Source organism: Anomalospiza imberbis, chromosome 1 (assembly GCF_031753505.1).
Source record: "Anomalospiza imberbis isolate Cuckoo-Finch-1a 21T00152 chromosome 1, ASM3175350v1, whole genome shotgun sequence".
Lineage (NCBI taxonomy): Eukaryota > Metazoa > Chordata > Aves > Passeriformes > Viduidae > Anomalospiza > Anomalospiza imberbis.
Genome location: NC_089681.1, coordinates 106,575,155 through 106,719,333, shown reverse-complemented (window position 1 = coordinate 106,719,333; position 144,179 = coordinate 106,575,155). Strand labels below are relative to the sequence as shown.

The following is a 144,179-nucleotide window of genomic DNA, read 5'->3' as shown; positions in this document are numbered from 1 at the left end:
AGAGTATTTCAAGGAACAAACTTTGCACCTCCACAGCTGAAGGTGATCTTGACGTAATTGCAAAATATAAACCACCCCCTCACCCCCCCCCCATATAGGCTGGATAGGTCTAGTTGGCCTACAAACAGACAAAGACTGTTAAATGTATTCCATTTCTACAATGAAGTTTTTAAGATCAGATTTAACATGAAACAGTGTTCCAGAAGACTGGATTCATATTCTTGCCTAGGTTCCCATTTGCAGGTTGATCAAAACCTCACTCATGTGAGAATTCCTCCCAGCTGAATTTCCAAAGCTAAGGCAAGATTGAGCCTTGGACTATATTTATTTTTTCTTGTAACTACCACGCTTGCTTATTTTATATTTTATTGGCCAGGAGCCAGACTATATTTATAACCTATTTGCCTCACATTTATCTCATCAGCCAACCTATCCAGTGTCGGAGCTTGGCTGAAACTGGCAAATTTAGGATCTGATATGTTGGAAAAAAAAAAAAAAAGAATCCAAATTAAATGGTGCAGGTAGAGAGAGCAGCAATCTGGGTCATTTTAAAGAAACCTTGTATAGGACTAAAGGGCAATGTAAGAACTTTGTTCCCACCAGAGTATACACATTGCAAGACTCAGGCTTAGTTACTACCAGTTGCTAAAGGCCATTGTAGGGTGGGTTTGACCAGGTGTCAGACTTCATGTGTTCTTGAAGCACAGATGTTCTGAATGTCTAAATGATCCCTGGGATTCTGAGCAAGCCCTGAGGTGTCATAGCCATCCTTGAAGGAAAAGAGATCCAGTAAAGCACCAGTTGTTTAATGCCAATGCTGTGGAGGTAGCAGGAATGGAAAAACATTTGGTGTGATTACATATTAAATTGTTCTGCAAAATATTTGTACATAAAATAGCATTGCTTAATGACTATTTTATGAGTTTGCCTTTGGAAAATCTAAACATTTACTACAATAATACATTGAAAAATAGCTCCCTGGAAAGCATTTAATTCTACAAATACTTTGTTTCCCAGCCTGTTCTGAACATGGCTCTAGGGCTTGTCTTTACTGTTATTTATCTCTGTAGAGAAAAAGAAACAGGTGAAAAAGTCTGATATTAGTCTGCACTAAGCACATGTGGGTTTGGCGCTTACATCCATTGTTGCCTCAGTCTCTCAGTGGCTTTGAAGTGCAGCTGTGAAATATAGAACCTTGCTTCCCTCTGAAGGCACTTGGACTGTGAAGCAATTCTGCTCCAGAGAAAAGGAAGACAAGCTAGTTCACAGGTCATTTGAAACTTGTTTTGTTCTACAGAAGACACACAAATGCATGACATTATCAGTGGCAGTCTATATCTTAAGGAACTTTTTCCAAAAATAAGTGAGAATAAGAGAATCTGGGTTCAGGAGATCCTGTGTGCAGCTCCTTAGCCAACGTGAAGCCCTGACCATCCTCTGTCTTTCTGTTACTAGTGGTTCTTCAGTGCTGTATGATACAGGACAGAGACATTGTAAGGGAGTCTACAGCGTGGACTTAACTGGTTGCACTGCAGGTTTTTGTTCCCAGCCATAAAAGAAAGGGTAGAATAAAGAAGGAAAAGTGGAGGCTGCAGTCAACAAAGTGAAGGTGGGTGGAAGGATAACAAATACCAGAACTGGTACGAGGCATGATTAAATTGTGAAAGGCTTTGAAAGTGAGAACAAGGAGTTTGCATTTGGAACAGCAAAAGAGGAGAAATGACAAGAGAACTGTGGAAAAAGAGTGATGTGCCCAAATGAATGAACAGCTCCAGATGTTGTAACTAGAGAGGAGATTACCAAAGGGGAGATGTAAGGTCCTTGGCTAGGACCTTCAGCAGAGCAAGCTGAGATGAATTGTGATACTTTGGAGATGCTGCATGAAACAAATCAATTACATTTGAAGTACAGTAGCATCAACATCATCAGTATAATTAGCAGTAAAAGCTGAACTCCTCTCTGCCTCCAGACTGTGCATCAACACCTTAGACTGGGGCTCTCAGAGCTGCTGTAAGCTGTTGGCATACAGAAACAGACTTGAATTCTGAAGCAGCACACAGGTACCACTTGGTGGTCAGCAGAGTAGTTATATGTGTGCCCCTCTTCTGTGCCTTGTCGGCTGTCCCTTCTCCAGTGAGACACTTTTGCTGAACATCAAACAGGAAATGAGATTCATCTGCCTCAGTGAGTCAGCAGAACAGCATTAACTCTTTGTGGAAGTGTCAATGCCAGTGAGTGGGGCTTAGTCATCCAAGCATATATAGCCAGCCTGATGCCCACCCATTCCTTCAGCTGGGCAGCAGTCCTGAGCTGCCAAAAAGAAGGTACTAATATTTCCCATTCCGCTCATCAGTCCAGCATCATTATTATTTGCAAAACAGCAGACAGTTTCTAATGTCATATTCAAAAAAATGTCAGCTGTTTCTGAGTTAGATAAGAACTAGATAGAATAAGATTTTAAAAGTTAGATAGAATAAGATTTTAAAAGTTCTTAATTTCCGGGGAATTTGTTTGTTCATGCAATTTATTTTCCCAGCAATGGCCACAATCAGTATGAGCCATAATGAGTCACTCAGACCTCAAGACTTACACCTTTGCTAAGCTGAAATAGCTTCATGGAAGTCAAGGGAGTCAGAGCTTTAATTCCTAACTTTTAAAGAACTCCTGTCCCAGTCCAACAGAGTCAGCATATGAACAAGGTGGCTGATTGCTTTCAGCAGGACCCTGCACTCAAAAATGCTATTCTGTATGGTATTACAGACTCACCTTTAGTGCAGGGGTACGCAAGTAAGAACAAATTCCTGTAAGCCTGATGCGTTGAACAAGCAGAAGAGGAACACCAGCTCTTCAGAGAAAAAGGTTTTCTATTTTCATGCAGATGTTCCCAATGTTCTGAAGCAGAAGTGATGCTTAGAAAATACATGCAGTACAAACTGCTTGTACTCTAAGAGTTTCATATTCACACAGCATTACCTGCTCTTTCCATGAACTAATAATCACAAAACAAGTAGGAAATATAGCCTCTGGTATTATGTGCCTGGTTCTTTGCTGAACTGACCAGGTTTAGAAGGTGTGCCTGGATATTTATGACATCTTGGCTTGATTCTGCAAATTAAAGAGGGATACATCTCAGGCCTAAAATTTTTATCTTAAATTAGTTTGTGGGATTTCTTGCTTAAACTATCATGTCAAATGCTACTGTTTCTAATATATACAAGTCCATCACCCACATCATTTCAATTGCCCTTGGCTCTTTTTGCTGTGTTTCTGTAAAGCACTAGAGCTGACAACTGGGTTTTTATCTTCTCATGAAGGCTGGTAAGTGGTAATCTGTCATAACTGTATTCAGGTTCATCTTCTCGAGCTCTAGCTATGAATGAAGGCTTTGTTTCTCTTCTCACCTATACCCATACACTATGCCCTAATCCTGCTGCAGTCAACAAACTTGTGCTGGTGGAACTGCTATGGTTTCCTGGTTCGGTTATAAAAATCCCAGACTTGCAGTTATGAGAAGGTGGCGTAGTCATATTTGTGCTTTTGGTTACATCCATTGTAGTAGGATAATATCACAGACATAAAAACAGGATTTAAAAACAATCCTCCGTATTCTTATTGCAAGACAGGAAAATTTAATTAGTCTCCATGGGATTTCCACGTGCCATGATGGTCAGGGATGCTGACAGCACTGGACCACTAGAATAAAGTGAATAATCTGAGAGAGAGTTTATAATACTTTAATTAGCCTAATGCCTTATGAGAATATTATTTCCATTGTGTTGTCTGCATATTTAAATATTGAATTAGCTCTCATCCCTGACATAAAATACTCACTGGCTACATTTGCTTCTTCATGCCAGATCAATAGCATCTGCAAGCAGCAGGTTAGATCAAAATCTGTTTTCCCAGCTTTACTGCATATGTACAAGTGCAATGCCAGAAGAGAAAGTATTATATTGCACAGGGAAACAGTTTGCTCAGAAATTTGATTCAGGATTACCTGACTATCCCGGTTTACAAGTTCCTCCATTTTCTTTCTTGTGTTCATGCTTTTGCACTGGATTTTGATGCTTATCTCGACACGGATGTCTGCCAATACGCGTATTCCTGCCTACAGTAAAACAGATGGCTTCTCTGTGATACAAAGTGATAAATGTTAATCCACTGATCATGACTTCTGAAGTACCTCTGAATGGATGTCTGAGCCTTTATGTGCAGAGCAGCATATAATATGTACAATGTAACAATATAACTTTTTTTAAAACCCCATTGTGATTCTTGGACTTTTTGTTTTCAACTTTGCTGCATTATCATCCTTGTAGAGATTTTGTTTTCTAATACACTGATGTCAAATCCAGAAGGCTGGACCCTGACTCACATGCTTAGAGGCTGTAGAAGTTTCCCCAGGTAGCACAGGTTTTCTGCCTGCAGTATCTGAACCAATACTCCCAGTCTTTCTCTTCTATGACTTGTACCTACCAGTTCTGAGATAGCCTAACTGGGACTCCAATTTAGACATCTCTCACTGGGTAAAGTGACCTGTTTTAGTTAATTTTCACTTTCTGCCAGCAACTCTGCTTAAATGGGCCTACTGGGTGGCTGGTCCTAGGAGATGAGGAGCACAGTCTCAGTTTAGGGGCATTTTTATCTCACTTCTATTCTCCCTGCTTCTAGCCTACAAATTGGAAGACAGATTTGATATGTCGGTGGTGATAAGAAAGAAGCTTCAGGAATGTTAAGTAAAAGTAGTTGCTTGTTAAACTGGTAATTGCATAAGGGGAAACACAGAGCTCAGTGTCGTTATTTAACAAAAAAAAAAAATTGTGCCTTACAGAGAAAATCATGTTATAGGAACAAAATTAGAGAGAAGTATGGAGCATTAGTCTGAGTTTGGCAGAATTTTTGGGTTTTATGTGGTCGGAGGAGGTGGGTATTAGGCTCTCCAGCTGTTCTCCCTGTTGTCATGTACACCGGTAGTTGGTTTTCTCTAGAGATTTTACAAATGCTGATGCTATTTTTGTCCCATAATATTATACCTTTGAACAGACACATAAGGAACAAAGATGAGTTTAATGAACAGGATTCACTGAGGCTCTACTGATAAGTGAAAATTATACGGTTAATTTTGTAGTGTTACTTCCTTATTCAAAATAGTGTCTTTAAGCATCAAATATTGACATGATACGGTATAAGGATTTCCCCACTGGTAAAAGAAAATCATATAATTTAAGCAAAATTGTCCATATAACTTGAATCTGAAGCTTAACTGACACAGGTGGTCTTGTAACAGTCCTTGGAAAAAAATTTGACATGAGAACTGGGTTTTTTTGTGTCACTCTTGAAAAGAGGAGCTTGAGATATGTTTGAAAAAGGCATCTTCAAGGCAAAAAAAAAAAAAAAAAAAAACCAAAAACAGTTTCAAGGCAGTAGAGCTTCTTTTGTGAAAATTCTTGTTTACTATAATTAGAAATGGTTTAGGGTGAGGCCTCTTCCACAGGCCATTCTGACCTTAAATAAATTACTATAAAATCATTCTGAGGTAGAAATTAAAAATTAAATTCCTCAGGAAATTAAAATTCAAATGAAATTTGTTTCCAAGCTATGGAAATATGGATTTTAAGGAGCTGGCTTACTACTGTCATGTCAATAACAGAAACTGCTTTGTGCCAGCTGTACTATCTTGATTAATTTTGCATAGACTTTTCATCAAATTAATGTCTCAAATATCCCACATCTGCAATATCATGTTTATATATTATCTAATTATTTAATACAAAATACAGAAGATAATACATACAAAACCCAATGATCAAGCAATAACACCAAAAGCATTTTATTAAACTAAGCATTTCTACAAGATCACAACAAAACTAAAAAGGTGAAAGGGTTGGTTGCATCACTGAAAACTGAACTAGAAAGTTGCAAGTTGTCATTAAATGGTTTGATTTTGACAAAGACACGTTTTGCACCAACTTTACAGGCCATGCCTTTGGCTCATTTACACACCTAACACTGCCCTGATTATTAGCTTTGTTAGAAAAATTCTTTGTAGAGATTTTGCATCTGGTCACTCACAGATGGTCAGATTCCTGTAGTCCTCATAATATACTGTGTCCAGTGTGCCAAGGCTACAAAAAGGTATAGATAGGAATGCTAAACAATTTATTCCAAAGGCCAGATTACAAGGTTTATATCAACATCATCCTGTTGGTTTTGACAGATTTCTGATTAAGACAGGGAGAGTGGAGAGGCCTGAGACCATTAATTCATTTGCAATATGGCCAGGCACCTGCTGAAATAATGGTGTTCTCTGTGATTTCAGAAGTAATTTTTTGGGTCATGTTTTTCAGCTACTAGAAACTGCTTTTGAAGTCAAATCCCTTCAAAATGTATTTGTTTCACAAAAAGTATTTACTCCTGAGTCCTACAGGGACTGTCAGCACTAAATGAAGATCTCCAGGAGCTTACCACTGAAGTTGATCACTGTTTGTATAAATGGTATACCTGTAGTATGACTGCACCTGGATCCATTCAGCTCACTTCAAAGCACTTACTAGAGGCACTAGAAAAATATACGGATGATAACTTTGGCAGTGCTCTTATACATAGGCAGCACATGAAACTGTTCCAAGAGTTGAACGCCTATACCTGAGGCAGGAGGACACCATAAATACACATAACACTTCTCTCTGTATTGTTTACAGATAATATTATGTTCATATGAAAGCTTATTTTCATTTTCCTGTGAGTTTTCTATAAAAGCCAGGCTGAAACTGAGCAATGCACTGAGTAATTTTGAAGCTCGTTGTAACAACTGAGCTCTGAATGGGAGACAGTTCCTGGCTCTCTGTATTCTGTCCCCAGTGTGGTCTACTGAAAGACCCTGGAGGGGTCAGAAAAGGTCCTGGAGTGAATCCTAATCCTTTGAGCAACCTGTCTGGTAACTGGGCAGAACAGGATGCTTCATTCTTCCACTTCTTCCTTTATCTTCAACCTGTGATGGCAAACATCTGGGAATACATCCTGCATGTTGTTCTATACAAGCAAGAATAGCTAAACACAGAATAGGTAAATTAGAAGGGACCACTGGACCACCTAGTCCAACCCTCTGCTCTAATCTGGGTCATCTAGAGCAGATTGTTCAGGGTCATGTCTGGTCAAGACTTTCATGTCTCTGAGGATGGAGATTCCACAGCCTATCTAGGCAACCTGTGCCAATCTTTGACCATCTACACTTAGATGGAATTCCTTTTATTTCAACATGTGCATATTGCCTCTTGTCCTTTAACTGGGTAGCACTGAGTTACAACTCAGTGGATGTCACTACAGCACCTAGCACAATGGCAACTAGTTTTGGGGGTGCCTGTGGGTGCTTCTGTAGCCCAAAAAACCTCCACAGAGAAATAGCCGGAACAGTCATGCGGGATTTCTCTCCCCAACAATTCCCAGAGGGCTCCTGTGCTTTTTGATTAAATTGAATAAATAATTCATTTGACACCATAGACATTGCTCAAGATGAGCTCAGTGCTGATGGAGTGGGAGCTAGGTGCATCACCACACAGGAACAGTGTGAGTCTCCTTGGGCACTGGAGCTCCTTCTGTGCAGCCAGAGGGGAGGCAGGGAGAGAAAGACAAAGGGAGCCTCAGGCACTGGAGTAACAATATATACCTTTGTGGGGCAGGAGACCTTCTGCTGAACACTGGCACCCCTCTTTGGGAGCTGGCGCCTCTGCAGAGTGTGGAGGGGCAGGCTCAGTATTCTTCTCTCCCCATCCTTTGCCTGAAGTTTACCATAAAGGGGAAAGTGAGTCTCATTTGTCAGGAAAGAATGAAATGATCCCTAAGCTTACCAAAGCACTCAGAGACCCTTCGGGAAGAAAAGTGCTACGTAAATAGAAGCTGATTCCTACAGGTTATTAATAGATGTATCTGCAAAAGTAATGTGAAAACTACAAAGGAAAGATCATTCTGAATTAAATTACCATAATTTTTTTCATTGCTGTCTCTTTTCAGGAGACCTGGATTATACTGCCAACAATGACAGGTTTGAATAAGAGACAGGGTTTGTGTGGGCCAGAGGTGGGAACGGAGAATGAGACTAATTATATCTTTTTTTAACCTTTGTATGCAGCTGGGCAGGATAAAAATGAATTATGCAACCAGCAGCTGAGCTGTTATCCCAGTGGAGGCTGCAAAATGGTTCCCAGGTCATCTAGAAACGTGTCCCATTTCTTCTGGATGTAACCACTTTACAAATCATTAAATAAAATTGGTGTTTTCTGCATGCTTCACCTAAAGCTCATGTAATTATCCTATGGACAAACCAAAACAGATTTCTCTTTCATGCTCTTACCTCAACAATGCAGAGGGTGAAGGGCAAGCACCGATGTGGTCTGGGAGAGCTAGAAGTAGCACTCTTCAGCATACCTTTGGAACCCGAGTTTAACAGGCTAAAGATGATGGCAGATGATCACTAAGATGTGTAATTTGAAGACTTTTGTGTGGCATTTATTCCAATTTAATGCATGTTTTGATGAGAAGCTTTGTTCAAAAGTGAGAAATGGATGGGAAGATGTAGAGGAGCCTTTAATGCCTGTATTACTCAGCAAAGTAGCAGGTGTCTGACCAATCTTTCTTTGCAGGCAGAAATTATGGAGAAATGGAGGAATAAATATGTTCCCATGAAATAAGAACTCTTTTCTCTCTGCTCCTTGACTTTCCTGCCCAAAATTCAATTCAAACTACATTTTAATCTAAATGGTCTATTTCTGATATGCTGTAGCATTACCACTTTAAAGGGAATCTGGCATGAATTGGAGTATATCCCAAGCAAAGAATTTGACCCTCAGGTCTTGAATTTTTGCAAACTCTATTCAAACCATTTTGCAGCATCAAAACATTGGGTCTGTGCCCCACAACAAATTAAAACTGTGTGAAACAAAGGGCTTGTTATGAACAGAGCTTTTATATGTTGCTCTGCAACACTTCAGCCTTATCAGACTTGAAGTCTGGAGGCTGAATGAATCGTCTTTGAGAATATGAACCCAAATTTTGCTACATTTTGTTTCAGTTTTTCTAGTTCTAATTTGGCCCAGTATAGTATTTATTAAGAGTGATCCAGGACACGAAAAGGCTTTAAAACTTGCAGCTTGAGCCAATTTACCCAATTCAAGAATTTTGGCTACTTCTTTTTATTTGCACTCTTTTTTCCCTCAAGGAAATAGAATCAATTATGGCTATGTTTTGAAAAGAGAGTAAAAATATGATGCATTTGTTTATTATTGACTCACAGAAAAGGGCAATATATCACAGGAATAGCTGTGCCTGATGGTATATAAAATACTCTGATAGCTTAGATCTTCCTGTGGATAACCTGATATCTCAAAGATGAATTAATGCTATTTCTTTGTCTTAAGTAATGTAAAAAAGCAAAAACTGAAGGGGAAATACTGTACTGAATAAGTTACAAGAGAAATTCTGCTCCTGAAAGCTCACATTTTACTGAACTGAGATTTCCCCCCATTCGTCACTTATATCATTTGTGGCCTTTTTGGTATTTGTTGTCAAGACCCTGTGACTTTGCAATTATTTAAACTCTTAAATGCTAGGTAACCTACTGCCACCTGAGTGACTGAATGCATCCTCACTACACTGCAAAAAATGACCCAATTAAGCAGTAGCCTGTGCCAGTATCTGTAAAAAAGGCCAAATCAGTTTTTGTACATCATCCCAGTACAGCAAATCTGTTGATAATTTGGATATAGTGTATAACACCAATGCTTGTGTTAGCAATTTCCCAGTCCTAATATCACCATTGCTTCTACAGAAATATCTATCATTCACTTGTCATCCACTTGCTGACATGGCTTTCAGAAAACAGTCTCTTCTGGAGCTCTCATCTGTACACACAAGCATTAATCACAGTGGGGAGCAGTCTACAGCACCCACATCTCCTGGATTTGGGCTCTAGGTCACAGAGTTTTTGTCCTCCTAGCATGTTTAGTACAGTGAGATGAACATGAATGGAACTCCTGAGCTTGTGAAGATCCAGCAGGTTAAATACCTGTAGTTTAAATACCTATAGTTTATCTGTCAGGCCAAGCAAGTGAATATAATCTGGTGCTGCACTCTTTTATGACACGTCATGAGATCAGTATTTTAGTTCCTGTTTTCTAAACCCGCTATTAGGCTGTTCTTGCTTCAAAATCAACTTTGCAATGTTCTGCTGGATGTGTAACCAGTAAGCCTGAAGGGATGGGAAGGCTTGATAATGTAACTACCTCCTCATGATGTGAAGGGACTTACAGTTTTGTGTTGCACATCTGTGGCCTCTAATACATTAATTCCCAAGCAAAGGAAGAACCCATGTAATAAGCACTTATCACGAACATAATCACAACTGCCCAAAAGGAGCAAACTTTATATAAGCAGAAGGAATCAATTTAGGAATCAGCATTCCATCTTGAATGCCCTGGAAAGTTATCAGCAATGCTGCCCCAGGAGAGAAGACTTGTGACGGTTTGCATTAGCTATGAAGAAGCAGATGATAGCAGCAAAGAGCTTTAGGACAGAAATCACTGAAAATATTTTGAGGAATTAAGGAATTGGAATTGCATTTGGCATTCAAGAAAGCAAGCAAGCAAGCAAGCAGCTGTTGCCTCACATACATTTAATTTCTTCAGGGTCTTTTGGGTAAAAACTTACTGTTGGCTCTATCAAAGCAGCACTCATGGTGCTGCCCATTTGCCATACCCAGGCAGACGCTTGTATGTCCCAGAAATATAATCTCTATTCTAGATGAAGAAAATAGACAAAATAGGTCCCCAAATAGACAAAAATTAACAAAATGCATGTATTTCACATGACTTCAACAGGAAGTTACACTGGAATTAAATCACTGGGTGCTCCTTCCAGCTCAGGTGCCACCTCCAAAACCAGCTCGTTCATCACCAAGACTGGTGTTTCCTTTGCCAGCCTGTCTTGAAAGGACAGTTTAGAATGCACATGGACACAAGGCCTTGACTCCAGCTGCAAATAGCACTGTGGAGGAGGGGAAGGCCATGTAGGTGGAGCTGGATGTACACGTGGGGAAGGGGAGGAGTGTCTTGCAGCCTTGCCAACAGCCACCTGGTGATGTGGGGGCTGCTTGTGGAACAACACCACTTCTGGGACACTCACCATGGCTGACAGACAGTGGGTTTTGGTTTTTGGTTTTTCAGCAGTGCTTTTTTTTCCCCGAATTAATTCTAAAACTAAAAAATAAATATAACTCTTTTTCACCATTCCAAATCAAGACAGAGAGAGCAGTACATAGTCTACATGTGCACAGCTACCCTTTGAGGAGACAGACGTTTTCCTTTCTGGGCTCCAACAGAGGCTTTGCACTGCAGCCACCTTCCCAGGCAACATTTTTAATTAAAGTTGTAACTTATCTCAAGGAAGAATCCAGAAAATATCTGGATCTTTCTTCCTTTTGTCAATCCTCTCCCCTAGGCAAGGAGATAATGAACTAGTCACTTCAAAATAGTGCTCACCATGAGCTAATTTATTTTGTTATATTATTGAGCTTGAGGGTTAGTACAGACTGCAGATTTCTCCCAGAAATGACAGAATATTTTGAGTTGACTGATTTGAGATCTCAATGGCTTTAGTTTTCTGCCTTCTTGAAGCTTCGTTCCTGCCGGAGAAACAAGTACAGTGAGTCACTGGCAAGGGCACTGCAGTAATGGATTGAATGAGGGGCACACACAGAGAGAGACATGAGGTCTCCCTTGGGGGATGTGTTGGTCCGTGAGATGACAAGAGCCACAGCACTGCAGCTGGGATGTGTGTTTGAGCAAGGCTCTTAGGGGCATGAAGCCCCACCAACAAGCACCCTGTGCACATGGAGCAGTGCTGCTGCATTTCTCTCAGCCCACAATGCCAGAGCAGCTGCTGTGCCCAGCTCAAATGAAGCCAGCCTGGACATGCAGTGGGGGGATCACAAAGGTGGGTAAAGGCTGTGCAGCTGTGGAGATACCTGAGCCTTCAGCAGAGAAAGGGGAACACATTGCATGAGGACTGATACTTCTGGAGCAAAGAAAATGAGATAGAAATAATCTCTTCTAAAGTTAAGATTGTGGCCTCATTGCAGATCTGTTTGCTTCAAAATTATTCTTACAGATGAGCTAAATAGAAATCTGTTTTGTTAGGAAATTCATCTAAAGTCTAGTTCCACTCACCTCACTTTTAGCTCCAGAATTACAGACAGCAGGGAACTTTTCTACTAATTGGAGTAGATCCATCAGTTGGGGCTATCAAAATTTTTATACAAAACCTTTCAAGGGAAGAAAATCTTTTAAGGAAGGCCTGTGCCATTTTTACCAACCAGATTTTTTTTTTGTGTGTTACTCTAAAGTATGTGAAAGGCGAATGGTGAGAGTAAACAGCAGGTATAATTTCTGATCAATTCACTTCTATTATTTAGACTTGGGCATTTGTGGAGCTGAAACTTCAAGTAAAGCTCATGAGGGGATGGAATCAAAGACATAAAAATGCCTGTAGAAATCTCAAGAATGAAGTGGCTTTGTGAAGTGCATTTTTGGTCTTGGAATATTGGAAGAGTTTGTGAAACCTAACACAGTCTTTACTGAACTAATATTGATGTCCAACCTCCTAATGAATTCAGGCTTTTATTTCCATTCATTGATGTTTTTATTTAGTTCCTTTCCTAAACTTTACTCCCTTTCTTCAGAGGAGGAAACAAATTCCTATTTACTGCTGGACACACCTGCTTATATCCCATCAGAACCAGACACGAAGAGATAATCTAATTCTTTATTTAGATTTATGTAATCTAATGCCTATATTTGTGTGTTTCTTGATGGATTTATCTAGATTTTCCAAAATAGTGGCTCTCCTGTGGTATATTTATATCAGATTATCCTGTTGTATATTTATATCACCCTGTAGAGTTTCCATTACAAACCAAACATTCAACGTTGAGCAGTTACAGTAACTGCACAGGATCTGGAAAGGAAATATCTCTATTTATAGTTTAGTAAATCAGAAACCTACACAGTAACACTTGTTGTAACTCAACAGTGGATTTTACAAAATGTAAACAGAAACCAGATAAATGAAATCTAAAATAACATTGATTTTAGTTGAAGGGAAAATACATAAGGATTAGGAAATCAATGAAAACCTGCCTGTTCACTGTAGGTAGACCTTATTTTTGAAAAAGAAAAAAAAATATCAAAAATTGTATGACATTATTTTTCTGAATGGAGTATCATACTAATTATTGTCCCTTTTTATTCAGTAGTGGTGATGTTAATGCAAGTTCTCTGGCTGTCGTCATAGTTCAGCAGCGTGTTTAGTAGATCACTACAAATGCCCCAGGTTTGACTCAGAGATGCTTTCCAAACAAGGTCATTACTCTTGGGTATCAGGATGCTGTCAGCTGTACATTGAGCTCCCAGTCTTCATCTTGTGCCCATATCTGCCCACGGCTCTGGGCAGTTGTTCTTTCTTGGTTCCCGCAGTGCTGCCTGAGAAGAGCATTGGTTCTGCTCCTGGCTGTCTGGAGACTCAGAGTTGCCCAGCACCTGGAAGTACCAGTTTGCCTGCCCCCTGCTCTGCTTTGTCAGCTTTCTTTAATTTGCCTGTGGCTGTTGGTACATATTCATCCTTAGAAGAAAGATGACCCCAGCAAAATTTTTTTCTGAAGCAGATGAGGGAACATTCACAAGGTCCCTTCCTCTGGCAGAGCTGAAGCAGTGGCAACCAATACAACTGGAGTGACAGGCAGCTGGAATGGTACAGCTGTTTGCAAAGTGAATTTCTGCGAGTATGTATGTGCATATATAGGTATATACATTTTATGATCTGATCATTTCTCCTTCAGAGGAAAAATGGTTCACAGTCTTCAGGGAGCAGACTCACCTGTTATCTACTAAAGGGGTTGTTTCTGCCACAGTCAGTGAAAAACAATGTCCCTTTCTTTGAAGAAGAGCTCTTTGAAGCCAGTCCACCACGACTTTGCAGAAGATTAAGGAGCTTATTCTGTTTCTTTAACCCAAGACAAAGACTTCCTTGAATGAGTCACCCCACACCCCAATGTTGTTCTTACAGGATATCTGAAGAATGAAAGAGGATTGAGTTTTTATTTTTAACATACCCATTTCCTTTGCTGCACTGTGAGTTGAAAAACCTTCATTTGTGATTTCAATGCTATAAGGTAAACAGTTTCCTATAATTCTCCAAAGGCAAGAGATTTCCAGTCATACCTTATTACATATTTATAACTATACTTGGGAAAACTGGCATGACCCAGAAATGTTTGCCAATATTTAAGGGGATTTGCTGAACATCGAATGGATCTCTCTTACCGTTTAATGATGATATGATGATTTTTTGCACTCTAGATACTGCTTTTTATCTTGGTTCTTGTAATAAGACATCTCTTCCCAAGTTCACCTCTTCTGTAGTATGCATAAACACTGTTGGTATTCCTGATTACTGAATGATTAAATTGCTAATTTGATAGATTCAGTTGTACCATCAGATTCAGTCCAGCTTTTCCTTTCATACTCTATTCTAAGAGTACTCGGTTTACTTATTTTTGGCAGTACACTGAAACCTAAGTCAGTGTTACTTAATTTATAGTATATCCTTGATATATGCTGGTCTGTTAAACAAAAGAATGTGTTCATAACCTCTTCCATAGACAAATTATAGCACAATTTGAGTGCCTGCATTTGAAAAATTCCTTTGCTGTAGCCCACATAGGACATTCAGCTCCTCTGATCACACTCCCATGTGGAATCTGGGTAGCTGTGCTGCAATGGTAAATCCTGTGCTTGCTTTATGGAATAAGCTTGATTTTTAACTGCAACAAATGGAAGGTGAAAATTTTTTCCTGTGCTTACAATCCTTATCTTTGGCTTGCAAAAGGAGAAACAACCAAGAAATTACGAAAGCAAGAAAATCTGCTGGATTCCAAAGGTATTACTGCCAAAAACCTAAATACATAAAACACAGACAATTGAATTGCCGAGGACACCTTTTGTAACTCACATAACTCCAAATTATTTCAAGTGTCTTTATTTTTCTATTATTAGGAGCTTGACTTGTGTAAAATATTGTAAGATGAAAATATTGTTTCTACCTAATAACTATAAGACATATATAATTACCTAAAAAATCTTATTATTTTGATGAAAATGTGCCATAACTATATTGAGATATGTAAGTTCTTATCATACATTTAAAGAAGCTTAATTTTTGCTAGGAGATGGGGTATTTAATTTTATTTCCATTCCTTTCCCAACAAGCAGACATTTTCTTATTCAGTGCAGGCATGTGCAAACAGCATAATTTGGACTGATAGCTATTTGCATATTTGGTTAAAAAAACCTTGGAGGGGAAGAAAAAAGAAAGCAGGGGTGAGGAAAAGCAGAGAACAAGAGCAAAGATTCCTGTGATTCCAGAGAAAAGGGAAGTCAATTCTTTGACGATTGGAGAAAGCTGAATAAGAAATAGGAAGAATCCCCAGACATGGTAAAGTGAAGTTCCTACAAGACTAAAAACAAAATTTCAAATGTTAGCAATTACTTTCAAGGTGCTATCAGCCATCGCCGGTGTGTTGTCATGGGGAGAAAAAGGCATTGCAGCATCAAAGCAAAAAAGGAATCTAATGAAGAAAGAAATTAAAGGAGTAATTTGCATCTATTTTGTGGAACACTCGTCAGACGCACTTTTGTTAATTAGAAGGTTTGAGCTGCACATATTAGAGTACTGAGAGGCTGCTGGAAGTCTCCAGACATGTTTCAATTCAGAAATTTGTATGGTCATGGAAAATTTCTATAGTTTCACAATTTATCAGTGAATTGAGTTACTTTTTCTTTCATCACTTGAAATTTGACAGTCAGAAGGGAAAATGACCAGCTGCTTGCAGAAGCCCGTCTCTCTGAGCAAACATAATACTTAAAAGCTCGTATTTTCTTCCAGAACTTTTGATACTCCCTCTCTCCTCTGGGGTGTGACTATGAGTGTCCCTAGTCTTAATTGTGATCATTTGTTCTTCTTGTATTGTGGGTTTTATTAATTTCTTATTATGGTTTTGTGAGTTTTTAGAGGTCTACATATCTTCTCCACTAAATCCCTGCTCCACTAAAACTAATGAAGACAGAACAGCATTCAAATTTAGCATACTTTCTGGTAGAGTTCAAGGTTTCAGATGTTAATCAGGTGGATTTTTTTTATCATTAACATCTAAAACTTTAAATGATGAAAACTGAGTTCTTAAATCCATATATATTTTATGAATCAAGAAAAAGTCCTGATTTATTTACACTTCTGTACATATAACAGATTTTAATAAAACCATTTTTGTTATTCTACAGACTTTTTTTAACCATAGATATAGAAATTTTCATCCTTTGTACAGGAACTCCCTCAGACTGAATGCTTTTTCCTTCTTTTCTACCTCTTATTTCCTTCATCTGGGACTTTCTCTGCTCCTCATATTCTCCATTCCCTGGCTGTGTCTCCTGCTTCAGAATATACCATATCCCTGTCCCTTTACTGTGCACCAAGCTCTGTTCCTTTGGTGGATAATTGCCTGTAACCATTTCACCCAAAAACAATTGCTTCCCGTCCAGTCTCACATCCTTGCTGGTGTCAAATTGATTGAGAGCCTAAAATTATCCCTGAGGTCAACTCCACTGACATAAATACAGGAGATTTAACTCTGTGTTTTCCTTTCGAACATGTTTTTTAAAATTTCAGTCTTATGTATGTTTTCAAAACATATTTTCATTAAAAAATATGAAAGCAAAAGCTCATTCATTCCCTTTAAGTAAATACCTATTCTTTGCACCCAGCAGCTGTTTCAAATATAAAAATCTTTTTTTGAAATCAAAACAAGCACACTGCTTTCACAGCATACTTGCTTTTCCCCTCATTACCAATCTTTTGCTGTAACCATGGATCTATCTGTAATGACATGTTTTGTGTGTACTAAACTTTGTATTGCTGAAAAAGCACTGACCAAACTTGCCTGGAAGTCTCAGATGAAGATTGCTTAAAGGATGTGGCTGAAACAAAAAGGCATTTCTAACATTCCATAAATAAATCCTCCTAAGTGTAAATTGTGACCATTCCTCTCTCCATTGGAACAATTCAGGTTTTTCAGAGAGCTGCCTTTATGTAAGATTAGAGAGCTGTCTCCATGACATGATGCTCTGCTTCTCTTCACCATTAGTTGGGCGTTAGTTGTTCTGGCTGTAAATAGACAGGCACAGATGGTACCACGACTCTCCGAGCCTCCACACATCTTGCACTGCAAGGATTTTTGTAATTCTTGCTATATCTCTAGCAGCTCCTACTCTTTCCTAACAGCTTGTTGAGAAGAAAAATGGAAGGCTAAAGAACAATCAGTCCCTTTTCTCTCTAGGATTCCTGAAGTCTTTAGACAGGACAGCAGCATTCATTTTTACTCTTCGTCTTTGCTAGGGGAACCCAGCCATGGGCTCATCAATGAAGCAAAATTTCTGCCATCTTCTTTAGGTGAAGTCGATCATTCCCAAGACAGACGAGATGCCTGAGACAGACTAGATGCCCCAAAAGCATTAAATTGTGAGACTCAAGTGGTACATCCTCCCTCAGTTCCCGACAACTCTGATCACCACAGTTAAAGCACCATGACAGATAAAAGAGAAGCTGGTATCTCAAAAGACTGCCTCAGTGCACAGGAATAGCTTTTGCAGGTAAACAAGCTGGAACAATTAGCAATGCTGAATTAGGACAGAGTATGGATAAGAAGGATGTGACAGATTCATATTCGCCGCTCCGCATGTCCGCCATGGAGAAGGTAAAATGACCTTTCTTATAGGTCATAAAACAGAAGAACAAGATGTTAACTTAAAGGCAACAAATTTGAAATCTGATGAAAGGAAATCAGTTTTATTGAAAGTACAGTTAACCTGGTACAATAACTATCGAAACCAAGAACTTAGTGAAGCTATAAGAAGGATTAGATGTTTCTATATATTAATAAAATATCAATTTAATATTTTCTCTGTCCCATCTCATGTAAGGTTATAATCTTCTGTGTTTCTAGAGAATTCAATTTACTAACAAAAAGATAAGAAGTAGTCTTCCTTTCTATGAGCAGGCAAATCTCCTATTTGTTTACGACTTGATTTTTCATCATCTTCCTCTACAGTCTTGTGGAATGGAAGAATCAGTGACATGGTAATGGGTGGACCATTCACCTGCTCCTTGACAGCAGTTCCTGCATTGTCACCTATGAAGAAACTAACAAGAAGAAAACTGATAAAGGTTAGTCAGTGTGTTCATGAATGGCTCATCTCACCCTTGGGCCTCATATTTTTTGTTTAAATCTGTGTAATATTTTTTAGGAGACTAAGACTTTTCAGATATGCTAATGCCACTGGAGTAGACAGGGGAATAACAGATCTAGATTGAGAGTAAATGTCTCTTTTTCCACCCCACCCTCTAAAGAAAGACATTGAAATAGCAGCAATGCAGCTGCGAGCTTTGTGTGGTGAAATACAGACCCAATCCACTGGGTTCCATGGCCAGGGGATGGTTTGCTCCCTCTTCATGCATCTCTTTGATATGACTGCAAACTCATGCACTCACCCACTCATCCACTCTGTAACGATACAGCTTATCTTTATCCAGGTACTGTGGCAAGACAAAAAAGCCCTCCTTTCACAGGTAGGTACGCCCATGTACTCCAGCCGTGGTCTCTGGTTGGTCCCCAGAGACCTGTGGGCAAGCAGGAGCAGTGTCCAAGCCTGGACCACCACACACAGGGCTCCTCTTACCTGCTGCTCTGCCCTGCTCAGGGGAGTTTAACTACATCTGTATTTATCACCCCATCAAAGCCCTATCTTAATCAAGATGACAATATCCTCCTACAAGCTTGCAGGAGAGGAGAGTGTGATGAAAATACTAAGAGAAGGAACATCACGGCTCACCTCTTTTTAATGAAGGATTTTCTGAGAACAGTCCATCAAAAGGGCTAGACACCTAAGTGATAGATGAGTTTCCCAGAATTTCAGTGTTTCAACAAGAAAAGGGAAAAGCACCTTAATATTGAATAGAAACTGTGACTGTCATGTAGAAATAAATCTATGACAATCTGCAGAGGAAGCAGTTTGAAGGCATGAAAAGCCTGATGGGATTATAAATAATATAATCTATTGTGTTACACCATGTTCACACACTTTGTGTTTCCTCAGCTACCCAGTATAGACTGCTATCAGTTCACCCCTTATCTGTTGCAGACTTTTGCAATCTTTTGGCTCCCCCACAAATGAGACAATTTAGATACTGACATGTAGAAATAGGAGGTGTCTCATAGCGGATGCCAATGTAAGTGGCAAATCTGGGTGAAATCCTGACTGCGTGAATGGCTCAGGATATGCCAGCATGTGTTGGAAAAGGCAAGTAGAGTTGCAGTTCTTTGAAAATGTGAAGACAAATAAATATATAATTTACTTGATGGAGTCATCAGGTGGTGATGACTTTGAAGTCTGTGGAGCAGTTTTCCTGGTAGCTGGCTTGTTCAGGCTTTTCTGTGTTCTTTATCCTGGAGACTGTGCAGGCATTCCCAGGGAAGCTTGCAGACGTCCTGCTGCAGACTGCAGGATATGGTTGATTTGTCTGTGCTTGGTGCCTTCCTTTTAAAACCATCTGCCTTCCTAGCACATGTGCACTAACTGGACACATGCAATTAAGATCAATACAGAACGGCAAAGGGAAATTTATGGTCATCAGCATCAAGTGCCACCTAAAAGCAACGCCTGCAGATCTGTTAGACACTCATGTGATCTCTTGTTTGGCTGTCTGTCTCACCAGCATTCCCGAGCTTGCCGTTCAGAGTTGGACAAAAAGCCTGGCATCTACCATGCAGCACCGCAACAGGGTGAGCCCCCAAGGAGGTTTGCTTCGTAGGCTGCAATGGGGGTCTTTAATAATATTCCACATTTTTTTCTGATTTCTGCCAACTGAACCCCGTGTTCTGACGATGAATAGAGCAGTTAGAGCCAGGTCTGCGTCTGCCACTTAAACCCTAATGCTTTGGCGCTGAAGCGAGCTGCTTGCAGGAGTTGCTAGGTAACTGTAACCTGCTCACAGCTTATGTGAGCCAGTGAGATACTTCTGATGATGTCATGATTCAGATTTGTATTTCATCTCTTAAAAGAGTTTTATCTCCACTTCTACAAGAATAGGTGTGTGGGGAAGTTCTTCAGTGAGGCACAACTATTCTGGCCCAGCATGCTTATGCAGCTTAATTTTGCTCTTGAAAATGCCATAATAAAGCAATATGGCCATGGCTTCTCAAAGTATGATTTTAGGGGAGAACTTACAGCTGTTTCAGACCTCTTTTATCTCCTAGACACCAATTCAGTGGAAATACAGATATTTTCACTGGCTATTTCGCAGCCTGCATGTGAACAAAATGATGGCTTACTTTCTGCTATTAGTGACATATAACAGGAGTTTCATGATTATGCTTTTCAAGAACACAAAAATCCAAATATTACGTGCCAGATACGGACTAAAGCTGGGAGTTATGGTCCTTCCAATACTAACTACTACATCCACTACTAACTACTACAACTAACTATGTGCCTAACTGTAATATTTATTACAAGAAGAGTCTAGTTATGGCAATATGTGACATTACAAGTGTGTGTAGCACACCACTAACAAGGCAGATGGGAAAAGCTTCTCCACCATGATGCTTTGAACATGCTGTGGTGAGTATAGGGTTGATGAACATGAAACCCCAGAATTGTGGGAGATATAACAAGCTGGGACTTGATAGACTTCAGCCCTAAACCTGGGCTTAACAAAGACTGCAAAGTGTGTGTGCTTCCTCATTCCTAAAACAAGAGGGGATGCACTCCTACATCATGGTGGGTCTGAAGGCATTTTAGAGGCTCTCTGCCCATTTGGAAGTCAGAGTATGAAGACTAATGATGTGTGTGTGTGGTTGACACCCACTGTGGCTCTGCAGATGCATTTCTCATTTCTCCTGGTTTCTTCCCCTAGCCTGTCAGTGAGAAACCTGTGTTTCTCCCTAGAACACATCCTTTGCTTAGAGATCCCCTTGGGTTGGAGAGTGTTCTGTAATCTCTGAACAGGCCAGTTTGCCAGGAATATCAAACTGAAGCAGTAGCTGGTGGAAGCAAGGAGAAATCAAATCCTTTATTTCCTGTTTTCTGCTTGTAACACTCATGCATCCTCTGTGAGCCACTGCCTCCATCCCTGACACTTCTATCTATTAGTTTTTCTTTCCTTGTTTGCCTGTCTGATTTGATTTTCTTTCTCTTTATTTCTGTCTCTTGCTGTCATTCTCCCCATGTGTGCTGTTCTTTCCCACGTGTGCGAATCCCTAATCAGTGCAGAGCTCAGGTCCTAGGCATGTGCTGTGCCAGGCTGCTGCAACAATTAAGCTAACATTTGGAGAGTACTATGTCTCCAGCATGCTATTTTAAGATGTGCAGTCTTGATCACATTTACGGGTCTACCTGGCAGAAAAGGAACTGAGACAGAGCATACAGCTGACATTCCCTAGGCTCTGGATGAGTGCCAGTGTTAAATGTACTGTTTAGCACAGGGAGGACCATTTTCTGAAGCAGAGAGAGAGGTCTAGCAGGCACTCATTAGGACAGCCACAGTTCAGTGGGAAGGATGATATATCTCACTGTCAGCAAGGGCCTTGGTATCTTCACCTGTCCAGGGTAATCAGACAAGAACCCCCTTCCCTCACAGATGAACCACAGGAACCTATTATCTGTGTCACTACCACAGAAATCACTGAGAGTATTTGCATAAATATGCATTTTTCTCCCCTGCTTCATAGTATGATACCTCTCCTGAAACATAACACATTTACTGTCATGGCAAAAGAGCAGAGCAGAGCAGAGCTGCCAGTCCTCTAGTAACCATCCTGTTCTTCCACCTGCAATTTTTTAACTAGTTGAAAGCATTAAGTAAATGGGAACGATTAAAATTGCTGATGCCATTGGGAGACTTTTCTTTTCATGTATATTTCACATACTGATACGTTCTGCTAGATCTAATTTATGACCAAGAGTCTGTGAAGAATTAAGTGATTGAAATTCCTCATTCTTCACGTTTTCATTTTGTTTTCTGCTTGATTTCCTGTGTATTCTGATATTCAAACAAGAGATTAACATACACTTCACAAAACTTCCTGGTATTTTATAGAAAGTACCCAAGGTTTTTGTACAGCTGTCCAGCAATGGCAGAACAGAAGGCTCCAGAGCTTAATAAAACGATCAAATATATAACTCGAGGCATGTCAGTTTGCATATCATTAGAACTTGGAACTAAAGATTTGATGATTTTCAGAAGTGAAGTGAATGAAGATGAGTGTAAGAAGTGAACCAAAATGAGGATGAAAGTATATCCTTCTCTTAATTACCCAACATAATCCTATCATTAATAAATGGCTTAAGTGCCAGGTAAAAAAATGTCAATTACCTAGAAAACTGGTAATCATCTATTGAGTTGTCTAAAAAAACAGCACTTTCCAGTAACACAGTGTCATATTTATGAGTTATGACTAGCAGTGATACTTTCTCAAGGCAGATGGTCAGACTATACATAAAATAAATCAGACAGCAGTACTTTAGGAAGGTGTCATTAAAGTCCACCTTTAAAATCTCACAACTTTACAATGCAATCATTTTGAGGAATTAAGTTTTTCAGTGCTTAGTTCCTTCTCGAAGATGATTCCTTTTAGATGTTCATAATCATTCTAATTTCTTATCTACATTTGAAGAGCACATTATATAAGCATACTGTTTTGTATGACTAACAGAGGTATCTGCTGATGAAAAAGTATGGTGATACAGGATAAAGGGTGTATTTAAGAGGGTATATGTAACTCAACAAATGTTGAGGGCCAACAAAATGCTTCACTGTATGAGTTGATGATGGCAACCTGAGACATCCACAGGGGGAAAACATTTTTTGCTGAAGGCCATTTTTTACGATAATTTGTTTTAAATAATCTGATTTTTCTAAACAAAAGACATGTTAATAAATGTTCATTAAAACACCACAGACATGATAAGCAGTGTTTAAGTACTCTTTCTTGGGATTAAGATTTTGAAATGTTTCTCCCATGGTTCGTATTCTGTTTTCATCTCATTGTTCAGAGACAGCTTGCAGAAACAGTTATCATTTATTATGCTCTAAAGAAAACAGCTCACCCAGATGAAGACATATTAAGATCAGCTGGGCTTTAATAGTTCAATTTGTGTTTGCATTGTGAAAGTTAGTTACATGTGCCAAGCACATCTACAACAGTTACATTTTTGGTTTTTAGGAAAAAACATGGTTGCCCTGGCCCATCAGGCATGATTTTCAGCATTTCTGTGGCAGATGTCCCCCAGTGCTGAGGCCTCAAGTCAGATCTCCTTAGGCATGGAGCAGTTCAGCCCTGTTCTGTTCACTTATGACAAGGAGACTGGAAGCATGATAAAAGGTGCTCCTCCCCAGCCTGCATGGATAATTTACACTTCCAGAAAAATGATTCTGGGTGATTAAAACAAAAGTAGGTGCTCTTTATACCGGCTCCAAAGGTTGTTCATGGCTGTTCATTCAATAGCAATGCTCTTCTAAACAAAGCTTTTCCAAAGAGGTAGCTGTCCTCCACCATAAATCCCTCCAGGGAGCTGAAAAGCAGTGATGACTTGGAGATCCCCCCGAAGATTCCAGCAGCCACTGCACAGGGCTGACGCTTGCACTGCCAAGCACCCTCCACAAAGACAGGGTGGGCATGCCACGTTGCTGCCACTGCTCCTCCAGGCAAGTGCCACTGCTGAAGTTGGCTACCACCTCTGAGGAAATGATCATCAGTTGCATTTTATTTTTATACCCTGAACTCCCAATCTTTACACTGATAAGGGAACGGCTGCCTCTAATCTCTCTTCTAAATCCTGAGCCTGGTATGGCAACCTCTTGGGCATCATGGATGCTATCCTTAAGTTGCCAGTGAGACACAAATGCCAGCTATTATACGTATGGCAACTGTGTGTGGCATTAGATGTGGGTCTTTTTTTGCTGCCTGTCTAATTTTCTCAGTAGCAGTTGGGTTGCAAGAGTCAGAGAAAAACCCTGCAGTCACTTCTCTTGCTAAAGGCTGAGATTCACTGACCAGCGGCAGAGAGTTGTTTGGGGCTGCTTTGGCATTAAATGTTTCATTTCCAGAGATTGTCACACAATGATGCAAACTGCCAGAGAAATTTAAGCACAGATGATTAATGTAAGGTAACCCATGGACTAGCTGAGCTGCTATTCCTCCAGAAAGGCTGCCTTGTAATAAGTCATTTAGATGAGAGCAGCGAGACACTCTGGTCTTGGAGGTGCCATGGTTTGAGTTCACCATGGCCATAAGAAATGCAAAGGGGGGGCTTTCTCAGCAAGATAGGCAAAATGCAGCTTTCCCACTATGGATGAGACTCAGCAAAGACAGCAGGAGGTGAGGCTATGAGAAGCTGTTCTGCTGTGTATATCTGGGCCTGCAAAGAAAATTGTGTCCAAACACACCACCCTCCTGGTATAATCTCCCTTTTGGAAAGTAAAGAGGGGACCTGCATCTCAAATGATTGTAAAAATGTAAAAACAGATCTATCATGTGGAAATTCTTCCTCTATATATCGGGGAAAAGCTAAACACAGGTGAAAGAAAAACTATTTCCACCTTCCCTGAGATTGGTAGCTAAGTATTAAAAGGCACTCTTTCTTCCTTAACTAACTTTTGCTAAAAGAGAGGAATTCCAAATTCTTGCCCACCACATACTTTTGTGTGGATCAATGGAGGCAATAGTGAGTAAACCCAAATTCCTTTGATTGAATCAATGCCTGGAAGAGATGGGGAAATGTATAGAGCAAGTGAGGTACAAAAAAACAGGAAGAGGTAATTTTTGTCACAAAGACAAGTTTTATAAAGGGCTCTGCAGTTGGTGCTTGTAGCCAGACAAGATACAATACTTTCTGATGGTGATGAATTGCTTGGTCAGAAGAGATCCTTTTCCATATATGCAATACAGAAGTCTTGGAAGGAATATTTTAGCTAAAATGACTGCAGTAGTAATAAAGCTGCAAGCTGGCAGCATGTCTTCAGAGCTAGTGGTTTGTTGACTTAATATTCCTCTTCCAGAAAAGCCTATGTGCTGAACAAAGACCAGGGATTCTTTGTGTTCCTGGTTATGGACTGTGTTTGCTCAGATACGGAGGGATTCTCATGAATCCCCTTTCCCACCCTTCACCCCACAGAAGATACAGTATGTTAAAATGTGAGATATCTAAGTGATAGCAAACATCAAGAAGAGAGATTCATGCTAAAAAAATAAATTCTTTTTCTGACTTAGATTCACCAGCTTTCTAGTCTGAGTCTACAGCCAGTCTACTGCTGGTGCTCAGCAGTTCATTTGAAGAAGGTTCTTTTATATAAACAAATATGTGCACAGATATATACAGGGAGACATCTACAAACATTTGCAATTCACTGTAGTGACAGAGGATATAATTCAAATGGCATGAGGGATATTGAAATTATTTTGCCGAGAAAAGTGCCATAACTTCAGTCTCATAAAATTCCTACATATTTCACATAGCCTCAGTTGTTATTTAGTAACTCACAATATGAACCCTTTTAAGAAGTTGTAAAGAAGCTATTTATCTCCTTTATCAGACCAGGTAACAGAAATTAAAGTAGCTTCCATCACATGCATAAGCAGGGCACCAGCACAGCCCTGAGATGCCTAGTTTTCCTCAGGGCCTTGCTCCAGTGATTCATCCACAGTGTTCAGTCCATCCTACCTCCCTTCTCTCCCAGAGTCATTAGACATTCTGCTCTATTGTAGGCACAAAGGAGCTTTCCACCCACCTACAATAAACCTAAAAAAAGCCAACAGAGCCTTTGGGCCATGTATTTTCTGTGCTCAAGATACTGATTTGTATAAACATATATTAGTTTTATCTCCTCTGCTAGCAGATTGCGCTGTTGAAAGTTTTTAATATTTATCGTGCTTGTACTGGGAGTGGTTCTGCTCATCTGTGGTATCCCAAACACGTCCTGCTTTCCAGAATGGGAAAGGATACATAGAAGAGCAACTAAGAATAAATGTCACAGGCCCCTTCCACTAAATGAAGGCTGGATTAAAAGGGAAAATGCCCAACCTGCTGAAATGGAGACAGGAAAAGAAGTGAAGTTTTCCTTCCATCACCCTGTGCTGAGCTCCGTAAGGGAAAAGATCTCAGTCACTGCTGGCAGAATTCTGGGACTTCTGTCTCATCTTGACCTTCCCTTTATTAGTGTATGCAGATTATTTTTCTTTAGACTTAAACAGTGAGCGAAGGTGGAAAGGGTAAATGAAGAAGAAAAAAAGAAGAGAAGCAAAAAATTTTGAGTTTTATTATTCTTGCTCCTGGGCTTTGTCTATTATTCTTGAATCACCCTAGGACCAAGTCTCTCTAGAGATTTGAAGAATATCTTCCTCAGACATAATTTAATAATTTCCCCCTTTCTATTATATTAGTAAATCCCTCCACATACCTTCCTCTGAAAAGCAGATCACTCTGAACTGCATCACCTGGGCTAATATTTTATTTTCAACTGCACTGGTCATGCTTGGGTACTCTTGGTTCCTACTCATCACAACTTTGTAGTTATCCGGGAATATTAAAACATAAATGCAAAAGCCTTTTAAATCAGCATTGTACTCCTGATCTCTTAGGACAGTCAAAACCTCAGTTTTATCTACACACTTCTCTCTTTTTTCCTTAACTTGTTTATACCATTCTTTTTCTACAATATACTTGCATAAGAAAGAATAATCTGAAATCAGTCTTCTCCATCAAGCATAGCCTTTCACTATAAGCATATCCAGTTAGAGCTGTGGTGTCCCTCTGGTTGTTTGCCCATCTCTGAAAGCTTGTAGCTACTTCACTCAGCTTCAACAAGGAGAAAGTTGACAGGAGGCCCTTCAAGACCCTGTTCTTCTTCTGCTGGCTTACAAGGTAGTTCTGAGCTATTATTTCTCTAAGAAGCAAAAGCTTTTATTTTGTCTCATTATTATAATCATTCAAGAAAGAAGAAAAACCAGAGGGTGTCTATCTGTGCCAGCAAAGAAACATCTCTCTGATTAGTAAGCAACTCATTCGATAATTTCCATTTTGAAACAGTATTTTCATTTCCCAATTTTGCTTCTGCCAGCTACAACTAAGTGGAGAAAGATTGAGCTGTTTATATGCAACTTAAGATGGATACCCAAGACATTGCTTTCTTAAATAATTGTTTTGTATTGCTGACTGATTTTTCTACTGAATAGGCACAGTTATTCGCAGCTATGATATTCACACTTTGTCTTCTGTTCAGTTCCAGGAAATTCGTCTCATGAGGGTTAGACATGCTGCCATCTGCAATACAGACATTTCTATCAGTGGATAGGGCCAGGAAAACCTACTGTTTGTAATTTCTTTTAAAAATAAACACTGTCTCTTAAAAGTAAAATGGGAGAGTGACATGTAGCTCTGAAACTAATCTTCTAGTTAGTAGCAGAAAATAATCCACATCAGTGACTATCTGTAAGGCAAATAGCACGGGCATGAAGAGAGATGCTATTCCACTCGTAGCCCAAATGCAACTTTTGAACTTCTGTTCCACAACAGTGCTCAGACCATTGCCTGGGACCATTGGCTGCCAATTATCAAATGTCCCCTTGAGGGTCTCCAGCCAAAGGTTCCAGGTCCATTCACTTGTGATGGAGTGTGAACCTCCCCTTTGTTCACATGGCAGAGAGAATGTGCAATTGCAAGGGGCCAGGGAAGGGCACAGACATTCAATCTACTAAAATGGGAAGGGCAAGCCAGCATGGGTCAGATCAAGGGTCGGGATCAGACAGTTTCCTTATCCCACAGGAACAACCCGGGCAGGCACTGAAGCTTTCATATGTGCCCCTGAATGAGGCACATATGACAAACTGCTATGACAAACTGCTAACCAAGGGAGTAAACCAGAGATTATAATCAGTAAAGTAATGCATGACAGCTCTTCTTGTGTCTTTCTTAGCACTAGGTTTTTTTGTGCCACCAGGAGACAAACTGACATCAACTCTGTAATATACTTGCTCTAATGACAGGGCTTTTGTCACTCCTAGCTGCACCCTTGCTTTAGCTTCAGACAGAGTTGTTACCTTTGTAAATACTGCTTGGGCAGTAATGCATTAGGCACAATCAGTAACTGCCAATTATCATCCTTTCCCACAAACCCACAAAGGGAGGAGAATTTTGTCCCCTTTGTCAGAAACAGGCCACAAAAAGATCATTGTTTCGATCCTGGCACAACTGAGAGGGCAAAAGCCCTATGTCCAGGAGGCTGGCAGCGGACCTAGGGCAGAAACCTCTCATAAAGGCAATAAAAAGTTCAACTACTTGTAGTTTGGGAAAATGGCAAGGAAATGGTCCACCACTTGACCCCTTACTTCTACTGTTTTATCAAGTCATTAAGTCTTAGTGTGACAAATTAATGAAAGCCTTTATTTGCAGAAATGCAGAAATGCAGGAATTTACAGCCAGTATCTGACTGGTCTGAGGGAAACAACCGGAGAGGTCTTTTAAGGCTCTTGTTTGATTTTAAGGCAGAGGCAACCTTTTCACTAGCAATTATGTCTTTCTAACAGGGCTCCACTTAACATTTGGCAATCTGTACTTCTAGATCAGAGAAGCAATAAGTACTGGCACTGAAAACAGAGAAAACATCGTCCCATGTCCATACGTCTCCCTGTCCCATTGGCAAAAGCTCAAGGACAGTCCATCATCCACCTTCAGGCAGTGGTCAGAGTGACATTTCTGGAGTCTTGTGCTATACAAAGTCCATGGAAGAAAAAGCATCCTCTTGTCTTAGATAATGGGAGAACACAATGTAAAGCACTCCCCTGCTTTCTCAGAGCAGGACGCATATGGGCTGACTCAATTTCCATCTTCCAAATTGTCATTCTTACACATATACAGCTGCTAGAGCCAGTTTTCACACCAGGGCTCAAAGCAAGCTCAGAGGAATCTGCTGAGCAGAGGCCACAGTGGAGCCATTCAAGGCATCCTGCAGTGATATGAAATCAAGAGGAACTTATCAGGATAACATAATCTGGAGGGCATAAGCATGATGCAGTACAGGATAGAGCTGGGAGAAATTTGTGGGAAATTAGCAGAAGAAAACAATGACTGATTTTCAAAAATAATTTCTTTACAAAGAAATTATCTAATCAAAGAAAGTGGTTAGAAATACTGGCCTCTTGAACCCAGCAACTACTCTGGGAAAGGAGAGAAACACTCTGCATTGTCTGAACCTGTTCTTCATCCCCCCTAAAAACAGAGCTCTGGGGTAGCTCTTTCATAAATATTTCACTGTACAGCTTGCTATGCAGCCTGCAGGTTGAGGCCAGTTGTGTGGCTATTCCCGTCCCTAATGGCCTGATTCACTACAGCCCATGTAAATCAGTAAGAAATATTCTCATAGGGAAAATGAGGTCTTGAAAAAGGCTCTGAATACAGCAGATAAATCAGCAGTATTGTTGGCATTGCATAAAGGGCAGGGTGAATAATAATAGCAACAAAGAACTCCCAGCATCCTTAAAATGTGGCAGGGGTTAGGCTTTGCCACCAAGACAGTTGTTCAGGAGAGATTTAAATATTTTGAAGGAAAGCTCAGTAGGGCAGTCAAGCAGGGAGCTATTAAAGGCTCTGTTTCAGCTGCAGCCCTGGGTGTTGGGCTCTGGCTGAGGATGCTGCCACAGAGCATGGCCTCCTCAGCACTTCACCCATCTCCAAGCATACACATCCTATAGTCTGACATCCTGTTGGTTCACCCATGTGGTTCAATCCATATTGGTGGGCTGTGAAAACCCAAGCCTCCTCCTCAGCAGCTTGTTAAAGGCTGCCTCCAGTAACCTGCACTCTGGCCAGCTCTTGCTCCCCTCTCTGGTAGCCAGCTTGGCCATTTTCAGCTCAGTGAGTGCCTACTTTTCCTATGAAAATTCAAGCCTGGTGCTAGAAGCTCCCACCATCCAACCTCATCCTCCACACTCATGTTGCAGCATGTTGCCAGAACTTCCTTTGCAGACCCAGCCATTTTCCTACTGGCCACTGTATTCCCAGCAATTTCTCCCTGTATCAGGGAAGCCAGAGGGGAATATATTACAACAGCCATCTTCACTGTGCACTGGCTCTTTGGAGTCTGGACAGACTGCAATATTCTCAAACATCCTTGAATTATTTTTTAATTTCTTCACCAATTAATTCTTGGTCTCTATGCTGACTCACTTAGTGCTGTACATCTCTTAAGTCATTCATGCTAATGATCATCTCTGCATTTTATTGCTAGTAGTGGTGAAAGATGAAAGCCCAGTATTGCCCATTATACTGGGGCTACAGTCAGATATTGAAAGCAAAAACAAACCTTCAAGATGACATCTGTTGTAGCCAAAGTTCATATATTCCTTCATGAAAATTCAACTACGTAAAAAAAGACTTTGCAATAGATGGAGGATGATTCATGCTTAAATATACAGCTGAAAGCCACTCAAAATTCTCTCTTTTCTCTACTTCCTGCTGTTTTGTGAGTCCAGTGAAAGAAGAACTATGTTCAGTGATAATAAATCTCCATTTTCTCACCTTGCCCTTCAGCATTTCATGAGAGGTAACAGTAAAATCTGGTGGTCTTTTGACATCACACAAGTAGCATTCTGTGGCTCTCTTCTCTCTCCATCCTGCTTTATCTTTCACTGCTCAGCAAATCTTCACACAAAACTAATGTTTAGCTGCAAAAAAAAGAAGGATATGGAGGATATGCATACAGAAAGTAGCAACACTGCTGCTGAATGGCCCTTTTTGGAGAAATTGGCCACATTACAGTGGTTAGTGAACAGCTGCTTCCCAGCTGAGATTTATCAGCTAAAGACAAGGTGATACAAAAATTAGCAAAAGCTGTAGAGAGCTGTGAAAACTGGAGGGCTTCTTTCTGGCCGTACATTGGAAGTGCATAAGCCTAGGCATTTACACCCCAGAAGAGAATACCTGGGTGTCTATGAGCAGCAGACCTGCTCCCTGCAGCTCCCACTGGGAACAATCTCCCTGCCCTGAAGGGATGATGCTAGTGAGTGCCAACTAGTAGAAGAAAGCAAAGCAGAAGGCCTGAGGCAAGTGCCCAGATTGATGTCTAGCACAGTCTCCCATATCACTGAGCTGCAGAAGTAGGTTAGAAACTTGAGAGAGAGACTGTAGCATTTCTATCCAAAGTAGCAATTGTCCAAGTATCCTTGGACAATTCCTGACTTACAGCTGCTGTCTATCCCTTTCTCTTGGTTACTTCAGTCCCATGGTTACTTTGGGTAACATCTAAAGCCAATCCCTGTCCCTCAGGGATGCCTCAGGCCTCCTGGATCACAGGAGAGGGTTGGGTGCTACTGAAGTCATCACTATCTTCCTTTTCAAATGGCTGCAGCAGCATGAGTGAGGTAGGACCATCCTTACACGGACTCATGTCTAAGGTGATTCTTGGAATTTGCTGTAATTCAGAATGAAGTAATTGCAGTTTTGTGGGGGAAGATTAGCCTCCTAAGACACCAACACACCTCCAAAGCAGCCATGACTGGATTGGGTATGAGCTGGTGGCATATAACAGGAGGTTGTAGGAATGAGATGGGGAGTATCACATTCATGTAGTTATCCTATAGAAACCATGGAAGAGAAGAATTGGGGCTGGGACCCCACAGACAGGAGAGCCAATGAAGAGAAGAAGGAAGACATAAAAGACATTGCCCAGAATAATCTATGACTAAGCTCTGTTTTGTGGAACACAAACATCTTGCTTACATTCCCAGTTGAAATGGGAGGTTTTGTCTGCTGGAAGCCAAGAGGCCCTACCAACTACATAGGGTTTTTTCTAATTATTATGCCATTCAGCTTTTATGTGCCCGTGAGTTTAACAGCAGAGCATGATCCTCAGGGAGGATGTGCGATGGAGGTCCTGCAAGGCTCCAGCTCGCAAATATGGTGGTGAGGGAAGCCACCATGCCAAATATATCATACCAAGCATGGGAAGCAGGATACCAGCCAGGAACCATGAAAACTACTTTGAAATTAAGTCCAAGGGTTTTTTGTGCCTTTCTTTCACGTCGCAGAATCTTCTGGCTTCTGAGGTTTTTAGGATTGCTCTGATAATTGAATGATTCTCAGTGGAAATAAAAAAGTTATTTACAAAAATTCTTTCCAAAAAAAGTGACAATTAACTGGCAGATTTTTTTCTACATCATACACTGCTATCACAACTACCAGAGCACTGATTAAAACCAGAGGTCACCCCTGCCGATACATGGGGAAAATCACTCCAGGTCTCTCGCAAATTGCAGTTTTGCAAGCTGGCAATCCACCAAAGCAACCCAGCTCAAGTCTGGCCAATAAAAGCACAGAAGCATCTTTTTCATATGTTTCTCTACTAAAATTTGGTGTTAATGGAACAGAACATTCAAATAACCTTTTAAAAGGTTGGAATAACTCAATTCTTTGGGTTGGAGAGAGCCAAACTGCATTAATCTGGTTATTGAATAATAAGTGATATGCAAAAGGAGTGACATAGAAGGGAGAGAGGTGGTGGTTTAAGGCATTTTCATGTAGCAGTTGGTATAAAAAGACAGAGGAGCTGAAAGGTGGGAGGTTTAGCTTGCTGAGAGGGGACAGACACCCACAAAGTTGTTCTCTCCCATGACCAGTCCCTGAGCCAGGCTGCACCTGCGCAGCTCCAGCACTATCATCCTGGGATGAGAGGGAAATGTGGGGATGAATAATTCAGCTGCAAATCAGCTCTCCAACTGCACTGCATTTTTTTTCCTGGGTTGCTATTTTTAATTTAGATACTCCCACGTGTGTGTTTGGCGGATTAGAAGCATATGAGAAATAGGAGAAGGTGGCTGACGCAGGCAGGTAGCAAAGCCTGGGGATGGCAGGGGTTGAACCCACACTGGCCTATAGCAGGTCCAATGTCACCTTCTTGCTGAGGGCAGCATGGGCCTTAGCACCTCTGAGCCCTACTTACTTTGGTGGGAGCTGAAAAAGCTCAGCAGTGCTTGCTTGGATTTATACCCCTGTGTTGGCAATCACAAAGAAACAACGCAGGTGCCTGTTCAGTTATAGACACAGCTGGATGTCAGGGTATCTGGGTTCAGTTTTGAGGTCTCCTTTCCAGAAACTTTGTAAATCCTCTCTCTTGTAGCTCCAGATTTGTTAGTGAAGAATTGTTATCACTGTTTCCTTTGGTCTGCCTCACTTTTGTCTGGGGGAGAAACCATCACTGTTTATAGCTACAGAAGATAACTCAGGTGGGAGCCTCTCCTGCTGTAAGGTGTCATCTTCCTACTGTATTTTTTAATCACAAACATCAAAAGGAGAGAGTAATCAAAATGGTTTAAGAGGAAGTACAAAGGTTTTACCTGCAGCAGCTCAATGAGGAGATGAGGGACTATAGGATACAACAGGGTGGAAAAGCTGCCTATTTGGGAAAAAACTATTGTTACACACTTGTCTTCATGAGAATCCAGATTTCTGGAAGAGATTGGCTGGCATTTTGGTTTGTTCATTAGTTCCTACAGATAATAAAAACAAAGATCAATCCATAAAGAAAATCCTGTCATGTCTGAGAATCTTTCCTTTTCCCCTTTCTGTGCATACAGCGTCCAGTTGATTATTAATAATAACTGTTTTTACAAAATCTAGAGTGCTTTGGCAAATCCCTGGCTGGTAAAGGCATTCGTGTCTTCCTGTGGACTCAAGGAAACTGGTGTTTAGAATAGATCACTCCCTTAGTTAGGTTATACAGAGTCTCAACTCCTCAGCTGTAAATCACTGGATATGAGGAACTTCTTAAAAATGAGATAAGAGGGAAGTATTTGAAAACCAAAAATTAATTAACTATTGTGAGATTATTCCAGAGATTACAGCCAGGGTTTTGGAAAGTGCCCATGCTTTCAAGGCATGATGCACTGTGTTACCCCTAAATAAAGGTCTAATTTATAAAAAGCCCTTTACTTCTTAGTTGATTCTTGATCTTTGACATCAAGAAAACCTGAGACTATTGCTTAATTACTCAATTATTTGTCAGCAAAACCAGATGCTGCACCCAGATTTTGGGGGGGAAACAGCAAAACAGAAAATGTAGTGATGTAGTAGTGATGAAGAAGCCAACATTTTTCACAACAGAAATTTTGTTACTAATGGTTCATAAAGGCTGGTGGTCAGTTTTAACCATGTGAAATCCAGGAGACTGGGACAAAAAGCATTCTCAGTTACAGTCTGTTCAGAAAGTAGGTAATTAGCCAAACAGCTATATGTCTAATAAGCTCCATTTATCACGCACCTTTGGCCTCCTGACTTCTGGGAAAACAAGCACGAACAAGTACACACCACATGGTGGCTTCTCATACCACTATTTTACAAAGAGAATCTACAGTTTTAAAACACAAACCAGCATGCCAGACAAAGGTTCCTTTTTCTTTCCTAAAACAGGAATTTAATCTCCAAAAACTACACTTGCCTGCAGCCTCCAAACAGCAAGTCTACGAGCATTGAAACAAAATCAGGCTCAAGATTTGGAACCCTTGGATGCATTAAGGCAGGAATTAATTGCTTTATATCATTAGAAAGCCAAGACTATCTACTTTCCCAGGGAATATAAAGCATTCTGTTTGCAGCTGGTACTTCACAAGACACTGAGCCGTAGCAGCCATCATCCAGCTTCCAACCTGTGAATAAGCTGTAGTACAGTCACTTGGTAGACTTCTTCCAGGACAGCATGCAGTCAAGCACACCGTGTCCTGCAGTGCCGAAACTGCTGCTGAATGATTGTCCACAGTGTCCTGTGGGAAGTGCCCTGTGTTGGATTAACACCTCAGACTCAAGAAGGCAAGTACAGGTTTGAGTTAAAACTCTTGTTTCAGGACAGAAGTGAGAAGTACTTCAATAGAAGCCTGAAAGGAGTAAGAAGTATTCCTCGATTCTTCTGTCACTCTTTATACAAACGATGGGCTGTTTAATATCCAGATACAGCAAAACACTCTTATAAAGACCAGGCAATAAATATCCTGGACAGGCCTTAAGAAATCTCAGCATTATGTTCATGTAAAAGCAGTGCTAATGTGGGTTGGTGATCCTAGTTGTCAAGCTACCCTTTAATCTTAACTCCTCTAGTGGGCTTTTGCATATTAAAGAGTAGAAAACAATAGTTAAATTAACATAAGGTTAACAGTATAAGTATTTGGTTTGCAAAACATATGTAAAAACTGCAAACATTACATGCTCTGCTTAGACTTGGGAATGTTAACAAGAAAAAAATACATCCAAAAAACCTTTAGAAATAAGAATCAAAAGTAGGAATCTGATTATATGAGTAATAGACAGAGTACCTGAATGTTCTTTTGGTATTTTGTTCACTTTGTGTAAAGTCGTGGAATGCAGCTACTGAAGCAGCCATGAAGGACACAATGGTAGGAAACAAAGAGGTGACCACAGCACCCCTCTGGGTCTGCATACCTAGAAGTGAAAGCTTCTTTGCATTCCAGAATAAAACTTGGCATGGTTGAGGTTTTTAATGGCAATGGAATCTTTAATGAGCCATACTCTCCAAAGACACACTATCAACTGTTAAAAGAAAAGTGGCACTCATTTAAAAAGTCTTATATTGTTGAAACAGAACTGCTTAACATTTAAAATATACTTTCTAATTTTAGTTATATCATACAAATCTCAAACATCTTTTATTAAGAAGCAATATACTCTCCATTTTGTTATTCAGGTTTTGTGACATCTTTTCCTATAATTTCAGCTACAAAGAGAAAATGAGTGACAGGTTTCATAATAGCAAATCCTGAAAAGGAGGTGTTAATTGGTATTTAAGAATTGCAGTCCAGAGCATTCAAAAGTCCTATTTGTTATCTAATCATTTAGAAGCAAGAGGATTTCTATCTACTACCAGTGGATTTGAATAGCATATGCATCATAGTGATCAACAAAGACCATTCCATATAATGGACATAATATCTGTGTAGTTTACATGTCATTAAATATATCTGTTGATAGTCACATTAATAAATGTTATAGTCACAATAAATGTAATAGTCACAATTAATAAAAATTATTAAAAAAAGAAAAAGGAGAAAGAAAAAAGTTAAGTCATAGTAGATGATCATTAGGAAAGATCGCCAAACATCAAACAGCATCCACAATGTTTTAGCAATCCTGTTTTGCTTCCTTTCCAAAGGAAATTAAATTTAAAATTCCTTTAACTGGTCTCCAAGATGCAAATAGTACTAATGAAGAACATAAGGTATCTGCAATTGCATGAGACAGCAGTGGACCATAATAACATCATAACTCTCCCAGGTGTAGTACTCGCAATATCCTAAAGCAGCAACAGTCTCTTCTGGACTGTGAGCAAACAAACCCCATGTGCATCATCCCTGACATAGTGGTTTGCTGGGTCCACTATGTAGTTACTCTTGAGCTGATTCTGCTTGGACTCCTCCAGCTCAATAGCCTTCACCATTCCCAGATCAGCAGCCAGGTTTGGGGCAATACATCGCACTCAATATTTCATGAAATTTCTCATGCTCACTTCTCATGCACTGTTGGCTTTTCTGCCTGTCCATGCATCGTGAGAAGCAGCAGATTGGTAAAGGAACATAAAATATTCATTTTAAAGTGCCAAGATGTCCTGCAGCTTTCACACCTTCACAACAGTCCATGATGGTCAGAGGGCACAAGTCAGTGAGGTTGACAAAAGCTACCCTTGGGGGAGGCCAGTTTCCTTCTTGGTCTCTTTCTGTAGCCAATGGAAAGAACAGGGTCTGACTTAGGTACACTATATTGCCACTGGATGAACTTTTTCCCTTTGTGTAAAGCCCTCCTCAGCTAAAACGGGCCCTGGTGAAAACTGTCCCCAGCCTCATGCCCAGAGTGGGCTCCACAGGGCCCAAGGTCGGATTCCCATACGTGGCTCCTCACTGGCTTGGGACAGACAAACACACAATTTGGCTACCTTAAGTATAAAAAGGGCACAGTGTCCTAGCACAGGAAAACAGTCTATACCCTGAAGCACTACCTACTTTATTACCCTGACTTCAAGGAGATACCATGGCTCAATTGTAAAAAAAATGGTAATAGGGAACAGCATTGAGTCACCACCCATAACCATCATTCCCACACTTATCTCATTCGTGAGTAAACAAGTGATTTTCTTTCATCAATAAAGTATGAATCAAGGTATATCTTGTGCTGAAATTGCATATCCTTTGCTTGAATTTTCTTTTTGGAAGAAAGGAAGGCATGGAACATTCCCTCTGCCTGTCACTAGCAAGTGATTTTAATGGGAGTAAGAAATGCTGAGCGAGCTTATCCGGTACATCTGGTATGCCTGTAAGCCATGCTGGCAGTTTTACTGAAAAATGTGCAGAAGAACCTTCCGCCTGTTGGAATGTAAATCTTCATTTTATAAAAGCATAACAAGTTTTGAAGGGGCAGCAGAAAGTGATTTACAGAAATGCCAACTTTGCATTACATATCTATGAGACATTCAGGATTTGCACTGTACTGCAGGATGGATAGCATGGTTGTATCTGCCTTACTTTGTGATTCCAAAATAAATCCTAGCAAGCAAGGCTCCCATTTAAATGTTATTTCCCAAAGTAATTTACAATTTTTCCAGGGAAATAGGGACTTGGGTGACCAGTTATAGTATTTCCAGAGGCCACTTGCATTATCAAGCCTAGACCAGGCCCTGGCTTTCCACAGAGATTGTGCTGTTAATGGGCTGAATTTTGTCCTAAAACTTGCTATAGTTATTGAAGGGAAGAAGCTGTTTCCACTTCTCTAGAAGGTTAGAGGACTTCTGTGATCCAATAATGAGAACCTGCGCTTACTATCCAGTCTAAATGTGATATGGTTACTTGTGGTTTTTTTTTCCTTTTCCTTAAATAGGAAAAAGATGGTACTAGGCTAACCAATATATTCTTAGAAAGAATTCAGTATCTTATCATAGCCTTTATTATTTAGACTAAGTAGCACTTCATGCCATCTCTCATATGACATGCTTTATGGTACCTCTGCATTTGTTGCAGATTAATTAATCTTTTTCAGAGAAATGTGGCAGCAGCTGTGTTGCAGATGTGCATTCACCCATGCCTTCTACAATGGAGCTTTCACTTTCTGCTGGAAATACCTCGTCTGTTGTATGCTATGGCCACAAACACCTTCTTCATGGGCTCATCCTATGGCCAATTCACAGTCACAGCCACACAGTCCTCTCCACCTGAGTCATCTCTTGTCTCCCTTAGACAAATTCCTCGTTAAGCCTGAAGTGCACACACTGAAATTCTGTTCTAATCAAACATCTCTTCCACTTATCTGTCAGAGTCAGAAAGGTTTTAATAAATGATAAGTCTTATATGTTAGCTATGCCCCTTCATCTTCAGATTTCAAGAGCCCGCTGACTTCATATGTTAATGTATTTCATGAAAATATTGTCAGCACTGATCCTAAAATTGACCCTTGAAGAACTCATTGTAACTTGTTTCTTGACTCTCATTTCTTTCTCTTCCTCTGCCATTTCCCATTGGTCAGTTCTTTCCCACCTTTCATGTCATCTGATAAATGCCATCTTCTTTTGCTCCATTAGTATTTTCCAATAGAGGGGTGTATCAACTACTTTGCTAAGGTAGAAATGAGATTTACTAGATTTTTTATTTTGGAAAATCCATTATCTCATTTAGGGGGAAGCTATCAGGTTATTCTGGCACCATGTCCCCCTTGTAAACCCAGGCTCCTTTCATTTTGGTTTATGCTTAACTAGAAAGAATAATTTAGTAGTTCTTTCTCCATTGGTAATTTTACCATGTGTAGAAGTACAGAAGAAAGTTGAGGGAGATCACATCCACTTCCACCTGGGGCATATGGATAAGCATATGGATAGAAAACACGAGTATATATGTGTATGTGCATATGAGTGTTATGTGTTACACATACACATGGGCAACATATACACATACACGTAAATATCTGTACACAACAGCTTCCAAGATGCATTGAGCTTTTTAAGGAAATACTACCATTTTCACTTGTCCATACAATAAGGATTAATTAATACTCATTAGTTTTAAGACTTGCAGATATTTTCCTCCTTTTCCACTTCTCCTTCTGGCACCAGTTGACAGCCACTGAGACAAGCCCAGCGTGCAGGATGGTTTTACCCAATACTCAAACTGTTTCCTGCTGATATCATTAAAAAGTTCAAGTGCAATCTAATTGTTGGATAATTGCAATGATGAAGTTTGTCCATTAGTACAAAAAGCTGTTTTAACAGTCACAGTGAACAGAAAATGTCCATTCACCATCTATTTTAAATATGAGGGCCTGGTTCTTAATGAAAGAAAGGTCAACACGTGACAAGTGTTTAATTAACAACATGCCTGTCTTGTTATTCCTTCTTGTCTGACATGGTAGCACACACTTTTGTAATACAAAAAGTTATTGTGAGAGGAAGCGGAGGAAGAGGGGTACAGTGCCTCTCTTTAAGGTGGCTGTCCAGGTGGATGATCGTCTCCCCCATGCACGTGTAGAGGATATGTACTACAGCAATGTGGCAGCCTTTGCTAAGGGCTTTGAGCAGCTGGAATCGCCTGCTTCTAGGCATACAACTGACTTACCATCTGAAATGACACACTTAAAGAAAGACTTAAAGAAGAATGAAAAGCCAGGTTTCCAGAATGAAAAGCCAGGTTTCCAAAACTTGCATTCCTAGCTGTAATAAGGAGACATAATATTCCCAGATGCCCCTGAATTTTAGATCATTTAATGATAATATGGTGTCACTGTGACTAGAGCCCAAGAGCTCACAAGGATTGAGCTCTTTCTCCCTGTAAATAACTGTAAATTCAAAGTTTTAAAAAATCTTGCCAAAAAATTCTTTTGAGATGAAAAGCAAGAAATGTGTAGCTTTGAATGCTGCAAGGGGGTAGCTTTGCTTCTCACTGCATATAACTAGTTCCAGCCAACAGCAAAATTGTTCTAGTGCATTAGGAGATGGCCAAGATGAAAATACAGTACCAATTATGTTGTTTGAAAACCGAGCTGTTGATGAAAGGCAAAAAAGTAAAGGTGCATTGATTCTGATAACTTCTCTCCAGCCACATGCACACACCTTCTCACACACTTTTAGTCTTAATCAGTAAGAAGCTGCTGACTGTCATTGGTCTAATGCCTTCGCATGGAACATGGAGGATATGTGTTTTGGGTTAAATGCAGCCTTCTGTAAATAACACAAGTGCTGCATAAGAGCCCCTCACAATAAGGGTCACCTAGGTCTTAAAAATTAGTCAGCCCCATATCCCAGCTCCAGGCTCAGGGTTCCAACATCAGCCTGCTAAAACAATGCTGGTAAATATGACTCCACTGAGTCTGGATCTTGCATGTTTTCAAAATTCTTACATAACATTCAGTGTTTTTAAGAGTGGCACGGGGACAGGCACAGATATTTTCCAACCAGACAGGGCCATCCTGGTCACCAGGCACTGGATGGGGCAGGCAGGTTTCTGACTTCTTATATAGGCTGATCTCTTCTTCCACAGATACATTACGTGAGTTCTTTTTCATTTTGACTAACCAAGGAATGACAAATCTTGTGTTGGTTTGGATGACAAGAACCCCCTCTGTTATCAAAGCCAGTCTCCAGCTAAAGTGGGCATCAAACAGTAATACCTGTAATACAAGTAATACCTGTTATGAGTTAACAAAGCTCACAATTTAAAGGCTAAGCTTCAACCCCAGTAATGTGACCAGTCTTGCCCAAATCCATTCCTTTCTCTCCCAAAAGTATAACTGCTTCTTCTACCTCTTTCAAGCATTCATTCTTCCACTACCAAAACACCTGAATGCTTTCAAAATAAAATCCACTGCAAAAGTGAAGCTTCTACTGATCATTTTGGTCTCACTCAGAATTCTTTCATTTGAAATATGGGCTCAGATAGTAGATAGAGTTTGAAAGGATTTTTCTTAAATTTAGTCTATTAATTTCTTGCTTTTTTATATTCTCAAGTGATAATCTTCACCCTCCTGCAATCCAGTCACCTGCATTTTTTTATCTGACACTGTGTTTTAAAGCAAAAACACTAAATATGTGTATATGTAAACAACAGTAAAATGAAACTTCGTAGCAAAAGCCACATTCAGGGAGTTGGATGGAAAAAAATAACCAAAGAAATTCTTTAAGTACCTAAATGGGGCTGGGATTTAAAGTATGTAATAAAAATTATTTTGTATTCCAAAGGCTGGGTTTTAACCCTCTTTTTGTAGGAGGCTGAAAAAAATAGTCATGATGTTGATGTAGGAGCAAAAAAACAATGCAAGGAAGGACAAACATCAGTTCTGGTAACTATCAGCCAAAGCAAAATTATACCTGTATGGAAATCTGGGAGCCATGTCTATTTAAGTAACAGACAACTGGGGCACTTCTACACATTTCCCATACAGGAACTAATGAATTACCTAATTACCCAATCAGTTCCAGGCTTTATGTGGACTAATGAAAATGCTAACAAACACATTAGTGCAAAGTCTAAAAAAAGAAATAAGGGGACTATCAGCCTGATGGAAAATAGCCTATTATTATTAAAGCAAATACAAATATTTCTATATCAATTATTTCCCATATTGAAATGAGACTGAGAAAACGGACCAAGTCAGGAGGTGAAACTCCACATGGGGAAGGTGGGGATCATGGGAGAGTGGGTTAGGTATCCTGTTTGGAAAAGTCTGAGCCATTTTAGGGTTTGTGTCCCTGCTTGCTCTCCACACTCTGCATGGGTATCAGCCCACTAAGGAGAGAGAGGTGAGTGGGTGGTGTCTCCAATGCTTGCCTGGGCTATCAAGGCATTGTTGGGTTTCATTTTCATTTATTTGGTGTGCTGTATAGTTCACAGCTCTGATTCATTATTGCTACAGGATTCTGCCCAGGAACCTGAGAGGTTCCCACTTCCAAAGGGAAGGGACCTGATGTGGAGCAGCTGGCCATCCTTGCTTGCAAATGAAAACCTCTTTACCTTGTGTGTGTGGTGCTCTTCTCCTCAAATGGGGAAAACGCCATAGAGCTTAGAGCGAGAAAAAGTAGCAAAATAACGAGAGGATTATTTTATGTTGTCTTGAAAGCATTTTGAAATTCTAATTACTGTCTCGAACTTAGAATTACAATTTTAAAATACATTTCAATCTCTGGACTTGAAATATCTAACATTAAACTTATTGACCTATATTTCTCACCCTCTGCCATCAAGATTATAGCTGATTGAGTAGTTAGACATTTGTCTTATCTTTTTAATCCATTCATTTCACTAAAACATTGCTTTCTCATCCTGACAATCTACTTATGTATTTGATTTGCTCGAAGTTGAGGATAATCTGTTTAGATTAATACTAAATTAATCACAATCTTAAATGCTTCCTAGAAAGTTAGATATATGCCATACACAAAAGTAGACCTGCCACACCTGAGGAGCACTCACTTAGGTTTGGGCCCATGAGGAGCCTCTAGCTCTTCTCTGTTTACCATATTAACTAACAACCCAAACTGGGTTTGGTTGAACTCAAATCTATCCTGGGATTCTGATGAAATGGCAAGTACTGTACCAAGTCTTGGCTATAGTGCCATTTTGCAGACACTATTTTAAAAAAAATTAACTGGAGAAAGACAAACCCCCAAATAATATAATATTCTTATTTTCTTCTGGAAGGACTTCACTGGTATGACTTTTATTAGCTGCTAACAAAAACAAGTCAAGCAGGTTTGACATGGGTTTGAATTGGGTGTTACTTAGAAAATGTAAAAGGTGACTTCTGTCTAGATACTACTGGAAACTTTGAGAAAATACTGAAATTTTGTGTCACTTTCTGTTGATTTTATTAGAGCTTATTGTGCAATCTGGATTCTGATAATGAGGAAGGCAGCCAATATCAAACAAAGCTAGAAAAGGTATACGATTTTCTGTAAACACAAATTGAAATTAGGTGAGAAAAACCAAGACCAACCAGAAATATTCTGAGAAGGAAAGAAGAGCAAAGGTATTCTGCATAGTATGATAATTCATGAAGGCCAAAACCAATCCAGACATCCAGACATCCAGACACTGGATTTGGTATTTGGGCTTTTTTATTGCCTTATTTAAGGTAGGAGTTACTTATCTATTAAGTACTGACTGTTGGCAGCACCATTTCAAAAACACTGTTAAGACCCCATGTCAGCAGTGCCTAGAAATGGCAATGAGTAATTGTCCCAGGGTGTCAAGAGGACAGACAAAAGCACACAAAAGCTCCAAAATCTTACACTGCCTTTTTTTTCTGTGGTCTCACCCAGTCTGTTAACCTCTCTGAGATAATTTTCATCCATTCACTCAGATGTGAATCAGAAGAGTGCAGGGGTTAAGGCCAGTGTGAGGGGAAATCATCCTGTGAGTTGAAAACATGTCTCAGCTGGTCACGAGCTCTCATTTATCCTGGGGAAGGGACTCAGCCAGGGACTGCACTGCCTATCCCCACACACAACAAAATGCTTCATCCTCTCTCAGTCCAGGAACTCACACAGCAGCTCAGGGAGAAATTTGGGATGGAAGGCCTGTTAAAGCCAAATCGCCATCACCTGCTGACAGGGAGATCAAATGGAAAGCAAAATAAAATTATGCACAGAATCATGGGGAAACTGTACTAGTTTATCAGCAGGGTAACCATCAGAGCTGCTCTCAGTTCATTTTTGTGGTGAAAAGGTTATAATTTAAGCACACTTGACAGGTACACACAACCAAGTGGAAAGCTTTTATTCAGTAAATACTTATTTTTAGTCACATAAGAAGGTTGACTTTACTGTAGGCACTGCAATGCATAAACAGAACATGTCTATTTAAACTGTGTTGGAGACACAACAGTGAAGAAAAAGGTCTAAAAGTGAAAAGAATCAACAGTTGCCAGCAGCAAAAGGGCACAAAGACGGGGAAATAATTAAAAAAAAATATTTCTTGTTCCTTGGAGGCTACTACAAGTTACTTGCAGTAATTAAAACCAACTCTGAACTCCACAGTGTTGACAACAGGAGATGTTGCTTTCCAGGCAGAGATAGAATTAATTATGCTGTGCTAGATTGCCTTTATTGACTTGGGCCATGTTGTCTAGGATGACCCTATTGGAGCAGGGAGGTTAGATGAGAGCCAGGGGCGCACTGCACTAGAGCTGAGCTCATTCAAACACATGGAATTTCAGGACAAGAAAGAGAAATGCAGTGCTTTTCCTGCTCCCACATACCCATTTTGTGATCCTGTATTTCTGTGACTTCTGCTTTTTACTCTGACTAGTCAAAAAGACATCACCCAAAAAATCCCCAAACCATTGCCTTTATTTCAGAATCTGCCAAAAAAAACCCAAACAAACAAACAAACAAACCCAAAAGGTTATGTAAAATCATTGAAATTACTGAAATCTAGCCCTAACCTATACAGTCACTTTACAGGGATCTCTGTATGCTGTGGAAGGCAGCAAAACTAACCACACACAAAAGGTCAGGTTGGAGGGGACCACAGTTGGTCGTGTGGTCCAACCTCCCTGCTCAAGTAGCATCATCCTAGAGCACATGGCACAGGACTGTGTCCAGACGGTTCCCGAAAGTCTTAAATGAGGGAGACTCCACAACCTCTCCGGGCAATCTGTTCCAGCGCACGGTCTCTGCACAGCAAAGTTCTTCCTCATGTTCAGCTGGAACTTCCCGTGCAGCAGTTTCTGCCTACATCAGTGGTCTCATGCCACACTGCTTGACGCCACCGAGAAGAGCCTGGAAACATCCTCTTGCCACCCCCTCTTTAGACATTTATCAACATTAATGAGGGCCCCTCTCTTCTCAAGGCTGAGCAGGCTCTACGCATTTTACAGAGATCAACCCCTGTTAATTAATTTTTTTGTTATTATTATTTTTGTTATTTACTACTGCTCTACCTTCCCACGCTACATTCGGGAGAGGGGGAAACTCGGCCCGCTCCCTCCCTGCGCGGAGCTCCCGCCCCGTCGGGCGGTGCCAGAGGCGGAGGCGGCGCCTCGCTCCGACACCGACGCGCCAAGATGGCGGCGCCCGCGGCGCGGCGGGGCAGCTGAGCGAGGGCGCGCGCAGGTAACGGTCCCCCCGCCCGGCCGCGCCTCACGCCCCCCGCGCGCCGGAGCCGCGCTAATCCCGCTGCCCGCGGCTTCCCAAAGCACGCTCCTTTGGGCTCCTTGCCCGCGCCCAGCCGCCTCTCCCGGCGGTCCTGTGCCCACGGAGTTCCCCCCCTCCTCCAGCCTCCCTCTGTCACCGCTCCCCTGCTCGCTCTGTCCCGCCCGTGGGGCCGCCTGCTCTCCGTGCAAGCTTCTCCAGCGGCGGGACACCCCTCCATTCCCCCGGGGCTGAGTGAAATGTGCTGGGCCTCGTCAGGCAGTTTCCAGGACTTTAATTCAGGCTCCCGCGTGCTTACTGCATCTTTCCAAACGTTTTCTGTGTCAGGGAGGTTTACATTGGGAATTAGGAAAAGGTTCTTGCCCCAGAGGGTGGTTGGAACAGGCTCCCCAGGGAAGTGGTCACGGCACCAAGCCTGACAGAGTTCAAGAAGTGCTTGGACAATGCTCCTGGGCACACGGTGTGGCTGTTGGAGTGTCCTGTGCAGGGCCAGGAGTTGGAGTCAGTGATCCTTGTGGGTCTCTTGTAGCTCAGGACATTCTGTGATTTATTTCTCCAGCCCCTTCCTCCTTTCTTGGCACACCTGCCTAAGACAATTTTAGGCTCCTAAAAGACCCACACAGGGTCTTTTTTAGGCTTCTTGAAAGACCCACACAGCACTGGGCTGGAGCACCCTTAACCGGGGCAGGGAGAGGCACTCTCCTTGTCCTAGTCCCATGCACACAAGCCTGGAAAGGAAAAACAGCTTAGTGCCGTGTCTTTTGGATTTGATTATCCTCTGTGCCATGCATCCTGGCTTGGCCCAACACGTGGCTGGCTGACCATTGCATCTTGTGCATGATGGTACCTGGGAGCAGGAAAAACACTGCAGTTCTCTTTCTCATCCTGAAATTCCATGTGTTTGAATGAGCTTAGCGCTAGTGCAGTGTGCCCTTGGCCGTTTTTTCACTCCCACCCACTGCTCTGACCCCTGCTTGGGTGACCTGTAGGGCCTGAGGTCACCCAAATAAGGCCTCTCAGGCATGATGTTGGCTGGTGAGCTTCCCTTGAGCTGTGCACACAGGCACGGGCTCTGTGTTCTTTGTGTCTCAGAATTACAGAATCAATTAGGCTGGAAAAGACCTCTGAGATCATGGAGTCCAAGCCATGACTAAACACCACCTTGTCAACCAGACCTTGGCGCTGAGTGTCATGTCCAGTCTTTCCTTAAACACCTGCAGGGATGGTGACTCCACCGCCTCCCTGGGCAGCCCTTTCCAATATCGAATCACCCCTTCTGGGAAGAAATGCTTCCTAACGTCCAACATAAATCTCCCCATATGCAGCTTGAGACTGCGACCTCTCATCCACTAGTCTCCCTTCAGTGAAGCATTATATGCATGTGTAGCTCCTGGGCTTTAAAATACTTGCTTTGTAAATCAGCAGTGCTGAAATTGGCTTGCATAAGGAAGCCCTCCTTTCTGTTGTAAAATAAATCAATAGAAATAAGACATAAGTAATAAGGAAATAATTAGTAAAAATAAAAAACTTTGAAGTACTGAAATGCTAATTTTGAGATGATTTTGATGTTATGGAGTGGGGGAAGTTGGAGTCTCCTGAATGACTCATGTGCGCCTGCACTGGGAATCCTGAGCACAGTCCTGGATTTGTTTTTATTACAAATGAGAGACATCATGGAAGGTAGCAACAAGAAATACAAAGCACTGATGTGACATAAGTGAAAAGTGTTTATAAGACCCTGTTTGATAAGTAAGAGACAAAAGGAGCAATTCTGTAGATAGATAATGAGACAGGCATTGAGGGTTTGTGTATGCATGAATGTTAAAGGAAGCATAACTCCCACTAGCTTGCTGGGGATCTAATTTAGGTGCTATAGCAATTATTTCTACTGATAATGTTTCTACCTTATGGGAAATGCATAAGTAAAATATTTTCTTATACAGAGTTTCTCTACACTGAGATTTTACTGATGTAACTCTGCAAGGAAAATTCTGGACTGACTGAAATAACTAGTTTGGTACAATTGTATTGGGCAAAATTAAAAAAAAAACAAACCAACACTAAAATACCAAAACCAACCATAGAGGATAGGAAATACTGATGTAAAAATGCCATAAAAAAAAAAAAAGGCAGTCAAGATGAGGAAATCTCAGAGCAGAGGTTCTTTTAATGCCATATTTCCTATTGTAGGAAGTATGATCAGCAAATATCTTGTTGAGACTTGTTGAGCAAATGTCTTGTTGAGACATCAAATATGGGAACTGTTTGATCTTTCTTCTATCTGAGTAGCTTTAGAAGACTCTCTCTAAAGCATTTCAAGAGTTAACCAGATTTTTAGTTGAAAAAGAAAGCCTTAGCAAAATAGTTGGTTTAGAATATCTGGTTGAAATCTACTAATTATAGTCATCCTCCCCCATCTCTTTTCAGTAATGACAAATTCAGTACTTTTACAGTATAATTTCATCCAACTTCCTCTTCTCTCTGTTTCATTCTGAATTTTTACTAACACCCTGTTAGCCATCTTCTATTCAGGCAGTGGAGCTTCTGGAACCTTCAACTGACTGATTATGCCTTTATGGGAGACTGAATGCAAGAATTTTATTTTATTAGATAAGACATCTAACACAATAGTTTTGTTCTGTGTGAGGCCACAGTTCTCTTGACTAAAAAATACATACTTTTATAATTCAGACACGGAAATAAAATGCAAGTTCCATGAAAAGCAGCTGAGTAGTCTAAGTCAAGCTAAAACAGTTTAACAGCTACTGCTTTTCAGTATAATCATAATAATCATTGAGATCTTGTTATGTATTGTGGCATGAAATATTTATTTTTGTCTTTTCAGATACCATAACCTTAAGAATGCAGTCGGTTTATCAAAGAGTTGGCCCATGTTCCTCATGTTTGAAGAGACAACTAAATGGTTTCCTGGGATTAATTAAATGGCAAAGACTGATTCCTGCTTGTGTGAGAACGATTTACAGCGAGACGGGGAAATGGGAAAAAAACTATGGGTTGGAGACAAGAAAACGAGTTGAAAATTGGTGGTTCCCAAGAATAAAGGATCAGTTCTGCAGAATTTCAGAAACTGATGTAAGCATTGTGAGAAATGTGGAGATTACCTGTTTATATTTTTGTTTTCTTAGAATGAAATTAATTGAAATTTACTTAGTACAGATGACTTATAATGATTAGATGTACATTACATTTCAGGGGAAAATACTTTCATGTAGATTGTTAAAAACCATTAATGAAATAAGTAAACAAAAATAATTTTTAAAATCCTGAGGAAAAATACAGTAATAGGCAAAGTATAAACTTGTAAATTTAGGAAGGGTTTAAGTAATCAATTCTTTCTTTGCATATTATACAATATTTGGCACTTAATTATTTAAAGTATTAAAAGAAACATCTAATCAGAACTTTTGTAAGCAATTTTCTCAAGGTTCTGTTCCCCATGTTATGACAAACCTATTACACTACACCCTGTGACTCACTAAAAATCTATGTTAAGAGAAAATGATTTCTTAATATTTTCTGGTTCACAGTCTCATAGGAATAGTAAGTGACTTAAAGAAACAACAAAGTTTTCCCATGCAATAAAAGATCTTGAATACAGCTGTATCACAGTCTCTGACTCTTTTTGCCTTCACAATTATTCTGTCATAATAGATAAAAAACACTTCTGTGGCTCTTTGTGTTTTTTGTTCATCTCCCTTAAAATTTGCCTTTTCTCTGACAAAAAAAAAATCTATCAAAATGTTGAAGAGAGAAAAGAGCTTGCTTTTTCTGGGGAAGAAAACTGAGATGAAATGGTGTGCATGGATACCTATAGCAGGGAAAGCATTCATTTAGACTTGTGCCTTTTATATACATATGTACATAGGAGTCATATGTAGCATACATATGCTAAGTTCTAAATTGTATTTTTAATGATATTTTTGTTTTATCCTTACAGTTGAAGTAGATTTAATAACATATTAAGAGGCAAATAGTGTGTAGTGTAGTGTGTTGCAATGAAGTACTCAGATTATTTCTGATATTGCTGTGATTGAACAAAAGTGAAAACGAAATATTATTTGAAAAATACTCAGAGAGTTTTACTCTGAACAGTAAAAGCTGAAAGCTGCCTGTAATTTTTTTATTATTGACAAGAAAAATAATGTAAGAACTTAGCAAGTATCATTGGTACTTGATGCTATCAATGTATCAGTGATGAATTCAGTGGTGATCAAGATGTATTAGGAATAATTGATGTGCAGGAGGATTTGAGATTTCTTTGTAACTTTTGTCATTTTAATTAAACCTAAGTAAATGAAATTTTTTGTTTCTTTTCATGATGCAAAATCTTTCTTGTAAGATGTGTTTGGATTGGAGCATACATAGTGAAGCTGAAGAGTTTCCCTTTAGCAGATGTTCACGCAATTGCGAATGATGTAGTCGCTCTGGGAGTTACTGCAGTTCAGATGACAAAAAGCAAGTGGCCAGGAGTGAGCTCTGTGTTTGTTGTAGATACAAAGTAAAACATTAATTATTTAAATTGTTATGAGAGTAATTTAATCTGCTATGTTTTCATGTTTTTATTGGGGCAGACTAAGAGCACATAGATAATCAGTTGCAGATGCTGCAGTGGCAATGGTGCTTTGTTAAGCTCCAGTTCTGTCAATATAGCTTTTTGTGAGTAAAAGTGAATTAATTTTCATAATATTCAAATGCCATAGAAGTGTCAGTATAAATTGATGGGATGGCAGCAAAGTCTGGTAAAACATCTCCGTTTACAGTCCCAAAGAATTTGAGCCAATGAACTTTGGCAGTGCTCACTTGGATCAGTTCCAGCAGAACCGTGTTTCTCTTTATGGTGTCATGTAGTAGTTTATAATGTGCACGTGTATTTATTCAAGTGAAATGCTAACTCATGTAGTTACTAGTTTCTAAAAATTTCTTTCTAGAAATCAAGACCAAAATTTTATGTGCTTTCTATGTTCCCATATCCTTCTGGGAAGCTTCACATGGGCCATGTTCGTGTCTACACCATCAGTGATGCAGTAGCTCGGTTCCAGAAAATGAGAGGGATGCAGGTAAGAATAGATCAGTGGTAGGACTGGGTGGGGATTTTTTATATTTTAATATCATAATTGATCAAAATTAGTATTTTCCAAAATCCATGAAAGTAGAATATGTGCTACAGGTGTGTAGATAATGACCCATGAAGCTTTGAATATTGAAATTTGAGAGTTTTATTAAAGCCAGTGGTGTTCAGAACTCACAATTGGTAAGAGCGGTTAGAAGCTACCTCAGATGATAGCAGCTGGTGCTGTATGAGGTGCCTGAATCTACTGATGTGTGGCACAGTGTCCTGAGACCTCTGGGCTACACAGTTTCTGTGAGAGGAGGCTGACAACCCTCCTGCTGTCAGGATGGGACCAGGGAGGAGGAAAAAATGTACCTGGCAAGAGAGAATAGATACCACCAAAATCAACTGCTTAGTCATCTCTTTCTGCTCCTGAGAACCAGTTCATGTCATTGGTCAGATGCAGAGGGACAGCCTCTGTGCCTCCTGGGAGAGAAACCTCTTTTTTTTTTTTTTTTTTTGTGACTGCTGCAAGTCAGTCGAACAGGATCATGCCACGTCTTACATCATGTGTGTGTAGCTGAAAGTTTCTGTTCTGTAGGATTTGACCCCTTGACTTGCCCATTTCAGCCTTGCTCACATATATGAAATATCTTCTGAAGGTGCAGGTCTCTGAGGTAGGCTAAGCCTAACTTTCTTGCTACATCTGCAAGGAGAAGTTCCATTTTCCTTTCCACATTTCTGTGTTTCTCAGTCTCCACCATGCCTGCCATAATTTCTCCCTCACTCCCTTCTGTCTCTCCGTTAGGGTGAAGGGGTAGCTGAGAGCCTTGTCCCTGCAGTCTGCAGTGGGATCCTGGCTGGCATTCTGCAGTAAAGGCTGGCAAGGTAAAATTTGAAGGATGTAAGGAAGGTGTGGGAGATCTGTGGCCTGAGTGACAGCCATTTTACAGAGGAAAGACATTTGGTAGAGGGAAAATGTGAAGAAGCTGGGAAAACAGTAGGAAGAAGGAATACGGAAAGAGAAGGGAACAAAAAGAGAAAAATAGCATAGGCAAGGATCTGGGATGACAGGAAGGAATCTCTATTGTACAAGAGAGAAGGAGCAGCTCAAGAATATGGGTACCGAGCAGCTCAAGAATATGGGTATCAACCTCAAAAGAGTACAAAGAAGATGAAGTTGAGAAAGAATTGTTAGTTGTTGGTTGTGGTACTAAGTATCACAATTTCCTTGCTACAAGTGCAGAAGAAGTGTAGCCTTTCCTGGGTTTATCACCAGGAGTGAGTCTCTGATAAGTATCATCACTGCATTATTCAGTGTGCTGCCTTTCCAAATACGATGTGTTTTTTGCCAGTGATGAGCATACCATGCATTGGATATTTGCTGCCGCCTTGCAGATATGCATTCTTAGGCTTTCAAAATTGCAGGAAATAGAAATAAATGCCTTAGACTTTAAATGAGAAGAAACCCCAATGTCTGTTATAACACTTACCTTTCCTGACTCCTCTGAATGACCAGAACTTGGATCTCACTAAAAAAATCGAGCTAACAGGGCATTTGAAGGGATGCTTGATTCTTGCTTGATGTTAAGACCGTTCATGAAATGTCATTTCAGGATGTAGCCATCTCTTATCAATAGCAGGGAAGGTAGCCAGTAAATTGCTGTTCAGAAAGATGAAAACTTGCTTCTTCTTGTACTTGTGAACATAATTATCTACATCCAGTAGCATGCTCTAGTTGTAAATTTTTGAATACAAGGTAAGTAAGCACATTTAATAGAAACATTTGGAGAAAAGTAAAAAGTTAATTTCAATGAAATGTAAGAGCCACCATGCAAACAAGTTTTTATTGCCACATTTGCCTATACTTTTCTAGAAAAATTTTTCCAGACTTTTCAAGTTTTTACATCTTGCATTTCAGCATATTTTTATATTTCATGTAAAAATTACTTTGAAGAAGTGCCTGTAGAACATGCTGGATTTCTAAAAATACTTGTATCTTCTGTTATGTTAACCAGTTTGAACATCTATTTTTGACTAAAGGTGGGCAGCCAAAGTATTTAACTTTCATTTGCGATTAAGAGACATTAAAAATCTCTCAGATGATTTTCTGAGTATGTCAGATTAGGAGACATTGTGTTATTGATGTGCATTAACTTGCTGGAACTTACATTTACCTTAAAGAACTTTTCCTTTATTACCCATGCTAATTTCTCCATCACTTAGAATTAGAGTCTGTATAATTGATTTTTTTTTTGCTTGCAATTAATTTATCAGCCTCTAAAACTTCTCTCTGCCTTTTTCATGGTTGTACAATCTGTCAAAGGTTATTATGATTTTTAAGATACTGTAATGATTGTAGGCTAAGACATGGTTATATCATAAAACTTGATATATTCCCTAGAAAAATAAATTTGTCCCTGTATTCAAGGAATTACTGGAATTCTTCAGTATATAAAAAGAAAGAATGCTTTAGAAACAAAACTGTTAGTATACATGATTTTGAAGTTATTCCATTGATTTTCTATTTCGTTCTCAAAATTCAGCTTTAATATTGCATGTTTGAAAGCTTAGGGACTGCTAATTTTTCTCCAATCAAAAATCTGAGTAGAAGGGAATCCATTTCAGGCATTCAATGCAAGGTTAGGGTAAGATTTTTGAGCAGCAATATTGTTTAAGCTTTGCATCCATCATTTTCAAATTAAAAGTGCAAGGCAATGAGGAATGATGGGCTGTTATAATGAAAATTACAGACAAAACCACTCAAATTTACAGTTCCCAGGGAAAGCTTCAAACTGTGATGTATATTTGTTATTTAATAAACAGTGAGGGGAAACATTTATTGTGTGTATGTAGCTGACAAGAATATATGATTGAGTAAGATATTAATTTATACTGAATAAGGTGGAGGTATTTTTTATAAAGAATGCCTTAATGAGAAAACAATAAATTAGTTACATATTGATTTAATCTGAGCAGGCAAGAATTGGCCTATATTTTGTAATATTTTAGTGAGGATAGGCTAGAATACATTTACAAAGGGATTAGAGGTCCTTTAGACCTTCTTTGGAATGCAGCTGTGTAATGTCTTCATATTGGAAGTATTTTGAAATTTTAACTGGGAAAGTTTTTAATCATTTGGATTCTGTTGTGGATTTGGTTTTTCTAAAATCTAACATTAGTATTCAATTTTTTTCAGCTCCTTAAGGTCTGATTTTGTTTCATTTAAAATATTCTAGAGAGGTAATGCACACTCAACTCTACAGATATTTTCCAGAAACCTGTATTGCACCAGCACTTTAAGTGTGAAAATAAATATCTATTGCTCTTTTCCCCACCTTGTTTCTGAAAGAAATATTGCTTCAATATAAAAGCTGTAGATGAAAGCACTGTAAAGGATTGTCTTGTTCCAGCGCTCGCTCCTCAAGGACCTGTAGGCAGTGCATGGGAAGCAAACTGTCATGCATTTGGATTGGGTTGCTGGATAAATGATTTGTAGAGTATGTGTGTTTTAAGATAACTTGTTTACATTTTGATTACTGAAGATGAAGTTTGAAGTCTCTGTGTGGGAAATGTAAGCCATGTGGATTACTGAGCATGACTGCACTGAGCTGGTGTTTCCAGAATGTATTAAGAGTGGCATGTTTCTTGAAGTGCAGTTAAAACAGTTTTTATATATGGAGAGGTCTACATCTTATTACAAACATCTTTATTATAAAATGCTATGAAAAAGTAATTTATATATTTTAAAGTACAAATTTATAGCTAATAATAAAACAGTCCAGAACTGTGATGTGTAGTTTCTGGTTGTGTTTACTCTGTGAATTTACATGCTTGTTGTGAATTCAAATGTAGGAGTTTTGTAAGAAGTGAGGAGATTTCCTATTCATTATTTGAGATTGCTGTGTAGAAATGGTGGAGATATTCATGGTGATTTTCACTGTGGCAGATTTCTAGTGTGAAAAAGTATTTGCCATTACTTTATCATGCTATCATTAACATGTCTTTGATAAATTCTGAAGTGGATAATTTGTGCCTCTCAGAGGACTGAGAATAATTCTCTTAGTGATCAGTAAACAGAGTGATTCAGTTCAGTAGTTCTTGTGATATCTTTGTAATGAAACTGGTACCAAAGCAAGGCAGTCACATGTGAGAGTTGTACAGAACTGAGAATAGTCCTTTCTGTAATCAAATCAGGGTGAAATTCCTGCATGCTGGAATCATACTATACTAATTATTTCTTAATTTATACTTAAACTGGGATGGATGGGATTAGAATATGCTCAGTGATATTTCTGCAATACCCCCAAATGGCTTGAAGAGCATTTCTTTTTATCCATAACATATCTTCTTTTAAATTGGATGTATTTTCATTAATTATTTTCCCTTTCAGCAGTGAATCTTAATACTCTTGAAATTGCAAAAGTGAATGGTATTGAAGCCAGACAGGCAAGTTTAATTAAACCTCTATAATTAATCATCAGTAGGATGAATTATTTCGATACAGATCCATTTTCTGATCATCACTAGCTACTAGTCTTCATGGGTTTTTTTTTGTGAGGCTGTTGTGTCATTTTGTCAGGTTATTTCATGTGGTATAAATCAAGTAGCAAATATTACAAGTATTGTGTGTGAACTTAATCTTATTTAATTTCAGTTTTCCCACAGCCTGTACTGAAGGTGTTAATGAGCTCACTCTGTTTTGTTTTGAAAGAAAAAGAGAAAATGAGATATAATTTGAAATATAATTATGTTAGACAAGAATGTGTGAGATTAAGGAAGGAAAAGATAACTTTGTTCTCAAAATGTGTGTGGTGCTATATGGATGTTGAGTATATTCTTTCCTTATATTCTTTCTAAGATAATATAAATAAATGGACATTTTATGTTTTGGTAGAAATCAGTACAGTTTGATTATTTTGAAAGTGCCTTATCTAATATGCAGCAGTATGTTGCAGAGAAGCATTGAAATAGTCCTTTTTCGAATGTACACACTGGTCAAAAATTCCTTATTTTAATCTGTTTCCAGGTGTGCCTTATCTGCTTGGGGGAGTTGTTTGTTTGTTTGCTTGCTTGTTTGTTTGTTGGTAATTTCTACCTGTTGTGCAATGATGTCTATTACCTGTAATGGTTAAAAGAGAATCTAGGCTTCACACAAGTGGAGGTCTTGTGGTTAAAATGTGCTGTAATACGTCAGCTTACATCAGATTTTCAAGAAGTTCAGCCCACTGTACGCAGCTAGTGGAAGGAGCAGCCGTCCTTTCCTTTCCCCTCTCCAACTGCAAGTCCTCACTGTCTCATGTGTTTGTGATTACGCAATTGTAAGATCCACGATGGAGCCAGGGGTGTTTTCTGGCAGCTGGAACTTGTAATCATGGATCACTTGTTTTGTCAGCCTTTTTTGGTTAATTCATGTTGAATGTGTCATGGGGTTATAAGTAGGGATAGGAATGTAGACTTTGCTGTATCAATTAAACCACTAATTTGTCAACAAGCCTCTTAATTTTCATTTCTGGTCATCTTCTTTTATTACACATTCTTTGAATTAAATATATTTATTTGGCCTTTCTGACACTGAGTCTGCCATCTTTCTTAAAATTTAGAATGCATTGATCTGAGTGTAAGAACAGTATGTCAGCTCCCTGGTCTTAGTTCTGAGACATACTGAGTACATCAGGAGAGCAAAAATATTCTTAGTGTCCTTACAAGACCGAGGAAAATTCACTGAATGACCAGCCCTGGTTATGCTGATGCAGGCTTAGAACTGAGTGTTATGAGATCATTGTCAGCTCTGTGTTATATAGTACATTGATCTCACCTACTGATGTCAGTGTGATGAGCTGATTGTTACAGCAGTGAACAGATGAAAATGCTCTGAGAGGAATAGCTGAGATCTCAGCATTGAATCAAGGGACGTTCTATGTCTTCCTCCCTTTGGTCCCACAGTAACAGGAAGAGCTCTAGCCATCGCTAGATGTTTGACCAAGCTGTGAAATGATTCTTAAAAATGCTTCAAGCCAGAGTCTTTGGGATCTAAAATGTTTCAAGATGCAACTGTTTTTGTTTTTAATTATTTGCTCCTTAAAAGACCATTCAGTGTGGTAGTTACCGAGCACTTTGTTCCCCACACACTATTTAATCACTTCCTTGTAATGTTTTATGCTCCTGTGCAAACCGTGTTAAGTGGTAGAAAATGCCAGTGTTTCGTAGTTGATCCTGCATGGTCATGTGAGCTTCTGAGGATCTGAAGTTGTGCCATGTGTGTTCAAGACTAACCTGGAGTTTTCAGCACAAGGAGTTCACCTGTCCACTTCATTGTGAGGATCAACACACAGCTGCCTTTGGTGATAGCCATTGTAAAATGGCTGAAACTACAGCCTGCCTTTTTTTACCTGGTGTAGGCACCTTTAGACTTACGCAGCCTCCTGTTTAACAAAAGACAGTCATTATTTGTTTTTCTTTCTCCTTGAGGCTTAGAGAAGTGATGTTTGGAAGAATTGTCAGTCTGCATTGAGCAGAATGGATCCCTCAGTTGCGTAAGGTTTAGATGTTGCTGTTGAAAGCAATCAAGTCAGCATTCAAGAAAGTGGATTACTTGTTTTTCTTCTGCTCATATGTTCTGCTAGAGAGAGCAGCCATGTTTTCTGCTAGTTAGAGCCTGTGACCAACCCATCAAAGAGCTACTAGTAATAACCCTTTGGTCTTCAAAACTGCTTTTCTTTTTTTTTCTTTGTATTTGTAATTTTTTCTGAACAGTCAAACTGTTCCTTTTCCTTTTGTGCCAACTTTTGACATGTTAGTTGCATATTTTCTTCTCTTCCATTTCTCTTCAGATTTTTGTGTTGAATAAGTAGAGTTAAGATGTAATGTCAAATGCTGCATGGAGACTGTGGCATTTTTGCTGCAGATTTCAGCCAGAAGGAGCTGACCTGTTGTTTAGACAAATGCATTTCACAGATTTTTCAAATCCATTCATGGTAGAGAAGTAAAAGAGACAATAAACTTGAAATCATTTTCTAAGCCACTGTGCATGTTACATTCATCTCTATAGCAACTACATAAATAGATCTATCCTGGAGGCTAATTTGAGGATATTTTTAATGTCTATTTAAATTCAGTTTTCTGATTGAAACTTGAATTAGCATACTTCTTCAGACCTTTAGCTTGCGGAATGCTATTGGTCATTAAATTGAACTTGTGAATGTGAAGAGTGAATATTGTATTTTTGATAAATGCTAGAATTTGGAAGATCTGTGAGCACAGGTTTCTCCTTCCGGTACTGATGGTACAGTGGTATAATGTCTGCACATGAACTGTCTGGAGCATCCATCAGCCCTTTTGGAGAGTCTGTAGCTGGTAATGAAGTTGTTTTTCCCACATCCTTTTGCTCAGGAGCATGACAAATGGGGTTGTGCCTTTCATTTGGCTTCCTGTCTGTATCCAGGAGATCATCAGAAGCCAAATTTTACAAAAATTAACCAAGAGTGATTCTTTCTAATCTCACTTAATGTGCATCAACTTATAGTAAGACAAGGCATTTGTAAGAATGTAAAGGCAGGGCATTAGTCTAGGGCATTTAAATGGAGAAAACATGTATTATACATGGGGGGAAAAAAAATCTGTTTTTTTTCCATCACATCTGTCCAGAGATAGGTTGTCAGCAATATTAGCGGTCAAAATAATTGAGCTGCATAAATTAATGTTTTAAGGTGTCCATAAAAAATTCTGTTACTTATAGCTTATGTAAAGCATAACTATTTTTTTTTTCTTTTATACCAATAGTTTTGGCTGGTGGATGGATGGTCAGGGAGGGGAAGGGCTGGGCAGAGCTGTTTCACTGGGGTGTTGAGAAGTGGTTTAGGCTCCAACTGACTTTTTCCATGTAAATTCCCCCCTCTATATGTGAGGAAATAGGCAGTTAAGGCTCATAATTTCTGATACTGTGGTGTGAGGAACAATAGTTTGTCTGATAGTTAGGGAAAGTTTGTATCACGGAATAGCATTCCAATTTCTGTTAGATTTAGACATCAAAAATGTGCTGTGCATGGGCCCTTATTGGGCTGGCTTCGATGGTGGATGATAAGAGGTTAATACCTTTGGTTTTGTTGCTGCACCAGTAGAGTAATGATAGACAGCAGGTTTAGTTTTAGATCAGTGCTGAAAATGAGAATGCTGAAGAGTCACATCTATTAAATCCTGTTGCTTTTACACTGTATTGGTGCCTAGGGCATCTTTATAAATACGTCTATAAAATATTTTTAATGAAATATTGCATTAAGTCAGAAGATTGGAAAGCGGTGGCAAAGAAGAATAAAAATAATTCAAGGCAGTGACAAAAGTAGCTCTTCTAAAATGAGCAGATTTTTCACATGGAGGTATATTATGAGATTAGTATGGCTGGGATTGCTCTTTTATGGCTTGTTTGCTTACATGCCACTAAGAAACATGTTCTTTATATAAATCGATATTTTAAGGAGTGAAAATTTTGATTTCTTGCAACCTGTAAAATGTTAGTCATGTTTTGCTATTGTTAAACTTGTGTAAGTTTAAGTGTGATTATTGATTTTGTAGCACATTTGTAGGTTAAGAAGTAGAATTGGCTTTGTCAGGTGTCCAATATACATGTGTTTAATGTTAGCATCTTAAGTACTGGCCTTTCTTTGTTGGTTATTAAACAGGTTTTTTGAATACTTACCGTATTGCTAGATTATTTTTCTAAATAACGTGCATGTTAATAGGAAGAATACATCTCTATTTCAACAGAAATTATCTATTATATTTTGTAGTAAACTTTTTTTCCCACTTTTACTTATTTGTGGTCATGAAATAATAATTTGTCAGTCTGTAGTCTATATTTGCAAAAGATATTTCAGTAAAATTTGGCTAAAACTGTTTTTCCTCATCTTCTTAATTTCATCTGATGAATTTAAAGTTATCATAGTGTATTTTTCTTTTATTTTGTTTTTCAACACAAAGTAAAAAAAAAAAAGTAGGGTACACATCAGTTACAGTTATAAAACTGTTGTTTTTATTATTTTTACTTAACATCTTCTATTTTAGAATGAATATTTGGTTCTGTCCAGTGGTAGCATCAACTGCTTTTACCACCACACAAACTTAAAAAGAGTTGGTTTTTGACACTATCAACCTGATATTGAAATAGTCATGAGAGTTTATTGCATAATACTTTAAAGTCCCTGTGGCATCTCATTGTAGGTAACAAGTGCACTTCATAATCATCTTTTAAAGCAAAGCTGGCCATAGTTGGCAGGTTTGGAAGAAGTTCAGTTCAGACAAAGTAAATGCTGTAATGCCAAGCACTGTTCATTATTCGGAGCATCTCAGTATGTTGCTGATGCCATTCCAGAAAGTTGAATAACATTGCAGTTTTTCCTTTTGCTGACAGGTGATAAATCCAATGGGATGGGATGCATTTGGTTTACCAGCAGAAAATGCTGCAGTTGAACATGGCCTTCACCCTGCAAGCTGGACACAAAGGTGAAATTAATTGAAATATGGCATTTTCACTGTGAATACCTGTACTGTGGCCCCCATGAATCAACAAAACAGAGCAAAACTAGCATAGAAGAAAGATGGTACAGGAAAGAACAGGGTTATCTAAGACCAGGGTTGGCATTTTATGGGACTGTGCAGATGATTCTCTTTTTAAAGATAAATATATTGGGATGGTTTTCAAGGTTTTAATCTCAATGACTTTTAAATTGTAAAATGCTAGAATATCAGAAGAGAAGCATTTCCCAAACACCCAAACCAGCAGGTATAAATAAATCAAAATTTCATTGTGGTGAGATAAACCTTAGTATAGAATACACAGTGGAAAATTATGAGTTGCGTGGTTAGGTTTACTAGCAGGTTTTTGTACCATGTGAGAGAGGAAGGAGATAGTTGGATTTTTTTGAGACTGGATCTTGGAAAGTGCTAGGTAGACATTATTGCTGCTGATTTCTGTGAACATTTTTGGATTTAGACCACAGAATGGGTAGTTATGTTTTCCTAATATTCTTTAAAATGCATAAAATGTTATATAAGTAAACAGTTTCTGAAAATTACTTGGAAACCAATCTTCCTAAGTGAAGTTGTTTGTTGTACTCTGGATGCAGTAATCTATCTGTGGTAGATTTATAGACCTTGATCCATTTCCTTCTTTGGTAATCCTAATGCTGTTTCTTTGGGTTTTGTTCATGCTTCTGGTCCCATCTTAAGATTCTTGATACTTTTCCAACAAAAGTATTACAATATTAAATACTTGCAGTACTCAATTATTCAGCACTGCAAGTTTTTTCTGGATCAGAATTAAATGCTTGGTTTCATGACTCTCAACTTAGCCACTCTAGGAGGATAAATACTGCCCTATCTGACAGAATGTCTTTTAGTAGAAAGGTCAAAGTCCCTAAGAAATTTTAATCCATTTTACAGGATGTGAATGAATTCCTACCAGGTCACTAATTAATATCGTGTAATTGTGGGTATTTTGGTAAAGCATATTTAGTACATTGTCAAACTCAAGCTTCACTGTATATCCTGATGTATCTTACTTTACATTTGTAATACAATGCATTCAGGGCAGCATCTAACCTGACAGTGTCAGAGTTAATGTTTATCTGTGCTGATGCTGCCACCAGAAACTTTGTAGTTCCTCATCACCTCCCAGTATACATGCTCCCAACACCTCCCTTGCACTGGCTCAGCTGATTTTGTGGGCCACAGTTTTGGTTTGATCAGCCTGTTGATCAGAGTGAAGAAAGAAATCCTGTGGGGTTTTTTTGGAGAATTTTTGTAGGGCTTATCTTCAGCTGAATGGGTAAGCTGATTCAGGTTATTCTACAGCCACACAATCACCAGAGCCACAGCAAAATACAGCCAGGATAGCGTTGCCAGAATAGAGCAGGATTAAGCTGAAAGTGGAAGTGTCCCCTACTGCACTGAAATTTAAGAGGGCCCTTTGACTCAACTGCAGTAAAGATTATTAAAAATAGGAAGAAGTGGTGCTTGTGTAATGCTTCCTTCAAATTGCAGTGCCATATTTACTTTTAAGTTGCCTTCAAATCTAGAGGAAAAAAATGTATTGCCTCATATACATGGCCATGGGAATTGGACCAGAATACTGGGGCTTTTTAAAATTATTATTTGAGTATTCTGACAATTCTGATTTTTTACTGCTAGTGAGATCACAGTGTTTAGAGGTTAACTAGTGCTTTTGATTTCTCAGAACTCTGTAAGTACCAGATTTTTATATGATCATGTGTTAGAAGTAACTTAAGCTAATAATTTTTCATTTATTATCATTATTTTGCAGTAACATTCAACACATGAGGAAACAGTTTGATGCACTAGGTCTGTCTTTTACATGGGACAGGGTAAGATTTTCTTTTCAAAATGGATACTGCTTTATTTTATTGTATGATGGAGCATTGAGAGCCATGAAATTCCACCATTTCATTTATGACAATACAGCTGTCTTTGGCAGTGACCAGTTTAAGTTGTTAAACTGTAAAATTGAGCTTTTTATCAGATTTCGCTAATTTTTGACATGCTGATATCATCTGATAGTACCAATGTGTAGGAAAATCTGTAAAGTAATTTCGATTTTGTATTTGCTTTTTCTTCTCTTTGAAGTATCAATTTTCTGTGTTAGAAATAAGGCAATGATTAGATATTTATAAAATAGCAATGCTTTTGTGCTAAGGTGTGTGCTTTTTGAGGAGTGCTGTTTTCAATGCATATGTCAAGGGTTTAAAGATAGTAAATTGAAGTGGTGGCTCAGTTACGTTTTTCCAAATTTCGAAACGTAAGCCTGCATTTTCATAGATGTTCATATCAGGATCACTTTGGAAACCAAAAATTTTATTTAAAACATTAATGCTTGAGAATCAGGTGTTCACCTTAAAAAACTTAACCAAACACGATCAGACATAAGCTAATGTCATTTTCCAGATAAAAAAGAAATTAGCATTTGAAGTGATTGTGAGGTTATTGCATTTACCAGTGAGTCAGTCACACTGCCTTTATATTCTCAGCAAAAGCTGTTGCTTATCACCTTAATGTGATTTTGAATAGAGTGATGGAGATGCTAATCTTGGATTTTTATAGCAGTATTGGAGATCTGAAAAGGAAAAGCATTAGTTTTCTGACGGTGTGAGACATGCCATCTCTTTTCTTTAATCATGAAGGTGAGGTTGTTTATTTGTGTGTCTTGCATATAAAAAACCATTTTGTCATGTCTCATATATGGAAGGGTTTTTCAGTGTAAGGCTTTTGAATAAGATTGAAGTTTTCTTGGTAGCCAAAAAAGTTGCTCTGAAAAGAAAAGATTTGTTGTGGAAGCTTCACCGCATGCATTCTTGACATATAATGTTTAAAGCTGTTGGTATCTCAGAGGTTGTCTGTATGTGTGGTGCAGCAATACTTGAAAGTAGTGGAATCCTGTGTGTAGGCTGTGTTATGGAGTACACACATGCACACACACACACAAGTTCAGTGATGCAGGTTGCATTTCAAGAAAATTGAGAAAATTAATGTCTTGGGTTTAAACTTCTGTTTGGCCCTTCCGTCCTGAAGAACAGAAAACTGGCAGTATTGAAAACCATGGCAAGAAGTAGAAGTACACAGAGAAAGATGATTAGTCATCTCTGTGCCTATTCTTCAAGAGTTACCTTCACTTTACTAGTAAACTGTGTTTCAGTTAATGAACTTTCAGGAGTCTCTGAATACTTGTGGAAAGGGCTTTGATACTCTATTACTTACTCCATTTGAACTGCTGTGTAGTTGAAATGCTTTAGAATGCTCTAGGGACACATAGTTGGTGTTTTTGAAAAGTAAGATTTTAAAACAGCTGAAAAATGTTCCTTGAAACACAACACATGTTAGAGTTTTCACTCCTTAACTTATGAGTTAAGTTTTGTTTTACCTGGAAAGCCTGCCATACTAGTTGAAGTAAGAGTAACCTGAATGGTAGCTATAGAAACAGATATGTTTTATTAATTGCAAAAAATTCACAATGCCCAAAATATTATGTGACCTCCAAATGCACAGATATTTGAGCTGGCCATGAAAGAAGCACCTGTGGAAATGGAAGGGTAAGCAGGGTTTTACAGGCTGATGAAGCCTGCTTCTCTGCAGGGCTCATTAGGCTGGGCAGAGCATCTTACTGCCTCAGCTGTACTGCTCCTGAGCTAACTCAAGCATCTTTGCACAGAAAAGCACTGTGCTGTGCAAGTGCTTATCTTAAAAGTGAGCTATTTGAGGTAAGGAGTATTTCTTATAGTATTCTATACTTGTATGGCTCTAAATCAATGGCTCACAAAATACTGTGACACTGCAAAAAACTCACTAGTATTAGTGACTCCTATGAACAATCCAAGAAAAACAGATTTTATATGGGTTGGTCTAATTAACCAAGACCATTACACAAAGCGGGGGCCTGTTTTAAAATTGATTTCATTGATGTAGCTTAAGTCTGCCCCTTTATTATGCTACTGCATAGTACTTACCAAATAATGCTGGAGGGAACCCATTCCCCTAACTTAGATCCATATTTTGATGTGTGGTGAATTGCTTTCTTAAAGTGTGAACCTTTTGTGTTAGCTATCTCTGTCCTCTGTGGCCAGCTTAGAGTATATGCTTAGATGATGGGAAGGAAACTTATATAAACTTTACCTGTTACATATGGTGTGGGAAAAGAGAAGTGGAAAAAAGAAAACAAAAATCCATTTTGAGAACCTAGTGCATATAGCTGTCTTAAAAGAGTGCCTGCTTATAAAGTCACGTCTGGTGGTCAAGAAGTTTGTGTCCAGGAATACGAAGGCTAGTTAAAGCTCATTGCTTGATAAAATTAGTATGAACAAATCCTAGTGCACTTGCAATGCTAGAAATTTCCTTTTATTTTTCCATGGTTTTTTTTTTCATTTTTCTCTCTGTCTTACAAATCAAAATGTGCAGGTATTTCTGTCTTACAGCTGTTCAGTGAACATACTTATCTAGTAAAATATCATAAATAAGACATTGTTAAAAGCTAGTTAGATTATTTCAGTCAGGTTACAGTGACAATTTAAAATTGCTCTCCTAAACAGAAAATCTAAGCAAATGAAAAATGAAATTAAATTAATAAAATAACTCTGTATGTACTTTGCCTTAAAATAGTTTTGAATACTAATGATTATCTGTTTTTTTTACCTGAAACATGGAGGTACTTTAAGTGCCTCAAGTTAGAAGTATTATATTTGTAAATCACTTTGAAAATGGTGTGATTCTGGGGAGAGATTTTTTTTTAAATCAGTAAGTTAGATAACGTTTCTGTTCTGAACGTTTATGCCTCTTGGATGGAAGGTTGAAAAGCTGAAGTTTGAGCATGGAAGAAATGTCTCTAAGAGTCACTAAAAGCACATGGAAAATTTAAAAATCCCCAACATTATGTTTTGGTTTGAAGATAACTATAATCTGAGCATTCCTGATGATCAGATTTTTTGAATATATCACCCCAGACAACACAGGAAACTGCCTGTGACTTCTTTTAACCATGATTTTCAAGGGAATTAAGCAGTATCATTTTCAGTTATTCATATAATCAGCAACAAAAGATGAAAAGCATATAATGTTTTTCTTTTATTTTGTTCAGGAGTGTCATCAGACCAAATGCATGTTCCCAGTAAGCCATCAGTTCACCACTGTTATTATCAGTCTGTAACTTTCTCTTAGGAAGTAGCTCTTTCTGTGAAGGTTTTTTAGTAATTTCAATTTCTGCATTCCAAGTGACATTTTTTGCATGAGACTAATGTTCCCCATCTGCTCTGTACATTAAAAAAATGAAATCTTTGGTTGATTTTCTTTGTGCAGATAATTTTCTGTTTAGTTTGGAAGTTGTCACTTGTGTGTACTGCCTGAGCATGCATAAAACCAACAGTACATAGATTATTACCTATGAAATTTTCTTCTTATCCATGTACCATTGATAATCAGTGACCCTACTTATAATTAAATTTAAAACAAAAGAAACTGTTGATACAAGACTGCTTTTTTTGATTCAGAAAATATAGGCATACTCCGAAATGTAGGCACTGTATGACATTCCTATTTGTAGCTAATAAAGCATAAAACTAAAGGCCTTTGAAATACAAATACTCAAATTAATTTAGAAATGTAGGTTGGTGTAGCTCTAAACCTCTGAAAATCAAATAATTGTACTTCTAGATGAGGTAGTGCATGCCCTTGAAAACCGAAATAGGCAGATAATTGATTAAAGACTGTTTTAGCTTCCCAAATTGATTTTGAAAAAAATCCATCCTGACTTTTTCTTCTTATCTTCCTTTAAAGAGGTGCAGCATGCCTGTCTTCAGGACATCATAAGACTGTGCTAAAAATAAATTTATTACTAATAAACTAGGAAATTCCTTATCACCAGTCTAGTTATATGTTATTCATAAAGCCTGGTGGATCTTAGAAATAAATAAATCTTTTCGTGCAGCGTATAAACATTACTTTTATTTCTTTAAAAAAGCCACAGAAGTTGCTTGAAGTTATAACCGTATTCTTAAAAATACAAGCAAAAACGAGCTATAAGGTCAGAGACTCATAATAGAAAATTGTAAGAAAGGAGCAGGTTTAGAACAAATAATGAATTTTGAAACAAAACATTTGAAAATCAGTTTTTCTTTTATTAAACACCAAAATCTTTCATCCTGATTGAGGAGTTGTTTTTTGTGTATTTTTATGCAGGATTCTTTACTATTGGTTTTCCTGGTTTTTATTGGTAGTTGAATGGTACTCTTTAAATCAGATTTTATAATAGTGAATGGATTTTGACCTTTTCATGGACCCATTGCTTCCCAAGTTGCAGTCATATCAAATCCAGATTGTAATACTACCATTTAGTCTGTAACTGAGAATTTATTTGCAAAAATAAAAAAGTTACCAACCTCTCTGCTATGGTATTTGTTAGGAACAAATTACTGTGCTGCAATATATGGATTAAGGTAGTTTTTGGTAAGGATAGGGGTATATTTCCTATGCTTTGCCAGTATCTGCTCTTTTAAAAGCAAACCACCTGTATAGGTGATTAATTTAAATTGTTGTCATGAATTCTTTTAATAAATGAGTGTCATTCCTGTAGGAGTAAGGAACAGTAACAGTAACTAAAGACAAAGTTGCATTTTGGTGACAAAAGTAAAAGGCAAAATGGATGTGGTGAAGAGGGAGAGGCTTTCCCTTTTATTTCATATTACCTTCTGAAATGCTGAGGTGATGGGAGATCACTAAATCTCTCACAGAGCACTGAAGAGCACGTGCAGCTGAGCAGCCTCTTACGTGTTTTTGGAAGAGTTCAGATTTTTAGTAGGTATTTTATTTTTGTGGAAAACATGGTAATATCCTGTTATATATATTCACTGTACTGCTTTATGATACGGGGTTCTGTATGTATGCTGTTACGCCAGTGTTCGGATCGCAAATGAGAAGCTGAAATGTACAGGTTTTGGCAGGCTGGAATGGCTCCAACATGCTATTTTTCAACCCCTTTTATAAACTCTTTTGTGTATTTCTGAGTTAAGATAGTTCTGTTAATGTTCCGTGGATCTTTGTCGTGCTTATAGAGTATAAATAGAGATGTTCACCTTAATTTAAGCATGATGGCAGCCTAATGGAAACTTTTTACCAGATATCATTAATTTGATCAAGGTCAGTAACAGGAATACATGGAAAATTATTTATAACAGTAAATCTTACTGTGCTAAATGGTAGAGAAAAAAACACCAAAACACATTTCAAGATTGGCAGGAGTTTGCTGGCTTGTCTTCAGCATCTCATTTTACTTGTTAGTGATGTAATTTCTCTTTCTTCATTAACTTGAAATGTTACTCCAGACCTTCGTGGATATAAAGTTAAATTCTGAGCTTGAGTTCTTTTTGCATCTCAGTGACCACACAGCAGATTTCTTTTTCAGTGATACAGTCTGCTGCATTTCTTTCAGAGAAATGTCTCTTTACTCCTTGTGAGAGAGCGTGTACATGGGATTCTGTTCGCAGGAGTTAGCTTGTATCTTGTAGCTCAAGCTTGTGTGGTTTGTAACATGCTTGTTTAGATTGGGAAATGTCATCTTTTTGTTTCAGTTGACACACATCTGCCTTTCAGGGCCAAAAGGACCAATCTCCATTCACCTTTCTGTTTTTTTTTATTTGGCAGCTCGTTTTTGTTGTCCTACCTATTTGCCTGTTGCTCACATAATCTTATATTGTACTGAAAGGGATTGTGTCTCTTCTTTTGTGTGTCTGATACTCCAGGGATGAAACTCTGTTGCTTGTAGTGGCATCACACTGGCACGAGAACTGTTGAGAAGAAGCAGGGGGGGAAAACTATTAAATGTGCTTAGTTGAAGAGATGGAAATCAGATTTTTATCAAGTGGGGTTTTTTTCAGTGCAGAGCAAGGGGTTTTAATCAAGTAACTGTTTTTCATTACTAGGTCTTCACATGCTGAGCTGAAAACTTGCCATTAAATGTCTCTTTTTTATCTTAAAAGCCTCTTATACACATTTTTGAGGCACATTTATTCAAAGGTCATATTAATTGTTAAAAGCTATGTTTCAGCACTGGAATATAAAGTTCAAAGCAACTAGAGTATAAAGCTGTAGAAAAAGAATAAAAATTTTCTGCTAGAGCATTTCAGATGTCATTTGAGTAGCAGATGATACTGCAGGAGTTGTGTGTAGTAGGAAGCTATGATGATGAGAAAGCCCACGTGAAAGACATTTCACATTTAGAGCTATTTCTGATGCTTGATAACTACTCCAAATGGAATAAATTTTATCAGTGGCTTACTTTTTTGTCAGTAACTTTAAAATCAAGAGGTGTTCATATTAATCTGAAGTTTGGAGTAGAAGCCATCTTCCACTTCAGCAGGTATGTGAGTTTCCATTGCACCTGTGGAACCTGTATTTGTGTTGAGAAAACAGGGAATTTGTAATGATGGAATCCATTCATTGTCATTGCATATTAATGCTTATTTTAAGTTAGGGTTTTTAAGAACAAACATTTAAAATATGGAGCTTCATAGGCAAGCAGCTTGTTTTTTAATTATCAGAGTTCACTAAAAACTTAGCAAATGTTTTAGTTTTAAAAAAGCTATCCATTATATTGTTGCTTGCTGTTCTCTTAACTCCCATTCCTCCTGCTTGTATTGTCTTTTATTTTTATCTGTCTTTATTTCCTTCATAACCATCCACCTCATTTGTGACTTTTATGACTCATTTTTTTCCATACTTTGACCTAGAGCATCCTCCTAACTTTAGCTCCCTTGCCTTTTGGAACAGTTGCTTATTTGACCTTTGATTGTGAGCTCCCCTTCCCGAGTCTTTAATTCTGAAGTTCAGAATCTTACCCTGTATTCCATCCTGTCTGCCCTATGCGGTCTGTCTGCGAACAGCCTGTGTTCCTCAGCGCTGTTCTGCTCTCCTCCTGCTCCCACAGTTTCAGCTGTAAGCTCCTCGCTCTGCCTGCCTCACATCAGCCAGCTCCCTGCTGCCTCTGAGCATCCACAGCCTCTGCTCCTGCTTCTCATTGCTGAGCAACAGTGGAAAAGGCAGCCTGGCTAGGAGGGTTCTTTGAGAGAAGTCTATTTTTTTTCTAGTTTTGCTGTTTCCTTGATAAGGCAGCTGTGATCACTTCCATTCATCTTCTGTTTTTATATCTATCAGCTTTAATCTTACAGAGTTTTATATCCCATGTTAACAGGGAAACCTTTCCTTCTGTATTAAACTCAAACAAAGCCCATGTTCTCTGGTTTTGTGTACAGGTGAATATCACTCATTGTAAGCATTATACAAATGAACAATTTGTACATGAATACATGCATAAATATTTACTCTGTGGAATATATTATACACTCCTGGGTTAATTGTTTAAGTAAAAACAGTGTAGGAAAATAATAAGAATAGTTTCAGAAATTTTTATTTTGTTTCATTTCTACAGGAGGTAACCACCTGCTTGCCAGAGTACTACAAATGGACACAATATCTCTTTCTTAAGCTTTTTGAAGCTGGGATAGTGTACCAAAAAGAGGTAGGTACAAACTTTGACCTTCAGTATTTTCCTGCTATGCTAATTTAGATCACTCATGTCAGTGGAACATTTCTGGATTGTCCGTTCACAGTCATAAAGTGATTGTGCTCTGTTATTTTTAAATCACTCTAAAATAGAATTAATTCTATATATAACAGAATTTTCTATGTAGCAGTTTGTAACTAGCTAAGTAACACACATGGCCATTGTAGCAAGTCAAGTCAGAAGTGTTTATTGCCAGAGATGTGCACTGCAGGATCAGAATATAGATTTTAGTTTTTTATTTCCTGGCTTTAATATTTTCTAGATTTTATTGTCCCTCATGGAAATACATGACATAGTGGTCATTAGGAGTCTCTTCAGCAGTGAGATTATTTACCTGTCTAATATTACTGTAATACTGTCTCAGAAGTTATGGTTTTGGATAGGATAATTGGAGATTAGGTGCATAACCATCCTATTCCTGAACCCTATTTGTGATCTTCAAAATATTAAAGAAGTATTGGGTGTCATAAGACTATCACAATTGTTCATCAGTTACCAGTCCCTTAAGAAATTATAATATTTTCTACATAACATGTGTCAGGCTGTATCTGAAGTGAAGGTTTCAGTTATTTCTTAAACACAAGATGAAACAAAGATATTGGATGAGCAGTCCAGAGAACTCTCTGTATAGTCTAGGCAATGCAGTTCCAAAATACCTGAACAGATGCACTTTAACAAAACAGCAATTTAGTGAATATTTCTAACTTAAAATGCAAACTAAGATTTCTTAAATGTGCTTTGATACTTCATTTGTATTCTGTAGAAACCAGGAAACCCCATAGATATAATTAAGGACGTACTCCAGTTATTCTCTGAACCTGGAAAAAGAGATTGATGGTGAAAGGTAGCATTTAGGATGGCAGGGTGTTACTGAGCTATTTCTCCTATTTGCATTTGTATTCAGAGATCTTAAATGACAACCAGCAAAACCCCTCAATGTTTGAGCATGCTGAACTGGGGTTTGTTTTTTTTTTCCTTCTGTAATTATTTTTTCCTTGTATTAAAAGAAATTAACCCCCTAGCTTTGTAACAACAAACCTATTTTTATCTGTGAATTTGTTTGACAAGTGAACCCAGGTGAATCTGAAAAGTACAAGTTTGCTGCTTCATTTAATGCAGGGATGATACACAAAATAAATTTTGCATTCAGATTCCAAGTACTGTGGGATCCTGGAGGTGTTTGGATACCAGTGATTGAATCTACTTCCAACTTCCATCTGCTTTCAAGTCAAGGATCAGTTTGAGGACTTAAATCAGCATCTGTCAATCTGTAGGGGATGTAATCTCTGGTGGATATGAACCAGTTGCTTTTTGGCAGGAAACAGATGGCAGAGAGAGCCCATAACCCTGAGTCTCTTTGAACAGTCGTATATACTTAAAGCATATATTTGTCTCATGTTGTCAGTGTATCTGCAATATGTATTAAACACAGCTTGAAATCTCCTGTATTACAGTTTCATTTTGGCTACACGAGGTAATTCATAGCCTTACTGTGACAATAAGAATAAGGCAAGTAGAGCGTTAGCCTAGTTAATGATCTGTTCCAGGAGTGTGTGTGTCTGACCAGAAATTACCCTGGCAGGGAGACACAGGCTCAGTAAGTCCAGGAGCTGCAATTATGAAGGATTAACAATGTCTGTCTGAGTGCTGCAGCATCCAGAGAGGGCACCTTTATTCATTGCAGCAAAATTGTCCCTTTTTCCTGCAGTACTCACCTAGTCAATGTACTGTAAGGTTATTGACCTGGCCAGATGTGAGTGTCTCACTGAGGTTAATACCTGCCCTGACTCTGTTACTTTGATCAGATGCCTGTAGTCCATAGTGGACCCAGAGACAGCAAAGCCTGGAGATAGATACTTACACTTTGGAGACCTGTAGTTAGACAAGATGAATCCTTTCTTAAAAGCATATGGTCTGCATTGGCGTAGTGAGGAGAGCAAGATAATTGGTGTTCTCTGAACACTGCTGCTCTGTGCTTTCTTTGTGTAGGTGACTTTTAGCAGCTTCCTGGGGTCATAGTTTCAGAGGCTGTCATTGTCAAGAAGTTGCCTTTGTGAGGTAGAAGCAGGAACTAAAGATTTAATTTTATTAGCCAGGTTCTAGATACTGTCAAAAGTCTGTGTGAGATGGAAGGAATGTAACTTAAAAAATACAAAGACAAGACCTTTCTGCTAATGATTTCTTAATGCACGTTTGCCTTATGTTTTGCAGGATTTATTTAGATAGAGCTTCATGAGTTGTAACAGGAAGATTTGTTATGCTAAATAGTTATAATAATTTCAGTTACCTTCCAAAATTTTCACCATTAATTTGGTATATTATCATCAAAATAGAAATGGTAGTTTTTCTCAACTTAGAGTCACAGCCAGTTTAATACAAGCTTATGCTAATACCGCTTTATGCAACTGGAATTTTATTACTTCTCAATATGGTCTGATTTATCTCTCTTTAGGTGTAACTTCAACTTTGTGTGGCATTTTTTCAGAACTTTATAAATGAAATTATCACTACTTTAGAGCCATATTCATAATGTCTTCTATTATTACTGAAGAAGCTGTATTTTCTGGAATTCTGGAAAATAGGTTTTTAATAATGGAATATGTTGATTTCTTTTAATTTCACAGTGAATTTTCATAAACCTTTTATAAAATCTGGTGTGATATTATTGGTTGGTAACAGATAAAAGGCAAAAAGTAAAAAGTTTAAATTCTAGTCTGAATTCTCAGAAGCTTCATTTGAAGGCAAGTTTCAATTTATCAATTAATAACATTCATCCATTTAATGATAATAAATTTTTTATAAATCAGTGTAGCCAGACTTTGTGCTCACACATCCTAAGAAAGAGGATCCCTGCATCTTTCTTTTACCTCTCCTCATTATAAGATTTGTAAAGTGGTTGTGGTATTTCCTATTTGTAAGAATATGTAGCATATTTTAAAATGAAGCAATATTAGGTATTTGGAAACTGACCAAAGGGGGTTAATGATAGATAAAATAGGAAGTACAATGTTAGCGCAGTTACTAATTTTTGATTGAGATACAAGTCCTCTCCATACCCAAAGAAGTCATTAGAATTTTTTTTTTTAATGTTTAATGTATTAGATCTCTATGAACTGTAGCTACTGTTTTTCAGTTGGACTGATTTAGCTTAAATACTAAATTACATTCAATATAATTGATTACTGTACTGCTCTGATTATATTTTTTTTCTTTCTGTTAATTTTTCAAGTCAATGTATAGCATTTTATGCCACTTTTGGATAGGATTCTTTTGTGATCTTAGATCCTTTTTGATAAGTGACCAGTTAAATTGTTCAACACTAAGGGAGGGTGCGTTTGATCAGTTGACTTAAAAGATCAAAATACAAGGTTTGTGGAGTTGAGCACCAACATTAATTTCACTTTACAGATTTTCACTTAATGCATTTGTATTGATAAGGAGAGAGGATTCCAAAAGTAATTCACGAAGTTAACATACAGATAATATCAACTCTTTCACTTAAAATATAGTTGACTGCTGTAATACTTCTTTGTGATTCTGTCCTCTTGAGTTGGACATCCTTGTCCACTCATCCTCCTCAGTCTGACTCAACACTTCTGGATTAGTAGTGGAGAACTTTTAAGCATCAGACTATGTTATTTGCAGTATAGTCAATTGGAACACTTACTTATATATTACAGCCAAGCAGTCATGTGTCTGCCTATGCTGCTAGCATGATCAGTCTAGACAAACGTTGCCAACTGCATTTTTGGGTCTTTTGAATTATGAGAAGATGAATGTTCAAAACTTTTCCAGCTGAGCCCATGTTGCTGATTCAAATGGATGTTTTAAAAATATAGAAAACTCAGATCAATTTTCAAGGTATGCTTCTAGATAATTAATTTGGCATCTGTAAAGTAAAACTAGTTTTTAACTATCTGCTGAAAGTATTTTTTCTTCCTGCAACTTTTTTTTTAGGCCTTGGTTAACTGGGACCCAGTGGATCAGACTGTTCTAGCTAATGAGCAGGTGGATGACAATGGTTGCTCATGGCGTTCAGGAGCAAAAGTGGAGCAGAAATACCTCAAACAGTGGTTTATCAAGACAACTGCTTATGCAAAGGTATGAGAATACAGTTTTTTGGAAATTATGGTATCACCTCAAAGAGGAGACTTTTTGTCCAGAAATATTAAGCTGAATGTGGTCCTTTATAGATTCATATCTGAATAATATATAATTGCATAATAATATGTGTGATCTATCCCTGTGTATGTGTATATATTAAAATTATTGCCCCTGAAGCCCTTCTGTTCACCTCTTTAAGAATTGTAGGTAACTGGTGTGGGATTAAGTCTTAAAGAAATCAAAAGGCATAAATTAGAGACGAATGAATTAATTCTGCATTTGCACATTAGCATCCTGTATTCACCATCAAGTGCTTTTCTGCATATTTTGAGTGTAGAGCTGTGCAAAACTTGTTTGCTGACTTGTGGGCATTTCATAAGCAATGTAGTACAACCTGTAACCTAGCATTCAGTTCCACCTGTGTCTGCACCATAGTTCTTCATGTTTAACTGCTTTTTATTGAAGATTCATCTCAACTTCTACTTTACTTCATATTCTACTGTATTTGATTATCTGTTATTTTAAAAATGTTTTCAAGATATTTAAACATCTTTTTTCTTATGAGCTCCAGTTTTGATTGTGCTGGGACAATGCAGTTTCCACACTTCGGAATTCAGAATGGAAGTTTTGGCTTTATGCTGAGATGAAAGTATCAGCTTCCTGTCATGTCTGGGTGAAGTTTTTATTCCCTCTGAGTGTTCTGTGTATTGAAACTTAAAGTACAGATTGAGAAAGTTGCTCCCAAGAAAATATTAAAAATTCGTCTTTGATCCTTTTCTCAAGTCTCAGACTCAAGAAACCAAATTACTACAATCATCCAAGGAGAAGAAGTCTTTATCTCTCTCTAGGTCTATTCATAACAAAGAGAAAAGCTTTAGATATCCTGCCTGATGCTTTGATTCTTCATACATAGAGAGGTGCTTGAGATACATGATTTTTGATTGTGCTGCCTGTTCTGGCAGTAAGGAGGGAACACTTGCAATAGCTGAAGGAAAAATGGAGCATGTCTGCAGCATCACAAAATAAACACAATGTTCTGAGATTTTTTTTTCCAGTTCCTTTGTCACCATATTTCATTATGACCTTTGTGATATTTTAGGGTCTGCCCAAACTCACTGTTTCCCTCCATTTGAGGCTGGAGCTCCATTAGAGTTTCTATCTTTACTGATATGTCTTTTGTCTGTTGTCTCTGTTCAGGTTGTAGGAAGCAATGGCTGGTATTTCTGGTCTGTATCCATGCTGGTACCCAGTTACTATCCCTTTAAAAGGTGTGAATCAGCCATAAATTTTTACTCATTGAGACCATAAGACATGACTGAGGAGCTTTTCAGTAACCTTGAAAACACCCCTGATTTATGGGATTTGTACCTCTTGCTCAATATACACCTCCTGCTAGGAAGGATTTATCTTTTGTATTTAGTCTCTTACCTGAGAAATGCTGTTACAGGAAATGCACAATCTCTTGGGCAGATCACGTCTCCATCATGTCATTCCCCAGTAAGCAGGCTTATCTTAGGATAAAAAGGAACTTTTGCCTCCACAACACCCTCTCATCAAAGATGTCACCTCAGGACACTGCCATATTCCGTACCTACCTGAAGGGCAAGTGTACAAGTGACCTTTTGTTCTTGAAAATCTTGGTGACATGAATAAGAGCTGCTTCTGCTTTTCATTTCCAGAAGACCATTTGTAGCAACTCCTACAAAACCTTAAAACGTTGCTGCAAAGGACAGTTGAGTACTCTACAGATTTCTGTGAAGGTTTCCCAAAATTTTGTTCTGTTTGTGATTGATACTCCGTAGGGTCTGTGCTAGCTGATACAACCAGATCAGTGAATGATGCCATACTGCTTCTAGCTGAAGTGCTTTGGCAAGCATTACCTTCATGTTCTCCCACTTCTTGTACAGTGACAGATGCTACCAAGAATCAGCAGGTGGTTTGGATTTTCCTTTTTACTCACCCTCCACTCACTCCTATTTTTGTTGCTGTGGTTCTTTTTAAACAGTCTCACTCTGCTTCTTTTGGCAAGGCTTTTAAACATTTGGTTGTAGAGGGAGAAAAATAACTTCCCCCCCCCCCACCCCACCCCCCAAACCTTGAAATAAGAGCAGCAGATTATCAGGCTCTGCTCTATGAAGTCCAGTATCTGATAGTCGATGGATTTCATGCTTGGAAGATTAAGACAAATAAAGTCCCTTTCTGGTAATTTTTTTTTCTTTCAAGTTGCAAGAGACTGGATAACATAGTATGTTGTGGCTTACTTTCTGAAGAAGATTGTTTTGGCCATACAATTCTGAACAGCCCATGAACTGCTAGCCACAGTTGAAGACAGTCTACTGGAGGGAGACTGGATCTGAGCTAAGAGTGGCCAAGTATTTCAGTCTCTTAGAAACTGTGCACACACTGACATAATCGGGAAGCTTCGCATTAGCATTTTGACAGGAACCAAATTACAGATCTGAAATGCTACAACTTTGGCTTCTCTTTCTGAATAATTCGACTAGTTATCCTGAAAACATCCTTGCACGCATTTCTTCATTCCTTATGGTAGTCATGCCAGTACTTCTCCAGGAGTGCTAAGAGCCATGAATCCTTCCTCCTAAGTCTGTTTCTTTTGTCCCCTTTTTCTTTGGATTCAGACTTTTGACAGTTCATCTGAATCCATATTGTCCTGCATTGTTGAACACCCTGGTTACAGTAATCACTCTTCCTAGCCTATTCCTCAAACCTTCTTCCCCACCTCTTTTCAAAAGCTCTTGCCAGGATAATGGGCTTTATTGAGAGGGAGACCTTCATTCACCTTATAATTTACAGAGTCTTTCCTCTTGGAGTGGAGGGTCCAGATTTCTATGGAATTAGTCCTTATAGTGGAGGATAAAGACATCACTTTAAGAAGCTAAAGATCTTTAATCGCTAATATGATTTCAGGATGATAACATTGGTGGTGATGATACCTTCACTTCGGCAAGAGGGATTATTTCACGTCTCCTGATTTTGGACACACTTATCTCCATAAAGAGATTTTCCTGACTTACCTAACAGACCAGAAACACTACCTGTACAGCTTTGTTTTCCTGAAATTCTTTGCAGTTCAGAGACTTCAGATATTTGTGCCTCTAATGATAAATTAGTACAGTAATTTGGTTCTTTATGGATCTCATATCCCTTTTTTGTCAGTTGTTTGATAATTCATATGCCAGACTCCTGTAAAAGGGAAATCTGAGGGGACATTATAAAATGGGGAATTTTAAATCCATGGTCAACTTGTTTTGCATTAGACACTAACAGAAATAGAAAATTGCCCTTCCAGAGCTTGTCTGGTCCTGAGTCCTTTATTCCCCATTTCTGAGTCAGTTGCCTGTTGAGCATCTTTTGTCCAATTCAGGTTTTTTTTTAAATGTGTCCAGAAGGTTAAGACAAGACTATATCAGGTTAGCATGGTCACAGTCATTGGGATCTGAAGAGCCGCGTTTTCTGTCAGTATAGAGCAGCATTTAGGTCTTTGAGCTGTACTTCCAGAATTTTTATCCCAGCACACATGGCCCTTTATTTCCTCACAGCTTGGACAAGTTCACAGGCACAGAGCAGATTTAATCCGTCTTTGTGAAGATGTTTTTCCTGCGTTTGGAAAAAGGTAGAGAGCTAAGTGGATCAGGCTTTCAGTGAGCTGTATGAATAGATTTCTGACATCCACTGAAGTTCCACTCCTTCTTTATTTTAAAAATTTAAAAATTGGAAGTCACTAAGAGACTATCTGAGAGTAACTTAATCCTTGCACCTTCTGGGGAAGACTTGTATTTCTTTCTGACTTGGGCTACGTTCAGACTTAAGAGGGTTAGAATTCTCTGAGTGTCTCACTCATCTTTGTACAGTCAGGCCTTTTTCTGGTTTTGGTGTATCATAGGGAAAGCCATTTGATTCTGGTCACCTTTTTCTTGTGCCTTCAATGGTGACTAATATTTCTTCTGAAAAGTTTACAGAAATTCAAGATCAAGTGTCAGAAGTACCACCCTCCTTGCCCTTTGTCTGAAAAATGGCTCTCTGCAAATCTCTTTCCTATTCCTTCCCCAAAGTTATACCTGAGTTTTCTATAAATTGAACTAGTGGGAAAGTATTTTGAAAAAAAAAGCTTTATTTCTGTTAACTCGCTCCATTGCTGTGTGGCTTAGAGGAAAATGTAAGTCTTTCCATAACCTTGTTTCATAGAAATAGTTCAATTTAAAACACATTTAATTAATCTTCTATCCTTAATTCTTCATGCAAGTTGCCAGCTAGCAATAATGGCTCAATATGTATGGATACAACCTATTTTCTACTTGTAGCATCCACAAATTAATTTGTTGTAACTTTCAGGCTATTTTTAGTGTATACTGATGATCTATTTTAGTCATCTGTGTTCTTCTCTTTTGCCCATATATCATTTTATGTTTTCCCTTGTATCTCACGACCTTAATGGAAATAAAAACTAAACAGAGTAATCTTCATCTGCAGTGCCTACATTAGTGGTCAAATAGCAGCCAGGAGTTACATGATTAGTAGTCTGTGAAGCTGGGTATTACAGGAGTCAGTGCTTCATTCCTACACACAGTTTTTCAGCTTTCTATTGTGTCTAGAGGAATCATCTCCTGTGGACTTGCTTTGATTTTTTGTAGTTACTGCACCAGCTCATATTCCTTTCTTACAATAAAAATTGCAAACAAAGCAGTGTTGGCTCACTTGGCAATTTACCGTTGGTAATGAGTTTTGAGAGCAAAAATATTGACCATGCTTTGCTTAGCAGAAAGCATTTTGCTTATGTAAAGTAATAAAATAATTGTGACCCATTTTTTAAACTGTAAAGTACATGTGAAATGGTCTAGAAGCTTTTTTTGATTTTTAGAGAACATTTTAATTGTTATTTTTCTTTTGACTCATTTCTTTGATAAAAGTATAATGCCTTAACTGATGGCATTATTATTCAAATTGTTGTCTGTGCATTGAAGATATTTAAGCTAAACCATTTAGTTGCCATGGTTACCCTGCTGCATTGGTAGGCAGCTTCATTGGAAAAATCTGTCTGTAAATGTTAGTATTTTCTCTGTGTACCTGTAAATTGCTTTTGTGGGGGTTTTTATGCATGGTCAACTGAGTCCTCAAAACAGAATTGGCAAGGTTAGTCTTTCTATAGACCCTGTTCTTCCTAAATTAATTTTATACAATTATTTTCCATATTTTACTGTACAAAAAATCATTCAGATAGCTGGAAAATAATCTTTTCTTGAATAAAATGAAATAGAAGCAACTTTAAAACTTCAAGTTTTGCCTTAAATCATCTCCCTTTTTTGCACAGCAGTAGGGCGATGTGTTTAACTAAAATAAAGGGGAACATAACCAACAAAGTTCTACTGATGTAATTTGCAGTTGCCATACAGATAAGTAGCACCCTTTCTTAGTTAAGTTTTTTTTGTAAAGACATTTAGAGATAAGCCCTTCTCATTTTCTGTGGGTTTCAGGAGCACAGATGTTGGGCATGACTCTGTGGAGGGAAAACAGCAAATGAACTACAGCTCTTCTCCAGGTTTTCTCTGGCTTTGCACTGCATCTGACAGCCCTTTTTGTCTCATCTGAATAGATTTGGAATTATTTCATGTAATTGTGTTTTGGTTGTTTTTTTTTATTTTGTATTTTATTTCTGAGATCTTAAGCAGAATGGTGATGAAATGTAATGAAATTGAAGTACTGAATTTTAGGATGTTAAGAGTCTTGGTAGCACTTGGGATTTCATAGCAGGAGGTAATGCCTCATCACTGAGAACTGAAATGCTGGCTCTTTTTCCTTCTTTATGTGTGATTTGTTTTGATTCCCACACTTGCAGTCTAGCTCTTAGTTGTCTTCTCCCAACAGAACAGGCCTGATAAACCTCAATTTGAAACTCTTCCTCTTGAGCCATGCTGAGAGCTGTCTCCTGGACAGGGACCAAGAGCAGTACCCCCTCAGCTTGCTCAACACTTCATTCCTAAGAAATGGCGCCTGTTTTGTCAGTTTGGCAAGACAGAAAATTGTTTGTGGATATCCAGACGAGGCTGGTCTTTTCACCTTATTTTAAACACAGCATCTCATTTGATGGTACAGTAATGTACATTTAAGTTCCTGTTGGTATAAGGTTAATCAAAACAGTGAATACTTAATGCTATTAAAAATGAGAACAAATGTTTTGAAGAGCTTTTCTATTTATGGATTCAGTTACTCATCACAAATATATACTTCATTATTTCAGAAAGAGAGTATCTTCTCTTCGGAAATTTAAGCAAGGAACAGCTCTGAAGAGCAAATCTGGAGAGTAATTCTGGATTTACTTTTTGCTTTTAAGGAAACATTTATTTGCCTCAGCTCTGTGTAATCACGCCAGAGGTGTTTGTTGACCATAAATTTTAGGTAAGGAAATGGGAAAACTGCTGACAGTTCAGACATTTATGAGAAAGAATTTTCAGTATACACTGTATCTGTGTTGTTGCTCCTCTTTAATGTATGTTTTCAGTATTCTTCACACATGGGAAATAAAAGTCAAGAGTGACCAACAATAGTACAGACAGAAACTACTGAAGGAGAAGAAGAAATAGTAAAACAAGAAGATATTAAATGCCAGCAGAAGCTGTACCATATAATCTCAGTTGGAACAGTGCAATAGAGTGCAAAATAAAACAGTGGGCAGCCTAGCTTTAATTTCTTGTACTTTAATATCTGTTAATATATTAAGTTGCATTAAATGATTTTGTGTAATCTTTAGTTTATGTTTGGTTGCTCTTTTGGGAGTTTGATAAAATAAAGTGAAGAATTCCATTTTAATCCAAACAGAGCTTGGATATTTATTTGACGCTTCCTCAGAAGCAAAGCTTTTAAATTTTATTGTAATTTAGTAGAATGCAATTTTATTTTGCTAATTAATTGAATTCTTCTGAAATGCAGCCTTTTGCTGAATTTTTTATTCTGATCTTGTTACCTTGCAGATCTGTCAAACTTCATTGAAATGTCTGCATTAAAAAATAGTATATACATTTGACTATATAGCTTATATTTGGATTTTTCATTTTATTTCATTTACTATCATAGAGGAGTTAAATTACTCTTGCTAAGTATGAAATTATTAGCAGGTACTGATCTACTAAAAATTTTAGTTCATGAAGTCAGAGACTGAATTTTTTAGGGGTTCAGCAGAATATTTCTTTGAACTACAAGCAGGGGGACTTTTGGAGATGACATGCTCTGGGGAAATTGTAAAGCACTTATGTTCTTGGATTTTCTGGATCTTTTTTGCCTGAAGATTGCGTAACTGCAGTTCTGTTTCTGTCATAATCTTCAGCTAGAAATGTGAGACCAGTTTTTCACATACAATGTGTTACTTTTAGTTTCAGGCTTGGTCATCATTGTCTTTGATAAATTTTCAGCAAAATCATCTTGATTTAGTTACTCTCTGATCAGCCGGGGTAACTGACTTTCATCTTCTGGCTGTGCCAGAATTTTCTGCATGTTCTGAAAGAGTAAAGAAGTCTGTGAAACATTGGTTTATCCTCAGTCTCCAACTTCTTCAGGTGTAAGAGCCTTTAAATCATTCTCATCCCTGAACACAACTTTGATTTCTTTAGATTTTCCTGAGTCTGTCTATCTTTAGATCTGAAAGACTGCCAAAATGTATTTGTGCTATTCCTTGACTTATGATTAATTAAGATGGGAGTCATTTCTCCTGTAATTAGATGTTTGCATTTGAAGTTTTCTTGTCTCTTTGCGAGTAACGAAAAATGAAAGCAGAAAGGCTCTGCTACCTAATATTTCCAAATTTCTTGCTATTAAGTTATCAGAAATTCAAAAATTGAGTTTATTTGATAATCTTATCACACTCTGCGTACTGGATAGAAATGCTGCTGTTGTTCTTTGTCCCCTGCTGACTCCAACGTGGTTTTACTTTTGTTTTATTTGCCTGTGTGCTGAGAGTCTTCTTGCTGATTGTCTTCTCTGTGTTAACAAATCAAGTTAATAAATTTGTGGCAGAGCTAATGAGAAGTTGTATACACATTTTTAAGGATCAGCTTTTATTTTTTTAATGGAAATTATCTGTAATTACAGAATCATAAAATGTTAAGGCATTGGAATGAACCTTAAAGATCATCTAGTCCCAATCCCCTTTGCCATAGGCAGGGACACCTCCCACTAGACCAGGTTGCTCAAGGCCCCATCCAGCCTGGCCTTGAATACTGCCAGGGTTGGCAGCACGGAAGCAAAATTCATGGGAGCTAATATTTAACTTCCCAAATACTAATGTAAAAATATTCAGGAATTTCTGTGCTAGCATTGGTCAAGAGTTTTGTATACCCAAATAGTCTACATGTAATTTTTTTTATATTACTAATAGTTTAAGTACATTGTGGGCATGTATTTTGTAGTGTGTAGTGCAATTAGATTTGAAAATGAAAAGCTTTTTTAAAGGGTTTTCCTTAAGCTATCTTTTAAAAGGTCCTAGTTTGCACAGATGAATTTTGAATGTACAAGTGTATTCATGTGTGTAAGAATTGATGTTTCTCTACTTTCCTGCTAGTGAATACCCTAGGTTAATTTACCATTCAGAAACACTTACTAACATGCTAGCAGTGTGCATACTCTATATTATTTGCCTTTGTAACACCAGGTGAATTGTTTATGGTTTGCAAGTTCATTTTCTGCCTCACCTGCTGTTTGTAGCCTTGACAAGAAACCTAAGGAGTTTGTTGAGCTCAATGAACTGAGAATCATAATTCCATTTTGAACATTTTTGATTTTTTTTTCCTTGGGTTTTTTGTTTCATATCACACTAACATGTTTATGTATAAATTAAGTTATAAAGGATTTATGTTTGCAAACCCTGCTAGGCTTCATCATCATGCAGAGTAAGCTTAGTTATCTTAATTCACATGAAGTAAAGTTGGTAGTTCCATGAAGTAATTGCATTATCAAGAGAAGAAGTGGGTTAAGTCAAACTGTAGCCTGTAGCTTCTAATAAGGCCAATGAATTAAGAGTAAAATCATTATCACGCTGGTATTGACAATCTTGGTGTATGAATACTGCAGTGAGCAAACATCTAGGAAGTTTTGCTGGCAAGCAGTTACAGACTGTACAGTTTCAGTAGAGCACATGCACAGTTAGCTGCTTCTGCCAGCAAAATGTGATGTAGATTAGAATGGATATCTAATGTGAGCAGCCAGTTCTGCATGTACTGACACAATTTCATTCTTTCTAAAATGCATAAAGTTCTTACAAAGAATGTATCTAGGTATTGTGTGTATCTATAGAGATATACATACATACTATAGAGATATAATATATAGTTCTCCAATTATTTATTATTCTTTCATAATTATATAAGTACATAGATTGGTCATGGTAGATAAAGCTTAGTTGTTTCTGGAACGGTCCAATTAATGAAAATACTCCAAATTTTGAATTCTCTGTGATATGGCATGCTTGCAATTGTGAGTTAAAACTGATTAAAGATATAGTGTAATAAAAACCTCTCCAAAAGCCTAGCATTCTTTTATTTATAAATCATAAATAAAATGGTTTGATTCCTAAAGTTGTTGAAAGCAATAAAAATCCCAAGTGGTAGTGTAATATTTTGGTTTACAAAGGACATGGCTTTTGTTGTATTTTGAATGACAGATATACAACAGAGCAGTAACTAAAAAAGTTCTTACAGTAACTTCTATGTATCTCACTTTGAAATCAGTTAAGTATGTCATTAAAACCGACCTTGAAATGCATTCTTGGAGAAGAATTAAGTGTGCATTCACTAATTATCCACCTACCTACTGTTTTGTTTGAACAGCTACTGTCCATCCTTGCAGGTTGTTAGTAATTACTGAGATAATAAAGAGCTTGCATATTTGATGTTGAGAATCACAGCCAAAGGAGAAATTATTCAATATGTTACCTTATTCTTAGATTTTAACTGTAATTGTTCAGCATATTCACCATCTGTCCAAATGACTCATGCCTCTGGCTGTACTTCTGCCTAAGTAAAGATTTTGGACAGTCACAGTATTCATAACAAAAATGTGAAGTGTTATGAAGTGAAAAATGAGATGAACTTATAAGTTTTCTGTGTGTCTTTTCCTTTACATTGTTATAGATGCCATTTATTAAAATCATATTGTTCAGACTTTTTAGACAAATATCAGTTGACTTGGAACAGACTTTTATGCTTCCATTCCACACATCAGAAAGCACATAAATATATAGATTTATCTCTTGTTGAGTGCAAATATACATAGAAGTTACAAGTTGGCTGTTGGACATTATGGCTAGTAAAGGAGGCAACATTGAATTTTTTCATTGCTGCATAGTGTAGAACCATTTAGGTTGGAGAAAACCTTTGAGATCCTCAAGTCCAACCATTAAGCCAGCACTGCCAAGTCCATCAGTAAACCCGTTCCCTAAGCACCACATCTGTGGGTCTTCTAAATACCTCCAGAGATGATGACTCAAGCACTTCCCTGGACAGCCTGTTCCAATGTTTGACAACCCTTTCTATGGTGAATTTTTTTCTAGTATCCTCCCCTGGTGCAGCTTGAGACCATTTCCTCTGGTCCCATCATTTGTTACCCGAGAGAAGAGACTGACCCCCACTTCACTACAGTCTCCTTTTGGGCAGTTGTGGAGAGTGATAAGGTCCTCCCTGAGCCTCCTTTTATCCAGGCTAAACATTCCCAGGTGCATCAGCCACTCCTCATAAGACTTGCTCTAGACCCTTGTCCCCTCTAGACCCAGCTTCATTGCTTATAAAAGAATTATAATATGATATATATATATTTTTTTTAATATGAAGCTTTGTTATTATGATTAGTGTTGTTTTTGCAGAATGATGCAACCTAAAGATGCCAATCAATTTTGCAGCCTGTTGTGCTTGGTAAAATATCAATATGAAATATGAAAAAATAGATAGCTAGAAACTGTCATGCTATTTTAAGCCAGAGCTTGAAAATTTTAGGATATGTTAGCACCTTTTGTCTAACTGCAATCTCTAGGCTATTGTCTAAAATAACTAATACAAATGTATTAAATCTAATACAAATGTAGGCTTCCTATCTGCAAGCACATCTGTTAAGTCTTGTTCAGCTCAGTAGATCGCCTACACTTCCCAGAAGTTACAACCACTGGGAATATTTTCTGTGTTTGTTTTCATCTAAGTTTTTTCTTCCTGTACCTTAAGGTGTAGTCCATTCAAAAGAAAGGCCGTTTTTAATAACAGTGTCTCTGTTGGCAGTGACATACCTCTGGCTTGTACTGTGTTGGTTCTATTCTCAGAGAGATTAATTTGAGGTAGCAGCAGTATAAAACCACCTCTTCCAATGTTTTTACCAGCACCTTTCCATTTTGCTGTTAGTTATAATTAAACCCATAGTATTAATTCGTATGCTTATAAAAGGTGAATGTCCTCATTCTTTCTTTTCTTGCTTAAGGCCATGTTTGATGCTTTATCTGATCTCCCTGAGTGGTATGGTATTAAAGAAATGCAAGCAAATTGGATAGGTGATTGCATTGGGTGCTCTCTTGACTTCTTGCTGAAGGTAAGCCAGAAATTTCACTTGCTGCTCTCTTGGTTGGGCTAACTGCAACCCCTGAAATGTGTGATGGGAATGGATTTCCAGATCTTAAAAGCTTGAAACCTCCTAAAAAAGATGATGATGATGATGATGATGATGATGATGATGATTATTATTTCATGCATAGACCAGCACAGATTCCTGGAGAACAGCACTTGAGGGTTGAAGAGATACTCCCTGCTATCCTCCTTAGGAAAGGGTTTGTGTGTTCAAGTGGATGCAAATTGGCTGTGTATATTTATGCCAAAATACATGCCAGCTAATAAGCTTCCCTGAAAGCCAGAATATTTGTGCCAAGTGTACTATCAAATAGCACTGCACATGTCAGCTAGGGTCTAGTTGGGCTTATGCTTTTCTCTGCATGGCACCTTCTCTGTCAGACCCAGGCTGACCTCAGGCAAACTGCTTTGCTTATATTTGTCCATTATTTCACTTACTATATCCCATAATTAAAATAATGGAAACCACACCATTAGGTAGTGTTGGAGCTACAGAGAAGTCTAGATAGAAAGAAAGGAGGGGAAGGAAAAGGAAGCCTGAAAAAAAATTATCTACAGAAGGACTTCAGATTTCCCTTTTTTGTCAAGAGATGAACAAGGCTCCATGAATATCATAGGGACAGAAGAGATTTTCAGAGACACTGATCAAATTTCAACCCTTGTACTTCAAAGTTTTATTGTGATTATTTATTATGGTCTAACATTCTAAAAGTGACTTCTTATTTTAAAGTACTGAATTTTTCAGAACTTCAAATTGAGACAAATTAAACCTTTTAAATACCTCTGATTTGCACCCTGCTAAAAGATGCAGTACTTGTATTTGTATAAATAACTTTATAAAGTTTTTTTTATAGTTTCAAAAAATTTATATCAATACTTATTACAGAAAAATTTCCTTCCAAGACCCCCATAGACTCCACAGTTAGTTGATCTAAGATACAAACCTTGTTGATAGTTCCAGGTGGTAATTCTTAAAAAGTCTTTGAAGTTTACTATTTACATTTTATGTTTGTTGTGCCAGCTTTTATTATTTTATTTCTGTACATAATTTGCAGCATTCACTTTATCAGAGAAGTATGGTGTAAAGTCATATTGTAGCTGAGAAAATCCTAAATTCTCTTCAGATTTCAGAGGCAACATCTCCCTCCAGTTTCTTGGAAACAAGGCATGCATATTAAAAGTGAATAGAAGGATTCTGGGTGGCTTAGCCAGGGACTGAGTCTATCTCAGCAGCACAGTGCAATATTACATATGGGATTAGAATTATATTTTTATAGATATATTTGGATAAACTAAGGCAAGACTGTACAGCAACTTTCTCAAGGCCTTAAAGTAAGTTTTGTCAAGGTTTGATTCTGGAAAATTTCTATAGTGGGAATGTGTCTGGCTTTGGTATTTGGATCTTTGTATTTCTGTATGGTGATGTGGACTCGTTAGCTGTGTGAAAGGGAAGGGAAATCTATAACCACCACATTGGCGGTGGGAATTTTTTTCTGCTCTTTTTCAGGTTAATGGCAAAGTAACAGAAGAGAAACTAGCAGCTTACACCTATACACCTGAAGCCATTTATGGAGCTTCCCATTTATATATCTTACCAACTCACAGACTGTTGCATGGGAGTAGCAGTCTCAAGGAAGTCTTTCAGAGGGAGTTCATCCCAGGGAAAGGTGGTATTTTTCTCATACTGCAATTTGTTGTAGAAGACCAACAATTATAGAGAGTGATCTTTAGAGAATGTTCATCAAGCTGAGCGGGAGCTGATCCTGTTGAGAGCAAGCAGGCCTTTGATTCTTGCTGTGTCACACAGTGTCACATCAGCCTGTCCTGGCTTCAGATGTGGCAAGAGCAGCTATGCTAGAATTCTTCTTTTTATAATAATTGTAACACTTTATAGTATATAAAAAGCAATGGGACAGATTCTTTTTTCCTCATCTACCAGAAATGAATAGTCCAAATTTGACTGTGTCAGCCTATTGGAGAATCTTATGTCTATATGGTAAATTGCCATTAGCACAAAGACAGCAGAACTAATTCTTGCACCAGCAATGATTTCTTCCTGTCATAAGGAATCTAAAGAGGTCAATATATCACTAATTTTTTAGTTTATTTAAAAAAAATAAATAAAAACAAATTCTCTGTTTTTGTCACTAATACATAGCAAAGTGGATAACTGATAGATAGTAAAATAATACTCTACTATTCAGATCCATTGTTAATTCAAGACTCTAATGGAGTCAATTCAGAGTATCCCTATGGCAGTTCATGACTTGTACAGTCAACTGATAATGCTTTAATTATTGTTAACTGCTTTCCTGAAGTCTCCAGCCACAAATTCTGCCTGTATTTAGCTTCTATGGTCTAATATTTTTTTATTGTTGGGAAAACCTGGAAATGAGAATATTATATGTATATGTATATGTATATATTTATGTATGTATGTATATATATATATGTGTGTATATATATGTGTTTTGTTTTGTTTTGTTTTGTTTTTTGTTTTTGTTTTTTTGTTTCTACTTCAGGTTGGTGTTTAATATTTTCTTTTTCCCATACTGGTAAAGATCAGGCTTCATTGTCTGTATAACATCTGATTTCAACAGCATCTTGTGGAAAATTGTGTTGGTTGTACAGAACCTGCTTTTTTAAGTACTTCATTTCTCCTTAAAAAAGTTTGCTTGCTAGTAGAAAGAAACATGGAGCCTGACTATGTTGAGTACATAAAACCTTTGTCTAAGAGGTGAGAAAAGCTTGGAGAATTTTGGAGAACAAATTTGCAGTTCTTGCAGCTGAACCAAATCAAAGCACTAACTGCACAAACACACATTCATGCATGTGCCTGTACCTTTGTTGGATCTTGTGCTTTAAGCCAAACCACAAAAGTGCAAAATTTGCTTTTAATAAGGACAATGGTATATTTTTATATTAGTTTTTAAGTGGAAATACTTGCAAAAGCTTTTTTATGTGTCTGTTAACAATAAGCTTAAAGCTTTTGGCTGAGTTAAATTAAGAAACTCTGATTTGAAGCAATGACAGCCAAAAGTCCTCAAAAAAGAGGCACAATTTCACATAACTCTGCTATTGTATACTCCTGCTACTTGTGATTATACTTACAGACATTCTTCAGTTGAAATTAGCAGAGATTGGCATTTTACATATGAAAGGCCAACAATGGCATTTAAATAAAAAAAAGAAATTTTGGGTGGCCTTATATAGACTTTATTTTCACATTAACCAAGACTTTTAAAAAAAATCCTCAGTAAGACTGACATTTTAATTTAATTAAATGTAATTGTTTTCTTTTCAATAGGCATAGTCTTGCAATTCTCTTTCTTCACTGTGTTCTCATTTAAATAATTAGGAGGGTATTTTTTTATGTTTTCTAGGAGAGAAAAGAAAGCTATTGTATAGCAAAACCTTTCATCTTGAAGTACATGTCTGTATTTTAGGCTACTGTTATTTAAATAGATGGAACAACCAGTTGTCAAACATTAATTTTTTTTTTTTTTTGCCTAGAAAAATGTATGTTAATTTAGAACCTGGTAAGTCTAATGGCTTTGACAGCAGGAGGTGCCTGAGATAAAGATTTGACCTTTACGTTGTTCATTATCTCATTATAATACTCTGCATACATTGTCTTACACTTGTACGTGTACCATTCTCTCTTTTCTGTTATGATGATAATGATGTGAGCAAATGAGCACAGGAAAGAGCACCTTCATAAATTGCAGTTATTATTTTGGGTTCCAGCATAAAATGAAAATTATTGCTGGGTGGATGAGAGAAGTTATTTTTAAAAGCAGTGTCCTGCCCACTCAGCTTCCTGCTCATGACGCTTTTTGGTTAGTTGCTTTTAAAAAATGAAATTGTCCCTTTTGTATTTTTAAACAGAGGAAAGCTGCATGTGGTGCTTTGAATGTGGAAATTTTCTTTATAATAGGAATACCTCAGACACGTAAAATTTGGAAAAGTAGTAATCAGAAATAAATAAATGTATCATTTGTGTCAAGAAGCGTGATGAGCTATAACAGCCCTGTTCTCAAAATTGCTGTTACTTAATTCAAGCGGATTTTATGCATTGCAATACAAGCCTTCATAGCCTCAGTTTAGCTATGAAGAAAGGTGAAAGGAAGCTCTTAGCAGCTCATATTTTAATGATTGTAATTATCATCAACTTAAAGGCACTGAAAAAGTTAGAAATAGGCCCAAATTGAGATCTGGGATTCAAATCCTCAAAATATGGAGTATTCAGATTTTAATTTCTTCTTGCTGAGCCATGCAATCTGCACATTGTAAATCAATTTCAGTTTGTTAGTTCTCACCCTTAATTCTCTCCTCTCCTGTCTCCCCTTGCTTGTGGACATTGGGTTCCTCATCTATAATATGAATATGAATATCCTGTTTGGAAATGAGTAGGTTACTTAGGTGGCTTTTTAACACAGGTTAGAAAAAAAGATTTCACATGTTTTGTAGTTCTTCTGTAAGAAATTAAATCATAAGGATATATGCTCCCCTGTAGTTTTATCTGATTTTTGGTGGGATTTTGTAGCATTGTATGCTAGTACATAAATCAGGGCATACTAAAACCAATTCTTGCAACATTGCAGCAGCCTGTATTTTGATCAAAGACTATTTTTTTGTTATAATCCAAATCTTACTCTGTTTTTATAAAGGTGTTTTGTATAAGTGTGTTTTCTAATCATGAAAATTTATCAGTCTTACTGAGCATTTTAAAACATCTGAGCTTTTTTGAAATGTGAATAGGTTTGTAACTTTCTTTCTTTTTTAAAGAAAACTGTTATGTGAAATTCATGTACGTTTAAGCTAAACTGCATTGTAATGGTAAGTGATGTTCTTAGCATATCTTCTGCTATGTTTAACTTGCCATATCATTACTTTTGTTTTCAGACTCACTTACTTCAGTGACAGCTGTGAATTTGCTTACCAATCAGGAGGTTCCTGTAGTCATCTCAGCAAAAACCAATTTTGATAATTATCTTGATACTAAAATAGGTATGTGACATTAGATATTAAGCAGAATAGTATGGTTTTCAGTTGCTATGTTGGAGCGCAAGATACTGTTGTAGTAAATATTTGAACACAGAGGCTCTCTCTCCTGGATTTTGGATTTCTGTTCTCCATTAGGGAAGAAGGAGGGGAAAGGAGCTATGTGGGTGAAGAGATTTACAGGATGATAATTTTAAATGGAAGTATTATAAAATTAGTGCATTTAATGAGCTACATTTGAGGATCTGCATATCTTAAGAAAATTGGTTACCTACAACATACGTTTTTGGCTCTCACCATCTTTAATCAAAACAGAACTGTACCATTGTTTGACAAACAACCCTAACTTTTGGCTGTTTTTTGTGCCTTAAGTTTACATAAATTATGTATATCCTTATAGAGAAATGCTTCAGATGGTAAATGTACAAAACATCCAACTTTGACTTTTATCTAGTAATACTTGTTTTGAGGCCAGTAAAATAGTTCAGGATAGGTAATATTTTTTTTCAGATAGTCTTGGACAGTTAGCTTAGATCCTTTATCTCTCAAAGTAGCATTTAGGGCGCCTGATTTAGAGTTGAGGATTGGTAAGTGGAGGGGGAGGGTGTTGCTAGAGGATGCTGAATCACCTGTAGTGAGCTTCTGTTCTCAGAGTTGTCCTATGAATCTGCCTGTCTTACTCCTTTCCTGGACATGGAGGCTGGTCCCAAAACTGGGCAGCTACCTACATACTCTTAGATAATATGATTGTCCTCGTAAGTCAAAGTAGAAATTATACTAAGGTTTATCTGTTTTCATCTGCACTCACCAAGCTCTTTGTTTACTCTTGTGCTTTGCCATGGTCTCAGTTGCATTGAGAAGGCAATGTTCAATGACAATCCTAATGGGAAATAGTTACGTCTTCTTCCCTTTTTCCAGTGCATTCCTTATCCCTTAACTCCTGTTGTTGCCTCCCTTTTGCTGATACTTCTTTCCTGTCCTGGGGCTGCTGCTTTCACTGCTGCCAATATTGGCTATTTTTGCACAACTGGACTGAATTAAACCAGCTGATTGTGCAAAACTGTCTTGAATGACCCCCATAGGGCTGATGGAAATTATCTGTTTGGGCTGTATACTTTGCTTATAACATGCTCACATCTTACACTTTAGATTTGAATCTGTTTTTGAGAAACAAAGATTTTTCTCATATAGGAGAAGCCAAATAATTGAGATACCTAATCTTATTTTTCCTTAAAATCTTCCAGTTTGCTGGCACATACCTTGGCCTTATGTCTGCTGGAAACAGCCCAGCTCTTCATGGGAAGCTGTGGGTGCCAGCTGTTGAGCTTTGCCAGTGTACATTAATAGCATCATCTTTTTAAAAGGAAGCAGACCAAAAAGTGGGACCTGCTTTTTTTTCCTTTTATAGAGCATATTGTGAAGTCACCTGTTGGAGACTGTAGGGCTCTCTGACAAATTAAGATACAAACATTGTTTTTGAAATGGCAAGAGTGTACATCTGCTGGAAAGATAAAATAGTAATTTTGTGTTTCTCTAGTTAAGGAGTTACTTGTCACGGGGGAGTTTTGTTTGATTTTTTTAGTCATCTGCTTCCAAACTTCCACATATTGGCAGAGCTAAAGTATAGCTGGCATTTCACTACCTGAGCTAAGATGATTGTTAAGTTGGTTTAGTTAATAATTCCAATGTACTCAACAAATATTTTGAGAACTATTGTGTGTAGTTTTCACCAACTTAATGCTGGCATTGTCTTGTTGGAATAAGTTTCTTTGCCTTTCAAAGATGACAGTAATTGCAAGATGGTTCAAATTATTAATTAAATTTTCATTGAAGGGGAAAAATATAAAAATATGTATCTCTGTAAATAATAAATCTGTTAGTATCTTAATATTATTTCAGAATACATGTGATAATAAAACAAGCTAAGAAATTTCTTAACTCACTGTGAAACCCTCCAGAGCAGAATTAAAATGCATGAATGTCCCAAATAATAAAATGCAGAGGGAAAGAGAACTTTGGGAGCTTTAAATAGTGTGAGTTGTGTAACTCATCTGAATAGCTGTAGGAAGTGTTCTCACTAGTTATAGTCTGAATAGCAAACTGATGTTATTATAATAGTTTCCCTGAGTTTATAAACAAATCATGTCTTTCATAGTACGTTAAAGGGATAGTAATGTTTGAGACTGTTGCATTATGGTGAAATTAGATGAATTCTAATTCTAATAATATTCTATTATTTCATAATTCTATGAAATTAGAGATAAATTAATATTGAAACAGGAAGACTGCTTTTTGTTGAGTCTTTGATTATCATATTAGCAAATAGAATTAAAAATTTTATTGTTTAAATATATTATATTTAGATAATATGTTTATACTGAAAATTCTATAATTCTGTCCAAATTTATGGCTTTAGTTTTAGTTTTTTCAAACTTTTCTGAAAGAAGGACGGGACATTGATGGGCATTTGAATTACAGAGGAACTGAGAAATTACTGAGTTGTAATTATTGCTGTTTGAATTTCACTGCTTAAAGAATACAAAAACATTTTTACTGTTCTTAAACCATTTTCTTGAACTCTTTTGGGAAATGTAAATCATTAGAAATGAAATGAAATGAAATGATTTTTCATCCCTTCTAGGAATTCCTAGTACTAGTGCAGAAGATGCTGCAGTAGCTAAGAATCTGGGCATTTCTTTCACTGAAGTCATTGAGACATTGCCAAGTGGTTTGGAGAAGGTCATTAATTCTGCAGAGGTGGGTATGCAATATGGATTTCTTTCCAGCTTACAGTAACAATGCAAACTAAATCTCTTTTTTCAAGAGTGCCAAATACTTTGTATGATTAAGGGTTTTTGTGGGGGTTTTTTTGTTTTTGTTTTTTGTTTTTTGTTTTTTTTTAATCAAGCCAAACTTATGCTACCAAATTTCTGGGAATAATTTAATGATGAAATATGTTTGCCCTGCTGTAGCAATAAAATAAGTTTTTTTCCTTTTGTACATGAGAGGAAGGTTGAACTTTCCTCTGTATTGGTTTCAGTTCTATAATGGAAACTGAATAATTTAACCTATGTTAAAAGTCGATTCTTATTTCATAACCTCGATAGAATTTTAACCTAAACATGAACATAATAACCCTTCTTCCACAAATTCACTGAAATGTGGCTTCAGCCTTTGTGGTATCATGGATGCCTCAAGAGACATAGGAATCTTATCTTTAGATATAGATCTTGAAAATACGTGTTTTAATAGCAGACACATTACTTCCCAGGTGGGGTCTAAGTGGTTAAAATGGATGTGAAAGCAAGAATAGTAAAACCTGAAATGAGCACAGGAGAAGGAAAGCAGTTTTCATTTGCATTTCCTCAGTCTCTACTTTATGTTTGTGATAGAATTCTGAAAGTTTTGGCATACAGCAACTGGTAAAGACATCAGCAGTAAACACAAATATCTGCTAATAATGGCTGAAGGGGTCTACAGGACTCTTTCTCAGCCTTCTTCTATTCAGACTATCAAGAACATAATCCTTTAAGCAAGAAGGTTCAAATGAGTAGCTGGTATGTTAACCAGCAGTAAGAGAGAAATTATTTTATTTGACTCTCAGAAAACTGACTGGTTTTGTTTGTTCTTGCATTTTCACTGACAGCAACTATAAATTTTTCTTTCTTTTTCCACGTCTCTTTTTTTTTTTTCAATCAGATCACTGGCATGACTCGGCAGGAGGCTTTAAAAGCTATTACTGAGCAGGCCAAAAATAAAAGAATAGGTGGAGACCTAACAAGTGACAAATTGAGAGACTGGTTAATATCTCGACAGCGCTACTGGGGAACGCCCATTCCAGTCATTCACTGCCGGGCGTGCGGCGCTGTCCCCGTGCCTTACGAGGACTTACCTGTGGTGCTGCCCAATGTGACCACGTTCACAGGAAAGGGAGCGTCACCTTTGGAAAGCGCCCCAGAATGGGTGAACTGTTCCTGTCCAAGGTAAGTCAGTGCTGTGTTTGCTGCAGCCTGGGAGAGATCACTTTGCACCTGCCTGTTTCTTGTGCGCTTTCCCAAAGTGTTGGCAAGTGACTGCTCTGAGACTCCAAAATGATGGTTAGTTTGACCCAGCACAGGGATTTTTTCTTATACACTCTGTAAAACTCCTTTTTTTTGCAGCACTCAATGCCTACTGCTCTTTTTTCATCAACAAGCTGAAACAAAACTCACTGGTTTTAAGTTAGAGAAGAGAAAAAAAGAAAAACAGAATAATTTTCTCCATTTTCCATTTCTTAACTGTATTTATCACTTCATTTTTTACAGTTATTTAATTGTCTTTCATCAGTGTTCAAGTAAAGCTTATAATGATTACTGAATTGGTCCTCTTGTTAAGGAAACTAGCATTGTGTTTATTTTCTTGCAATAGTCAACAATAAAGTGTTCCCTCTGCTATATAAATATTTATCATGAAGCTGTACCTTATAGATAGCATGTAATTCAGATTTGAAAGTAACTGCATCCCATCATCACTGTAATCTTTATTGTTTGCAGTCCATCTGTTCAAGAAATAAAAAGTCTAAATGATGTAGTGAGAGATGTGTTGAAAAAATCAGTTGTGTAATCTTGAGGACTGCATAGATATTCTATACACTGAAGTTTGCCTATAGGTTCTGCGGGAGGAACTGGTAGAACATAAAGTATCCTAGGGAAGTTTTTCATCAGCAATGCAATGCATTGCTACTCCTAGCAGCCTGACCAAATTAATGGGAAGCATGTTGTCACGCTGCCGGGCAGGGAAATCAGACATATAAATGGCAATAGGGCTCTCACTTGATAATTCAGCATATTCATAGCATCTACATTTATTTTAATATTAGCAGTTCCATGGTTCTCTGGAAACATGTATCTTAAACTTTGTTGATAACATGAAATTTTTTGTAAAACAGACCTTTACTCCCATGTTTCTGCATAGAAAATTTCCTTTCAGATATGCCTATTGAAATTGCACATAGTAGTGTATTTTAAAGTATGGCCTTTGCAGCAAAGCCTTACTGAATAAGATCCACAGGTTTAGTAAAGCCCCCAGAAGTGCCTTGGGTCTACAATTCCTAATTTCAATTGAATAAATTTCCTATTGTGACTGAAAGTCACTGTGTGCACTCTTGTCTTCCCCCACAACCTTAGTTAAAAATTATTTTGTTGTTTACCAGGCAATAACATACTTTTGATGTATAGCAAATCCTTATGGTTTCTGAATAGTTATTGTGGCTGCTCTGCATAGAAGTTAATCAAAGGCATTTGTTTAGTCAGAAATAAAGTCACACAGGATTAGTTTCGTAGCCTAAAATATAGTAGGTTGCTGAAATTAACTTTTTTAATTCTCATCTTTATTTGTCTCCCTAATTTTCACCTTTTTGACAGCTATCATCAGTATTGCTCATCCATGTCTGCTACAGTTTCAAATCATTTGAGCTATTACTTCTGTGTGCAGTCATCCTTGCTTTTACTTGCTCCAAGAAGTGACATCATCCCTTCCTTTAGTTCTTCTCTCCAGTAATAGGGGCTTTTATTAGTTTCATTTAATATCTAGAATTAATAAAGAAAGCCAGATGGAAAGATACAGAAGTCTGAGTATTTGGGTGACAATAATGTTAACAGTCATAAATGGGAGGAGATGCCCAAGTTATTCTTTGTTATACAAGTCTGGGTAATTGTGTTAGTCATCTGAAGATTGTCTAATGAGATTACAGTATTGTGCCTGTAATCACAATATTGATATAAATTGTATAAACTCTGAAAGATGCCCGTGCTGTCTCTGTGTTAGTGAACCATGTCCATTTAGAGTACAGAGGCATGAAGCAGATGTAATTATGGTTCAATGACTGTAAAGTATTCTTACTTTTGACAGAAAAGCCATTCTTTTTCATTGGCCGAGTCTTTGTTTATGTGTACAATTTTAAAAAATTATTTTTCTATACTAAAAAGCAGTTAGAAGTAAAATTCTTTTATGACATTATTCTCACTGGGAGAAAAACTTGCATGTAGAGAAGGACCAGGTACCGAGACAGAAGGAAGGAAAAGGTTAAGTAGCGATGCTCTTGTAAACTTGCCTTGGCAAGCCACGCTGAAGTATCAGGCAGACAAGCAGAGATACATGTTGCAGCTCACTCATCAAGACTGAGCAGAGACTAAATATGTAGTTAGTAAATATGAAATAGCCAGTCCACGTTCATTATGTATACTTACTACTACTATATACATGCATTTAAACTTGCATACAATTATTAACTGGGTATATTTCTTACATATAATCAGTGTAATTTATGTACGAGAGTGTCACAGATTACAATGTTTCATTGACTTTAGAATAACCACATTGTTTTAATAGTAAGAGTTTTAAGAGGGATCATTTACAACAAATGGAAGTTTATTAAATGTGATTATTGGCTCCTACAAACAATAAATATTCAAGGAGAAATTAACAGAAAGTAACCTGAGCTCCTAAAATCTATTTTGAAACTGTTCCTTAGGGCTGCCAATATAATTATAAGCAAAAATCAATTTGCTGTAATCACAAATTAAAATTGTGCTACAAGGTCCAGAAGAGATTTGATCTTAGTGAAAGCTGAAATTAAACTAAGTTCATTTTTTCTAGAGATAATAAATGGAATCTGCAAAGACCATTTTGTACAGACAATCAGTGAGAGGCAACCACCTGACCTTTCTGCTAAATCTGCTGGTACCTAACGAGTGTGATCTATATTCAGTACCCATTAACTTTATGGCAAAGTATGCTTGTCTGTGCTTTTTAGCTTTTAAAATGGCAATTCTAAAAAATTCCAAGATTGAGAGGGCTGTCCAGTGCAGTGCCATCTTCAGCTGTTGCTGGATGTGATGGCTGCTCAGGCTTCTTTTTTGCTTTCTTTTGCTATGTTTTGGGAGGGAGAGGGAAAAAGTCAGTCCTGTTACTGTTGTTGGTTTTTTTCTGAACACGTCACTCTTCAGACTGCTCAGTTTTCAATCTAAATGTCTTTGTGGCCACTCTGTCCATGTGTGTTTGGGGTTTTTTTCAGGCTTGTCAGTTGTCTAAAAAAAGCTTTTCTCCACTCTTGCTCAGGTGCAAGGCAGCAGCACGGCGAGAAGTCGATACCATGGATACATTTGTTGATTCTGCTTGGTACTACCTGAGGTACACTGACCCTCACAACACTGACAGGTGAGGGCTGCAGGCACAAGGCCACTGGGGGCAAGCCTGCTACACAGAACAGAAGGCAACAAAGAGACCACACACTCAGGTGCTTCCAGCTTCTAGCTGCAGTCTACTGGCAGTGTAAATCCCTGCTCTGCCCCCGTTATGTGCCTGCCCTTTGGGCCTGAGCACAGCACAGGGTAGGTGGTGTGGTTTAACCCCTGCTGGCACACACATCCTGTGGGCTGGGGAGGACAATCAGGAGGAGGAAGAAAAAATTAAAAATCACGGCTTGCATAAGAACAGTTTAATAACTTATACAAAGTATAATAATAATTATTATAATAAAAAGGAGAGGGAGAAAGAGAGAGAGAAAACCTGGGAAAAATAAGTGATGCACTGTATAATTGCTCACCATCTGCTGTCTGCTGCCCAGCCTATCCCTTGGCAGAGATTGGCATCTCCCAGCCAACTCCCCCAGTTTATATACTGGGCATGATTATGGTATGGAATATCCCTTTGGCCAGTCTGGGTCAGCCCTCCTGGCCATGCTTCCTCCCAGCTTTTTTGTACACATGCCCTCTGGCAGAGCATGAGAGGCCAAGAAGTCCTTGGTTTACAGTACACACTGCTCAGCAACAGCCAGAACATCTGTGTGTTATCAACATTTTTCTCATACTGAATTCAAAGCACAGCACTATACCAGTTATTCAGAAGAAAAAGAACTCTATTGCAGCCAAAACCAGGACAATATATGGAGCTGGTCTATAAATATGGTATTTGATGGTTCCTATGTCAGGAGATCTAGAAGATCTGACCAGCTCTAGAAGATCATCCAGCTCTAGAAGAGCAGGATGTGTAAACACAACTATGTAAGCACAGGAACTACAGGGCAAAGAGCAGAAATTTGCATGAACAGGAATTATGGGGCAGAGAAAATGTTCAGCTGAGGAGCTGAAGTCCTTACTGGGAGGTGCCGTCAGGAATGACAGCCTGCTATGACTCTGAGAGTGGTAAATTGCATGGAGTGTACCCTCTCTGGCAACGCACTGAGTAATTCAGTGTGTGGCCAGGCAATGCTGTTCCACTGGTAAGAAGAGTAACAGTCCAGTGTAACATCCAGCTGCCAAGCCTGGAACCTTCCCTTCTCTCCTTTTAAATTCTGGTGACTGGTGACTCTTGCCATTTCCTTTAGGTCTCAAGTGAAGAGGCATCACAGCAATCTCCTGCTGTGTCAGCACTTCCACTACATGCATAATTAATAAAAGGAGATTTTTCATGTGCTGTGGACTAGTGTCTGCAGCATGGAGAGTGTGGGAAAACAGATGTAGTTATTTAGCTATTTTTCTGCTTCATAGTCTGCCTGTAGTAGCGCTGCTTGATAGCACTTTTTTTTCCCAGAGAGGAATTAGTGCAACATCCATACTATGTAGTCTGAGGAAGATAGGAAGAATCACATTTTAAAACACTGATACCACATGATGGGCTGTTTGGGCATGTATTTCTTTATTTATTGTGCAGAGCAGTGTCTGGGAACATACTACATATACTCAGTGAATTAATAGTGCTGGGCCGATTATTTTTTGTATTGGCAGCACTAGTTTGGTTAAACTAGAAAAAAATCTTCTGCAAACTCTTTTATTTCATGCCAGTTTTAATTATTTTCTAGTGATAGCATGAATATATTACTGCTATTACTGAGTTAGGCAGATTGCTTCCTCTCCATTACAGTTTGAAGTATTTTTTGTCTGTGGGCAAGAGGGACTTTTCCAGAAGTTGAAGAATAAATAGTCAGATGTAACAACCAACTGTCAAAGTAACAGCTTAGTGTAGTCTAATCTGTTTTACACTGAAATGAGAACATTTATATGGACTTCTGCACTAAACTGCTGCCTGCATTTGATTTATTTAGTTAGTTCTTTTAACTAAGCTATGCATATGTAAACCCTTCATTTCCATAAACCATATTTCACTGGTCTACACTTCAGGAGAATTACTCTGTTGATTCTGGAACCCTGTGAACTAGTTAGATTTCTTTTGTTCCACTGAATACATGAATCTCAGATCCATGATTTGCTTCTGGGCTCACCTGTGAGGAAGGAAGTGTCACTGTAATAAAAATTACAGATGGAATAATCACACTGAAAGACAAAACAAGTAAATTTATTAGAGCAGGGACTTGAAGCCTACCTTATAGAAAAACTTCTGTACAAATGGTATTTTGTGGGCCCACTACAGGAGACATGGAAATAATGTAACGAAGCAGTAAGCAATGCTGGGAAACCATTCAGGTGACCTCCAGCGATGTAGTAAATATGCTGTAAATGGCAAATTTACTGTCATTTCATCGAGCATCCTTCAGCTGGAGTGCTGTGACCCATCTCACTCTACAGAGGGTTCTGCAGCCTTAAACTGCATCATTGCCCCCTAATGGCAACAATGCAAACCATCAATTTAAAAAAATCAACTGGTTTTAAGTGGTCATGTCTTTTGTCTTTCATTCTAATATATTTGTATATAAAGCTCGATTAAAAATTTAAAGCTGGCCACAGGGTATTTATTAAAAAATCATTTAAAGAGCAGTCAAGTATTTTCATTGCTTTCTCGGATAATTGCTTGCCTGAAATATAGGAAAATAATCTTTTTGTGGATCTACATCTCAGCGGAAATTAAATTTTTGTCTATAATAAGCATTTTACTTTTTAAAAAAATAAAAAGATGTGATAGCAATCTGAAAGTTTTATTACACATGTATTGCTCTCAGTAAACAGTGTTGTCCAGTTAAGGATGATGAGCTACTTTAGTAGTGCTGATCTTTCTTTTCAACACTGGCCTTTTTCCTATAATTGTGTTTTTTCAGGCCCTTTAATAGTGACTTAGCAGACTACTGGATGCCTGTGGATTTGTACATCGGAGGAAAGGAGCATGCAGTTATGCACTTATTCTACGCAAGGTTCTTCAGCCATTTTTGCCATGATCTAAAGATGACAAAACACAAGTAAGCCTTATATATTTCTATTAAACTCTTTCTTATTTCATTTGACTTGCAAGAGTATTAGTGGACATTGCTGTGATGGTGGAACATTACATTGAATAAGCCTGGATTTTCCTGCTTTGTCAGTACTTCACAACATCACAGTGAGTTGCACTTCCTGTATGTCTTCATACAAATGTTTTTATTGCATGAGTATTAACTGGCTCAGAGCAAGTGATAAAATGCTGCTGTCGGTTTCCAGCCTGCAAAAGCATGCACAAACTAGTAACTTCAGGCATTCTGTTTAGTGTTATTATTTCAAATTAGGTAACTTCCTACCAGTAATAGCATTAATTTCAGTGGAACCATGCCTATGTAAAAAACAAAGCACTCTTATAAGTCACTGTATAATTGGAGCTGAGCAGTACAAAACACTTCTTGATAGGCAAAAGCAATATATTTATCTCATGTCAATTTATTTTTTATTTAATTAATTTTATATAATTACTTTTAATTATTCTTGTTGATGCTGCTGCTATAGCCTAATTCACTGTTCTCTGTTTTGGTTAGAGTTAAAGTTTAATGGAAGAAGGTGATTCACCTGTTGTTCTGTTCTTTGTCCTCTTAGATAGGTTCTGAGCTTGACATCCCCATTTCCACTGAAATTCAGCTCTTTTGTACCCTAAAATGCCATCCTTAGCTTGGAGACTACTAGTGGCAGAACAATGAAACTCTGGCCCATGCTCTGTCCTGTTTTCCCATCGGCAGAGATGACTGAATAGATTGAGTGAAAATGAGCGACCCCATGAGAAGAAGTGCTCAGTGATTTCTCAGCCACAACTCATATAAATAAATTCATTTTTTACAAGTATCCCCTCTAAAAACTTGACATTAAAGAGAAGCCTATACATATATATATCATTGAACTCACTCAAATGCTGTAGTTTTGCTACAATACTAGAATTTAAGTAGTTGTGAGCCAGAAAAAGATGGACAAGTTACCGCAGCTAGCAGAATGTTTCCCCAAGGTATTTCCTAATTTTGATAAAAATAGGCAGTGTGTTTTCATAACTCATTCTTGGCTGTGCAATAGTTTGTAGTGAAAGCTGTTTTTGAAATACTGGATGTAGATGATTTGTGTACCTGTGTTTCAGTTTGTTGTCTGCAGCTTGTGTAGCTGCAGTGGGAAAGCTGTTTCTTCTCGCTCAGAGTGAACCTTTCAAACCAGACCCCTCCTCTCAGAGGTGCTGTGCCTTCAAGCAGAGAATTTTAAAGCTTTCCCTTGCAAGCAATTTTAGGCTTATTAATTCTACAAAAGATTTTACAATCCTAATCCATCAGCCATCTAGTGGAGCTGTAACACACAGCAGCAAAATGTTCTTTTGCTAGTCAAATTCTTCAGCCTTCCAAAATGGCATTAACAACATTAGTGGCTGAAGTATTGTCAATTTAAAGTGAGATCACAGGGCAGGGGAGATATTCTTGCAAAGTAAGTGGCTCGCTTTGGTGTGCTAGAAAAAAGGCATGGAAAGAGGCAGCTGGACTAAAAAGGGACCTCCTGTGTGACCTTAAAAAGACCAAAATAAGTGCAAGGAAATTGGAAGTAAAGATGGCCTACCCCTGGAGGAATGTAGAAGCCTTTACTAGACAGGCAGTGTGGATTATGGAAAGGTCATAACCCATCAGATATTGAAACTGATGAAGAAGGTGAAGGTAGTTAGAAGGGCTTCTGGACATACATTGAAAAGAGCAGCAAGGAAGACATTGACCTGATGCAAAATCCAGCAAAGAACCTGAGTAGAAAGGAAGGTCTTTCCCTTGGCCTTTGCCGTCAAGACCTGTGCTTGGTAGGAAAGTTTGAAGTCAAGAGATACTGCCCGTTGTAGAGTAGGATTGAGTTAGGGTTCACTTAAGTAAACCAGGCACATACCGAGTTCCAGGCTTGAAAGGCAAGGTGACTGGAGCAGCCACCATGGATTTACCAAGAAGAAATTATGCCCAACTTAATCTGCTCTCCTGCTATGGTGATGTGATTCCATCTGTGGATGAGGAGAGCTGTGCATATCTTTTACAATGACTTCAGCAGAACATCTGGGGCTGTGCCATCTGTGTGGGGAGGATTACAACAGAGAAGGGCTTAGGGGTCCTGATGAACACCAAGATAGAGGTGGGTCAGCAGCTGGAATGACAGTATACTCTGCTAGAAAAAACCATGCCCAGCTTTGGTTATCTCTGCTCATCATTTAGGAACAACTGGAATACTCTGTCTAGTTTTGAGGCCCTCACCCCAGTGTGAGGTACACTGTCAAACTGAAGAGGGTCTAGAGGAGGAGCACCACGATAGTCAGGGGTTGGAGCATATGACATACAAGAAGAGGCTACGGGAGTTAAGTGTGTTCCCCATGGAGAAGAGAAGGCTAAGGAGGGAAGGTAATTGCTATCTATTGCTACCTGAAGGGGGTTTATAGAGAAGATAGAGCCAGACTCGTCTCAGAGATGTATGGAGAAAGGAAAGGAGTAACAGTCACGGATTGCAGCAAGGTTTAGCTGGACAGAAGGAATACAGTTTTGGCAGGGAAGGTGATGAGACTGGAACCATTTGACTTGAGACATTGTGGCATCTCCATCATCACATATTTTCAAAACGCAGCTGGCCAGGGCCCTGAACAACCTGAAGTTAGGTCTGATATGGGAAAAGAGTTGCACCAAATGACTTCCAAAGGTCCCTTCCAACCTCCATTTTGCTAAGGACTCTGTGATTCTGTAGCTGCATTGCTTTGGAATATGTTTTGTTCACACTCTGGTGTGACAGAACAGTAGCGCAAAAGTTCTGTAGTGTAGCCTGGTCTAAATGTGGTAAATTGCAGAAGAAAACTCTACCTTCAGTTAAGAAAAATCCTTAAGAAGGACTGACTACGTCTAGTGAGGTAGGCAGAAGAAAATTGAAGTTGCTTTCTGTGGAAGCAGTTAGCAAGACTTTGGAGAATTCCTTTGGCACTGGATACAATCTCAAGAGCTGTTGCACATGTGAAGATCTGTTACAGCATTGCCCCGAGGGCCGGATGTATGAACTGCTTAGGCGTGTGCTTAGATGTGTGCTCAGACTGCAAGATAACTCTTAACAAATTCATCATCGTGCACAAAATTGTTCACTTGCTTTAGTTTTATGCAAGGTAAAGCATTAGGTGCTTTGAAGCCATGAAGTCAAATTAGGATTTTGGTTTAATATGGAAATCATAACTCCTTTATAAATATTACCGTGTATTTTAAATGTTTTAGTGTTAATCAGAAGCCACTTTTGCTCAGTCTTCTGTTTGAAGTGCTCGAGGGCTGGTCTGAAAGATCTGAAAAGTAAAATTAGAAACAACAGGCTTATTGTTAGGAAGCTCGAACTCATGATGTCAAAACCCACAGCTCTGAGGGAAAGCACTAAAATGTTAAAAAACACTGCCCTCTTGTGCATTTTTGATCTCTCTCTAGTAGCTTAGGTCTTTTCACTGATTAAATAAATAAAATTGTTATATCTCAGTTAACAAGAGCTGCCACCATTTAAAGTGTCATCTATCATCCTTAGAAATTGTTATGATTCCCCTACTTATCTGTAGTAGTTTTTCATTTTGATATGTTTTCTTTATGGAAATTTTCATTGTTTAGTTCCTATCCTGTGATGTTCAAATACACTGAAATACTTCTGGGTAGTCTTTAATGGCTATTAATATAGTAATGTGGTTGAAAACAGGAATTTAAATTCCTAGTTTGGATTTTCAAAGCAATCTTTCCAAATATGGTGTAATGATTATTACAGAAATGTTACAGGCAGCATGTGTGAAATAGGCATTTACATACACACATACCCTCATTGAAAATGCAGTGTTTGTAGACATTTAGAATTGTAAATGTGTCAATACAGCTTAAATATTCCCTAAAGATGAGGCACGGTCTTTTATTTTTTAATGCATTGGACTGGAGATGGTGGGAAATTGAGCAGAAATGCTACTCAATTTCTCAGTAATGACAAGGCAGAATAAGTGGTACCCTCTGGGTATTCATACATGTGATATCAGATTAAGCCCAAATTGATGTCAATTTGTTCTAGCAGTCTGGTCTGTAAAATGCATTGCTTCTCTAAATAATTCACAAGGCAGCAAGCCCTCCCAGCTGTGACCACTGCTGGGAGAGGGGCCAGGTAGGCAGCTGGGGCCAGAAAGCTCCTCCTCTGTTCCAGCTTAATCCACCATGGCAGGCGTGTGCTGACACTCTCTGTTGCACCTGCTCAGATGTGCAAGTACAAGTTACACAGAATTTGGTTCTGCCCAGACTTCAGTAATCCGTTCTGTCTGATGAATAACTGGAAATGGAATCTAGCACATTCTCCCTGAATTATTATAAAGCAATAAAAAATGTCATTGTTGCTGTTAAGTCAGCAGATTTTACTCTGATAGAGGGCAGATCTGCTGAGTAAGAAGGCACTATTTTTCACATAGCTGGGTTACAGAACAAAAGAAGATATGTGTGTGACAGAAATAGCTTATTCTGTGAAGAAATGATGCTACAGCTTCTCTGCATTCATTTAGAACCTTATCACTAGTGCTGATTTTAAGCAAAAGCTCTCGGTTGTTAAATGTGTGGAATCTTGAACATTCAATATTGTTTTGTCTTTTTTTTTTTTTTTTTTTTGCCTAAAATTATCAGTTTCCACATCCTGCAGTCACCTGTATCTAACAGCAGGTTACCCAGCCCCCTGGACTCAGCCAGTAGTGACTCACCTTGTCTTGTCTTCACTCCAGGGCACAGCACTTGGCCTCTCTCAGCCTTTCTAAAGGTGCAGGGTGCAAATACATGCAGTGAGCTGCCTTGCTAGGGCTATCCCTTCTCCTGAATTCACTATTTTATCACTGTGGCAGGCTCCACAGTGTTCTTCCAGCCAGGTCATTTATACTAGGATTGAAAGTCCTGCTACTCACCCCGCACAGAGCAAAGCAAAGAGCATGAGAACGTGGCACTGAGCAGGAATTCCTGATCTGTCTGTCATGCTTGCCTTACCATCCATTGCATGGTCCTAGATTGGTCTCTCATAGAGATGAGCCTTTATATGAATATTAGAGAAAGGAAAAGATGGATTACAGACTTCATGGCTAGCACAGCTGATCCTTCTCAGAAGTGCCAGGCACACTTTGCAGGTGGGATGTACAACATGATCAAAATCTGTAATACGGGCAAGGTCTCAGTGCAGATACTCCAGCATGGGCACAAACAAACTTCACAGGCCGGTGAAAGCTATCCCATTCCATTATATCTATGGTCTGAAACATGACCAAGCATTCAGAGGAACTCCAGACTCCTCTTCTGTGCCAGAAATGTCAGTGTGTCTGCAAATGGCTTAATTTCATTATTCTTGGTGTTTTGGATCAGGAGGTATTTATGGTGCCGTGACCGGGTGCTGCAGTATTGAGGTCAGAATTGCATCATCCCTGCTGTGCTGCAGCCTCTTGGCAGTTCCCTTACACAGCCAAGAAGTGCATCCCTGCCTTTGAAGGGGATTGTTTGAGGTGTGCAGTTTTATTAACATGAATTCAAGTGTAACTCTGCATGTGAACATGAGATGGAGCCACCACAACACTGCCAAAATCACTGTGCATTCAGTGCAGGGCTCATTTTGGTTTAGAGCCCTGTGTTTAGCAGATGGGCTCTGGCTTTCTCGTTTTGGGCATGTCTCCATACTCCTGCGGTCTCCCACTAGGGACACATGGTTGGGGTTTTTTTCCCCATACTTGGTAATGTATTTTGTATTGCATTTTTGTAGCCTCTGTCAGCATAAACAAAAATAAGAAATGCTTGTTCCTACATTCAGTTTTTAGTAACTTGGCATATGATCTGAACTAACTCTTTGTCATTAAAAATAAGTGTTCCTTGAAAAATCACTTCCAGTGGAGAGCCCTATCTGATTTGGATGATCTGGCTACCTCATTAGCTTTACTTTAGATAGCAGGAAGTGTAGCTATTTTAATAACTGTTTGAGATCTTAAACAGACTGAAGTACTGAATGATAGGGAGGGATATTTTTTTTCTTGTGAGGTTATGTCTCTAGTTTGTAGAGACAGGAGAAATGTGTTTTATCCTGATGCATTATCCCTGATGCATTGTTGTTGATAGGGTTACAAAGCTTTTATTCCAAATGTTAACCTTCTAATTCACTTGGATAATTTATAATAATTTTTTTGTATTTTAGATTATTTTTGTATCCTATTTTTTTTTCATTTTACTGTCTAAATTTCACTTCAGTTCTCTTTCCCTGAAGTTCCTTTACTTCTAAACAACAAGATTTTTCAGTCAACCTCTGAAGTATCATCTACAAAATATTTATAGAGATGCTTGAGTTGCTCCTAGTTAACATTGTTGATAAAACCAGGTGGCGTGGAAGAGACTCATACTTCTTTGTGACTGCGTTTTACATCAATATGTGCCAGTACTTGCACAATATTTATAAGTATACAAAATATGCAAGGAAGGAAACTCGTGTTCAAACTTGAGCATGTTGAAGATAAAATATGAAGCCTGTCACTTTCTCTCCCAGTTTATAGTTTTGTTTTCAAATATCTTCTTATTTCAGAGTCATCGAAAGTGTTTAAGGACTAGTACTTATATATACCTGCTTTAATATGATAGAAACATATAACAAACAATTGTTATATAATTTAATGATACTTTAATTGTTTTATTAAATTGCTTTGGTTTAAATAGTGAGATAAATTGTCAGGTAATTTATATTTCTTAATAATTTAAAATTCTCTATTAGCTCCTTGACAGTGAATCATGTTTTGGATTATGACTTTTTTGTACACATGAAATAAAATGTGGAAGCCTAGTTTTACTGCTTCTTTTTTGCATGGGTATACTCTGACTTTTTAACAAAAAAGTTCATAGAAATAATGCATCCTTTTACATCAGTTGTTTTGTACACATTTGAGGTTTCATTAGGTAAAAAGTGTAGAAAATTCACATTGTTTAATGTTGCACATACATATCAGCCTTAGGAGGGGCTGATGGTCCTGTCCTCCATAATGATGGTCACTGATGTCCCTGTGTTGGAGGGTCACATGAGAAGGCTTCCAGACTGTATGTGCTTTCTGGGACTGGCTCCATACCTCCTTCCCTTGCTCCTACTATTCTTAAAGCTGTATTAGAACTGCCTTACTTTCCTGTTCTACTAAATGGGAACCAAAAGCTTTAGAGATTAATTTTCTTGCCTTTTTTTTCAGTGAAAACAGTGATAGACGTGAGACTGAATGCATTAGAAATGCAAGATCATTAAAGGAGGGGGCCAGAATAGTGTGTCAACCAGAGCAGTGTTTACTTAATTTCTTGCTGAGTGCACTACTGCCTTTCAAGCCTCTTTTTAGCCTTGTCATATACTCATTTAATGGGATTTTACTCTCCCTGATGTAAATTTTGCTAGAAAAGTAAGGTGCTAAAAAATTGATGCACTGAGATATGAACTTTTCAGCATTGCCCTTTTTCTAGTACACTTTTTCGTACAGCCAGGCCTTCCTGGCTAGTTCTGCAAAGGGACAAGGCATGTGGGTGCTTATGTTAGAGAAACTGTCTTATCTGTTTATAGAAAGAAATGTGCAACAGCATTTTGATTTTTTTCAAAATGCTGTGCTCCTCAGAGGGAAGCTAGAACTAAATATTTGTAAGACAATGAGGCCGGGTACTTGAATGCTTTCACACGAGATTTAGCTTGAAGTTAGGGAAATTGTACTGTTGTACAAGAAACTTCTGTGTGTTATCCATATGCTAATTTGAAAAGTGATGTTAGAATAACTTAGTACTAAATTAGGGTACAGGAATGTGAGCAGAATGCAAATAAATACTTAGACTTGCTAGCCAACCACCATTAATCAATGCATAAAGTACTTTAAGGTGTCAACTATTTATGTATAGTCAACTTGAAATTCTTGTTTCATTAAAAAATTGTACCTGATTGGCTCAACACCTGAGGCTTATCATAAAGTATGCTTTTGACAGCTCTTTTCAACAGAGAAGTTTCTTTTTCCTTCCATCCTTAGGGAGCCTTTCCATAAGCTCTTGGTTCAAGGTCTTATCAAGAATCAGACATTCAGACTAACAACAACAGGCCAGTGTTTGAAGAGAGAGGAGGTTGATCTCACTGGTAAGAGAAACTGCATGGGAAAATCAACATAAATGCGTCCCTAAAGACAGGGACTGCTTCAGTGCTGGGAAAATTTGGAAGAGAAAATGAATCTAATATTTAAACTGGAGAGCAGCTTCTGTGAGTTTAGGATTCACATGTACTGCTGAGTACACAGAGATCCTACTAATACAGGAGCTTTTAATTGCCTCCAAACACAGAAACAGTGCTGTGGTATTATTTTGGCTCCAGTGCAGTCCAAAAGATCAAAAGTGAGTTTTGTTAAGCCAGTGCTCAGCAGCCTGCTGAATGGAGCCAGTTAGTCCCAGCAAACAGGCAACCTACAAAAACATTGTGGCAAAACTAACACAGGTGCAGGCGTATTCAGTAGATATTCGGAATGTAAAACCTTTAGGAAACAGTGCTCATTCCCAAGTTCTTTGCAGAACCTTCACTGCATAAGCTGGACTAGTCATTGCTATGACACCTCTAGCAACAAAAATAGTTTGGTCATATTTGCCTCTCTTAAGCATTCCTCTCATACATCCTTGTTTTCACTGGATACAAACCCTGTAAGACAGTTAAAAATCAACCCTCCAATCTCCAATCCACCCTCTTAAGTTTTGCCACTCTCTACTACCCTTTTTTCTTCTAGAAAAGATTGAAGGTTTTTAGCAGAGGATTTTACTCAGTTGCACCTTTCTCAGTGTAAATGTGTAAATGCCCCACTCTGTCTCTAAATTCATGCAAGAGAAAACACACTCTTTTCAGGATAACTTACTGCACTTGAAACCTGTAACTCTGGTATTTGCAAAAACTAAGTACAGGTCAGAATTGTATCAAATCAATACACCTATCTAGGAAATTTTAAATATCATGGTTATAAAAAAGCTTAAATATCAGGAGCTGTCAAGGCAGCACTTAGGATGCATGCCAGATACAGCTTCCAAATGGTAGGAGACTTCTGTGTCATGATGTGATGGAAGCTTTAGGATATTATTAGTGTTAAAAACATTAACACAGGAAAAATTTGGGAGGGAAAAGAGTGTTTGGAATGGGTAGTATTCCTCTTTAAGCTATTTTGGAAAAAAAAAATCCAAAACACTAGCAACAGTTGTTTCTTCTCATGCTTAGGGAAAAAAATTAATTGCTGTTACAAGTGAGCAAAATTTGTTTCAGTAGTTTTTGTATGTCTTAATATTTAGGAAGTGAACCAGTTCACCTAAAAACTGGTGAGAAGCTCCAAGTTGCTTGGGAAAAAATGAGTAAATCTAAGTACAATGGAATAGACCCTGAGGAAGTAGTGAAAGAGTATGGCATTGACACCCTGCGCCTTTACATTCTGTTTGCTGCTCCTCCTGAACAAGACATTTTGTGGGATGCTAAAAGTAAGTCAAATTATTTCTGTAGTTTGTTTTGTTGTCTTTTTTCTCAAGTAGTATATTTTAAATACAAAATTAATACAGTTCTTGATGCCCAAGTTTAGGAAAAATGAATCAAAAAAATTATAAACAGGTTTTATTGTTTGTTTCTTTTAAAGGAGAAAGGATCACAAAGCTGTCACTAAGAAGCGAACTTACAAGATTATTGCAAGCAGCTTACCTTTTCCAAGCTAAAAACACATATAAAAACTACTTTTTAAATTGTATTTTCTTCTGAGAACGTGGACCTCGTTATCTTTTTTTATGAGCAATAATTGATTAACAGAAAATTATTTTTCTTTATTATGTGTTTTTTCTAATCATATCAGATCAAAAATACAACTTTACAATATTTTGTTATTTCTATTTATTAACACACATGCAATGGCTTTTGTAAGCTGGACTATGAAATAGTTCTCAGAAACAATCTCATTAGAAGATAATTGGAGTTGCTAGTAATTAATATTTCTAGATATTATATTTTTATGAGCTTACTTCTTGAATAAGTTAAGAATTGTCCTCCTGTACACTTATTTACTCCTGTCATGCAATTCCTTATATTGACAGGTCTTAATTTCTTTTATCTACTTTGGTTCATACATTTTAATGTAGTCATATACATTCATTTACATTTCACCTTCCTGTTGCATAAGGCTTTAATAAAACACTCCATTCCTGGTTTCAAAAAGTGTAGTTCTTCATTCTTTCGCATGTTAAGTTCTTACCACTTAGTTCAGCCTGCACTAAATTTTATTTCAGTTGTGTCTGTCATGCTTTATATTCATTTGTGCTTTTATGTATTGTTGCACTATTGTATGTGCTGGAAGAGTGGACTTTATGAGTTCTCAGCTGGTTTTCTGTCACCACCTAATCACAACAGTAGAGAGCTAGGCATTTGAAAAGGTCCCTTAAAAAAATGAGTCACTTAGATCAAGCCTTAACAGCTGCGTCCCAAACACTACACATGTACACAATTCCCTCTGAGGCAGCTAATTTGATGATGCACAATCATTTTGCTATTTTTTTTTGATCTTGAAAATGGAATGATTAAATTACTGTGTGGATAATGTGTACCAAATCTTAGTTGCAAAGTATATGAGAGCTTGGTGATTATACATTTTGTAAGAAAGCTAAGCACGTGCAGTTGTAATGCTAGTAAAAATGCACTTAGTCATTCAAGCCAACTTGTTTACCACTTGAGAAATACAAAGGAAGATTTTGTTATCATCTCATGTTAAAAGTATTGGAAAACATGAACAGAAGGAGATTTTAGCCACCTAAAGATATTTCCAGGGGAGAAGAAAATAGAAAGTTAGGTGAAAAGCATCTCTTAAATCTCCTTATTCTTTGTTCTGATTTTTTTAATGACAGCAAAATTATGAACGTTTAAATTTAAGCAATTAAGGAGATTGTGTTGGGTCTGACCTTGGGCTGAATGTCAGGTGCCCACCAAGATGCTTTGTCACTCCTTGCTTTTCAGTTGGACAGGGGGAGAAAAGTACAACAAAAGGCTTGTGGGTTGAGGTAAGGGCAAGGAGATCACTCAGCATTTGCCATCATGGACAAAACAGACTCGACTGAGAAATTAACTTAATGTATTACCAATTAAAATTAGAGTAATGAGAAGTAAAACCAAATTTGCACCTTTCCCTCATCCGTCCCTTTTTCCTGGGCTCAACTGGCTCTGTCAGACGTGGGGGAAGCTCCTAGAAACTTCCCAGAGAAGCTATCCTTTTGTCCCCTCCCTACCAAAAGTTTGCCACGCAAAGCCATTACAGGAAATTTTTCATTCAGAGAATGTTAAATAGTGGTTCTCAGTTGTCATGATCCTTCTCTCCACTGGATGGAATAGCCTTTGGATGATTGCCCTTCAGACTAGATTCCTTGTCCTTTCAGTGGTGGGCATCAAGTCAGGGCTTACGTCATTCTCTCCTGTGGTGTGAGCAGCCATGGAGTAGGACTGATGCTTCAGGGTCAAGGTCAACATCTCTAGTAACAAAAGTATACATACTTGCTAAAATCAAATTTGAAAAGAAACTTCTCAATTTGGAAAGATATGTGTATGCATACTTGTGTATATATTTGTATTCTGCCATGAGTTCCAAAAATGTGAGCACGTACAACTCCTTTGTGCAGTCATTAAAACAGATGAGCATTCTAGCCTTGACATAATATTGGGTTATTTTACCGATTTTTGTAAATATTCTATGCTGTGTTCTCACTATGTGCATCTGTTTTAAAGTCATTGCAGAAAAATACTTTCATCTTACTGATTTTTTTCCCTTGAAACAACTCAGCATTACTTGTAACGACATTTTTAATTGCACTGATGTCTTTCATTTAAAATAGAGTTTTTTAAAAAAATACTTAACTCCAGTGTTCTGTTCAGTTCCTGCTTTTCTTTAAAGTTTTGGATTCTTTACTTTTAACTGACATTTGTTTCTGAAATCTTTCATTAATCTCAGCTGATGCCATGCCTGGCGTTCAGAGATGGCAGATACGCCTCTGGGCGCTTGTAACCAAACTTATTGAAGCAAGGACTTCAGGAACCATGCCCAATCCTGAGCTTCTGAATAAGAAAGAGAAGGCTGAAGCCAGAAGGATCTGGGAGCAGAAGAATCTGGTGATTTCTGAGGTTAAAAGAAATACTTACATAGTTTCTAAATTACTAAATAAGTTGTTTCTTATGCTAAAACCATATGTTTGATTTACAGAGCCAAAAGCTTTTCCCCAGATGAGTAGCTAATTTTTTTAAGTGAATTATTCTCTATGTAAATAATTTTATCTACCTACAAATTTTGTGGGCCAGAACTTACTTAAAGGATGTATGCCTCATTTAAGGAATTAAATGTTATGATGTTAAAGTTTTATCAATTTGGGATTCGAATTACTCCATTTCAAGTAAAAAAGCCATAGGTGTGTTCTGTAGGTTACCCTAACAAAAGCTTTGGTCTGTTTGCTTCATACCTCATTATCCTGTCTGCTGTTTCATATAGAATGAAAAAAGCCACTGGTGAAAATATATTAGCATAGCCTTGAAAAAAATACTGAAGTGGTTGTTCATTTCTTGTTATGTGTTATGTCCTGCTGTGATTAGTATAAATTCAGTTAGCCAAGACTCAGAAGGAAACATAAATACCTGCAAAATTAACTTCAAGTAATTTTCTTTGGATAAAAACTTTTGCCAGTTTAAACCCTGCTATGAGGGATATTCCAGATCACTTACCAGGCTTTATAATCCTAATCTTGTAATCGATGAACAAATTTTCACAAGTACAAATGGATTTGCAAGATAGAAGGCCTCTTGTAGGGGCAAAGGGAAGATATTTTATTAAAGGAAATAAGAGTGACTAATGCATATTTTTCATAGCATTGATTGAAGCTTTTTAAATCGTGAAACAGAAGGGAAGCTAATCAGTTGAATTTTTATATGACTGTTTTATATGATTTTCCGCTCCACACATGTGATTGCACATATGATATGTTTGCATACCAAAGTGATTTTCATATAAGAGGTAAGATGCACATATTTCACAAATTGAAATTGATTACCAGTAATTGTTTTTCATTTAAAAACCCAGTATTCCGAGTTGAAAAATTTTAAGTAATTAATGACAGACCTTTTCTTCTAATACAAGGTAACCGAGTACTTCACAAAGGATCATTTGTTCAATGCAGCTATTTCCCGATTGATGAGCCTCACAAATGTACTCCAGGTAAGTATGTGATATTAATGAAAGTATTTTTCTCTCAGACACTGCTCCTGTCAATCTTTCTACCAAGCAGGAGCTGCCTGAAATAGAGGTCCAGCTTTCTGTAAGTCATTAACTTCATAAACAGTATTATTAAGTCCAGAGCCTTGTTGAGTTACTCAGTTCAAAAGCAGCATGTTCTAGTGTCACTGTAACCGTGAAATGTAAACAGTTTTGCAGGAGGAGCTTGATGGTATTAGATCCACCAGACTCTGATGTTTATGTCTGCATCCTGTAATTTGAAGAGGATGCATTTTGTTTAGTTCTGTTCTTTGTTCTCTTGATTTTAACCAAGTTGCATAGGTAGCTAGGTATAATAGTATATTATAGAATTACCAAACATTCTGATATTAAAAGGGTTGTTCTTTGCCAGGAAAATCACACATAGTCAGTCCTCAAAGACAGCTTACACTGCTGAACTTAAGTTTTAAGATTTTTAATTTAGATTGTTGTTTATCAGCCAGTGGTGATAGATGAAATATAATAAACTACTATCATTATTTTCATTACTACTCTTAGATCTGGTTGAGCAATCCTTCAGGCATATAATGGTAACCTGATATAGACCAGAAATTAAATATAATTTTGAAAGTTTTAGCTTCTTTATTAAAATACCACTTTATACCTAATGGATTCTGAGGTGCTTATTGGCAAAATCAAGGAACTTAACAAAAAGTTAAGTAGGTCGTGCACAGGTGCTGTACTGAGACAACTTAAGTCTGGCATCCTCTATGGTGTTGAAGAACTGTACACAGTTCTTTATCTCCAACTCAATGACTCATAGGCAGCTGGGACTAATGGATGGTGGAATGAATGTTAAAAAAAAATAACATTCAGGGTCCTACAGACAGCCAGATACTTGAACACTGATGTATTTCTTGAGCAAAGAACACAGTGCAGTATCTTTGAAGAGTAAGTTTCTGCATAGCATGCTGACACCTCCTCTTTTGCTCCTAGTTAAAAGGGGAAAGTGAAGAGGTGGGTAGGGATTAAACATTGAAAGTGGGTAGTAGTTACTAAAACTTACTCAAATATAGTTTGCACTATAAGTGATAAGATGCCCTCTGACAACATTTGCGGTCAAGCAAATCACTGGTTTTGGACAATTTTCTAGTTGATGAGAATGGGTTTTCATCACATCAAATAATTCTCATAAGTTGACATGTATTGACCTTTTTTGTGCTGTTTCGTTAGAGAGATAGATTACAAAATAAATATATCAGCTGAATTTGCCATGGGATGTAATCTCTTAGAGAGGCAAAGAAAAAAAAATACATCTGATTACTTTTAGTGCTGTATCTTTCTTTTTAAGTTTTCTATAAGATAAGTTAAATGGGAAATGAAGTTCACATTTTGTCAGTCAGGTTACCTTTTGCCAGAAATTGCGCATTTTCTATACTAAAGAAGCCAGACACTTTACTAGAATAATGAGAACATAAGTCTGTAAAAGGCTTCATTGTGCTTTTCATTCCCAAAGCTTCCTTCAGCTCTAAACCCTCACTTTGTCACTAAATTCAGCTTTACTGAAGCCACTCTGTGATCGTGTAGAATTGAACCTTGTCCCAACAAAATCTGTGTTGCATTCAGCACAGTTTGACTGTCATGTACAAGTCCTTCACCTCTTCTGAGATACCTCTGGTTTTGCCTAAGGTTGCACTTCTAGAAAAGGCAGGACTCAAAAGGAATTTGTGGGCCACTCTTGTCCATGTGAGTGTGTGTTCAGAGTTCTGTGCTAGAGTAGATCCCCAAGGGTCTTCATCAGCCACTTTGGGATTAGCTTCTAAGTGTTAGAGAGCACTCTATCACCAAGAGTTGTGATTTTAATTCTCCATTTTCATAAGTTTCCAATTTATTGTGAAACTACATTCTCCTTAACACAGACACTGATTTTAGGTTTTATTACTGCATTTTCTTCTTAATTAAACTACTTTCCTCCCCACCTCAGAATGTTAATAGTTTGTTTCTTTTTTCTTGCTTTTTTGCTCAGCAAGCTCCTCGGTCTCTTGTCCTCCACAGCATGGAATTTGAAGATGCTTTGGCTTCACTCTGCATTATGGTTGCACCTATGGCTCCCCACATTGCATCAGAGATGTGGAAAGGTATTTATAAACTTCATATAGGTGTTCTAGGAAAAAGGGCAAGAAATTTGCAAAAATGTCTGTAATTCAGCACGTGTCACCTCTGAATTCTTTATCTAGCTTGTCACCTCCTGTCATAATTGTTAAACAAACTTGAACTTTGTGTCACTCCCACATCTCTCTTTTCTGCCTTTGGTTTTTTTTTTCCTTGCATACAGAGGTGGATTTCTTGAAACTGGATGGAGAAAGGGAGATAGAAGAAAAATTCAAGGCAGGACTTGCATGAGGAATTCATATGTCAGCTGCTAGCTGCTCCTGAATATGGGTGGCTTTATTAAGAGCTGAACGCCAGGACAGAAACAGTCCTTTTTTAAATAACTGTGTCAGAGCCTTTGGAATACAAATATTTTCTTTCAGGAATTCAGGCAAAGCGAACCGTATCAGAGGGCAGGATACTAAAAAGACTAAAGGAATGTTCAGTAAAAATCTTACTCTTTTGGGATGTTCCAGAGACTGAGGGACACTGTGCTGTAAATTAACCTGCCATGGAGAATTGGAATGGTGATCAGGGTATCTTTTCAACTGTCAGAGTTGTACAGGTCTGAATAGGAAATGGGCTAAATTGCATGGTGCTGATACAGGTAAAGCCCATGAAATAAGGGATGTGCGTGCCAGAGTTTAGCAGCTGATTGTAAGGTTTATTGGGAAAAGTCCCAAGATGCATATGGGAAGGTAGGAATATATTCTGCATTGTGGCCGGCCACAAACTGCTGCGTGGTTTTGGACCTAATGTTAGCTTTTGGATTCTGTTTTAATGGTTTTATTTTCAATGGTCATCCCCAAAAACATGGTGCATTCAAGTGTTTGCAGAGCAGTGCTACTAAACTGATGATATTTCAGTGTTGTGCATGGCCCTGTAATGTTAATTGCCAAGGAAAGACCACTCTTGTTCAAAGCAGTAACAAAGAAGCAGAGCCTATGAAAACAACAAGATTTGGTAGGGAGAGTGGGTTGGCTTTTTTGCATGTGTTTTCATTTCAAGTGATTTTAAAATGTCTTAATAGAAGTTTAACTGTCTAGAATAAAGAGTGGCATCAGACATCCATATATTATGACGTGCCGTCTAATTAAAATAATGCTAAATAAAAGTAATTAGCATGACTGTTTTCCACATTGGTTGAGATGGAGACAGAAGAGATTCAGGATAATTACTTATACATACAGTGCCTTCTGAACTTGGAATTCTAATACATGTTTGGAAATTCAGAATTACCAGCTATGGTGGATAAAATGACAAAGAGCACTAGGGTATCTTAATTAACAACTTGTCAAACATGAAGCTTAATCATGTAGTGTTTTGAATGTTAGATAAGGAAGTCTTTTCTTGCTACTAAAGTCACTGGAGGATGAAAATGATAAACATTTTCTGGATCTCCCTCTGATGTAAGAATCAAAATGAAGCATATAAAAATTGGAAGTGTATTGTCCTCAGCCTCTGCATTTAAAGATAAAATTTTACTTGTGTGGTCCAAAGACATGTGCACTGTAATTCAGTGCAGCAATCATAAAAAAACATTATGTGTTGATTAATGCCTGAATAACTTTATTACTAAATTTGAAAATTAAAGTATATTTTAGCTTGTTAATCATTGCATTATACTGAATTTATTAAACAATTTTATCAGGAGAATGTGCGTACATTTAACTGTTGCATTGTGGTAAGAATACTGTATTGTTTTGAAATAGCCAACATCTATCAGTTCTGTCCTGGGATTGAGACTTCATATTAAAGATTCCCCAAGTTTTGAATTGCACTCTGGTTCCACAAAGTCCTGTTGCTCTTCTAATTAACCAATTTCTCAAACTTTATTGTGTATAAGTGATGATGCTTTACTATTTTAAATAATTTCAATATGAAAATTAAGGTTTCTAAATACTCTGTTTAGTTTTCTCTGTGCTTTAGTTCTCCATACTCAGGGAGAATAAGTCTCTCCTTTTGTACCTTGGCTTTGCATCTAAATGTCAGGATAATGCTGCTTCCTCTTTCGTAAATTGGTCAGGAAAAGGAGTTTGTATATTGTTAGTTCTATAAATTGCACCTATAGCAGTGGATCCCACTCTTTGGTGGAAGCTGCTTGAATGCCGTTCTGTAAGTGCCTCACCTTTCAACAGCTGAGCAACAGCAACCCATGATACTTTGTGCGTGAAAAAGTTCTTCTCCTGCCTTAGAGGATGAGCAGTTTTTGGTATTTTGGTGTGTCAGCCTGGTGGTGTTAATTGTGCAGAGAATGCACTGGTTTATCGCTCAATAACATAAAAAGCAGCCGTAGCCCCTCATTGTGGGAAGAGTTCATCTGGCTGATAGCTTGGCAGTTTATGAACACTAACAGGATGAGGAAATCAGTTTCCTTCCTGAAACCTTGTATCTAAGGAATATACAGACACCGTTTGAGACTTTTTTTTAGTTTGTTTGTAGTAGTACAGTGTTTTGCTGCTCAGACAAGGATATGAAACTGTTTATTGTGAGTTGCTAAATTTTTATTAGAGATGGCACATGAAAGATATGTACACCTTTGATAAACACATCTCAGGAAATACTGAAATTAAACATAAATTTTGAATTTTTAATTGTATCATTGTCTTAGCAATATTTTAACTGTCACTACAATAGCTCTGTTGCAAGAATTTGTCTGAATTCAGCCCTTGCTCAAAAAGGCTTCTGAAGAGAATGGAGTTGAGCAAAAGCTAATTGATGTTGCAGATTTTAATTGAAAATCTGAATGTAGAAATCCCCCTTCACAAATCCAATAAGAAACATGATTAGGAGTTTAAGTTTTTTTTTTTTTTTTTCTCCAAAAGAAATAGTGTAAAAGGAAGGAGAACAAGTCCTTCAAATGGAGGAAAACAGATTGTTTTAAGAAAGTTAAAAGAATTTGACTGGAGTTTGCTGGATTGCAAGCACATCCTAGAGTTAGCTTACAGTAACCCAGGCTTTTCACATCCTAGTTCTGTAGTACTATACCAGTGGTATAATACAGATTTTCTCCGAGCTGTCTGGAGACAGCTGTTACCATCTATTTGAGACTGCAGATTGTTTCACATATGACTGACAGACATGTTCTTCCTGAGCTGCAGAAAGAAATTTTGGATATGTAACTTGCCCAAATCTGTCAAATAGAGAGATTCATTAAATAGTAAAGAGAATATCAAGAACAAAGTAACATGGTAACAATGCCAGAAAGAGGCTGCATAGGCAAGTAGATACTCACCCAAAATATTTCTCTACTTGCCCTTACACCCTCCTTATCTGAGCTTTTTCATTAAATTAGCAGTTTTTTGATATTCACCCTCAGAGTCATCTTATATTTCCCCCTCTCATCTTGTTACATTTTCTGTTTGAAAATCCCTCGTCCTAAACTCTGATACTGACATTGTTTCAGCTGCTTTCATTAGCTTCCTTTTATCACCCATTACGACTTCCATCTTCATTTCCTTCTCCGCTTTAACCTCTCTGTTCCAGGGTTGTCACAAGCCAGCTCTTTCTCAATTTACTTCATAATCACAACTTTTCCTCTAGCCTACATAATTTTGTGTCTAAGTGGCTGCACAATTAGTGGAATTTTACAGATAACTTTTTTCCAGTGCTTTTTTCTATAAGGCTAGAGTTACCTTTCTATCCTAGCACCTTGCTGATACACGATTGCTCCCACGTCTTCCTTCTTAAATCACTTTAAAATGAGAATCTGCTCTGTCCTGTCAAATAGCACCTTGGGGGAAGTATTATGCTTATGAAATACTCTTGTAATGCTAGTAAAACATTGCCCTGAGCTGAAAAGTTGTTAGACTGGTCCTGTCCCCTCTTTCTCACAACTCCCTAATTTACAGTACTATTTATAGTACTCGGTTAACTTGGTTTTTAAAATGGGTTCCAATGCTGTGAGTTACTGGTTAGGGAAACTTTGCTGTAATATTTACTTGCTAGTCAGTAGAAGTCCATTGAAGCAGATCCAATAGCAAGATCCGGGCTTCAGACTGAGCACAAGTATTGTCTTTGATCTGTCCTGTACAGATTGAGACATATAAGTAAAAAGCTTACAGTAAGTAAAAATGTAATCACTTAGCTTTCTGTCCTGCATCTACAAGAGAATCTATAGCCGTAAAAGCAAAATACATTAAAAAATATGATGCAAAACGCACACTACTTTATAAAAGGCACTTCACTATGCGCTTTCCTGTACAGTAAGACAATAAAAGAGGTTTTTCATGTTTCCACAATCAAAAGTTTCAGAAGTGGTCCATTTTTAAGGTATCAATCACTGTTCTGGATCAGGGTGATGAAGTTTCTGGTTTAGTGTGTTGAATTTTGAAAATACAAATCAAATCATTATGGTTTCTGTGCTCTACAGCTTACAAAATGTGAATTAAAGCAGGAAGCCAAACAAGCAACATAACTAAAACCTTAGTCTTGGTTTCCTGTCAAACTGTTTTCTCAAACTAGTTCTGTTGACTTCTCTCTATGGATGAGCTCATAACTCATTTTGTAGCAAGAAAATGAACCAAAAGATTGACACTGGGCTTACTCACACTTTGCTTCAGAATATATTTTAATTTTTTTTTTGGTCGGTTTATTAGGACTGACAGCCTCCACAAGAATTAAAAGGGACCCTGGTTTTGTTTTTGTAGATAGAAAACTCGTATATCAGAAAGTGAGTTTTAAATAGTTTGAACAATTCTCTTCAACAGTAAAATAAGGAATGTCCAGCATGCATGCATCTGCCACAAGGCGTGTGATCATTTGGAAAGAAATGAGGTCATCTGGATGTTCAAAAGCCAAAAAGGAAAGAATCTAACAGCTGTTTTCTTTACAGTCAATGTGATGATGAATCATCAATATGAAGATTTTTTTCTGCTTGAGTTCCTATCTTTTGCTCTCTCAGTTTCTGAGCTACTGCTGCAAGAGAAAAGAAAATACACAAAATCAGAGCCACTGATAATAAATTATTTACCTAACAAATAGTTGTTGTCATTAGGAACTGTGCATGTTCTTGATTGCCATTAGAAATAGCTCCCATCGGTCCTCCCCACTGTCCCTCTCTGAGTCATTCAGCAAATAGCACAGCTGTGTGTCATTTTACTGAAGCATTTTGTCTGAAAAAGCACTGACAAAAATATGGTGGATTTTTCTGGAGGAAGCTGCTCTTTATGTTCCTGTTTGCTGTTACTCACCGTATTAGTCTAAACAATCCAGCGAGCTGAATTGATGTATGCACTGTGCATGGGTTGGGTGAGTGCCTATGGCTGATGTCCTGCTGTTTTGAACAGCTTCAGTGCCTCAGTTTCTCCAGTGAGTCTTTTGTTGATGGGTTTTCTTTATGCTTTTGATGGAGTTTCCCTAAACCAGGAGAGATTTCATATACATTTTGCAGTCCTGAATGAAGCACGTGCTTATAAGAAGTTTTTGTTCATGTTCTTATTCATATGCAGAAAGTGCTTTTAATTTAAAAATCCCCTGGCTCTGTGAGAATCACAAGAGCAATCATCATCAATATTGATTACATTTGACAACATCTTGTTAAATGAAATCTTTGTATTTTGTCATACAGCTGCAGTAAACAGCAACATAAATCCTACTCAGGAGCTTCTATTCAGTTACAGAATGCAGCTTCAGAATGACTTGCATCCTATTCTCTATTACTTAAACAAATCAGGAATTCATTATCTTGGGAAGACCATAGCCAGTTTAATAAAAGGAGATCACTTATAGCCATTTTAGAATTTTTTAAAATAAAATCAAAGTATAAAATGTTTCAAAATGTAAAAATCATAAGAAGGAAAGCAAGCTGTGTAAGGCATTCCTTTGTATCACCTTTAGTTTGTGAGAAAATATACTTCACAAAATAGAGAAAATCTTGCAAGTAGCTTGACTTGCAAATTTAGAAACTACCCAGCATATTACAGGTGGTAAAATAAGCCATAATCGTTTATCATTCTCAGTTGTTAGTAAAATTCTAATCAAACTGGTGGCATTACTGAAAATAAATGCAGTATTATGGTTGACTTTTAGAAGCAGAGGTTAGCTTGTGTCGCAGTATTACAGTTTAAAATAATAAGCGGCGGTTTTCTGTGCTCTTGGCAAAGTTATAGAGTGTTAATTTAAATCTAAAGTGTGCCCACATTGTTAATATCCTTACTCATGATATAAAACAAATGCTTCAAAGATGTATATCTTTCTGTTTATAATGTGTTGTATGCTAATCTAAACAATGTTATTTCCTCCTATGGCACTTGCTTTTAAAGTCAACTTTATCCTGATCTAATTTGTCAAACAAATTCCAGAGACCAAATGTTCTGGTTATCATACAGATGAATGTTTTACTGTTTTCATTTTCCAGGTTTGGCACATGTGCAGAATAAACTTTGTACTCATCATCACTGGGATGTTGATGTTCTGCAGCAGTCCTGGCCCAAAGTAGACCCAGATTACCTTCAGCCATCAGATGTTGTGGAAATGTCTGTACTGGTAAGAGCATTTTGATTTATTTTCAGTAGTGGCCAAGTAATGTGTTATGAGCCCAGAGGATGATGGAATTTCTTCTCTTGTGGAAGTCAGTTCCCATAGTAGATGGCCCAGTGAAAGTTCAAAATAAAAGCTGCTATTACAGTTGTGCTGAGTAGTTAAAATGGTTTCCTAAACAAAAAGATACAGCGAGTCTGGAAGAGAGATGCCCTAAGTATAAATCTTTCAGTGTGACTGCATATTAGTACCTGTGGAGATGTGACCAATGAACAGCCATGGCCAAGGATGATACAGTCAAAACTAGGATCACAATACAGGCCCAGATTTTTTGCCTGACAGTGCATTTATTAACTCAGCCCTGTGCACAAATGTATAGTTAGGAGATATTTCTTGTGGTGCCAGTAGTGCTGTGGCTCCCTAACAGAACCAATCATAAGCTCAGTTAAGTTGTGATTTTTGCCAAGTGATGTTTCCCATCTGCCTTTGGCTGAATTTCTGGCACATGTCAGAAGAGTCCATTTGCAGGAACGGGGTTGGGAAAACCGACTGTCTTTGGAAATGTTATAACTTCCAATTCCTCTGTGGGCTCAAAGCCCTTTGTGGCCCAGGGAAAGAGCTGACTGTTCAGTGGAAGAGTGCACATGTAACTACCTTTAGTTAACCTCCAGTTTCCCAGCATGTGCACGGTGTAATTTACTGTCTTCTTTCCTATGGCTCTAGTTAACTAGCATGTGTTCAGGATGCTCCCAGGCATCATATAGCTTGGTCATTAGACAGGGCACAGAGGGAATGAATGCCTGGAACCAAAGGTGTGGGATCCCTGAGCAGTGTCTCACATCTTCCATTGACTGACTCCTGCTCCACCTGCCTTCAAGTTCCTCATGCTCAGGCATTATGATAGTCAGTAATTAACTAGATCTGAGGACTCCTGCCTTTTTCACTGTTCCCCAAAGGGTAATCTTTAATGCTAACATTCTAAATTTTAATGTTCTGAATTAATGCTTCAACTTAAACACTTCCTGTGTTTCTGGACATTGAATGAAAATGGAGCCTATAGAAGAAATGTCATCTGGTCATGTCAAACTGTATGTTCTGTGTGTGTAAAAGAAACAGAAGCAATGCATTTTAGTTGTGTGTTTTTCTGTTCACGCCTTTGGGGAGGGAGCAAATCAGTTGGGTTGTTTTTGATGAGCTAAGTTTTTTGAGGAGGGAAGGGAATTTAGGGGAAGCCATTTTGCTGTAGATTTCCTTAATCAAACTATCTTGGCAAATAATTTCATGTCTTGCCCAATCTCTCAGTCAGTTTATTTGAACAGAATGAGAAATAATGTTAAAGCACTAGTTTTTCCAACATTAAACATACACACTTAACAAAGACCAAGGAGTATGTCTTTTTGAAGGAAATTTTCAATTGTCATCTTTCCAAACCAAGAAGGACTCAGTTGCCAGCTGGGGTTAATAGAAGACTTAGCCTAATAGTCACTGTGGGTGAATTGCTTTTTTCTTCTTTCTTTCCCTCTCTTTCTTTCTTTAAGTGATAAGCATTTAGTTCTAACAGTAACAATCTTCACTTGTATGATCACTTCTCTCAAGCTCAAAATACGCCTTCACGTCCAAGCACAGCTAGCAAACATCTTGAATTCCAGCGTTCAGTTTATAAGGAAGTCATGAATGAGAAATTGTGTAATTATAGAAACGTCTTCGCAGTTGTGGTTAAAGCAAACATGTTATTAAATATATCTTTGAAATAACAACTTCAGCAACACAGGGAAAACTCTGGACACAGTGTTTTTAAGACTACACAACCAAACATGAAAATGCCTAAATATTTCACTGATATTTTTCTGCTGACACAAAAATTTCCTTCTCATAAAAAGGAACAAGAAAAAAATTAATTTAATTAATTTAATTTATTAAAATTATTTTTGTTTCTTTTCCTGATTGACTTTGTCAAAGCCATAGCCATGTGTAAGTATTGTTGTAATAATAGAAAAAACAACCCCTGGGTTCTCAGTCATATATTCATGGAATTATATGATGTATGTAAACACCTTCCTTCTGAGAAAGCAAGTGACTGGAAGACCAGAGAGACAAGTTGCTTTTTTGAACTGGGAATAATTCTTAGCAATAGTGCCTACAGACTGTACCTGGCTTTCTACTGTCAGAGTAAAGCAAAAGGGAAATATGGGGATGCAGGGAATGTGAATGTGCACGGAATGTGGGAAGTCCTGTGGACACTGAAGGTTTTTGTATGGCTGCAAAAATAAATTGCCCTCATTAAACCAAGAAACACTCGCCATACAGAGGAATTGGTTTTGCAAAGAGTCAGTGTCTCTTCACAAGGCTGTACAGTCAAACCAAGTCTTTGAGCCACAACCCTATTCTTCTCAAGCCATCAAACTGCCTCAGGCTGCCAGGGATTTGTCTGCTGAGACATTCTGGGTTTATTTCTCTTCACACAAAATACTTCATTATTTCCTGTCTGTGCTGGAGTTATGTCTTTCCATATTTAACCCAAAGCAACAAAAGCAACCAGCTCACTGTATCCTTGGCTGAAACAATATAAATTGCCTACAAGAAAGACATTTAAATTCACTGGGTATGCCCAGTATCTGTTACTCTAAATATTATTGCAAAGTTAAATATTTTTAATAATACATTATTAATGCTCTGAAAAATCTGACCTGAATGTAGTGTGCATTTCATCCTATAAATACTTCTGACTAGCATTCCTCACATTTTCTAGGTGGTGCAGATCTGTTAGTAGATCTTATAACTGATGTTTTTATAAATAAAAAAAAATGGTGTAATTTTCCTTGCTTTGGCATATGAGGGGGGCCTAACAGTGCACAGATATTTATTTTCTTTCTAACTTCTCGGAAGGATTATGCATCAATGGTAAAAAAATATTTTAGTTGAATTAAAAATTCCTCTCTGCAGCCTCAAGGTGCTTATTTTTCAGTCTTTTGTGATTTCATTTCAACTTTTATAACTTCTGTAGTTACCACTGGCTCCCTGTAGATCTGGAATAGTGTAGAATGTCAAATGTTAAAAAGAAGAAAAAAAAAAAAAAAGAGGGAAAAGAAGAGAAGAAAAAAGCAACAGCTTCCTTCCTCAGGGGAAGAAAGGACCCAAGACTCGTGTATTTCTCCTCTTGCAGTTTGCCATGGTTTTTCAGAGAAACAAGGCTGCCAGCACACAGTTTTCTTGTGCTGGCACTTTTACCTGGAAATGCCAAGAGTTATGCTGGTCTGGTGAGATACAGGGAGAGATATGGAGGAATAGCAGAAGGCATTTCTCCTGCTGAGAACCTAAGCCCTGGACTAAAAGGATTTGTGACTAGGGTGCTTGTTACACACAGCATGTGATGAAATCTGCAGCTGCCTGTTTTAAGAATAATGTTAAAATGCATCATGATACCTACAGTATTATGAAAGCCATGCTCAAACATGTGGTGAAACCATAACCAGTCTGCTGTTGGATAAAAACTATGGTCCCAGCTCAGAGCATAGTGTGGGAAGATCAGGAGACATGCTGTGGGAAGGTGGAGATGTGCTGTGGGAAGGTACACAGTGCCAGGTCGCCCAGGCATCTCGACCTTTCTAGGAAAACACAACCACTAGCAGTCATTTATTTACCAAGTTGATTTAGACCACTTGGCTTTTCTGTTGAGAACAGCACCAAATAGGCTAGTTGTGGAAAATTTCCCCCTGCCAACATCCATCCACTGGGACATATTAATTTGCATGATGGAGGACAGTGAATGACATTTTTAACTAGACAGGCATAGCTTTGAACTGCAGGCTGCGTGTCCTAGCAGCAAGCTGAGAGGCTTGCTTTATATTCCCACCAAAACTGTATCTGTTTGGCTTTTACTGTTTTCTTTTTCCTGTGGAATGCACTTCTTCTCTGAAGTATCCTGTCAAAAAGAACTGCTTGTATATATTTTTTTCACAAAAGCTTTAAAAATTAACTCCTATGTGTTTTTCAAGGATTTTTACATTACACCAGATGCTAAAGGCAAAGTTTAACACAGCCAGCCTTTTATGATGCCACTTTATGGATGCATGTAGGAGTAATTAAAAACCTACTGACATTATCACTGTAAATTATTTTCAAGACTAGTCAAAAAACAGAAGAGGCTCATCCTTGCTGCATTAGAGACTCCATCTTATTCCTTAAAAATATGTCCCAACTTCTTCCCTTAGAGAATTGCACATATTATTTTATTTTCAATAAAATAAAATACAAACAAAATACAAACTAGGTAAGTGAACTAGGTCTTTCTCATTTGTTGTATGTTGCATACAGACATCCTGGATAAAATCCAGGTGAAAACCAAGTCATGAATGTTTTTATGTCCAAACTGCATGAAGCAATGTGTGTTTCTTCTAGAAGACTGAAATCTCCTTGAAATGATGCCTAGGGGTCAGAAATCTGCAGTACCTATACAGATTATTATGCAAGTAATGCAATTAACTGCATTAAAATTTTTGAATTGTTTCATTTTCTAAAATGTGTGATTGACCTTCTTCTCATTAAGCCACTGAAAATAGGCCATATAAATCTGAAAGCCTTTGTAATAATTCATTTTATGCCAGCTCCAGAAGGGTACTCAGTCAGGCTCTGTAGTCTGTCTCCATTATCTACTCTTATTGGATGACAGAAAGAATTTATAAAACCATTTTATAAACTAAGGTGATTCCCACCAAAGGCCTTACTCAGTTTTACTTACGTGATTCTGCCCTACTGAAGCAAAACCAGTGTGGAAGCTGCACTGAAAACCAGCCCCACACAGGAAAATGTTACTTAGGGAGTAGCTGACGTCTTTGTGGTCAATGTTGGATGAATGAGCCATGGGTTGAGTACAACATATAACAATGAGTGCAACATACACTAAGTTAAAGCCTATTTTTCTAAAAATAATAAATCTTCCATTTGAATCTCTGCAAGACATTGCTTAGCTGTAAAGAATCCAAATTGCTGCCCAGAAGTATGTACAAACCAAGACTCCCACCAGACATTTTATGCAGCTTATGTGATTGTCACGTTTTTAAAATTAAAAGATCACTGCATTGCACAGTCACATGCTGCTTGCTGTCTTCAAAACTGAGATTTCCTGTGGCCACTTCTCCAATTTTTTTTTTTTTTTTGAGTATCATGAATCAGAGTTTTATCTTATGGTGGAGAGGAGATAGGAAGAATTTTTTCCTCTGCTTAGAAAGTGTGGGTTTGGAGAAAAGAGAGTTTATTCCACTTTCCCCCTTTCCTTTTGTAAAAAGATGGGTTGGATACAGAAAATTAAATTGTAGGAGACAGTCTAGTTAAACTTCTGTTTTTTCTTGGTTTTGTGTCTCTCTTTCAGATCAATAACAAAGCTTGTGGCAAAGTTTTTGTGCCTCAGCAAGCATCCCGCAATTTTGAAGAAGTCCAGGAGCTCGTTCTTCAGAGTGAACTTGGAGTCAAGCATCTCCAGGGACGAGCCATTAAAAAGGCCTTTCTGTCTCCCAGAACTGCCCTTATCAACTTCTTAGTGCAGGAATAGTGAAGGCTCTGCTGGGCTGTAAAAGGGAACTGGAATCTTTGGTGGAGGTGGAAACCAATGTAAAAAGAGCAGTTATGGTCATTTCACTTAATGTAAAGGTGGGAAAGAAATCTTATTAAAATCAGGTTGCTGCTAAATTTTCCTTTCAATGTGGAGAAATGTGCAGAATTAAAGTTTCTTGTTGAGTCACAGTAAGATGCTGCTTGTCCATATTCTTTGGGAGAATGAGAAGGGAGCGCAGAAGAACTAAGCCATTGTAACAGAATGTAACTGAAGAAAGCACATGGGGCTTAGTGTCAGCCTCAGGAATATATCCTGTTGGAAAGTTGGCTTGGCTAATTGTAGATGCATAAATATGATTCCAGGACTAAACAACTGTCCTGAGTATGTGCTACCCCAAATGTTAGGTGTGCTTTGCTCCCTGTATCTCATGTTTGGGTACCCTACCACTAATTAGCATTTAAAGTTTTAAGGAAACACTGCAAAACGCTACAGAGTCTTAATTTAAAAAGAATTTCTTTGTTACCAATGTGTCAGTGTCCGTGTTGTGCTGTGCCTTGGGCACAGCAGGTAGCCAGAATGGGGTGGTTTGATAGATTTCACATTAAATTCAGAGCCAAGCCAAGAAAAAGGTCAGATTATTTAGCCAAGCCCTGCCTTAGCCAGGGTTCTCCTTCCTAGCTGATGTATTTGTGTTGGCACATGCATGAGAGGTGCAACTTCAGCAAAGTATTGATGGTTGTTTCTGCGTGGAACAGGATGGAAGTTACTTCCTATGCATGAGCCATCTCAGAGACTTTCAGGGCACTCAAGAGAGGGATTAGTCAGCTGCTAGAAATGCAGCAGTGGGGAAGGCTCTTGTAGTGCCTAGATTGTGAAACTTGAATTGAGATCCATCTTTTTTTTTCTGAGGAGTTCATTAAGTGAAAATAGCCATCATGTTTCTAAAAATCAATCAGACATTCCTAAAACATAAAGCCATTCTCATGCCTGATTCCAGACAGGTTATCTGTACACACATTGCTGATATATCCACATGGAAATATTTATTGTGTTCAGCAAATGCTTGAAAAAAGAGTTTCCAAGGAAACATTTGCAGGGTTCTTTGTGAAAGAATGTTTTTTTCTTTAACAGTCATTCAACTAACTAGTCCAATAAGCCAGCCATTTGTGAGTCATTCTGACAGTTAAGAAATCAGCAGTAACAACCAGTGAGGCAAATACAGAGGTCTGCAGTAACCTTCCAGGCCAGCAGGCATCCAGACTCTGTACAGAATTGAAAGGAAACCAAGAAAAATATCCCCCATAACAGTAAATAAGTCTCATAGATCCTCAGCAACTAGGCCCAAGTCAGATCACGTTGCCATGTGGGCACTAGTTAAGCAATGCCGATATTCACTTGGGGTTTGTGCATTTTTGGTACCAAATATCCAGATGCGTAACAGATATGCCAGGCTTAGTGAGCATGTTTGGCTCTACACATCCCCACCTCTGCAACAAAACTTTTCTGATTCCTGCGTCCTCCTGGACCACACTTGTGAAGATTTTCTCTCCAGGAGTCCTTTGACACCAGAATGACTAAGAAATTGAATATTTATAATTACGATATGGTCTTTGCAGTTTTAAGACTCCAGAAATCTGAGCCACAAAGGAATGCATTCAGACATTCGAACACAGGCCTTTAGTTGGAGTTAAAATAATTTGAATTCCAGTGTCTGCCTGACATATATGTTGTTATAAATTCATAAAACTCCTGTTCAGAAGCCCCTAAAAGGACTGTGAAAGAGATCCTTTGAAGTAAAATCTGTGGCACAGCCCAGTTCTGCTATTTTTCTTTCTTTTTATTTTTTTTTTTAATTTATGTAAAAGGTTTAACACATCCTGTGGAACCATTTTTACAGAGTTTTTCTTTGGGGGAAAGGTGACATGTTTGATGTAAATAAAACCTGTTTAAATTTACAAGGATGAAGAAAGATGTTGTAAGCCCAGCAACCCTGTGGTGTCTTCAAACAAAAGCTGCAGTCACTGCAGGGCCGGGCAGCAGCCGCCCACAGTGTTTATTGCTGTTAGCACTTGAGGGTATTTGCTCTTGCCTGAGGAAGTGAATTGGAGATGTCACTTGGTGATTCAGGCAAAAATCAAAATAGGGAATGGATTTCTACAGGCTAAAAAAGGAAAGGTAGTGAACAGCAGACTCACAAAAAGTGTAAGGTCAGAAGTCTCGCCAGTGTGTTTACAGTAAGTTGTAATTCAGTGTGGTCTAGAGGATACAAAAAAGGTGGTGAAAGAGTGAGTGAGAGAGATGATGCAGACAGTGTGACAGAGCCTAATCCCCTGCTAAGTGTATGTTTGAAGGATGGCAGAGGTGCCAGCTGCGGAGCTTTGCTGTTGTGCTGGCAGCCGCTGACATTTCTTAGAAGGGTGACCTGCTCTGAAGCACCATTACCGTCTGTCTTACAGTAAACAGTGACTCACAGGTTCGGTCTGTGCCTCGATGGGACTGATAATGATATACAGGCTGCAGCCTGTTACCAAGCCTTTGTAAAATAACTCATCACAGAAGTCTTATTTATTTGACAGTTGTTATTTGTGTCACAGTAGAGAGGCATCTTTATGCTGAAGGTGGTGTATATAGATTGTGCCCCCTTGGACAGCTCAGTGGTTAACTAGTGCTGGAGTTTTAAATTTGGGCGGGGGACACTTGAGAAGGGAGAAGGAAAGGTGCTGGCAGGTGATCAGTCAAATTGCACTGCTTTCACACACGTTAAAAAGGACAGGATGTGGGGCCACTGTCCTTATTCCATGAAGTGACAATCCATAGATGATGTGGGAGGTTAGCTAAACCCGGTGGGATAGATCCAGGACAAGCTGCTCCAAGAAGTGGATCCATGACAGAGAAGGGGCATTTTCAGCATCCTGTCTGTCTAAGGGATAGAGGATAGGTTGTTGCACTGATCCAATCTATATTGAATTTCTATTTTAAGTAATGTCAGATTTAAAGAATAATTACTGCCACACTTTTTACCCCAAAATTGTTCATGTGACTAAACTTTTAAAAAATCCAGCCCTCAAACATTGATTCTGGGAAAATAACAACTGGGAAAGTCCTAACAGGTCACCAAGTATTTTTCCTATGCCATTGATTTCATGAGAAAGGATCTCAGATGCTCGGGTGATGGGGGCACTAAAATGTGCTGGAAGACACCACTGTGTAGAAAAATGTGTTGTTTGGTGTGAGTGAGAACTGAGGTGACATGGACACACCCATGCTGCTTTGCAGCAAAGCAAGAGGGCTTTTTCTATCATGTTAAAGGATACTGTTACGGGTTAGGTCACTAGCTAAGATAGATCTCTATCCAGCTTGTTCCACCTGTGCTTTGAAAAAAACCCTGTACAGGGGCGTTGTTGGGCAAGCATTTGTATTTCCGTGACCTTTATCAGAACCCAAACATGGAGATTTGGTGCAAAATAAAGTCTGTGTGGTCTCCTACCAGACTAAAGTAATGCCCCAGAACTGAAATCAGGTTGATGATGGCATTTTCTGATCTGACTTTGCAAAGCCTGCTTGTTTCTTTGGAGAGAGAATTTCCACAGATAAGGCAGGTCATTACAGTCTCTCCTCTTTGTTTCTCCTTTTTCTGTGTAAAGCCTCACAGAAAGCTATTCCTATTCTCTAAACCTTTCACAACCAACACGGACTAGAAAGAATGTTAACTAGTGCACTGCTGGTTCCTTCCTAGGGAGGTTTGCACTATGGGAGATTTTTCTAAAAGCTTGCTATAAATGAAGAAGTAATCGGGGCTGGTTGGTGGGTTGGTGTTTTGTGGTTTGGATTTTTTGGTGTTTTTTTTTTTTTTTTTTTTTTTTGTAGTTTTGCAATACTTACTACAGTTTACAGATGGGATTACAGATGTGTGAAAAATGCAGAATGTATGGCTCTACGCAGATATTTACGATATGTATTATGCTAGGTTGGAAAGTTATGCTGTAGTAACATTTTAATAATATAGTAAATGTAGTTTTGTAATTGAAATTAAGCTTCAGTATTTAAAATAGAAAATATGTGTGTGTGGTATTCTTTTTGCTCAAGAGAAGAAGAAGATAATCAAGAAATTCTTCACACAGAGATAACAATTACAAAAACCCCTAAATCTTCCAGAGGAGAGGAATTTATGGCTTTCCTTATCAACAAAAAACCGAACTTCTCCAAACTCGACTTAGACTTCAAGGCGCCTGGGATTAACAGGAATTCCTCAACAAGTACCGGACAAACTTCTTGTTTTAAATAAATATATGCATACTCATGAAGTGATTTGTGTATGCAACAGGTTACCCCTCTTAAGGAGGGAATTCTTTTTTATCGGGGTCCTTCTCCTGGCTCACTTTTGTCCAGAGAGAGGTACCCAGCCCGGGCTGTAACCTTTTGCTGTTATTGTCTCTTTAATTGTCCTAACTCTAATTGTTTAATCTTTATTACTATACTTGTATTATTTTTTTTCCATTTTATTTTTAGTAAACTTTTATAAATTTTTAAAACGAGTGATTGGCGTTTATAACAAATGGTAGCAGAGGATGGTTCCTAATACCTCGCTGTGGGTGCTGTAGGAGAATTAGAGTGAGAAGACGCGTCCTGCCCTGATTAGGCAGCCTCGCTCTGTTCCCCTAGTGTGACCACAGACCGCAGGTTACGATCCGATGGACAAAAAGAGACAATAAAGCAAAGAAAAGGGAAAGAATTTCTAAACCGCGGTAATTAGCCCCTAAGACCAAAGTGTACACGAAGAACAAAGACCCAAGGACAACGGATAGGTAAGTATTTGTTGGGATGAATGTGTGAATGGAGTGGATAAGGGGGGGATGAATGTGTGTGAATGAGAGGCGGGCTGGTTACCCCAGACCTGCTAAGTGAGAGCGGTAGTCTCCTATGCTGCGTTTCCGTCTTTTTCGCGAGAAAAGCGGCCAGTACAGAGACGAAGCGAATGATAAAAGAGTGAGAGAATCCCCCCAGAGAGATTGAATTGAATGGGCTGGGTTGAGGGGTTAATATTCAAGAGCACCCAGGGTTGCTGCTGGGTTGAGATATTAATCTTCAAGAGCACCCAGGGTTGAATTAAAAGTCTGCTGGGTTGAGATATTAATCTTCAAGAACACCCAGGGTTGTTGCTGGGTTGAGATATTAATATTCAAGAGCACCCAGGACTGAGTAAAATTTTGCCGGAGTGAGGGTACACCCAAGAGAATCTGGGGTTGGTAACAATGCAGCCGGATTGAGGGGTATCCAAGAACACCGGGACTGGCCAGGGACACCTAAAAGTGTAATAGGTGTGTTGAAAAATAAAAGGTACCTTGTTGTTGTGGTTGTTTTGTTGTGTGTGTGAGTAAGTGAAAAATAAACTTGAGCAAATGGGGACAAATGAAAGTATACGTAATGCAGATTGTTTATTTTAAGCTTTGTTGTAGTTCCTTGGAGGAAAGTGTGTTGTGTTGAAGGGTGGTGAGAGAAAAAGGAGTTTTTTTTGAGAGTGTAGTCGAGGGAAAAGTGGTATTTAAGTAGGGGGAGGAAGGTGGAACAGAGGCAGGGGGTGAGTAGATAAAATCTTGAAAAATGGGACAGAAATCCAGTAAGAAATTATCAACAGAGATACCCCAAGATAGTCCCCTAGGAGTTATGTTAGCCAACTGGGAAAAAAACCCTTGTACAAGAAATAAAGACAAAGTAAAGATGATACAATTTTGTATGCTTGAATGGCCAACAAAGGAAATAAGATCTGACCACGTTTATTAGCCTAGATATGGTTCTTTTGAGAAATGGATTTGTCAGGCTTTAAATGTATTTGTAAACTCAAAGGAACCGTTTAATTCAGAAGAAAGAGAATATGCCACGTGTTGGACAGGGGATTTTAGGAAAGTAAAAATCTTTAAGGTATCAGAAATCCCCGAAACAAAATAAGAAAAGAAAAGAGGGAAAGAGAAGGGAGGGGAGCAAGAGGAAAAAAGAGGAAAAGAAAAAGAATGGGATCCTTTAGAAATGTTACCTCCTCCCTTCCCATTCGCGCCTGCACCGCCTGCGGCCCCAGCACCGGTTTCGGGTCCCAGCGAGCTGCTCCCCTCAGCTCCGCCTGCCCCGGTGCCGGTGCCTGTCCCGGTGCCTGCGCCCACCCCGGGCTCTGGCTCGCCGCGTGTTCCTGCCCCGGTTCCCGTGCCCGCGGCGGCGGCTCTGCAGGCTCCCGTCCCGCTGCCTGCGGCGGCCCTCCCGGTCCCTGTTTCGCCGCCTGCCGCTTCGGTACCGGCCCCCGCCTCGCTGCTCGCGGCTGCCCGACCGACCCCCTCCCCATCCTGCCCGGTTTGTCCGCGGCTGGTCCGCCGGCCGCGCCCGGCGGGCTCCCGTTAGTCCCGGCTGTCCCGTCTCTGGCCGCTTCTACCGCAGCGGTTTTCTCGGCCCCATCCCCCGCGGCTTTGCCCGTTCCGGCTACACTGGGCGCTGCCGCCGCTGCCCTGCCTCTGCTGGGAGCGGCCGACTCAGCCGCCGTGAGCCACGTGGAGGCTGACCGCACTCCCATCCGGTATCCCCCGGACATGCTGCCCCCTTCAGCAGCTCCGGCAGCAAACCCCGCCCGTGCTCCGCCTCTGGAGGACCGGGCCTCTATGGTATGTCCTCCTCACACCGCCCTTCCTGCCCGGAGCTCCGTTCCCTTGGAAACCGCAGCTCCGGCTCCAAGGAACTCCCTGTCCCTGGAAGATGCTCCTTATAAAAATACTAGAGGTGCAGTTAGGAGGCAGCTTTCTCCTGATTTTTCCTCACCACACGAAAATAAAGCTGCAGAAAAACATTGGAATAAAGAAATTGGTCTATTTCCACTAAGAGAGGTCCCGATGGGAGGGGGTGGTATTGGATTTGTGAATGCTCCCCTGACTTCTTCCGAAGTCCGAAATTTTAAAAAGAAAATCAAAGGGATTTTAGAGGATCCCATCGGCACAGCTGAACAACTTGACCAATTTTTAGGTCCAAACGTTTATACCTGGGAAGAAATGCAGTCTATAATGAAGATATTATTTTCTCAGGAAGAAAGGGAAATTATAAGAGTTGCAGGCATTAAAGCCTGGAATAAAGAACATCCACAGGGGCCCTCTGGAGAAGAAATAATGCCAACTGAACCTCCGGGGTGGAGTCAAAATAGTGAGGAGGGGAGAAAACTTATGAATGACTATCGCAATACAATAATCAAGGGAATAAAAGGGGCGGCACCTCGAGGGCAAAATGCTAAAAAGGCTTTTGAGACACAGCAGGGGAAAGAAGAGACCCCAACTGAATGGTTAGACAGACTTAGGAAAAATATAAAACAATATTCAGGAATAGATCCTGAAACTGATGTGGGGAAAGCTTTGTTAAGAATTAACTTTGTAACGAATGCTTGGCCAGATATTAGAAAGAAATTAGAAAAAATTGAGGATTGGCATGATAAACCATTAAATGACTTATTAAAGGAAGCTCAGAAAGTTTATGTCCGGAGAGATGAAGAAAAAGCTAAACTGAAGGCAAAAATTATGGCAGTCACCATGAGAGAAAACAAGTACAAGAAAAATCAAAACCACACAGACTCTACTCCTAACGGTCGTAGAGACAGAGGAACAGAAAAGAATAAAACCCCAATACAAACCAAACCTCAGGAGCATTTTAGGAATGTCTGTTTTTACTGTCAGGGCGAAGGACATTATAGGAAGGACTGTCCTAAGCGGGCAAAAGATCTGAAAATCTTCAAAGAGATGAGCACAGAAGAAGAATAGGGGGGTCAAAGGCTCTATTTTCTAGGGGACAGATACCATCTGGAGCCTGTGATAACTTTAAAAGTAGGTCCCCAAGAAGAAGAACTGGAATTTGTAGTAGATACAGGAGCAGAAAGAACCTGTTTGTTAAATATTCCAAAAGGTTATAGTGTAAGTAAAGATACTGTAAAAGTAACAGGAGCAAAAGGAGAGAGTTTCACTGTTCCTGTCATCAAAAATGTGGTAATGGAGGGAGAAACTAGATTTTGGATGGGGGATGTCTTGTTAGTCCCAGGAGCAGGTAGTAATTTATTAGGACGAGACTTTCAAGTGAAATTAGGGATAGGAGTTATACCAGAAGATGGGAGGATGACAGCTAAAGTGCTAAAATTAGACCAGGAGGATGAAAAGAAGATTAAAAAGGAAGTTTGGGCTGGTGAAGGAAATAGGGGAGGATTAAATATCGATCCTATAAAAGTTACAATTGAGAGAGAAGATTGTCCCATACGTGTGCGTCAGTATCCTATCTCATTAGAAGGACGAGAAGGTTTGAAGCCAGTAATAGAAAGGCTAATAGAGGATGGGACATTAGAACCTTGTATGTCTCCTCACAATACCCCTATTCTCCCAGTAAAGAAGTCTGATGGGAGTTACAGACTAGTACAAGATTTAAGGGAGGTAAACAAGAGAACTCGGACTCGCTACCCAGTGGTACCAAATCCCTATACTCTCCTAAGTAAGGTCCCTCCCCAGCATCAGTGGTTTAGTGTGGTGGATCTTAAAGATGCTTTTTGGGCTTGCCCATTAGCCAAAGAGAGCCGAGATATCTTTGCCTTTGAATGGGAGGATCCACAAACTGGGAGAAAGCAGCAATTAAGATGGACGAAATTACCACAAGGCTTTACAGAGTCCCCAAACTTATTTGGACAAGCCTTAGAAACAATATTACAAGCTTTCCCCACTCCCCCTGGGATACAAATTCTCCAATATGTGGATGATCTTTTACTATCGGGGGAAGTTGAAGCTGAAGTCAGGGAGGCTACTATAAAACTTTTGAATTTTCTTGGGGAAAAAGGATTAAGGGTGTCAAAAGGGAAGCTGCAATTTGTGGAACCAGAGGTAAAATATCTTGGACACTTAATAAGTAAAGGTAGTCGGAAGCTTAACCCAGAAAGAATTGCCGGAATTTTATCCCTTCCCCCTCCCTCTTCCAAGAGGGAGATCAGAAAACTACTTGGGTTATTGGGATATTGTAGATTATGGATTGAGGGATACACACAGGCAGTAAAGTTTTTGTATGAAAAATTAACAGAGGGAGATGATATAAAATGGACCAAGGAAGATGATGATAAATTAGGAGAACTGAAGTTAAAACTGGCCTCAATACCTGCTTTAAGCTTACCTTCACTAGAAAAACCCTTTCATCTGTATGTGAATGCAGAAAAGGGGGTGGCTCATGGAGTTCTGGTTCAGGAGTGGGGGGGAGTAAAGAGACCAGTGGCTTATTTATCAAAGATGTTAGATCCAGTGAGTCATGGCTGGCCAGTATGTATTCAGGCTATAGCAGCTACTGCAATCCTGGTGGAAGAAAGTCGTAAACTGACTTTTGGGGGCAAACTAATTGTGTGCACACCTCATGCAGTACGAAATGTGTTAAATCAAAAGGCTGAAAAATGGTTGACAGACTCTAGGATGTTAAAATATGAAGCAATCTTGATAGACAGTGATGACTTAACACTAGAAGTAATCAGAAGTTTAAATCCAGCTCAGTTTTTATATGGGGAACCAACAGATAATCTAATACATGATTGTCTAGAAATTATTCAATACCAAACAAAGGTTCGAGAAGATCTTGAAGAACAAGCCCTTTCAGAAGGGGAGATAGTTTTTGTGGATGGTTCCTCCAGGTGTCTACAAGGAAAAAGAATGTCAGGGTATGCAGTAGTGGATGGGAAAAACATGCAAACCATTGAAAAGGAGAAATTACCTTCAAACTGGTCAGCTCAAACCTGTGAATTATATGCTCTAAAAAGAGCACTAGAATATTTAGCACACAAAAAGGGAACTATATATACTGATTCAAGGTATGCCTTTGGAGTAGTACATACCTTTGGAAAAATTTAGGAAGAAAGAGGATTGCTTAATTCAAAGGGAAAAGGATTAGTACATGAGGGGCTCATTTTAGAGGTTTTAGAAGCATTAAGATTACCAGAAGAAATAGCTGTAGTACATATTAAAAGTCACCAAAAGGGAGTGACTCCAGAAGTAAGAGGAAATAATTTGGCAGACCAAGAAGCTAAGGATGCAGCAGAAAATGGAACTGAAAGAGTTATGGTAATATTAACTCCAAATGAGGAGAAATTGGAAATTCCAAAATTTAGTGAAGCAGAGGAAAAAGAATTAAAAAAATAGGAGGTTTACAAGATGAATCAGGGAAATGGAAACTTCCTGATGGAAGACAATTACTTAATAAAATACTTACTAGAAGGATATTAGAAGACATGCATCAAAAAAACTCACTGGGGTACTCAGGCTCTGTGTGATCACTTTCTAAGGAACTATGGGTATATTGGGATTTTTGGGATAGCAAAGAAGGTTACTGAAAAATGTATAACTTGCCAAAGGATAAATAAAAAGGTAATGAGAAAAACCACATTGGGAGGTCGGGAATTAGCTCTTAGACCATTTCAAAGTATCCAAGTAGATTTTACTGAACTCCATCAAGTTCAAAGATGGAAGTATTTATTAGTAATAACAGACCATCTAACTCATTGGGTGGAAGCGGTTCCCACTGCCAAGGCCACAGCCAACGTGGTAAGTAAAACCCTTTTGGAACAGATTATTCCAAGATATGGAATGGTTAATAGGATAGACTCAGACAGAGGAACACATTTTACGTCAAAAGTGTTACAACAATTTATTCAGACCTTGGGGATAAAATGGGAATTACACACCCCATGGCATCCACAGAGTTCTGGCCGAGTAGAGAGAATGAACCAAACTTTAAAAAGAACTTTAACTAAATTAGTAGTTAAAACCCGAATGTCATGGGTACAATGCCTACCTTTAGCCTTACTGAGGATTCGAACACAACCCAGGTCAGACCTGGGAGTGTCACCTTATGAAATGATGTTTAGATTACCTTTTTTGACTACTCTACATGAAAATGCTACCCATGAGGTAGGGGAAGAAAATGTTAAAAAATATGTGACCACCATTGCAAAAACTCTTAAAAATTGGAAGTTAAAAGGAATAATCCCCCAAACCACACCTTTAGACTTTAAAATCCCTAATATTCACCCAGGAGAATGGGTGTTGGTAAAGACATGGAAAGAACAATCTTTAACTCCACAATGGGAAGGTCCTTTTCAGGTATTGCTGACGACCAAGGCTGCGATGCGGACCAGAGAACGAGGGTGGATCCACGCCAGCAGAATCAAAGGACCTGTGGAAGAACCTAAGGAGTGGACGATAACATCTGAACCGGGTGATATAAAATTGACTCTTAAACGGGGAATGGGTGGTAATGAACTGGGAAGTAAGACCGAGCTTACATCAGTGGTTTCAAATACCGCGTGGACAAACTTTGAGGCGCCCCCGATATCCTCCTGGGGAAGGAATACTGCCACCACAGACAGGAGGATCAGGACTGTTTTGGACAGAAAACACCTGTATTTTGGCCTTAGCCTGTGATTTATACAAAGAGGAGGGCGAATTACAATCTCAATCTGTGCCACGTAATATACCCTGCCTGATTCACCCAAATACTGGGCATGTTGGTTGGGTTAAATGTAAATGTTTGAATTGTGGGAATAATTGGTATTGTAGTTCACACAACCGACGCCCCCATTGGAAGAAGTGTCGAGTGTCAACTAGATCCCTATCCAAGCAGAGCTCGAAACAACTGAAATAATAACTTTGTTTTGTGGATGGGAATTATTAGTGCCTGTTGAATGGGAAATAGCTGAGGAACAGTGGGAGACCACCGTTAAGGAGTGTCAAAAAGGATTTGCCTGGAAATTAGCTAAGAGAAAGTGACAAGAGAAGAGAGGGCAAGACCAGATTGGCCTCTATAATCGCCACCAAGAAGATCACATACACCTGCTGTGGGTTGCAACCCCATAGGCATGGGAGGTGGGAGTATAAGCCATACTGGACCTCTCCTTTTTCTGTCACTCATTTTCTGTCTTTTCCCTTTTGGGATATTGACAAAGCCATGCTACAGGTGTTACCAGAAGCTGTATATGGAAAGACACCGAGGCTCCTTTTTTATCTCGCACACTCATGTCAACAGTCACTGTTATAACCCATCCAGATTAGGAAACTGCATGCACAATGGACAAAAGTACTGGATTACTGAGAATCTAGGAATAAGTGGTAACAGGGCGGGAAGTGAATGCCCAAAAGGGGAAAAATGGATTTGTTTCACATACGCTATTGGGAATAAAGCACAAGATTTGGTAAAAGAGCAATTGACAGCCAAAAAGGCTAAGCTGGCACCACCACCTAAACCTGTACCAATCTCACTTGACAATTTGTATACCAATGCTGAATACTAGCTGGTGGGATAACGTGTTGGAAATAGAATGGTGGAAAAAGCTAGGCTTCTTCCTGTTATGCGCTACAGCTGGTCTAATATTCCTTCCTTGTTTGATCCCCTGTTTCATTCGACTCATCACCAGTGTAGTTCAACGCATGCAATTAGTGACCATGGATCAAAAATTGGATACAACAAAAACGGTGCAAAAGATTATGGTATTAAAGAAACAAAATAATATAGAAGACCCCTTTCAAGAGGCTAGATTGATTTATGAAGAAAATGAACGAAAAGTGAAGACTAGAAAGCAGTAAATATTGCTCGAGCCAAAATAATTATAAAAAGAAAGAGGAAGGATTGTGAAAAATGCAGAATGTATGGCTCTACGCAGATATTTACGATATGTATTATGCTAGGTTGGAAAGTTATGCTGTAGTAACATTTTAATAATATAGTAAATGTAGTTTTGTAATTGAAATTAAGCTTCAGTATTTAAAATAGAAAATATGTGTGTGTGGTATTCTTTTTGCTCAAGAGAAGAAGAAGATAATCAAGAAATTCTTCACACAGAGATAACAATTACAAAAACCCCTAAATCTTCCAGAGGAGAGGAATTTATGGCTTTCCTTATCAACAAAAAACCGAACTTCTCCAAACTCGACTTAGACTTCAAGGCGCCTGGGATTAACAGGAATTCCTCAACAAGTACCGGACAAACTTCTTGTTTTAAATAAATATATGCATACTCATGAAGTGATTTGTGTATGCAACAGGTTACCCCTCTTAAGGAGGGAATTCTTTTTTATCGGGGTCCTTCTCCTGGCTCACTTTTGTCCAGAGAGAGGTACCCAGCCCGGGCTGTAACCTTTTGCTGTTATTGTCTCTTTAATTGTCCTAACTCTAATTGTTTAATCTTTATTACTATACTTGTATTATTTTTTTTCCATTTTATTTTTAGTAAACTTTTATAAATTTTTAAAACGAGTGATTGGCGTTTATAACAGATGGGATACAGTTTACAATGGGATTGGTTTTATTCATGTATATTTACCCACTTGGAAGAGTACATATGCTGGCTTCGCTGGATGTTTTTTCTGTTTCCATGTTTCATCAGTCCTCTCCTTCAATAATCTGAGCTGATTTTATATCAAAGGATTGAGCTGAACAAGTGTTCAATGTTAAACCAGGTCAATCACCACAGAACCTGAGTGGTGAATGAATATACATACTATCAGTCCACTTTTGACCTTCAAAAATGTTGCTGGAACTACACTGTGGTTACTTTTGGGGTTTTTTCATGGAAATGGGGTTTATGTGTCAAAGAAGAAGGACGAAGCTGATCACAGTAGATCAGAGGGCATTTTAAGCATCTCCCAGCCCTAGCAGGAAGATAACTGAACTGAAGCATTATCTCTGTGCAGGAGGGGAGAGGATCAGAGCTCTCATCTGCAGCCCAGATGATAAAAGAGATCATGCCTGACATGTGGAGGAAAGGTGGGAATTTTTTTCCCTTTCCTGAATAATGTGACTTTCCGGTATCATAAAGCAGTCAGTCTTCAGTGCACTAACCCTGTCTGTCGCAGGAGGCCCCGAGTCACACTCCGCCTTTGTGACTCGTGGCACTTCTCTCACTCAGGTAAGTCTTGGATTGGAAAGCTTCAGGTCTGGTTGGAAGCCCTGGGGAGTTGCCATCCAGCACCATCTTCCATACAAAGTTATCCAGGACATTTCTTTGCATGCTCATCTGCCTGGGCCACACCAATTTGCTCTCTCTGCTGAGCTGCTGAGTTTCTCACTAAGCAAAGGAACGTGTAAATGGGGCAGGCTTAAGTACAATGAGTTGAATATTCACACTCTGCTTGCACTAGTGCTGCTCAGCCTGGGCATAAGGAATTCTTTTCTTTGAGGAGCCTGGTCTTCACTATAACTCTAAACAAAACCTGTGCATTTATGTGAGCAGAAATATGTGCTTTTTGCTTGCTCTCTGGGCTGGCTGCAAGGGGATGGCCCACACTCACGTATAAGGCTCTGAACTTCCTCATCTGCCATTAGTTTTTTACACGTGCCAAAACCAAGCGTAAAAGGTCCAGGGTTGTCCCTACACCCGTGTCCCACTGCCAAAGGAGACACGCAAGCTGCTGAGCAAAGGAGTTGCTTTTCAATAACTCTGCCTGGTGCCAACAATACATGAAGCAAAATACGTACAAGTCATAACAGCTGTAGGTGAGCCAGTCCACTGATCAGGAATAATACACACAAGACATACAACTGGGGCCGAAAAAGAGAGTAATTTAATAAAGGAACATGACACATTACTGGCAGTGGCAGCCTGGGTTTGTTTCTGATGAAGATTAAGAGAATCGGCATAACAGGAAATTGTTTTCTGCTACAAAGGGAAATCAATTTTCTTTAAGCACATAGCGGTGTAATTAGCAAATCTTACTAATTGTCACAAAACAGAAACACAAGTGAGTGTTGCTGGGCTGGTTAAGCCAAGGAAGTATTGTGAAAAAGATCTGTAGAAGCTTTTAGAAGTGAATATTTTTCTTAAGTACGTCTCCATCCCTGGAGAGCCACGTCGCTGGATGCAATAGCAAGGGTACAACAAAAACATGTAATTCCCAATTTTCCCATGTGAAAGAGCATTTAAAAACATCTGTTAGTCAGAGAGCTTCTCCTAGGACATGCACGGAAGAACAGAGTGGATGCACTGACTGCATCTGGCAAATCCACTTGAAGTCCCCCAAACCACGTGAGGCTGATGACTGATGGCAGGATGTCGTCTGACCTGTGGAGTGCTTCCAGCCCAGCATTACTGGAGGCCACATATGTTGGTTAAAAAGGTCACGGTGCTGTTTGTGTTAATGCACTGATAAAGAGGCAGGGAAACAGAGCTGGAAAATTCTCCATGTGAGCTCTTGTTCTGATAAAAGGCTCTTTTCAGTAGAAAATGGAGAAAACAAACTATTCCACATTCTTTTGAGCAGGGGTAGGAAAACCAACAGAGCTGTCTGCATCAGTTGGTGCAAATCCGCAGCCACTGAAAGTAAGCGTTCTGGCCCGTGGAGTGACAGCAAAGAGAGACCAATGACTCCAACATCACTGATGGCACTTGGAGAAACTGAGGAGAGGAAGGTAAAGGTTCTTGTCTGCCCCAGAGCAGCAGCTGAGCACCTGGCACCCAGCTCTGGCCTTCCTCACAGAGACTGAGCTGCTGCAGCTCGGGGATCTGCAGCTTCTCTCTCTGCTGCTTCCTTGGTTCCTGTTTGGATCTCCGTGATTCCCCATGGCTCTTCTAACCTTCCCAATGTGTGGCCTGCCAGGTAAGCCTCCCTGCCTCAGTTTACCCACCTGTAGGCAGGACCCACAGCATCCCCACTGAACTGATGCTGCAGGTGCAGCTGTTTAAGAAGGAACTGCCTCTCCTGAAAGGCAGTGTGGAAAGGTGTCCCTGTACTGCCCTGGCCTTTCTCTCCCATTAGTGTTAATTAAATTAGTATTAATTAATACTCCTAGCATAATTCCCTGCCAGAGATAATGCCCTGTGGTAGACACTTGTAGCACAGCAGAAGGAAAATATCCAAGTCTGGATCCATTTCTGCCTGGATCCCAAGGGTATGGGACACACCGACCCAGGCTGCATGGTGGGCACCTGGGCTGTCCCCAGTCCCCAGGCTGCCCTGGGGAGCTTGGGGGTTCAGTGTGCAAGCAGCAGGCAAGGCAGGCTGCAGGAAGGGCAGGCCTCCTGGAGGAATGCAGGCGCCCCTGGGGCAGCCGTGAGGAGGAACAACATGTCCCTGCCCTGCCCTGCCGCCTTCCTGAAAACTTTCAGGAAGGCAGAGGCTGAGGTTTGGCCTCCCCACCTCCCCAGCTCCACAGCATCCCATCCAGCAGTCTGGCCCCCGGCTTGAGCCCAGACTTCCCACCCACAGCAGCCCCCGGGGTCACCTCTGCAGTCACCTTGCTTCATCCCTCCCTCCTCCCTCTTATTTGCCCTACAGTGCTGTGCATCATCTTCCTAGTATAAAGCATCTGGCA

The 144,179-nt window shown here is 38.5% G+C and overlaps 1 protein-coding gene and 1 long non-coding RNA gene across 3 annotated transcripts; one reads left to right on the top strand and one right to left on the bottom strand.

Annotated features, from left to right (window-relative positions):
* Positions 1-43,024: 43,024 nt before the first annotated feature.
* On the bottom strand, positions 43,025-44,505 carry LOC137482075 (uncharacterized). The gene is made up of 2 exons (XR_011003875.1): positions 43,510-44,505; positions 43,025-43,131 (listed from the first exon to the last, which is right to left on the bottom strand). It is a non-coding gene; the product is annotated as an uncharacterized lncRNA (long non-coding RNA).
* Positions 44,506-45,149: 644 nt separating this feature from the next.
* Positions 45,150-128,036, top strand: LARS2 (leucyl-tRNA synthetase 2, mitochondrial). 2 transcript variants are annotated; one of them, XM_068204358.1, is made up of 21 exons: positions 45,150-45,294; positions 48,179-48,426; positions 50,283-50,411; positions 59,811-59,902; positions 61,722-61,782; positions 69,381-69,470; positions 73,473-73,616; positions 85,086-85,193; positions 86,736-86,895; positions 90,134-90,238; positions 92,874-92,989; positions 93,932-94,215; positions 97,331-97,429; positions 100,263-100,400; positions 108,446-108,549; positions 109,734-109,916; positions 112,415-112,584; positions 113,588-113,665; positions 115,689-115,800; positions 122,172-122,299; positions 127,662-128,036. In XM_068204358.1, the coding sequence occupies exons 2-21, from the start codon at positions 48,196-48,198 to the stop codon at positions 127,839-127,841; spliced, it is 2,712 nt and encodes a 903-aa protein (XP_068060459.1). In that variant the 5' UTR covers positions 45,150-45,294; positions 48,179-48,195; the 3' UTR covers positions 127,842-128,036. The 2 variants fall into 2 exon arrangements, with proteins under 2 accessions (XP_068060459.1, XP_068060468.1); XM_068204367.1 differs by lacking the exons at positions 45,150-45,294; positions 48,179-48,426; positions 50,283-50,411; positions 59,811-59,902; positions 61,722-61,782 and adding an exon at positions 68,083-68,316 and having other exon boundaries at positions 69,384-69,470.
* The last annotated feature ends 16,143 nt before the right edge of the window (positions 128,037-144,179 follow it).

Bases quoted from the DNA above. Each gene is read 5' to 3' on its own strand.
- LARS2 (XM_068204358.1), top strand. From the start codon at position 48,196: ATGCAGTCGGTTTATCAAAGAGTTGGCCCATGTTCCTCATGTTTGAAG. The intron at 69,471-73,472 runs GTAGGTACAAAC...CTTTTTTTTTAG, and splicing joins GGATAGTGTACCAAAAAGAG to GCCTTGGTTAACTGGGACCC. The intron at 92,990-93,931 runs GTGGGTATGCAA...TTTTTCAATCAG, and splicing joins AGGTCATTAATTCTGCAGAG to ATCACTGGCATGACTCGGCA.